The 129,136-nt window shown below is 41.9% G+C and overlaps 1 protein-coding gene across 2 annotated transcripts; it reads left to right on the top strand.

Moving 5' to 3' along the window:
- The first annotated feature begins 31,947 nt into the window (after window positions 1-31,947).
- On the top strand, window positions 31,948-124,395 carry cblb (Cbl proto-oncogene B, E3 ubiquitin protein ligase). 2 transcript variants are annotated; one of them, XM_078265345.1, is made up of 19 exons: window positions 31,948-32,222; window positions 33,734-33,911; window positions 34,402-34,652; window positions 64,912-65,058; window positions 74,014-74,170; window positions 89,730-89,851; window positions 97,340-97,477; window positions 98,513-98,600; window positions 100,098-100,229; window positions 104,749-104,949; window positions 106,447-106,641; window positions 108,311-108,697; window positions 117,872-117,963; window positions 119,732-119,848; window positions 119,936-120,000; window positions 120,945-121,052; window positions 121,979-122,167; window positions 122,402-122,518; window positions 124,145-124,395. In XM_078265345.1, the coding sequence occupies exons 2-19, from the start codon at window positions 33,744-33,746 to the stop codon at window positions 124,372-124,374; spliced, it is 2,904 nt and encodes a 967-aa protein (XP_078121471.1). In that variant the 5' UTR covers window positions 31,948-32,222; window positions 33,734-33,743; the 3' UTR covers window positions 124,375-124,395. The 2 variants fall into 2 exon arrangements, with proteins under 2 accessions (XP_078121471.1, XP_078121470.1); XM_078265344.1 differs by having other exon boundaries at window positions 31,949-32,222; window positions 119,714-119,848.
- The last annotated feature ends 4,741 nt before the right edge of the window (window positions 124,396-129,136 follow it).

Below are 129,136 nucleotides of genomic sequence, written 5' to 3'. Positions count from 1 at the left end.
ATTGCATTACTGAAACATATTCCATCAAACATTTGGCTAATATTAATATAATATAATAATATTAACAGTCTTGGTTATCAAATTATTCATTAGAATTCCTAAAACAGGTGCACTATGCATGAATAAAAGAGAATCTGGGACATTGTGGGACGTGTAAAATTGGGCTGAATCTGACTTTTTGTTTTTGGGACTGCTTATTGAAATAAGTGGAGTTGTGGGGCAAACTTCCAAGAAACAAAACAACAACAAAAAAATTTAAGATTATTATTTGGGGCTTTTCTCTTTATTTGAAAGTGGATAGACATGAAAGGAGGAGAGAGATGGGGGATGACACACAGCAAAGGGCAGCAGGTTGGATTCTAACCCTATGCTGCTGCAGGACTTTGCTAACATGGGGCAAATGCTCTTACTGGGTGAGCTTGAGGTCACCCCACATTTGTTTTAACTACTCCCATTCTATATACACAGGTAAACCATAGACTGTATATTATTATTATTATTATTATTATTATTACTACGGTATTTTTATTATTATTACAGTCTATGGGTTAACCATAAGCTGAATACAAACATGACCTAAGGTTAAAAAATACTGGGTTTAAAGTCATCAGTCCCTCCTTTCAGTGTTTTGAAGATGTAAAGATTGCATACATTTTGGGGGGCAATGCATAGCCAATGTATAGAATAAATGTATTCATGCACTGTGAATTTTCAACCATATTTTCCACATGTCCATATAACTAACATGTCAATAAAGCGCAATGACTTGATTTGGTCATTTAGGTTGTTTTACAGAGAAAGTTAACCTGACATTTCTTAAAAGAAATAGTGTCAGATTAACTTCCATTCCAAACTAACACTCATCTCATTTCTATTTTACTCCCATGCTTGATTCAACTGCAAATACTATTTTACAGCCTAGTTTAGCCATCAGCTCCTTGATGAGAAGTTCAATCATTCAAAGAATGCAATTATCTTCTGAGTAACACATTAAAATGTCAGTGAAAGACATTTGGTCACCGTCTCTCCGCAGATGTGTCATGCATGTGAATGAACTTTAAATTAAAAGAACAGTGGCAATACATTTCTCCATGATAATTTCTTTTATCAGACGAGCACTAAGGGTGAAGCATACTCGCTGCTGGACTTCCTAATGATTTCCCTCTCCTCCATCTCATCCAAAACTTGCTTGAGCTTTTCATAGTGAGTGGGTGGCATGCGTCGGCACGGCAACCGAAAGGGTTTTTCATCGAGTCGAATCCGGTGGAGACAACCTGTAGCCCTGCCACAATCCAACTTGCCCCTGGAGAAGATGGACTGATACTCAGCTATGAGATTGACTAGTCTCTCTTTGCCAGCCGATGACGCTTCACAGGAGTCTATGTTTATGTCAGACAATTCCATTTCATGCAACACTGAATGGAGTGGATCAGTCTGACCACTTGGTATCTTCGGCAAAGGATGGTCAGGTAGACTGGAGACCTCTGTAGTTAGGCTCTGTTCCTCATGGCAACAGACGGAGCTGGCTGTCGGCAGCTGTACAGTTTGCTGCATGCTAAGTTTAGATTTGCTGGCCACTATGGGACTGCTGAAACTGTCCAGCCCCACACATTGATACACGTCGGCCAGCTTAGCGTTCCGTTTAAGAGTGACGGACTTGGCAGAGGGGTTTATCACTTTTAGCGGCAGCCACCCATCACCACTCAGCAATGCCACAGTTCTTCCGACTATGACTGATCTTGGCCTTGCTCTTGCGCTTGTAGGCTCCATCATAACTGTGCTGCCTGCTGTCACGCCACTAACTCGCTGCAGCTTGCCCCAGACCAAGTGCTCAGTCATAGGCTCTAGGGTGATAGCCCTCTTTATTTTGACAGTGCCAAACTTGTCAGGGACGTCAGACACTTGACTCCAGCCATCAAACTCAACAACTGTTTCCGCTGGTCAGATTCGCTACTGGGTGTGGTGGACCGGTATTCCAGGAAACCCCTTTCCAGCTTCAGGTTATGGACCAGATATCTCAACAGGTTGCTCCCAATGATCAGGTTGTCACTCTGCCCCTTAACCACTAGCATAGGCATGATGACCTTACAACCACAGACTTCCAATTCCAGGTCACACAAACCTAATGGTATTGTCTTTGAGCCACCACATCCTATCAGAACGACATCTGTGGGTTTCAAGCTGGGATTCATTAACACTGCTTGCTGTAACAACTGTGGCATGACACTCGAACTCAGCGTGCAGGCCATTGACCCACTGTCAAGCATAGCTTTGACTGACACTTTCCCCGCCAAGATCACATTTTCATAGAACAGTTCATCATGTGGTTTCAATCTGTGTATGTTTGTTTGGAGGATGGGTCTGCGTCCCAGTTGTCTCTCCTCACACACACACTCAGGTAGACGGACTCCAAGTCCTCGTTATCATCAATTTCAGGGGGATCCCACACAGGCCTAGCATTTGCCCCCCACCACATGCAGGCCATCTAGTTTTCCTCTTGCTGAGATGCGGGTCTGGGGCCGTTGAACTTGGCAGCCCCAGCTCTAGGACACTGAGCATGTGTATGGTCAGGTGCATAGCAGACAAAGCATAGGCGATTGGCTCTACAGTGGTAATGTGTATTATGTCCGACATCCCCACAAATGCCACAGGGCACAGAAGGTTTGATTTTGTCCATCTGATTTTGGCGAGCACGCACATCACCCCATCACCATGGCCGCTGTTCCAGAACACGCTCCAGCATAGCTATTATGTGATCGAGGCGATCAGCGGACCGCTCAGCCTGCTGCCCTGGAGATGGTGTGGAGCTGGTGATGCTACGACACGCTGACCATCAGGCATCACATGAGGCACAGAGGAGTCCACACCCTGTTGCTGTGAAGTTATGACAGTGGTCAATCTCAACCTCGATGCATGTTTTTGATCTCTGCTGTGTTAACAAGTTTCTCGTGCACATCAGTGACTGTTCATTGTTGTAGAGGCTTGCACTTGAATATGAGGGACAACTCTGGGTCGGGGCAGTGACGTATGAACATGGCAGTCAGGTCACGCGACAGATTATCAAAGGTCTTATTCTGCGTCCTAAAACAGTCCTCAGTCACCTCCATAGCTCTGTTTAACCTCAGCCAGTAGTCAAAGGGTGTTCACCTGAGCCGGGCATTGTGGCATAGACATCAGCTAGTGGCATACCAGAAGAGACTGTGTCACTAAAGTGCTGCTTTAATATTTCAAAGATGGGGTCTGGGCCTCCCGATAGAGATAGTGATGGTCTGCTACGTATGCCTACCCTAACAACCTCACGTGCCCTCCCCCCAAGCTTACTTAGCACCTCCTCAGCTTGTTCTCCTACAGGAATCCCCCTCTTTCTCATATACGACACCATTACAGACTCCCGCTCCTGAACTGTATGTGTGTCGTGACCATCCCCTTCAAACTCGCAGGTTCTCTAACTTCCGACCTGACAACTACATTTAACAGTGAAGGATCTGCTAACGCGTTGCCCACAGTCCCAATCACACTAGGCCCCACCCCTAAACATGACTCAATGCAAGATGCTATGCTTTCAGCTATGGAGAGCCCAATTTGCGACGCTATACCTGCCAAAAATTTGTCAGATACACCTTCACCCACCAAATTATTAGAGTGTGAACTACCTCGAGGGCGTCCATTAGTGGTGTTACCGTCAGTCACAAACTCATCAAAGCTAGGTTTAGGAGTAGAAGAATCTGGGGCCAACAAAAATCCAGGCCTATCCCTGTCAAATCTGGGTACTGGAGTGAATGTCAGCGATCCCCTTCCCCTCCCAAAGTCAGTACCACTCGCCATGGCTCAATCACCAAATGACTACTGAGGCCCTGTTATCACAATATGAGTACTAAACAGGAGAAGAGAAGAAAAAGAAGGGGAAAAAAGAGAATGGGGCAAAAAAAAAAAACACAAACAATGACGTTGAGCTGTCAATCAAAAATAATAATGGCTTAAACCCAATGCTTCATTAAGGACGGGAGGAAAATTCTATGAGCCGGACAAATCTTCCAAACAGTATCCAAACTCAACCTCCACAGATATTAACCCAACCAAAATCACATAAAGAAATGAATAAAAGAAAAACAATTAGCTACTCTCTTGACATCAGCCCCACACAGAGATTAAACCTAATTCACCCCCTAGTTTATTTCAGTTTTAATTCATGTTTCACATAACAACACTGCCACCTAGTGGCTAAACGTTCTACTGTAGCAGAAGATGATCCGCTGAGCACATGGAAAGACTCTGCGCAGCTCCACGACCACCTCCAATCCGAAGCCTCTGGGAAATGGTCGTCCTCTCTCTCCCGCTGCAACATGAAGCTCGGGTCACGACACCAATGTAACCACACTCAGTCGCACTTCTATGACTGGCTGGTTTGAGCAACCCCCTCGAATCTGCGTTGTGTGTAGAATGACGAATGACGAGCGGGAGGCTAGTGGCTCTTTATGCCACGATGGGCCCATTTATTATCAGTAGGAACAAAGTATGTACTGGTCAGTCATACAGTTGGCTTATAGTAGCTTACACTACAAAAGAATAACATGTTATGTTAGCTAGCTAGAAAGTGCATTATGCCGCTATTTTAACATTCTGGCACTTGAAAAAGGTACAACAGTCAGACGTGTATAAAGTACTAGAGACCCATACTTGAGTAAAAGTACAAGTGCTCTATTAAAAAAGTGACTTGAGTAGAAGTAGAAGTGCTCTTTAAGCACAACACTTAAGTAGAAGTACTAAAGTATTCAAAATGTTTTGTACTTAAGTATTGCAAGTAGTTTATTTTAAAATGTACTACTCAAGTACTGAAAGTTTAGTTATTCAAGAAAGCAGTCAAAAGTTTGAATATCATATTGTTTATATTATATCAAATGTTTAGCCAAGGCTGTAGCCAAAGGAATTAACAAATATTAATTATATTAAAAATAACAAATATTAACAAATACTGAAATAAAATGTACAATTATCACACTGTGCAAGTAAAATAAACATCCTCTCCAGCACAGTAACGATTAAAGCCCCCAAAAAAGTTATCACAAAGTACAGATAAACTAACAGCTTCACATCACAGGGTCAAACGGTTAACATTCAGGACTCACTGCAGACTCAAACAACTCAGGAACAGCTTCATCTGCTGCAACAATAGCTAAATAGAAAGAGTACAAACTTACATCGTCTATGACTTCTGAACGGGCGACCGTAATGAAAAGAAACACGATTAGTTTTTTAGATAATTAGCGTACGTAACTAACATACACACATTAACCTACACAGTCTCCGTAGCGTGAGGAATTCACAACAGTACAGATACAGCCTTTTAGTACTTAAGTAGAGTAGTGAAGTAGTTCTACTTCGTAACTATACAGCTCTGACAACAATTCACTTGTAACTCTTATTATTAATCTGGTCATAAATCACAGTGCGCATACGTTCATACAATGAATATGCAGACATAAATACACAATATCTGTACTCCGTGCTGCACTCGGCAACTCACCTTGGGCACGTCTCTCATAACTGGCAATGAATACACAACAGCCAGTGGCATTTAACTACTGCAGAGAGGGGGCGCCCTTGAGCCAATAATTCTGAAATGCTATTAAATAAAGATAATGGCAAGTGGAATGGCATAATATGTAAACCCTGTTACACCAGCAAGACAAAGGAGATGGTGGTTGACTTCTGTGGAGGCCGCCTCGGACTACGAGGGTGTCGACATCAAAAAGGTGGAGACATACAAATACCTGGGTGTTCACCTCAACAATAAACTGGACTGGTCCAAAAACACAGACGTCCTGTACAAAAAGGGCCAAAGTCGTCTCAACCTGCTGAGGAGACTGCGGTCCTTAAAAGTGTGTGCAGGACTCTGTTAAAAACATTTTATGACACTGTGGAGCAGGTGCGGAGCTGTGGGCGGGCCTGGACGGGCCTGGGCCCGCCTACATTGACAGCTGGCCTGCCCAATCAGAAATTCAAAGTCAAGTGTGTTGGTGTGTTTTCATTCCACATTGACAGCTGGCCCGCCAAATCAGAAATTCAAAGTTAAGTGTGTTAATGCAACATCAATGTAGCACTATTGCAATCGGACAATAATGTTCGCTAGCTAGAAGTGTCATGGTATCTTGATTTTGCTTTAGTATGGCTAAACAACTTGCACTCACTCAATTTTTTAAAAACCTCGTATTGAGAACAAGAATGATTTGGAGGACCAGTCTGTGGATCGTAATGGAACAACTGCTGGCTCTGAGAATGGAGCGGAGATGAACTCCGAACCAACAACCTCCAGTGATACTAACCGGCAGCATTGCCACAGCTCCGCGCCTGGGCGGCAAGCCACTCCCTTGGCTAATCGACAATCACTGCCACCCTTGATTGCACCGTTGGATCTGTCAGCTCTGGGGGAACCTGCTACCCAACCTCATCTACAGGCATTCCCGAGTACCATAATTGATGGGAAATATAGAAGCTTCAACGCCAAGTGGTATGAAAGGTTCAACTGGATTGAATATAGCTAGTCAAAAGACTTGATTTTTTGTAAAGCCTGTAGGCATTTTCCTGAACAGCACACTGAGGCGACTTTTACTAAAGAGGTTTTCAAAAATTGGAAACGTATCAGGAAGGTCTGTGAGAAGCATCAGGCATGCTTCTGCACTTTTATTAATTAATTAATTACTCTCCTACAAACAAAGTCATGCGCACCAAGGCAGTATGAGACAAGGCAGACTGTATTAAATCAGATGCACGGAGATTCCATTTCGTTCACTGAACGTAATCGACAGCACGTCAAAGTTGTGCTGGATGTTGTCATGCAGTATGCCAAAATGGAGATACCCCTGAGAGGGCACCGGGAAACACAGGAAGTGTTAAATATGGGACATTTTTTGGAGCTATTCAAGTTCATATCGAAGTATGATTCAGAAATAAAAAAACAGACTTGTTGAACTGCCACGAAATGCCACACTCATGTCCCACCACATTCAGGACGATCTGTTTGAGGCTGCCGCTTCACTCAGGAAGATAACAACTGAGATGCAAGAACAGCAAAGGCCCACATATGAAATATGTTTCGAAACGCGAGCTAGTTGCTGTCTGTGTTCGATTTATCCATAGTGGGACAATCAAAGAACGAGCGCTGGGCTTTGTCAAAACACAGAGGATCCTTGAAATCCTAGAACCACTTGGATTGGACCTTGGCTCATGTCTGGGCACAGAGGAGGCGTTCAAGCTATCTTGAAAGAGACATTTCCCAAAGCTGTGTATGTACACTGTAATTCCCACAGACTGAATGTAGTGCTTTGTGCTGTGAATCATCTGAACATGTCAGTACTTTTTTCACTGTCATCAGTCAGATAAACAACTTTTTCACTGGGGCCCAGAGGAATCCGCCCCTTGAGGAGGGGGTTCTGTTGTGCTTTTGGACCTTTCTGTTGCCTTTTTGTATATTTCTGTTGCTGTTTCCTGTTCTGTATATTGATTTTGTGTTACCCTGTGTATTGAGTTAGTTTTCCTGTTTTCTGTATTATGTTCTGTTTTCTGTTTTATTGTGATAGTCCATTTTCTGCCTTGTCTTGTCTAGTTTTGCTTTCTATGTTTTCCCGCCTTGTCTGATTGTCCTGCCCCGCCCTGATGTGTTTCACCTGCTATATCACCTGTCCCTCATTTGCTCATTACCTCATGTATTTAACCTCTGTGTTCCCTTTGTCTCTTGTCAGATCATTTTGTGTCTGTTTGTGTCCCTGTGCTGTCAGTTTGTTCCCGTTGTTCCTGTATCCTGTCTGCGTGTGGAGCCTGGGCCTTTGTTTTGGATTCCTCCCTGCTTTAGTTTTTGTAAGTTTTCCCTCAGAGTTTTTCGTTGTGTTTTTCCTGTGCTGCCATTTTTTGGTTATTAATAAATCCCTGAGCTCCAACCATCTCCTGCCTGCCTGCCTCTCCCTGCATTTGGGTCCTATTATCTCCTGCCTCGTAACAATATGCAGGACATTAAGCACATAATATATATTTCTCAAAGCCTCTCGAGCTTAACGTTAGCTTTTCCTTTCTTTGTCTGTAACGTTAACGTTAGCTAACTTAACGTTAGCCGTTTCACTGTATTAATGTGTAATACTGTAAACTGCAGTGTCTGTTTGTATTCCTTCTGTCGTTCGCTAGGTCACCTAACTATAGTTTAGTTGGTTGAAGTGTGTCAGCCATGAGAGCATTGTAACTGACGTGTGTTGTCACTTTAACGATTAACAACCATCGCCAATTTTCCTTTGTAACGTTAACGTAAGTTACTAGTTAATTGTCCGGAAACCGTCTTTTTGACCTGTTCCATTTTGTGAGTGTTAACGTTAGTTTTGCTAACTTTCTGATACCTAGCTTAATACTATTGATGTTTAAGCAGTTAATGTTAGCCTTGTGTCATATTCGGACAGAGTTTGTTTTTACTGGGGAAAAACGTTTTCAAAACATAACCATTATTATTATTGTAACCCAGTCCCTCTGTGTGTCTGCCGCCTGGCGGTACCCCTCGGCACTGCTGCGAAACTCTGCATTGTGTGGTGTTAGATGTTATGGGTGACGTGCAGAGAGAAGGGGGCATGGGACGCTGGGTTGAGGATTGTGGCTGAGACATCAGGTTTTATTGTCACAGAGAAGGCTGGTTCCCTCATCCCTAGGGTGACCAGACGTCTCGGTTTGACCGGGACAGTCCCGATTTTGAATTGGGTGTCCCGAGTCCCGACAAAAAGCCTGTCGGGACACTAAAATGTCCCGGTTTACACCAGGAGCGGCGTCAGCTGATTTTGCCGGGGCTTCAGCCCCGAATGTTTTGAGTGTAGTCCTGAATGTAACTTTGTCCAGTTTATTTTTCCGAAGTGAATAGAACGGGCAGCTACGTGCGGGGTCCAACCGTGCTGTATTTGTTGCTATCGCCGTCTCTAAGTGAGGAAAGCTGTGAAAGGTGAAGTTTTCGGAGGAATCATAGCCAAATCAGTCTAATACATTGATGCCATCAACACAAAGTTTAGGAGCGCAATACTAACAATTTAATTCAAAGTTCCTGTGACGTGACGTTTCCAGTCTACAGGTTCAGACTCAAACACACGGAGCTCTGAAGCAGACCTGTGCATTGGTTAGTGTCCACTCTCTCTGTAAAAAGCTGTGCAGCTTCAGGTTTATGGATGCGCTCAGCTGTGGGCATGCTGCGACAGATGTGTTGTATTTGTGCTCCGTGTATTTCTGCCGTAGTTCCGGTTTTCCACCTCCGATGTATAGCAGCGTTCAGCCACTTCCCTAGCTAAACTATTTGTCTCAGTCAGAGACCAGAGTCCCAAACGGGGCTCTGTGTCTGTCAGAAAGTCTGAGATCTACCGTATCAGCAGAGCAATCACATGTTGCACAGCAGACTATGGTGCAGGTATAGTTTTATTTTCTGAAATATAGTGACTTTATTCTTGTAATAGCCTATTATAACTTTATTTTTCTCAAAATATCACGACTCCTCCAAATCTCAGAACACAGATATACTGTATTTTGAATGTGCACAAAGTTTTGGACATGAGCAGAAATCTTGCTCAAGCATCTGAAATATTACAGTATGAATTAATGAGGTGAATAATTGTCATATGCACGTTTAAGGAGGTTACTTCCCCAACAAAAGACGCAAAACAGGAGGGAAGACTAAATTATGCCTAGGCTACATATGTGCTGACTCAGATATAATTAGAAAAGTCGATCCAAAGGAGAATAAATAGTTGAAAGCAATACAGAATGCCTGAGAGCCTTACTACAATATTTTCCATTATGTTTTTATATTTGGATTGTAATCTGTTTCTCTTTACATAAAGATATTTGCAGCATACATTGATTCAGAAAAATGTAGAAATATGTCCATAAAAATTCACCAGAATATAGGAAATGAAGTGTTTAATGCTCAATATTTCAATAACTTTTGGTGTTATTGGAATAAATAACACTTTTTTTTTAAACATAAATCTCACACTAAACTGAAAAAGGCTGTACTACTCATCCCTTAGTGAGGGATTACAGTTTTTTAGACATAGATTGTTTTGTGGATTTATTTCTAACGTTAAAAATAATACAGTATAAAAATAAATTAAAATTAAATTAAATATAGCACTCTAACAAGAATAGATTTTCCACATAACAATGAATTATTAAATAAACCACCAAGTAATCTCAAATGCTGATTCATCACTCAGCTAACGTTAGCCCACCGGCTAGCCACAATAGCTTAACCCCAAATCAATTTGTACACCAGTAAATAAAAACTAATTTGCAGTACTTGACCCTACAAATGGTAACTCCACACTTAAATAAGCAACATGTGAACAAATGAGCTGAGTGGGTGGTTATCAATGTAGATATTTACACTTTTATAGTATACACCACCGATGAAGCTGCTTACCTTAATGTAGGACATACAGTTTTAAACAAACATGGCAGCCTACACAGATCAAGTGTAAACTACGGTGTCTCGTAAGGTACAAAAAAGCGAAAATTGCTGAACTGCATCTGTCATAGTAATGGCAACAGTGCCGCCTAGTGGCCTACTTAAGACTACTACCTTACATCTTCCCCTTCTTTAACTGATGGCATCCCAGCCATCAGACCAAACTAAGTACAAGACCACCCATTAAACATATATAAGGGAACTCCAAACAACTTACAACAGAGGTTTGACGTGTCTGTGTGTGTCTGTGTGTGTCTGTGTGTGTCTGTGTGTGTGTGTGTAGCTGCCCCTCAAGCGTATGTACTACGACTGCTGTTTCACTTAAGGTCTGCTGCTCTTCTTGTTTTGACCCTTTATTTACTTCTGATCACTTTCTGTCATCACAACTTGTGACTCACAAGATAGTTTCCTTGGGGGACACCGATTCCTTGGTGGATTTCTCCTAGGAGAACTGGGACCCTGAGGAAAGTTGTCGCCACTGTCAGTCTCATTTTCCTCCCCTCTACTCATTTCCCTTGTCCACATGTCCACATCCTCTGTGCTTGTGTGCTCGTCCTGTCTGTTTGATGTCCCAGGTAAAACTCTGTCCACACTTCCCCCCCATATCGTCCTCTGCCATATCTGACTCTGTATCTGTATCTCTTACATCTGTATCCGGCTCAGACTCCTCTCTTACCGTTTCACCAACATGCTCCACTGGGAGAAACATGCATTGTGTAAGGAGGTTGCGGTGGATCACTTTTTCCGTTTCTACATCCTCTTGTCGTACCACATACACCGGGATGTTAGGTTGCTTTTTCACCACAATGTATGGGCGGGACTCCCATTTATCTCTCAATTTCTGCCGTCCCTCAACATGACAGACTTTGACTAGGACTCTATCCCCTGGGCTGAAGACTTGACTCCCTGCTTTTAGGTCATAGTACTTTGTCTGCTGTTCCTTAGCGTGCCAAGACATCTGGTTGGCCTGAGCATAAGCCTTAGACAGACAGTCATGCAGAGTCTGGACATAATCACTGTATTCACTTAGCTCATTATTTGTAGAGAGCCCAAAAATCAGGTCCACAGGAAGCCTGGGGTGTCTACCAAACATTAGATAGTATGGTGTGTACCCAGTCAAATCATGGCATGTGCAGTTGTATGCATGTGTCATGGCGTCCACATACTCATGCCAGCGGAGCTTCAAGTGCGGCTCTAGTGTCCCCAGCATGTTCAACAATGTCCTGTTAAACCTCTCAGTGGTCCCATTTCCCTGGGGGTGGTATGGGGTGGTGTGGGTCTTAGTGATGCCAGTGCACTTACATAACTCCTTTACAATAGCACTTTCAAAATTGTGCCATTGGTCTGCATGCAATTTTGCAGCGAAACCAAACCGGCAGAGAAGTTTCTCCACAGCACCTTAGCCACTGTCTTGGCTTTTTGGTCCTTTGTGGGGTAGGCCTGTGCATAGCGAGAGAAGTGGTCAGTAACAATGAGCACATTTTCTATACCCCCTTTGGATTTTTCCAGAGTCAAAAAGTCCACACATATAAGCTCCATGGGTGCGCTGCTGTGGATGCTGACCAGAGGAGCCCTGAGGCCTGCAGTAGGGGTCTTTCTGAGGCAGCACCTTTCACACTGCTGACACCAAGCTTTGATTTCCTGGAACATTCTTGGCCAGTAAAATCTTTCTTTTGTCATCTGCTATGTCCTCTCAAATCCCATGTGCCCTGAGTCATCATGGAAAGCGGTTTTGACTGACGTGCCCACTTGCCCTCCACCTCTGACCCTCTCACCGGGTTCCGGCTCCTGAAGTGCAAGACTGGACCAATCACTGGATCTTCCTTCTGCCCTGCACAAATCTCCTGTTTCGTCATGGCAGGGAGTGACTCTGTCCCTACATCCCTATAAGGCTCACTAGACTCCAGGGCTGGACAAAGTTTGGGACCCTCGGGGGCAGCCACGTGGTCTGTGTCTCCTCATGCTGTGGGCCACAGACCCTCACCTGCTGAGGACAGGATTGTAAGACATGTGTGACTTCCTGGTAGGACAAGTGGGAGAGGGCATCAGCATTTGAGCTGCTCTGGCCCGTTTTATACTGGATGTCGAAATCGAATGCAGACAGACGCAACACCCATTGCTGACCCATCGCATCCAGCTTTGCTGAAGTCATCACATACTTGAGAGGGTTGTTTTCTGTCTGGACAGAAAATTTACGCCCGTAGAGATGGTCATAGAATTTATCTGTCACGGCCCACTTCAGGGCAAGGAACTCAAGTTTATGGGCAAGATACCTTGTCTCTCCTGGGCTAAAGCCTCGGCTGACATAGGCTATGCTGTAGGCTAGGCTCTGCATCCCGGCTTAGTGGGGACAAAAATCCCACTTTTCATGTAGTGCAAGAGCCTAGAGAAGCAGCCCTAATGCACCAACCGGCCACCAGAACATGGGGCCCCAACCCAACCATGCCCAGGACCCTGGATGTGGCAAATGAAGCTTTTAGTTACACAGTCCCTCCGCAAGCCCCCAATCCAGGGAATCAGGATACCTACTGGACAATTTGCACTACCCCACCCATACTGTACCCTGGATCTTGTTCTTTCGGTCATGACCCAGCCTTCATGACCATAGGTGAGGGTAGGAACAAAAACTGACCGGTAGATTGAGAGCTTTGCCTTCTGGCTCAGCTTTCTTTTCGTCACAACGGTGCGATAAATTGAATGTAATACCGCACCTGCTGTGCCGATTCTCTGACCAATCTCCCGCTCCATTGTCCCCTCACTCGCAAACAAGACCCCAAGGTACTTGAACTCCTTCACTTGGGGTAAGGACTCATTCCCTACCTGGAGAAGGCACTCCATCGGTTTCCTGCTGAGAACCATGGCCTCCGATTTAGAGGTGCTGATCCTCATCCCAACCGCTTCACACTCGGCTGCGAACCGATCCAGTGAGTGCTGAAGGTCACAGGCCGATGATGCCATCAGGACCACATCATCTGCAAAAAGCAGCGATGAGATCCCCAGCCCACCGAACTACAACCCCTCTCCACCCCGACTACGCCTCGATATCCTGTCCATAAATACTACAAACAGGATTGGTGACAAAGCGCAGCCCTGGCGGAGGCCAACTCTCACCTGAAAGAGTCCGACTTACTGCCGAGAACCCGGACACAGCTCTTGCTTTGGTCGTACAGAGATTGGATGGCCCTGAGAAGGGACCCCCTCACCCCGTACTCCCGCAGCACCTCCCACAGTATCTCCCGGGGCACCCGGTCATACGCCTTCTCCAGATCCACAAAACACATGTAGACTGATTGGGCATACTCCCAGGCTCCCTCCAGGATCCTTGCGAGAGTAAAGATCTGGTCCGTTGTTCCACGACCAGGACGGAATCCGCATTGTTCCTCTTCAACCTGAGATTCGACTATCGACCGAACCCTCCTTTCCAGCACCTTGGAGTAGACTTTACCGGGGAGGCTGAGAAGTGTGATACCCCTGTAATTGGCACACACCCTCTGGTCCCCCTTTTTAAAAAGGGGAATCACCACCCCGGTCTGCCACTCCTTAGGCACCGTCCCAGACTTCCACGCAATGTTGAAGAGGCGTGTCAACCAAGACAACCCCTCCACACCCAGAGCTTTAAGCATTTCTGGACGGATCTCATCAATTCCTGGGGCTTTGCCACTGTGGAGTTGTTTAACTACCTCAGCAACTTCCATCAGGGAAATTGATGCCAATCCCCCCTCATCCTCCAGCTCTGCCTCTACCATAGAGGGCGTATTAGTCGGATTTAGGAGTTCCTCAAAGTGCTCCTTCCACCGCCCTATTACCTCCTCAGTTGAGGTCAACAGCGTCCCATCCTTACTGTACACAGCTTCGATGGTTCGCCGCTTCCCCCTCCTGAGGTGGCGAACGGTTTTCCAGAAGTACCTTGGTGCCGACCTAAAGTCCTTCTCCGAACTTCTCCCACACACGCTGCTTTGCCTCTTTCACGGCAGAGGCTGCAGCCCTTCGGTCCCTTGCAACTGCCTCCGGTGTCCACCACGGTGTTTGTGGGTTACCGCCCCTTGAGGCACCTAAGACCACAGCTCCTCACCACAGCTTCAGCAATGGAAACTTTGAACATTGTCCACTCGGGTTCAATGCCCCCAGCCTCCACAGGGAGGTGTGAGTTTAAAGTCTGTCGGACAGGGGCCTCCTCCAGACGTTCCCAATTTACCCGCACTACCCGTTTGGGCTTACCAGGTCTGTCCAGAGTCTTCCCCCACCCCCTGACCCAACTCACCACCAGATGGTGATCGGTTGACAGCTCCGCCCCTCTCTTCACCCGAGTGTCCAAAACATACGGCCTCAGATCAGATGAAATGATTATAAAATCGATCATTGACCTTTGGCCTAGGGTGCTCTGGTACCAAGTACACTTATGAGCATCCCTATGTTCGAACATGGTGTTCGTTATAGACAATCCATGACTAGCACAGAAGTCCAACAACAAACAACCACTCTGGTTTAGATCAGGAGGCCGTTCCTCCCAATCACGTCTCTCCATGTGTCTCCATCATTACCCACGTGCGCGTTGAAGTCCCCCAGCAGAACTATGGAGTCCCCGACTGGAGCCCCATGCAGGACTCCACTCAAGGTCTCCAAGAAGGCCGAATACTCCGAACTCTTGTTCGGTGCATATGCACAAACAACAGTCAGTTTTTCCCCCCACAACCCGCAGGCGTAGGGAGGCGACCCTCTCGTCCACCGGGTTAAACTCCAACGTAGCAGCGCTCAGCCGGGGGCTTGTGAGTATCCCCACACCCGCCCGGCGCCTCACACCCTGGGCAACTCCGGAGAAGAAAAGAGTCCAACCCCTATCCAGGAGTATGGTTCCAGAACCAAAACTGTGCGTAGAGGTAAGCCCCACCAGATCTAACCGGTAGCGCTCCACCTCCCGCACAAGTTCCGGCTCCTTCCCCCACAGAGAGGTGACATTCCACGTCCCCAGAGCCAGCGTTTGCTGCCCGGGTCTGGTCCGTCGAGGCCCCTGACCTTCACTGCCACCCATGTGGCAGCGCACCCGACCCCAGCGGTTCCTCCCACAGGTGGTGGGCCCATGGGATGGAGAGATGTCTGCCAAGTAGCTTTTTCGGGCTGTGCCCGGCCGGGCTCTGTGGCAAACCCGGCCACCAGACGCTCGCTGACGAGCCCTCCATCTGGGCCTGGCTCCAGACGGGGGCCCCGGGCTTCCTCCGGGCAGGGTCACTTCATCCCTTCCTCGATGTTTCATAGGATTTTTGAACCATTCTGTCTGGCCCCTCACCTGAGACCACTTTGCCTTGGGAGACCCTACCAGGAGCACAAAGCTCCAGACAACACAGCCCTCAGGTTCATAGGGACACACAAACCTCTCCACCACGATAAGGTGATGGTTCCCGGAGAAGATAGTACCCAGCAAATCCCAAGAACTGCAGGACTTCTTTACGATTTGTGGGCCTTGGCCAGTCCTTGACTCTGCTGATCTTCTCTGGGTCTGTCCTAATTCCCTCAGCAGACACGAAGTGACCCAAATATTGCACCTCCTTTCTCACAAGCTGCCACTTGGAGGGCTTCAACTTCAAACCATGCCGAGCTGATCAAACACCATCTGTAGCCTCTGTAGATGCTCATCAAATGATTTTGAGAAAATAATGAGGTCATCCAGATAAATCAGGAGGTGGGTAAAGATCACCAAAGCAGCAGGTCATGAGTCTCTGAAAAGTGGAAGGAGTGTTCTGCAGCCCAAATGGCATTCTGTTGGCTTCAAACGAGCGTGTGTGGTGAGTGCTGAATGCTGTCTTGTGTCTGTCATGCTCCACCACTTCCACCTGCCAGTAACCAGATGTGAGCTCGAGAGTGGGAAAGTACTTTGCTTGTCCCAGAGCTCCCAGTGCCTCTTCTATCCTAGGCAGAGGGAAAGCATCTCTTGTGCTGCAGGAGTTGATCTTCCTATAGTCGATGCATAGCCTTAGTGACCCATCCTTCTTGGTCACAATCACTACAGGTGACGCATATGGGCTCCTGCTAGGCCGGATAACTCCCGCCGTCTCCATCTCCTTTAGCAACCATCTGACATCCTGCCACTGAGAGGGGGGATCTTGCGATATGGGAGCCGAAATGGCTTGGAGTCCACCAGAGGGATTTCGTGCTGCACTGTTTTTATGTGTCCATAGTCCATTGGATACTGTGGGAAGACGCCTGCATTCTTTTCCACAAGCTCTTGAAGGAGAGAGCGTTGTTGCTCGTTTTCCACCGCTGCTTCACTAAGGTCCACACCCCAGCCTGTCACCACTTGAGACCAAAGCTCAGGCATGCCTTGTTGTCACTATTACCTCCCTTCTTTTTGTCAGCAAACTCCACAACACTGTCCACGAGAAAAGCATTGGCCAGGTGTGTATGTGGCTTGATGGTAAAAGCACGCTGGGACAGGTTCATCACTCTGACAGGGGCCGAACCCCTCTTAACACCAACAAGAACTTTGGCAACCAAGAGGTTTTGAGGGAGTTGTAGGGAGGGGTGACCTTCACTCAGGGCTGTGTAAGTCTTTCTCTGTGGGCCGACGATAATGTTACACAATAAGTCCATTTCCTTTCCTGCGGGGATGCGAATCTTACGGCCAGTATACACAGCAGGGCCCACCATGTCATCTGTTTTACTTTATTCAGTGCCTTCAACCTCCTGTAGAGCCGCATACCATTCTGGATGGCTCTCTTTGATCCAATGGAGTAACTGCTGGCCAAAGGATGCTTGGAGGTAGATTCTGGAGGCACGAATGATATTGGTCCCTACAAGCAGAGGGACGGAGGAGCAATATTCAGAATCAGGAACAACAAAAGCTGGTACATCCTTGAACTCTTTTCCTAGCGCTTTCAGTTGGATGCGAAGGACACCATAGTAGGACACTCTCTGACCTCCAGCACCCTCTATGGGTATTTTGGAGGGCTGTAGCTTTTGCTGTTTAAGGGTGGGGTGGTTCCGCCAGTACCTATGGGTAATACTCGTTACTTGAGAGCCAGAGTCAATGAGCGCCCTGCACTTCATTCCATTGACTTCCACCTCCCCCTCGTTCCTGGGACCCACTAAGGGAGGGTCCTCTTCATCGCTGGCCTTTTCATCCTCCACTGGGGGACCTTGCTGCATGCCCATGGTTGCCCTGGTTACCATGGGCTCTAGGCGTTTTAAATGTTGGGATGACTGAGGCGTGCTTCCCTCAACAGGGGTCATCGGCTGGGTCCGCAGGTTGGGATTTGGAAACGCTGCTCTGCAGACCCGGGCTATATGTCCTTGCTTCCCACACATGTAGCATGTGACATTAGCAGCCTGAACGACATTTCCTGCAGATGGCTGAGTTCTTAGTGGGGGGTCAGGGTGGAGCAGAAATCCTTGATTCTAGGCAACACAGCTTGGCCATGTGTTCCTCTTGGTTAAGAGCTAGTCTCTTGACCATATCAGTTAACTCTGATGTATGTTTTGTTTTATCTGCCTTCATATTTGCACTAGGCTCAGGGGTAACATGTACCTTTGCATATCTTCTTTGACTTATGTTGTGACTGGAACATTTTAGTTTCCCTTGAGGGATTTCGTAGCTCAAGAGCTCAACAGCTCTCTGAAGCTCAAGAGCCTGGGCTTCATCGACATCGAAATTCTTGCATACACCTCCTCGTCATTGAGTCCTCTTAGGAACTGCCTGGTGAGTTTACTGTCGCGATCAGGAAAAGGCATGTACCCCCTTTTGACCAGTTTTCTGGCTTCACCATTCAGGTGTCTCACAACCGTGGAAAAGCGGAGAGGGGTGGCCTCCAGGAGATACTGTATATCACGTATCCAGTCATCGACCAGCATCTTGCTATTCGCATTACCCGTAAACACCTGCACATTCTTGACATGATGTGTCTGCATAACAGACACATCAGTCCACCATAAGTCATCTGTGGGAGACCTGGGTTAGCTGTGGCAATAACCGGAGTCTTTAGGGGTGGGTCAGATGGGTACAAGTGCGTGTGCGGGATGGTGGATTGAGGTGGAGGCATGGTATGCGAGTGGTCACCAGGATACATGGTGGTTTGATGGTGTGGTGTAGGTAGATTCCCTGGATTGGAGGCTTGCGGAGGGACTGTGTAACTAAAAGCTGCATTTTCCACATCCAGGGTCCTGGGCATAGTTGGGTTGGGGCCCCATGTTCTGGTGGCCAGTTGGTGCATTGGGGCTGCTTCTCTAGGCTCTTGCACTGCATGAAAAGTGGGATTTTCGTCCCCATAAACGCCCGTAAATCTTCCTGATTTTCGGCAAGCAAGCCCAATCACTTCCAGTCGTCAGATGAGCTGTCTGTCAGAGCTGTCAAAACAATGACATTCTACACTCCTTCAAGACTTACCCCGTGTCACTATTAACGATGTACACCATCTTATTTAGGCCTACTCAACCACGGCATTAAGCAAAAAGGAAAAAGGATTTAAGCTGTACATAACCAGCTATATTCAGGACTATGAAGTTAAGAGTACAATGTTACCGTTAGCCTAACGTTAACGTCATTTCTGATGTTATGCGAGAGTAGCGTTACATAGCAATAACGTTAATGTTTATAATGTAATATCGAACAATATAATATAATCATGTTGAATCACATATTAGCAGTGAAATGTATGTGAGCTCCTGCTCTTTGAGGTAAACAGGCTGGCAGTCATAAAAATAGTGTATTAAAGTTATGTTGTTATGCTTGCGTAAGCTAACATTATGCCGTTACGCTCGCTATTTCTGTTTCTCAGTTTCTGACAAGAACGAGTCAGGAGAGGTGTCTGTGAGGGCAAGCTGCTTCAGGTCAATGAGGAAAAGCGAGAGACCACACAACTTCAATAAATTCTCAACAGGTTCGCACATAGGCTACATCATCCTTAAATAAGTTATTGTACATTTGCTTACAGGGTTTCAAGCCTGGTCCAACAAATGAGATGGTAGTGTTGTCAGCTCGGCCCAAGGAGAGAAGCGTGGCTGAAGGAATCGGGTAACTGAATATTTCTGCTACATTCTGTGTCTGCTCTTTCTGTCCACACAAACACACACTATAGCGTAAAGCTACAGAACACAGGTGTGTTCATTCATTTCTGATAATTAAAACAGTACTGCCTGTTTAACTGGTCAGTTATGTTGTATGTTTTCAGGAGTAACTTATACAAAGGAGCCTGTAACCTGACCTGTGACCTTCCAGACATGTCAGTCCTTCGGTTGAATGACATCTACCAAGGCATGCCAAGAGAAACTGCTCCACTAATAACAACCATGGGAATTGCAGGGGGTGTACCATTAGTAGAAAGTGCCTTTGGAAAAGTCCAAGAAGGTAGTGTTCTCTCCTACCATCTTCCAGCATGGACTCCACTGAAGACACATCTACATGCCACTGCACCACCACGACCATCCTTACCTTTTGATGGTTACTCTTTGGGGCCCTCAGAGTGTTGTTTTGTGCTTGTTTTGTGCTTAACTACCATCAGCAGCTGCACATGAAATCTCTTCATTAGAGATCATGGCGCACCAACTTGAGGAAAGCACAAGACAACAGAGCACACTGAAGCAATGGCACCTTCTAAGAAAGCCACGTGTGACTTCCTCTAGATTCTGGTATGTATAATCTTTTTTATTGATAGTCATTGTTTAAGTTGTTGTTTAAATACTTAGACCAAGGTATGTGTGTTCATGCATTTCTAGAGAGGTTTGCCATGTGAGAGGACAGTCCTCAGCGGAGAACCTGGCACTCAGGATTTTACGGCCAGGTTATCAGACCGCAGAAATGAAGAGGGGTCTTCAGATGGAGCCCAAGGCAGTAGAAGAGTACTGCCTTGTTAAGGATGTAAACCACTATCCTTGCGGTTTCATCATCCACCCAGATGCACCATAGCTTGGGTCATCACTAGATGGGTTGGTATACGACCCAAATGCTGAGCCTGCGTTTGGACTGCTAGAGGTGAAATGTCCTAATGTGAGAAGCTATGTAGACTGTATGTACCTAAGGGTCTCCGATGGAGTGCTACAGCTAAAACCCTATCACACTTACTACTGGTAGGTACAGGGACTACTGCTCATAACTAGTCTGGAATGGTGTGATTTTGTTGTCTATGCAGAAGATGACATGTTCATTCAAAGAATATACAGGGATGACAGAATCAAAAACAATGAAAGAAAAGGTTGATTACGTCTACTTTTACTTTTATCTACCTATGCTTTTGGCTTGAAAAAAATCATTCCATTGACAGTACTTGTTTCAATCAGTTTTAATCAGTTAGCATCAGTGTTGGGTACAGTAACGTAACTACTTTTTCGGGTAAAAAGTAGTGTAACGTGCTACTACTGAAACGTAGTTCCTTTTTCAATTCGGTGCAGCGTTACTTTTCCCAGGGACAGATTTGACAGTGACATTGCCTTCTCAGCTGCATGCTCACAAGCTCCACACGGGACATGACAGATGCTGCCTGGTAGCAGAGTAATCATGGCAAGCGAGAAGCAGCCAAAGCTAACTTTTGAGAGCGTTTTAAGCTTTGTGGCTTTTTCTAGACGGCGCTCTGAGCCAGGCAGACACAAAGTTGACAACCTCACAGATGGATGCGGTGGAGATGGCCTCATACATACACGCAGCGGACTGCTGTGGACTTGTGTCAGTTGTACAGACACGCAAGGATTTCCAAAAAAGAGGCTGCATGTATCTACAACAATGCACAGACCATCGTGGCTGTGCTACCGGTACAAGTAGATACAGACATCACATACACACTAACACCGTGTAACACCAATGACCTGCTAATGTGCATTCAGACGTGTATAAAGTACTAGAGACCCATACTTGAGTAAAAGTACAAGAGTACTGCTTTAGTCCAAGGGCAAGGTAGTTCAGGAAGAGGAACAGTTCATCTACTGGCTGTAAAGACTGTCTGTACCATGGCTGTACGTTGCCTTGCTGAGTCACCATCTGCAGTTCTTGTTCTGGTCACTCGAACCATGTACTGCAGCAATGGTTCGATGACCTGCCAAAACTGCATTAGGTGGTCATAAGATGAAAATCTGTAAATAACAAAAGTAGGTCTAGTGAAAATGGGAAGCTTTTATTCAATCTACTAGTTCTTATTATTGTACCATGCTCACAAGCCTACAGATGGTTAGAGGTGAACCTTTAACTTGTATTAAATGGTGTTAAACGTCTGATTGACAAACACATTTATGGATGGATAGAGTCATCAGAGACAAGCTACTTTGAAGGTTGCAGAGTCAACACTTGTGGAAGTCTACCGTTCCTGTAAAAGCTTTGGGAGAATTTCCGGCAGAAATGAGTCCACAGCCGGAAGTGGCTGAACACTAATCAATCACTGATCTCCTTTGCTGTTTGTTGAGTAGCCTAAAGAAAATAGTATTCACATTGGGTGTTATTTTAGTTTTATTATTTCTATATGTTCAAATATGTGAACTAGATAATTTAAAAAGCATTTATTTGCAGAGGCAGCAGAGGACAATATATAAATGATTTCCTCCCTAAATGTGATTTTTCGTAAGGAGGTCTAGTGAAAATAGGAAGCTTTTATTAAATCTACTAGTTCTTATTATTGTACCATGCTCACAAGCCTACAGATGGTTAGAGGTGAACCTGTAACTTTGACAAATTTTGACAAATGGACGTGCATACAGGAAAACAAATGGTAGGCTACATTATGCATTTTTGAATTGAACAGACGTAACACTATAGTTTAGCAGGTATTATAATAGTATAGCCTATTAAATTACGAAAAAAGCTAGGTTTACAGCTGCTCCAGCTACTGCCTCAGCTGGGCAACTTCATCCCAAAGACTCTCATTCTCAGTGACCACCAAGTCCACAAATGCAGGGTCCGGCCTTGAACAATAATCATGATTGTTGGCACAAAGAGTGCCAGTAACTTTGCCGGTCTCCATCCTCTCCAGTCTAGCTCTGATCCGCTCCTGTACCTCAAGTCTTACTTTCCAGAGAGAGAAGTTATTCCAGGGAAACAAGACAGGAAGAGCGCCTGGCTTTAGCCTCCTTCTACCCCCTTCAGCCACCGGCTCAACGACGTCCTCGACACAAAGTGTTGACTGCACACACGAGTGTGGTGAGAGATCACAAACTTTTCTCTTCTGATCTTCACAATCCATTTTTGACGTTGTTGATGGTCGGAGGGGAAAGTATGGAAGCTCAAAGATGAATTAAATTTTGCTGATGATGAACACAGAGGGACACAGCAGTGCTCAGCTGTCGTCCCCTCACGACGCTGAAATTTATACGACTTTCTCATCTCTCAATTCTTTATTTATTAGGCTTACTGCTATGAAATAACTACATAACTATACTAAACTACAATACTTCACTACTATAATATATATGTACTGTCCTGTCCTGATCGTTTTCTACCTCATAAATGTCCTGTCCTGATCAAATTTAAAGATGCTGCGGTTGGTGGCTGTTGCTGTGCTGACATTCCACCGGAAGTGAATCAGCTGGCTTACATTAATGCGGAAGTTCTAAAGAGCCTCCCGTGCATAAGCCTATTGGGCAGCAGATCCTGGCACTGAAAGGCGCGTGGATGCGGAGGCGTTCAAAGCCTGGATTGAGCTCATACAAGTTGAAACAGAAGTCGGTTGAGACAAAACAGCAGTGTGGCGGGGGAAGGAGGGGCTAGGGCAGATACCAGCGCTGGCGAAGCAGTTTACAAATCCCATCAGGGAGCTTCGCACCAATACACCACCTCTAGTGCCGATCGTACAGCTACACTGGGCCTACAATAGAACAGCCAATTATTTAAACACTGTCAGGGGAATACTCAAGAGAAAAAAAGTGTTGCCTAACCTACCAGTAGCAAAACTCAACCTGATCCCATTACAGGAGTGGTCGGGTTTGTGACAGGGAGACACTGCAAAAGACAATGCCCGCTGTAATGCCCATCCTAACACAAACGAGGCTTATAGGTAACAAACAAATGTATTATAATGCAACACTGCATTACCTGTTGAATTTCCGTAACCGCACCACGGAAGCGAGGTGACACATTTGGCTCCGGCAACAAAGAGTAGAGAGTGTCAAGAGGACAAACCCCCTGCCTATATAACATGCAGTTACTTCCTGATTGGTCCAGATGTGATGTGATTGAAAGCATAGCGACCAATCAACCTGCTACACTGGTATAAAAAGGTAACTGTGGCGGTATTCTGTCTTAATTCGGTCCGTTTTGCAGACATCTGTGGTGCGTTGCCCTGTACTTCTGCTGGCTGCAAAAAGGACGCACAATCCATCCAGCACACTCTGTCTCGCTTCCAGCAGTTGTAAAAACAATCAATAAAGACAATCAGTATGCGCGATGCACTGCGTATGGACACAACACATCTATTAATGCACCTGAAAAATAGTCACATTAAACAAAACGGAACTAATCTTACCCTCTTTCTTCTCGCTGGACTCTGAGCTGAACTCTTCACAGCTTCCGCCTGCGATGTAAGATCTGCTTGTTTCGACCTAAAGTTCCTGCTTACTCTCTCGTAATTACAGGCAGCTGGAAAACAATTAAATGAGAGTGGTATGAAAAAAAACATGTTATAGTAAAATTAAACAAGGAATGAGAAAACAGGAAAAGTTTGCCGTCATTGTCAGCATCATGTAGTTTTGGACTTGCAAACATAGCTCTGAGCAAATAGGTCACGGCCTCGTTATGAGGCAAGGTTCTGTGAAAACAAAATGTATGGTTAAGACTGGTCTATTAACGTATCTATTTCTTACACAGCAGAATGAAAGCATATTCTTTAAATCTTACCCTTCGTAGCGCCTACAATTAGTCTCTGAGTTGTGAAGACAATGTACTGTTTCCTGTAAATTGCAAGACCAAAAAATATACTTTTATAAAGCAACTTGACACTTAGCTCTGCCTAATAATGAATCGCGCTGAAAGCAGGCAGCCAGGCACCAGTGTTGCCAACTTAGCGACTTTGTCGCTAAATTTAGCGACTTTTCAGACCCCCTTAGCAACTTTTTTTCAAAAAAGCGACCAGCGACAAATCTGGCGACTTTCTGTAGAAAAGTCGCCAGTATTGTCCAGCGAGCACGCAAGGTATTGTAGCCGCCAAAACAGTCTTCTGTTCTGTGACAGACATAGACAGTATATAAGAATGGACCAACAGATCCCGGTGCTCTGGACGGAGACCAGAAAAGGCCATTAGAAGCACTTTTCCGGTGATGGCTGAGCGTTACTGCGCAGCCTCGAACTGAGAGAGACAACGTAAATGTGCCGAGAGCAACGTGTCTGAAAGTCTTCTGGTAGCTGTGCCAAGAGAAATCTCAATCATTCCCAATCTTGCAGAAATTATGTTATGACACAATCGTTAGCCTATTTTTACAAAAACGTCTGCTACGGCGCCATAACGTGAGATACAAGGTAATGGAGCCTTTTATACATTGTCGTGTTTCTTTAGAAATAAACAATGGACAAATAGAGTTTTTAAACGCTTCAGATGTAAAGTTATTCGCTGTCAAAGTGGCGCCAAAATGAATGGCAGTCAATGGAATGCTAACGGGGGGTGATGGCTTGGTAGCATCAAAATGGCGCCATAGGAGGTTCGCGGTCCGAGGAGAAGCTTACCCCCTTGGTGACAGAGGAGCAGCCTCTCCCCTCTCTCCTCATGTGCAGCAGCACTGCGCACAGTGCGCAGGCAGGTAGAAGGGGGACAGGGTGTGCGGGGCCGGTGTAGGTAGGACAGACAGCAGGACGCGACGGGAGAAAGACGCCACTGAGCTGGCCTGGTCCTGGGCAAGCCAGCCTTCTTTATCGATCTTTTTCCCTCCCTTTGTAGAATTTCATTTTTTTTACTTCAAAGATAGGCTACCTAAGTAATAATTATAAGGTAACATAAATTCCTGTATTGAATTTGTGATTATTTGGCTAAAGAGTTATATTTCTTTCTATCTAACTTGCTGACACAACCACTAAGCTTTATACAAATGATTGCGTAATGACGTCAAAAATATGCAAATGAGCGTATGACATCATCTAGCGACTTTTAGTGACTCTTGGAGCTGGTGCTAGCGACTTTCACTGGAAAAGAGTTGGCAACACTGCCAGGCACGCAGCTATGCTGCTCGCGTTTACACTTGCGTGCATGGTGGGGTTTAAAACATTACTGCCAAAGTCTAAGTAGTCTGTTTAACATCCAAATACAGTCATTGTACTTCTCAAGAGTTAATAAACAGTACAGACTAGCTCACCATTTCATTAATAATCATATACTTACGTTGTCTTTTCCTTTTCTGTGGGCGCATCTTTACGGAGCCGCATAGGTGACATGGAATGCACATTTTACATGGAATGCACATCTTGCCTTTCCGGGTCACGGCACCAAAGTCTCTCAGTCTCTCTGTGTGTCTGCCACCTGGAGGTACCCCTCGGCACTGCTGTGATACTCTGCATTGTATTGTGTTAGATGTTATGGGTGAAGTGCGGAGAGAAGGGGGCACAGGATGCTGGGTTGAAGATTGTGGCTGAGACCATCAGGTTTTATTGTCACAGAGAAGGCTGGTTCCCTCATCCCTTAACGTAGGACATACAGTTTTTTTTTCAGTTAGAAATAAATCTACAAAACAAACAATCTAACGTTAAAAATAATACAGTGTAAAATAAATAGTTCTACGAAGCTAAATTAAATATAGCACTCTAACAAGAATAGATTTGCCACATAACAATGAATTATTAAATAAACCACCAAGTCATCTCAAATGCTGATTCATTACTCAGCTTACATTAGCCCACTGGCTAGCCACAATAGTTTAACCCCAAATCAATTTGTACACCACAAACAGATATCTGGTGCCCTTGTAGTTGAAGTAGTTGCTTCCAGTGTGCGGTGGTGCCTTCATGTTCACGTTTTCCATCTATGCTGCCAACACAGTTCGGAAAGTTCCATAGTTGCCAAAAATGTAGCTGCAATAGCTTCCCACTGGGCGACTGAAGGGCAGGGAAGGAATTCTGGCAGCAGTGCTTTCAATAAAACTTTACAGACCTCCAAAATGATGGAGGACACCATGCTCAATGCTAGTTTGTAGCTAGCTGTTACCAGAGCCATAGAGATAGTAAGAGCTGCAACACTCTTTGATCTCGCTAGCGTGGTGGTCACGTGGTTCATGTAAGCCTGTATAGTTCCAAACACATGCAGCGCTGTCGTGTTCTACTATGGGACTGACAGCAGTGATTGCGATATTGAATGGTAAATATAAATAAAAACACATACCCATGTACTTGTTTGATTGTTATTGCATATTTGTAAATGTCAGTTTTACATTTGGAGTGGTAGGGTGACAACTGAAAGCTATGTATAGATACGTTTTTAAGTTTTGGAGGGAAAGCTTCACGTCTGTGTTAGCATGGGTAACACTAGGCTACTGTCTGTTTAGTTTATTTACATTTTGTATTAGCCTGTACAAACGCGTTCATTCTGACATTTCTGGGACCCCCCCCCCCGTGCCAGTTCACGTTAAATGACATCACATAGTACGCAAGGGTCACCAGGGGACCCGAAGCTCAACTCCAGACCAATGAAAAAACGTCAAAAGTCCCGGGGACCCGAAAGGATAACACAAGGGTTAACCTTAACCTTACTACATCTTTTTTTTTTAAATGAAAGATGATTCAAGATGTTCTTTTTTACACATCTGGACTATTGTATTTTCCTTGATTTTGCTTGTAATTCCGATTCACTTACCCGTGGTCAGAGAGCGATTGAGAAAGCAGAGTAGCAACAGTCCATTCAGCATTTAGTGTCCAGCCCACTTCTGATGACAATGTATTTTGTATTAAACAATGAGTAACACAACAAGAACAAGTACAGAAAAAGAAAGGAATACAGTGGGGAAAGGAGACAATTTTAAAAAAGCAATACAAATAAGATTTACCGCTGGCACCACTGGTTATAAAACCCTTCAGCAAATGCAGATTCTACTGCCTAACATCCGCACGCTGCAAAGGAGGATGCAGCATGTAAATCTGTAGCCAGGAGTTTTGGGGGTTAGTGTTTGAGATGCTGAGTGTTTAATAAAACAAATCCTCTCCACATATATCAGGCTGAGGTTTGTGGAACAAAAAACAAGTGGGAACAAGTATGAATAAGAGCAACAAAGTAGAGCCAATAAATAAAACAAAGTTAGTCATGAGTGGAAAAAGAACAACAAATGTGTGAACAGGTGTGCTGTGTATCTTGAAAAAACAAGAACAAATTGAAGGAACAGAGGGGGAATAGTATAAGTGATTAATTAACAAAAACAATCCCCCACATATATCAGGCTGAGGTTAAGGATTCAATCAAAGTGCATCAGGACTGAGAGGACGGTAAACAACCGTGATAAGGGGTACCTTGGCAGCAAGAGTCAGACTAAGAAGGCAATTTCAACACAGCAGACTTCCTCACCTAAGGTCATAAATCGAGTCCACTGCCAAACACCTTACTGGTTGCCATGGATGTATTTGGCCTCTCCATCCCCGGCACATCGTCCGCAGCCTCCAGTCACCTCTTATTTCAGCAGCCAGCAGCCACCACCGGCAGCCACCACCGGCAGCCACCACCGGCAGCCACCACCAGCAGCCGTCGCCAGCACCAGCTAGGGCTGCTGAAATATGGAAAGAAATATGATCATAATTATTTCGGTCAATATTGAAATCACGATAATTTAACATGATTACTCACTGACTTCTGGAAAGATTTTTGCAATTATTGAACTTAAAAAACAGTGAAAAACATTAAATAAATCAACAGTAAAAAAAAAAAAACACAACTGTGAAATTTGCCTTAATACTATTTAAACTTATGTCATTGTCATATGTCACTTACTGATATTTTTTGTGTGGAATAATTTGTATTCATACATGTAATCCAACAGCCCTTTCAAGGGTATAATTAAACAAACGCAACCTTATTTCTAGACACACAGTACTCAGCTGACTAGTTAACACCGTCAGGTTCAGCAGATAAAACCTAAATAAAATCCGTACTTAATCAACCTTAATGATCCTAGTAATCCAACATCAATAACTAACTAAATAAAAGTTGTCAGAGATTCACTACTGAACTTCGTAATTGTTGGTGTAGCGATACCATCACAGCTGGCGAAGTCAAGCTAACAAACGACCTAACGAGCTAACAAACTAGCAGGCAATCGGTCAGCTACCAAGCTAAAATATATATATAATTACGCTATGCACACATACAAATAAAGATCAGTATATGCATCATAAAGGACCTGATAATCTGATAAAATATAGACAGTTGACAATTCAAAAGAGGTAGCTATTTAATCAACTTACCTCAGAAGTTACTCGACGGCCAGCAATGAAAATGAATGATGTCCGACGCCGTGAATGGATTGTTTGGAACTATGCGAGACTGCAAAAAGTGTACAACGGAGTCCAATGGGGGCCACTCTGTCTTTCTCTATCACTCTGGCTGTTACAGCCTGTTAGCTTCCATCTGAAGCTAAAACTCGATTGGTGACTGCCAACTAACGTCTCTAGGCATACTGTGCATAAACTGATGAGAAATAAATAGTTGCACGCGACGAACCAAATCGTCAAATCTACCTGCCGACAAACGAAAGTACTACCTTTTGCCTCAATTGTTTCAGCAGTCATACAGACCATCTCCTCTGATGTCTTCTCTCCCTGACATTGCAGTTGTTGTATTAAAAGTAACTGTTGTTTGATTTTAATTAGCTCCAACTCCAACAGGATCAGCTCAGTTTCAGTCGCCATTGTTTATGGTACACAGGAAGAACACACATGAAGGACATGAAGAAACTCAACACAGTGGCATAGATCCCACCGCCAACTAGCATTATGGAGGTGTAATTGCAGAGCGTCTCAGAAACACCAGAATACTGTCTTCCTACCTTATCAGACAAAAGCAGAAAAGATCTGTGTTGGCCGATCAAAGCCCAAGAAGTTCTGGAGACCATTAATTATGAGACAAAACGCAGTTTCTTTAAAAAGGAACCTTCAGGCTACAATACAGACTTCTGGGGCTCCAACCCTGAATGTTTTCTCAAAAGCCCCGAATCTTTTAGGATTTTAAAATAACTTTGTGTCATTTCCCCTCAGTCTCTCTGACTAGACCGGCAAATCAATGGAGCAAAAGTTCTGTTACAGAGGAAATATCTCCATTCATTCTGTGAACTCTACTAAAAATAGGTTTCAAGATTAGTAATACTATTTATGCCAAATACCTACCCTACCTATGTTTTGTAACTTAACAATAGAAACATCAGACAATTTTTGCCTCTTCTTAGGTGGCAGGAGTGAAAATTAGTCATCCTCAACATTTGTTGTTTTCTGGTTTCAGAATGATGAAGACAGTTGGAGAACAGTTATATACAAAATAGGATGTCGGCTTTACAGGTTGATTCTTTTCCTACTAACAACTATCATGTTTTTCCCAAATGAGGAATGACTTTGAAACTGAATTTAGGATTTTCTGTTATCAAATGGCTTGAAAAATAGTGCACATAAGCTGTTGTAAATGGAGCTTACCCCCCGAATGTTTACAATGTCTGGCTCTGCCCCTGTTGTTCAGAGTGAGAGGAGTTGTGTGGATTTATTTGGGATTGGCTCTTCTCCTGTCCATCTACATTGTGTTTGTATCAAGACAGTAGCATTAAGCATGAGCAAAACCGGAAGATTTTCAATTTGCCTCCAAAATAAAAGCATAATGCAATGCATGCATGGCAGTTGCACCACCCTCAAATGAAGGCACTACAGAGGGTGGTAAAAAAAACTACTCAGCACATCCCTAGGACAGAACTACCATCCATGGAGGACCTCTATACCTAGCAGTGCAGGAAGAAGACCAACAGGATTATTAAAGACCCCAATCAACAAACTGTTGTGCCTGCTCCAGCAGATGTGGGACCACATCTGGTCCCACACCGCCAGGCTCTGGGACAGCTTCATCCCACAGGCCATAAGAACTCTTGAGCTCTGAGCTCCTTACTTTGAAAATATGTTACTGCCTTTTCACCTTCACGTATGTTACATCTATGTATATAGGCCTGTTGTTACCTCTCATAAATATCTACTACATTCCTGTTTACGCTCAGTTACTTTGCAACTACTGTACACCTGTCTATCACACATTTTATTTTATATGTATATTCTATATGTTATATTTTAATAATAATACTATATTTTATTTTATGTCTTAGATTCTCTTTTTTTTTTACTTGTGGGGTTTCTTTTTTAAATATTTAATGAACATTTTAAAATGAGCCTGAGCTCTAAGATTTCCATTTCCAACGACTGCTTCTCTGTACTTAAGTAAATAACTTGAAACAAATGTGTAATTATGTTTTAATTTTGTGAATGTAAACAGTAAATGTGCATACAAGTGCAGTAAGTGTTAGATGTAAATAATAACCATCATACAAATTACCCTTCAAGAAATACAGTTTTTCCTTTCGTTCTTCCGTTCCTTGTGCTTTATCCATACAGTATACTGTATCTAACACTAAATTTGAAAATACCTTTACTATGGTTGTAAGGACTCAGAAGTGTGGGACAGGCACATTTAGATAAAAAAACAAACAATTAAATGATCATTAAACAAAGTAAGGATTTTGTGTTAGTAATATTCATATGATTTTCTTATTGTAATTAAAATAGCTCGTTTTACGTATCTCAACAGCTTCATTCATTTTATTAAATCACATTATATTGTAATTCTTTTTATGTCAGAAGATGTGTCATAGTACTTTGATTATATTTTTAAGCCTCCTATAATATATATTTTATCATAAATCCCAAATTTACCTGCGGGGACTTAAAAATGCCAGTAGTTGCAGAAACTCCCATTTATCCAAATGTGCTCTTCTAGTTATTGCAACATAGAACACAACAAAAACAAATTAACAGAAATGTATTTTGAAAAAAATAAAAAGCTGAATATTCAGTTCAGTGACCACAATGTTATTAGGCCGTCAGCTGTCAACTTTGTCCCCTGGGTCATCAAAAAGCATTTTATGTTGACAATTGGAAACGGAGGTCGCTGTTCTTTCTGAGTCAAACCTGACTTTAGTGACAGCCTTTCAGAGCACCAATGCTGGGCGCTTCTGTCATTGCGTTTTTCGGTTCCTGGAAAATATTGCTTCATACTCCCATTGGCCCTCCTACCGCTGGAACAGCTGCATCAAGCCAGCCAGAACACAGGCAGACACTACAGGAAGTAAACAGCCTTCCTTCAGATTAAAGGATGAACATGTAGCCTACCATTGTTGGGTGAAAAGGACAAGTAGGCTAACATGGACAAGGACATTAGAATAACATGGTTGACTCAAAACACTTGAACGACAAAATTCAAGAAAAGATGAGTAAATATCGGCAATATGCAAATTGAATGTAAATGATTTTGTTCGCATATGGAGGCTTTATTTTGAAATGCGCAACTAAATATGTCATTTTTTAGAACTTTACACTTATGTGGCTGTACAAAACATTGCCTACTGTACAGATATCGGTCGGCGTTTATCCAACTCCTCAGACAGCAGCTGGGGAACAGCTTTTATAAGACGTCTATAAAATATGGAGGATTTTAGGTGAAGTAACGGGATTAAACACGCTGGATACTTTTCCTGCCACTCTTTCCCTCTGGACACTTGGACACTCCTTAATTTGTGTTCGCTGCATGTGGACCGAGTTCAGCAGGGATCCCAGCAGACGTTCCCTGGTGGTTTGGTAAGTTAGTACTTTTACCCCGCTAATGATCGATTAATGTGAGTTCCTGAAAGCTACAGTGACTGTAAAGGGATCTCTTGTTCTGGGCTTCTCGGGCGTGTGTGAGTTGCTCAGGCAGCTCAGTCAGAGTCGCCTTAAATTCAACCAACGGAAAATAAAATTGGATGGTACCTTAACAACAGCAAAACCCTAAGTAACACCAGATCAACGGAAGTTGTCATCACAAACCAATACTAGCACACCAACTCCATATACAGTAGGAGCACAACCAGTGATAACCCGGGTAAAGTAGCCTAATACTTAATCTGACCACACAATTAAAAACTACCGCAGTGTGTTACATGTAATCAGGTTGCAGTTTCATTTTGCAGTTAAATCACGAATTATTATGTGTGAAAATCACGTGATCATCTGTGGACAATAACAGTTCTGAGGGAAGACAACAGCATGCATAAAGAAAGGGGTAAACTGTCATGTCAAGGACCAACCAGACATACAGTATACACAAAACAATGAAGCCCACCCATACTAGGAGGCTATTATACAGTAAGCATTTAAAACAAGTTATTGTGTACAGGCTTTCGTCTAATGGGAATAGTCAGTAGCACATTCTCTCATAATAATAACCTCTAGTAAGTAAAATAACACTGAACTATTCTGCATTGAATTGTAGACCCTCTGAACCTTCAAAGACCTTTGGTGGTCCTTGAACCTCTTTCATAAACAGTCCTGTTAGGCATCAGTCAAAGAAAAAGAGACCTTTCAGGTTTCTGTTGAACAGTACTAAGGGTAACTAGAGCACTTAGAGAGTGCAGACCTCCGCCAAGGCATGCCCTATCTCAGTGTTTTATGATTAACAATTTGTATTATTATGTTTTTAAACTAAAGACGAAACATACAATTTACAACATAAACACATCCCCTCCCTTCCTGAACCCCCCTTCACCCCCACTAGTCATCACCACATATGCCGTAGGCCTCGGTTGTCAATTTAGGTACAAGACAAGATAAAATAATAACCATAATTTAATAGACAATACAATGAAATAATAACAAAATAGACAACAAACTGTAAACCAAATGGACATATTATGTATATGTGATAAAACAATAAACAGTAGCGCAGAGATGGAAAAGTGGCTGATGGCATGCCACTGTATTACAGCGGCAATTTGACATCGGCCAGTGAGACAGTGAAATTGCAACTTCCGTGTCCGTCACGCTTTGTAATGGGGCATAAGAATACTTTTTCCCATAGACCTACACGAGGAAAGAGACATCTGTAAATTAGTGGATGTTTTTCCAGCATCATAACCAAGCGAAACTATCAGAATTTGATCCAGTTGAGGAATTCTGTTAGAGAAACAATTGACAATAAAAATCAGCCAGAAGAGCAGAAAAACTAAAATATATCTATGGATAGGAACCAAACAATAGGACAACTGTGACTGATTATGTAACTAAAAAAAGGCCAATTTTACTGTCTGCAATAATGACTTTTTTTGGTTCAGTCTATAGAAAATGGCAACTGCTCTCAGTGGCCGAAACCCTGGAGGACGAGGACCGAACCGAAGTAAGGGTCGGATTTTAGGCATTTTTGATGCCATCCAGGATGCAGTGGGGCCAGTGAAACAAGCGGCTGCCGACCGGCGGACTGTGGAGAAAACCTGGAAACTCATGGATAAAGTTGTACGTTTGAAGTGATAAACCCATCAGACCTGTCTGCCAGATGGTGGACTTTGTTGTAGATGCACATGGAGAGGTGGAGATAATGCTAAAGGGGTGCACATGTGTTCTTTGATCATTTTCTGATTGCGTATTCGTATTAATTTAATTAAAGTATATGCTTTATACCCTCTAATGTTACACATGGCTGGTACATATTTGTCAAAATCTATGATAACTCATTAATGATGTGTCCAAGAACAGTTTATCACTGATTCTTTAAACCTAATTCAACCAGATTCTAAATGGCTGAACAAAGTTAATACCCAGATGTGTGTCTTTGCAATAAAGATAATAGGGGAATTTGCATAATACTCTTTAGATTATTGACCTGGTGACATCTTAGAGTTTGCCTTTGAGCAGATTAAACAGAGTTCAGAGCTCACTTTTTGTCATGTGGTAAACACAAATAAATGTTGGAGCAAGTAATCATTAATAGATTTCTTTGCCACAGGTCCGCCTTTGCCAAAATCCTAGACTCCAGCTGAAAAACAGTCCACCATACATCCTGGATATCTTACCTGATGCCTACCAGCACCTGCGGCTTACACTAGGCAAATATGAAGAGAACCAGAGACTCACACAGCTCAGTGAGAATGAGTACTTTAAAATCTACATTGATAGCCTTATGAGGAAATCCAAACGGGCCATCCGGCTCTTCAAAGAGGGAAAGGAGAGGATGTATGAGGAGCAGTCACAGGACAGGTAAGAGAACTTTTGATAAGAAAATATTTTTATCTTGATTATTTTTTACTTCATGGAGGCTTTTGTGATGACAATGGAGGGTGACCAAGCTCATGGTGTACAGAGGGAAAACCACCTCAAAGTTTACAGGTTTACGGATTACATTTATTTAGCTGACGTTGAAGATATCATTTTATTTTATGTACCAAGGCACAGTCTAAACATGAGTGTTCAGCCTGTGGTGGAAGAGGTTTAGAGTTTTTTCTGTGCGGATGTGATGTCATTGGGGAGCTGGTTCCATCATTGTGGAGCCAGGAAAGCCAACAGTTGTGACTTTGTAGAGCGGTAGCCAGGCCCCCTTTATAGTGAGGGCAGCAAGCCGTAGAGCCAGCTGAAAGTAGTAGCAGAGTGTAGTGGAGAGATGATCCTGTGATGGCTGGGTAAAGGGGAGTTAAACAGACAATCTGAAATATATTACAGTTGTGTTGATGATTTAGGCATTACAAATGTTCTTGTTTTGAGGGTACACTCTCTTCAGGTCTCCTATTCCCAAGGCTGTGTGCAGTATTCTGTGGGTTAAGCATGCAGTAGATGCTGCAGAAAGCTCTATTCAGCGGTCACTAACCTTTTAGAATAATGTAACAGACAGGATGTGAGTTGAGGCATTACTGCGCTCATTTTCTTACTCACTGACAACTGTGGTCACAGTGGCAAGAGATGACAGGACTTTCTGACTGTCATCTCTAGACCGACTAGGGTTTTCATCAGCATTTTTATTTTGATACATAACTGATGGAACATGGATTTATAGCTCAGCTTTGCACTTCAGATGTGCATCATATTACTGATTCTTTGAATCATCCTCCCACAGCATCAGTTAAATCCACAATTTATTCATATCAGTCACACTCAGGGCTTGACATTAGCACCCGCCTACCCGCCAAATGCGGGGTAAAATTTGGCAGTGGTGGGTAATGCAGTCATTCTTAATTGCCACTTTGGCGGGTGGCATATAGGCCTATATAACTATGTTATTGGAACACTGGTCGCTGGAGGACTGTGCCACCGCCTGACACAGAAGCACAGCTGTAATGTACTGCGCAGCGCACAGCCAAAGCATGGTGTTCTGGTTCGCCCCGGCTGTCACATGATCCCACACACCACCAGCAAGCCGTGGTGCACACTCTGCTTCTCCTGAACCGCAAGGTTCCGTAAAACATCCCCCAGAGTTCTGTTCAGCATGTACCCTGTATGGTGGGTTCAGCAACAGTTGCGTCTGTGACAGAAAAATATTTTGACAAGCGGTTTGTAACAGAAGTAGAGGGTGCACGACAACAGACTGTGCGCTCCACTGTGCCAGCTGCTCCTCTTGACTGACACACAAGTGCGTGCGCAAAACCACCTTCAATTCAAGTTTTTGCCAATTGCTTACACACTTGTTGCGGAATGTGTCAAAACTCTTCACACAAGCCAAATAAGACACAACACTTGGAGATAAATATCTCACTTGTATGTCAAGATGAAACTGCAATTTAAACGTAACAATCCTTTTTCAAAATGGCATTTTTGTAACAAAATGGTAAACACATGCACCACTTGAATTACTCTTTCAAAGCAGCAACAACACACTGATATACTTTATACAAAACACTGCTCTCTTTAGTACTTTGTATACCTATTTTCTCATACAGGCTTCTCTGAAAGATTGTTCCAGTACAGAACATCTACTTACATTTCAATGAACACACACATAGAAAGGCTTCAGAAAAAAATATCTACAAAAAATAACAAAGAAAAGTAGAATTACAGTACAGTAATCAATACAATAAATAAACTATAAATAAATATATTTGCAGTGAAATTGCAGTGCAAACGGGGGGGTTGTTGAACATTGTAATTGCAATGAAAGATTAATAAAAACATTCTTATAATAAAAAATAGTCAAGCCCTGGTCACATTGAATTTCAGAACTAAAACTGTGTGGTGATAAAAAGTAGTTTTCATAAGCAGTATATGATTAAAAAAAAGACTTCTTAATTCCAGAACTCAGTATACGTATCTTACGTTGCAAGTTACTAATATTAAAAGTAATTTAATCAAATGTAATATTGTTGTACTCAAGACATGACAGTGTACAATGTTGTTTGATCTCAGCCATGTCATCGTTACGAATACCTCATTATGGGCTGACAGCAGAGTGTGATGTGAGAGAGGTGATGATAGTGATCCTAAGTGAAAGGTTTGCCTATTTCACCAGGGTTACAGCAGAGCTGTCCTCTCCACGGTCTAATTTGTAAGCTGCGACGTGTCAAACACAGCATTGGTGGCCTGTAACCGTCATCCCACTGTGATTGTGATGTGTTAGACATGAGCCTGACTGACTCAGATTCAAGAGGGAGTGGGAGGTAAAGATGGAGAAGTAAAAGAGAGGAGAGTTGGAGGGAGAATAGAAAGCAGAGGCATACTCATCAGAAAATAAATGGTGCAGTGGTTTTTGGTTATCTGTGAATAGCAGCCTATGTGCTTTATCTTATCATTATACTAAAACGTCATATTACTGTAGTACTGGGATAGTCAAGTTGCTAACAGGAAGTTTGTCATTATCAAATTGTCAAACAAAATATAAAATTGCTTTTCCTCCCAAACTATTTATTTGGGATTATCACAATAAAATGTGCTTTGAACTTGCATGACTTTCTACCTAACAGTGACCTTATGATCACTTAGTATTAACAGGAGCAGCAGTAAGGATAAAGCCCTATTCGTCTTCGTGACCTCATGTAATTTAGAAATGATCCCCCCCATGTCTATGTTTTGTGCAGCCATTCGCAAAGGCTACGTTAAGTCTGTATTTTTACTCTCAAAACTTTCATTTATTATTGCCAACCAGCCAATATGACCCAAGATGCTGATTCACATGGGACTAATATTATCACACAACCTCTGTGTTTGGCGAAATATGTCTTGGTTTTGTCTTAGACTTGTTAGTATTTGCACTTTGACTTGGCCAATGGTCTCGCTAAATATTCTAGTTGGTCTCGGGCGAGTTCAGCGATATATGCTTTCTTTCCAAAGTATCTTCCTCCTTTAAAACCAAACCATTGAGAAAGTGTGCCTGTTTGGAAAACGGGTTTTGGTTTAATTCAAAATCCATCTGGAACGTTATTGGTCGCCTGGTATGTGCCTGGCTCCGTCATATGCCTCTGTGGAGCACCCACACGCGGAGGCATCAATCCTTTTCCATTTGGCCACAGACACAATGTGGGCGAGCACTTTGTACTATGGATTCTTCAGGACAAGTAATAGGTTCAAGAATGAGAACATGTCAATTGTGTGATTTTGTGATACCTGTGTTACTTGTTATTTTTTACATTTTCCATTGGTAGTCCAGAATGTTCTTGTTACACCAAAATAAAAAGATACCAGAATAAAAAGATTGCTCTACTTAAAGTGACTATATGTAACTTTTTTGTCATCTGACGATCATAAATGACCTGTAACAGGAAACGAGACGAATAGTGAAAAGAACTTTTTATATATTTTTTATTAATGCCTTTTCCCGGGTCCGATTATTCCCGCAAAGTCACAGAATTATTTACGGCAGGTAGACGGCGCAACAATAACACATTCTGACAGGTCACTGATTTCGGTGTAACACCGGAAAAGCCTGTGTTAGTGAGTATCCAGCCAGGTAAAGGTAGCAGGAAATTTCCTTATATAGGCCTAATTGTATTTTAATTTTATTTTAGAAGTTATCCGAGTAAGGTATGGCTGATTCTTGGGCAGGAACATCACAGAAAAAAAGGAAATTAAACGAAGAACTAAAAGCTAAAAGGGAAAGTGACAGACAACGGGCGAAACCCAAATCAATCTCAGTACGGACGCTTTATTCCTTTTAGTCCGTGTTTGTGTTGGCCTACTATTTTCTTTTCCCTTGTCCCCCTGTAACGTTACTTGTGTAAAGCGTCCTTTGGTTTCATGAAATGCGCTTTATTAATCTAAGTTTATATTACCTTAGTTGCTACAACAATCTCTTAATGCTTTGGCTCGTGACACAGTGACAGTGAAAACATTACCCGGTTTAACTCACGATGCATCCAGGATAAGTTACCGTATGCAACACTTGAAATGCAACGATGCATCTGCAACGTATTCTCTTAATGTAAATGATGGATTTTCTGTCTGTGCAAAATATTCATCGCGACTGTATGACCTCCCGGTAACGCTAACTCAGTGTGTAATACAGTGGGCAATACAGCACCGTAAAGAAAACGTGTGGTAAAAACACTACCGCTTTGTTACATATAGTCACTTTGAAGTCAATAATATGGCCTACGTTGGCATTGGCGTTGGCGTGGCCAGTGAGGTTACTCTGCACTTGCTTTTTGATCATTACAACTAATTATGCAAAATTATCAACATTTGTCATTAAGTCCAACAAAACGTAAAATTGCTTTCCCTCCCAACCATTTATTTTGGATTATCACAATGAAAGGGAATTTTGTTTCTTATTCCTATCGTTCATTAAACAGTGTGTGCAAGAGAAGAGCTTGAGTTATGGGTATGAAAGGCTCCAGTGATTCTCAGGAGCTCTCTCTGGTTGCCATGTGCAGAGCAGAGGGAAAATCCCCATGCACTTTACATCCTGTTTATAAATTTCCTCTCAGGTTGAGCTCTCAAATAGTCACCCAGCTGATTTTTTTGATCTAACTGTGTGTTAACAGTGTTTGCAGTAAACACTATACATTGTTGTTGTACTTTAACTTTGTTTGTCGGACTGAGTTGAATCACTTGATAAGTTATTCTGTGCATTGTATTTATCAGTTTCTTTTGGTAGTTACATACTATGTCAAGATTTAAATGGCAACTCACTTCATCTCCCCAAGAAACACAACCCTACCTTCAACCTCTCACATTTTAAGCAGGTTTAAACAGGCATTACAAGTAGACAAGTATATGTCTAATCCCCAGCTTTCAACATAGCATCTTTCATACTTGCAATAGATTAGTTAAGAGTCATGCAGGATGTGTCAGCCGTCCTGATAGATGGACTGAATTCTTTATGATAAGCAGTTAGAGAAGTGTAGTTGTTAAAGCATAATATGTTAAGAAAGTAAAACCTTCAGCATTGTTACTGTGCTTATTCCTCTTTCTTTAATGAAAACTAAAACCATTACCTAAAACATTACTGAATACTGACACTTCATTTTTATTAAAAACGTTACAAACAGTACAATATCCAGTCGATGTTGCATTACATGTAGAGCTGGGCAATATATCGATATTCTATCGATATCGTGATATGAGACTCTTGTCTCATATCGTCTTAGATTTTGGATAACGTAATATCGTAATATAGCATAAGTGTTGTCTTTTCCTGGTTTTAAAGGCTGCATTACAGTAAAGTGATGTCATTTTCTGAACTTACCAGACTGTTGTAACTGTTCTATTATTTGCCTTTTCCCCACTTAGTCATTATATCCACATTACTGATGATTATTTATCAAAAATCTCATTGTGTGAATATTTTGTGAAAGCACCAATAGTCAACACTACAATATCGTTGTGGTATCGATATTGAGGTATTTGGTCAAAAATATTGTGATATTTGATATTCTCCATATCGCCCAGCCCTAATTACATGGACACATTATTGCATTACTGGCAAAAAACATTTGTATGACTGTTTCAGGATTTGATTTCAGTATTGATTGGTGTTATTGACTTTATTGCATTTTCTTGTTTCTTGTTGCATTGTCTGCTAAAAGTAGACGGAGTGAGAAGTTTTTAGCAGCTTCTTGTCTCCTTCACTGCTTTGACACATGCATACAGGCATACCACTTCTGTGGTGTGGCTCATTTCGCAGGCAGCAGGGTGTAATGTGAACAGGAAGACCGTCCTTCAACCAGAGGTCTTGTTGTCTGCAAGCTTCATCCCTGTGGAAGTGACCAGCTCCAGGGGTGCTGTTTTGAGAACACAGGGATTAATGGCCAGTATTTTTAAAGTAAATTACTATTGTTATGAATGTGCTAAACTAATCGGGCTTGTTAAAACCCCAAAGAGCACTGCCACTAAAGGTTAGCCTGTTAATTGGCTCTGTTCTGTCGGTGTACTTGCCGGGCCAGCCCTGCTCCTCCTTTGTTGTAGCAGTTCAGATAAAAAAAGGTGTATATACAACATGTTGTAGTGTTGGAAACAAGAAAGTATTTCGGTCCTTAGTCTTTCGTAGCGTTCTTCGTTTAGCGACATCTGTTCTACAGCCGTTCGCTTGAGGCCTGGTCTTTTCGACTCACCTCCAGCTGGAAGCAACCTTCTCCAAAACCGCAATTCTCGCACACACCTGTGACACCTGTTTTTATTTTATTTATTTTTTTATTTTCTCTTTTCTTGTTTTTTTCACTTTTTCCAGGTTTTTCTAAAATTCCCACACCACTATCTATACACAATCTTATTTACACATACTTATTTAAACAATTTGATAAAACCTGCAACAATATCAGTACTATCAAAAATCTAATTTTCCTCTTAGGAATGAAACACTACAGAAGTGTGCAACAGTAAACCGGAAACTCACATAGGTTGATTCTCAGGGCGGTTCCCAAAATGGAATCTGTAATTCACCTCTCTCTTAAGATCAGTCAAGGGCTCAGCAACAACAACAGAGTCAGGAACAAATCTCCGGTAGAAACCACACATACCCAACACTCCTACTGCTCCACTAAGCAGCGCATAAGCTAACTCCTCCCTCCGGATCTACAGCTTAAAGGGTGGTGGCCTATATGGATGTTGGTCATTTGGGATAGAATAGCCTACATCTACATCGTGGACAGCTAACGTCGTACACCTTGGGACATCGTGGAAAAGGGGGAAGACGTTACTCCAAAGTAGCACTTCCAAACTTTGGATGCTGAACCAAATTAGCCTGAGCATCGGAAGACTCTTATTGTAGCTGTGATAGTTTGCACGTGTTTGACGAAATGACAGTGATGCTGTGTGCTCTAACGCTAATACTAAAATTGTTTTTATACAGTGGAGGTGTTATGTTAATGATGGCTCCAGGGCGTCATTGAGGCAGAAATGGTAAAAAAGTTTAACAGTCTTAACTCCACAATTCAGTACAATTTACAGTCTTTTCACATGTTTTTAACAATAATGTGTTTAGAAAGAAATCACTTACGTACCTGGACTTTAATTATACTTACTGGCAATTGTTTGATGTGATTCAGCTCAAAAGATAATTAACTTGCCATAGAAGCAGTAAACCCCCGAGTACAATCAAGTAATTCTGGCAATGAAACAATGACTGTAATCACAGTGAATGTTCTCTCTCTCTGCTACTTAGTTTATTCTCTCACGACCAAACTATGCGTAAATATAGTTTCCAACACATTTGGTTTCATTATTATTAACTTACATCTCGTATCACATCTGTCTCCAGGGACACTCATGGAAAAAAACTTCAACCGTTCTTGTACAAAGTTACATATTGCACAGAAACGTTGTGTTTGCACTTTTATTAATTGTCTGAAGTTATAATTGTCACTTAAGCCTGAAAAACAATGCTTTTGTAGCTTTTTTAATCAAAATATCCAAGAGCCCCTAATGTGAGTCTGCAGTCTCTGTTAGGCAATTTGGTTTCCTTGACATTTTTTTAAAAGATCCTTTTAATTAGCTCTTTTCTAGGACAAACCTTTGGCACCATAACACCATTACACATCGGCAATGACTGAACTCGTACTCTCTGCATTAGTAAAGAGGGATCAGTGTAGAAGATCAGTCACTTCCTTACTTAGGATGAAATACAGTCAGGTCCATAAATATTGGGACATCGACACAATTCTAATCTTTTTGGCTCTATACATCACCACAATGGAGTTGAAATGAAACGAACAAGATGTGCTTTAACTGCAGACTTTCAGCTTTAATTTGAGGGTATTTACATCCAAATCAGGTGAACGGTGTAGGAATTACAACAGTTTGTATATGTGCCTCCCACTTTTTAAGGGACCAAAAGTAATGGGACAGATTAACAATCATAAATCAAACTTTCACTTTTTAATACTTGGTTGCAAATCCTTTGCATTCAGTTACAGCCTGAAGTCTGGAACGCATAGACATCACCAGACGCTGGGTTTCATCCCTGGTGATGCTCTGCCAGGCCTCTACTGCAACTGTCTTCAGTTCCTGCTTGTTCTTGGGGCATTTTCCCTTCAGTTTTGTCTTCAGCAAGTGAATCGCATGCTCAATCGGATTCAGGTCAGGTGATTGACTTGGCCATTGCATAACATTCCACTTTTTTCCCTTAAAAAACTCTTTGGTTGCTTTCGCAGTATGCTTCGGGTCATTGTCCATCTGCACTGTGAAGCGCCATCCAATGAGTTCTGAAGCATTTGGCTGAATATGAGCAGATAATATTGCCCGAAACACTTCAGAATTCATCCTGCTGCTTTTGTCAGCAGTCACATCATCAATAAATACAAGAGAACCAGTTCCATTGGCAGCCATACATGCCCACCCCATGACACTACCACCACCATACTTCACTGATGAGGTGGTATGCTTTGGATCATGAGCAGTTCCTTTCCTTCTCCATACTCTTCTCTTCCCATCACTCTGGTACAAGTTGATCTTTGTCTCATCTGTCCATAGGATGTTGTTCCAGAAGTGTGAAGGCTTTTTTAGATGTTGTTTGGCAAACTCTAATCTGGCCTTCCTGTTTTTGAGGCTCACCAATGGTTTACATCTTGTAGTGAACCCTCTGTATTCACTCTGGTGAAGTCTTCTCTTGATTGTTGACTTTGACACACATACACCTACCTCCTGGAGAGTTTTCTTGATCTGGCCAACTGTTGTGAAGGGTGTTTTCTTCACCAGGGAAAGTATTCTTCGGTCATCCACCACAGTTGTTTTCCGTGGTCTTCCGGGTCTTTTGGTGTTGCTGAGCTCACCGGTGCGTTCTTTCTTTTTAAGAATGTTCCAAACAGTTGATTTGGCCACACCTAATGTTTTTGCTATCTCTCTGATGAGTTTGTTTAGATTTTTCAGCCTAATGATGGGTTGCTTCACTGATAGTGACAGCTCTTTGGATCTCATATTGAGAGTTGACAGCAACAGATTCCAAATGCAAATAGCACACTTGAAATGAACTCTGGACCTTTTATCTGCTCCTTGTAAATGGGATAATGAGGGAATAACACACACCTGGCCATGGAACAGCTGAGCAGCCAATTGTCCCATTACTTTTGGTCCCTTAGAAAGTGGGAGGCACATATACAAACTGTTGTAATTCCTACACCGTTCACCTGATTTGGATGTAAATACCCTGCAGACTTTCAGCTTTAATTTGATTAAAGCTGAAAGTCTGCAGTTAAAGCACAGTTCGTTTCATTTCAACTCCATTGTGGTGGTGTATAGAGCCAAAAAGATTAGAATTGTGTCGATGTCCCAATATTTATGGACCTGACTGTACATTATGGTCAACAATGCACGGTGGCAGTTAATTTTTAAAACAGCTGATATCTTTTCTGAGATGAAAACTTCTCGGGCCAGAGACCTGCCACCACAGCATAAAATGACATTGACAAACACGAGAGCTGTGGCTTTCATTACTTACTGCTGCAAAGGATCAATTCCCTGCATGAGATGTCAGTTGCTGAGGCTGAGCTGTAAAACATAAAGTTGCTCATACAAGATATCTGCCTCGCCTTTAGAAATCTCCCTTTCTTTACTGAAGGTTAGGTCAACTTGTTTTTTTTCCCAGGATGATCCCATGAAAGCAGACTTTTACAGTCAATCAATAAGCTTTAAGTAGAATAATAACATAATTACAGTGCTGCCACTGAAGTGCTCATAGAGTACAGCAAACTCTTTAATGCCCTTGCCCTTCATGCGATACAGCCACAGAGCACATCTGAAGTGATTTGCACAGCAGAGCGTTTTATAGCCGTTCTGACAAGCATGGCTTTAGCAGCTTCCTAAAGTGATTGTCTCTAAATCAGATGGATTAAAAGTGCACTTCTTTTGCCAGGAAGCAGAGTGTTGCAGGACAATCTGACCTCCCTCCCTCCTCCATCCATCTACCCCGCCCGCCCCCATCTGATTGTGAATATCTCCTGACTCATGTTGCATTGACATGTTGAGAAACCTGCTCTGTATTTTCAACTTTTTGATGTGACCAACACTAGTGATGGTGAATCTACAATCAGTATTTTGGCTTTAAGAATGAATGCAGAAAAGGTCTTTCTAGATGACTCCATCACTTGCTGAATTATTTCTTTAGAGAAATGAGCCACATGAGTGGATTAAATCTAATTTTTTCTAGTAGCAAATAACTCATTTGTGATTTGCTGACTCTGTACGTACCAAGGTACAGTGTAGCTCAGTGCTAAGTCTAATTGCCAGTTTATCAGGGGAATTATTTTAATAATTATGTAAGGGAAATATGGAGGCTTACTTTTAAATCTTCCTGATTAGAGGTTGTGGTAATACTTCATCATTCAGAATTATTCATCAGAAACAACAATCATTTAGAAACAATCACCATTTTTGAGATAAATACAAGTCTGGCAAGCCTCTCAAGTTTAAGGAGGAAAAGATGTTGATGAGTGAAGAGTTATTTTTTGTATTAAATGAAAAAGATGTGATGTGAAGTGACTGTAAACAAAGTTCTGGGGTCTTATATTGTAGCTCTAGAATCTGCATGGCTGCCAACTAGTTGCACAGACCCTGCAGTGTTCCCAGGGTATGAAGAGTTGTTCTGTTATGGTGGGTTATATTGCTTACTGTATTTACCAGCTGTCACGCTGGTATTGTTTTTTTACCTTGTGAGTCTGTGTGTGTCTGTCTGTCTTTCACCGCAATAGCATCACAACCGTGTAAAAAACAATGACGAAACATTGCAAGTGTGTAGTTGAGATCAAAATGAAGTTTTCAAAGATGGGTGTGATCCAAGGGCGCCGGAAGTATGAGGGTATAGTAGGTAAGGGGCAACCCCACTTTCCACCCCTGGCCCGATCTGGCATTGCGGCTGGTGTGATCCTATAGCAAGAGCTCTAGTTCTCTATTTTAACTGGTTTCCTACCTGCTGTGGTGCCATCTGTTGAAATCTCTGAAGTCACTTAATCCAGACTTTCCTCATGTTGATAATAATATTTAAAGAGTTTAGATTAAAGATCAAGTTACTCCATTGTACATACTCATATACAGTGCCCAGAGCGACTGGAGAAACGTGCGCAACTGCCAGCAACGAAACTACCTGTACAACGTGCTGGAGAGCCCGAGAGCCTGGGCATTCAGCTACGATTTTTGTGAATGTATATTCTCATCATTTGCATGTAGGGTAGTCTGTGGAGTTGCACACCTGTTGATGCTGTTCCACCTGCTCTGCAAGAACCATAGACTGTAAAAATAATGGACGTAGCATCTTATAAATTTAAACGTTAAAGCCAACAAGCTAGCATATGTCTTAGGTCTTCTAGTTTCATATGATACAGACAAAGATGGATGGATTTTGTGAATTGATTTTGGATTATTCAAATGAAAATAGATTTAAATCGGAAAATTGATTTTTAAAACCCAGCCCTATTCTTGAGATACAAGACAACCAGACGCGCGCACACACACACACACACACACACACACACACACACACACACACACACACACACACACACACACACACACACACACACACACACACAGAGGTATAGATGGAAGTGATGTTGTTGAGTTATTGAGCTGAAAGGACAGAAAGAAAAACTTCAGTGTTCAGGGTTCAGTGTCTTGCTCAGGGACACTTTGACATGTTACCAGAGGAAGGGATTGAACCGCCAGTCTTGTGGTTGAGGGGTGACCTCTGATCCACAGCCACCCCAAAGTGTTTTTTCTGCCTTAAAGGATCAGTTTGCAGTTAACTGACAGTGTAAAATGAGACGTTTTCTTTGTCTGTCTGTCATTTAATATATATAATATAAACAGTTGTGCTGATGTCACACGTTCCCATGGAAGGCTTTAAAGGCCTGAGCTTTGCTGAGATGAGTAAGCTTCCAGAGAGTAGAACCATCTGGGGAGGATGTGGAGCACCAGAGGAGGAAGCCAGGATGCTTCAGTCAGGAACCAAGAGGCTCAGAGCACGGGGGAGGTGTGTATGTATGTTTGTGTGTGTGTTTGTGTTTGTGTCTGTGTGTGTGTGTGGGTCATGGTCATTGCTGGGCTTACTCACTGCACTCTGACTAAGGTTTACTCTCAATCTGCTGACACTCATTGTGTGTAATGGACACGGAGGAGTATTTCCTTCATGACTCGATGTACTTAAAACAACATATTTCCTAAACTCGCTCATGACCTTTACTTAAACTGCTGTAAACAAAGGATTACAAATACAACCATAATCACCTCACACTCACGCAAGTTAGACCAATGAATGTTCGCAGATCATTTGATACAATGATTTGAATATGACCAGTTGTGACCTTTTACGTGTAGAGTTTGTACATTCTCTGAGTGGTTACGTCTGGTTTCCTACCACAGTTCAAACCATAGGCTGTAAAAATAATGGACAAAGCGTCCGGGCCTGAAAAGCAAAGCCAATGCGGAAGTTCCTTAAAGGTTCTATGACATGCTGCTTTTTGGATGCTTTTATATAGGCCTTAGTGGTCCCCTAATACTGTATCTGAAGTCTCTTTTATATAGACCTTAGTGGTCCCCTAATACTGTATCTGAAGTCTCTTTTATATAGGCCTTAGTGGTCCCCTAATACTGTATCTGAAGTCTCTTTCCCGAAATTCAGCCTTGGTGCAGAATTACAGCCACTAGAGCCAGTCCCACAATGAGCTTTCTTTAGTATGTGCCATTTCTGTGTCTGTAGCTTTAAATGCTATTGAGGAGGAGAGAGGGGGGGCAAGGTGGAGGGTGGGGGTGTGGCCTTGGCCAACTGCCACTTTGCTCCTTTGCAAGCCATGATGTCTCTCTCTTTCTCATGGGCAGGCCAAATTCTCTGGGCGGGCAAAGCAGAGAAAGGGGAGGTAATCTACCTCCTTATGACGTCATAAAGGGAAGATTCCAGATCAGCCCATCTGAGCTTTCATTTTCTCAAAGGCAGAGCAGGATACCCAGGGCTTGGTTTACACCTATTGCCATTTCTAGCCACTGGGGGACCATAGGCAGGCTGGGGGAACTCATATTAATGTTAAAAAAACTCATAAAGTGAAATGTTCATGCCATGGGACCTTTAAGCCTGCATTCTATCCAATTTCCAGCAGGGGGCGATTCCACTGGCTCTAAAAAGAAGTCCGTTTCTATGGAAGTCTTTGATTTATTAACTCAGTAAACATTTTCATAATGAGTTTATGATATCAATTGCTATTTTCAAGTCTACTTCAATACAGCATGATGTTCATTTTCTAAATTAGGTCACTTTTTTATATAGATATGTAAGCAGGAGATGAAGGCTTAGCAATGCTAACCATGACACTGTGGACATTAAAATAGACCTGAACTTTGTTCAAGTGTTGTCCATGTTTTCATCTTAAACTTTGACCCTCTCACTGTGTGTTTTCATTTCAGATTATAGCATGTCATTAACTAGCACTTCTATCCTACGCTAGCTTCTGAAGGTAAACTGTTTTTGCTGCTGAGTCAGTTTGACATCCTGGATATCCTTCAATCGCATATTCTAGACCCCAGTGAATATCTGTGCACCACAATTTAGCACATTGACCATACACGTCCAGCCACGTACTGGGTTTCGACTGAGTCTTGTTTCAAATGAATTGCTTTTAGGAGCTAATTTTCCCTCTTTCCTCTCTTTCTCTCTGTCCTAAAGGATGGAATCCTGTGGTTCTTTTCTGTGACAAATGATTTGCCTGAATATTTTATGCTAATAACAATCCCAAGAAATAATTAAATCAGTGACTCCACTGACTGACTGCCCTTCTTTTCCCATTTTTAGGGCCTGAGCACAAAGGTGCCCAACGGGCTGCGAGGATTATAATTTTTCTGCTGCGCAATCACATTTTTGAGGCCTTTAGGATGCTGAAAAACTCACAAATTTGAACATGTCAGACCTGGCGAAAATTGCAAAGCTCTGTAGTGATTTAGCTCGGGTGTTGTGGTTGTGGACATTTCTGTTGCCTGTTTTATTATTTCTGTATGTTTCCTGTTTTTGTATATTTATTCTGTATATTTCTGTTCCGTTGTGTGAATTTATCCTGTTTTGTGCATTCTGTTCTCTGTGTATATTTCTGTTTCCTGTTTTATTTTGATAGTCTGGTTTTCTGTCTTGTATTGTCCAGTTTTACGTCTTGTGTTTTCCTGCCTTTGTTGATTACCCTGTCTCTCCTACTGTGTTTCACCTCCTGTCACCTGCCTCATTACCCAGTGTATTTAGCCCTTGTGTCTCCCTTGTCTCTTGTCAGATTTTTTTGTGTCCATTCTGCGGCCGTTTGTGTCCGTGCCCTGCCAGCCTGCGTGTGTTCATGTCTGGTTAGTTTGTGTCAGCTCTTGTCTGTTTTTGTTTGTTCCTGGTTTTTTACTCCCTTGCTTTTTGGATGCCTTTTGTCTTAATCTTTTGGAATTGTTTTTTTGCCTCCCGTTACTCCCAGGACTCCCTTGGTTGATTTTTGTGGTTTTGTGGCTCAAACCATCTCCTGCCTGCCTGCCTCTCCCTGCGTTTGGGTCCTCTTTCCCCCGCTCACCATCACATCGGGCGTGGTCAGCAAGCTCTATAGCACCCCCTAACGCACGCCATGGTTCGACAAAGGTTCTTTGAACTTCATGAAATTTAGTGGGAACATTATTCTAATCTTGAGGAACGTATATCATTTTTTTGATTTTTTTTCTCCTGACAGGAAGTCAGCCATCTTGGATTTCATGTGTTCATTTTTATTTTATGAACACGTGTTTGAGGACTTTAGGATGCACGAAAACTCTCATAATTTTGCAGCCACGTTCGAAAAAAGTTAATACTTCGATTTGATATCACATTTAGGCTTGGGCGTGGCATGATGGCTCTATAACCCCCCTTAATCAGTTTGCAAAAAATAATTTTGTTTGAGCAAACAAAAACCTATTCCATCCATCTTCATCCGCTTATCCGGGGTCGGGTCGCGGGGGTAGCAGCTCCAGCAGGGGACCCCAAACTTCCCTTTCCCGGGCCACATTAACCAGCTCCGACTGGGGGATCCAGAGGCGTTCCCAGGCCAGGTTAGAGATATAATCCCTCCACCTAGTCCTGGGTCTCCCCCGAGGCCTCCTCCCAGCTGGACGTGCCTGGAACACCTCCCTAGGGAGGCGCCCAGGGGGCATCCTTACCAGATGCCCGAACCACCTCAACTGGCTCCTTTCGACGCAAAGGAGCAGCGGCTCTACTCCGAGCTCCTCACGGGTAACTGAGCTTCTCACCCTATCTCTAAGGGAGACGCCAGCTACCCTCCTGAGGAAACCCATTTCGGCCGCTTGTACCCTGGATCTTGTTCTTTCGGTCATGACCCAGCCTTCATGACCATAGGTGAGGGTAGGAACAAAAACTGACCAGTAGATTGAGAGCTTTGCCTTCTGGCTCAGCTCTCTTTTCGTCTAACGGTGCGATAAATTGAATGTAATACCGCACCTGCTGTGCCGATTCTCCGACCAATCTCCCGCTCCATTGTCCCCTCACTCGCGAACAAGACCCCAAGGTACTTGAACTCCTTCACTTGGGGTAAGGACTCATTCCCTACCTGGAGAAGGCACTCCATCGGTTTCCTGCTGAGAACCATGGCCTCCGATTTAGAGGTGCTGATCCTCATCCCAGCCGCTTCACACTCGGCTGCGAACCGATCCAGTGAGTGCTGAAGGTCACAGGCCGATGATGCCATCAGGACCACATCATCTGCAAAAAAGCAGCGATGAGATCCCCAGCCCACCGAACTGCAACCCCTCTCCACCCCGACTACGCCTCGATATCCTGTCCATAAATACTACAAACAGGATTGGTGACAAGCGCAGCCCTGGCGGAGGCCAACTCTCACCTGAAACGAGTCCGACTTACTGCCGAGAACCCGGACACAGCTCTCGCTTTGGTCGTACAGAGATTGGATGGCCCTGAGAAGGACCCCTCACCCCGTACTCCGCAGCACCTCCCACAGTATCTCCCGGGGCACCCGGTCATACGCCTTCTCCAGATCCACAAAACACATGTAGACTGGTTGGGCATACTCCCAGGCTCCCTCCAGGATCCTTGCGAGATTAAAGATCTGGTCCGTTGTTCCCACGACCAGGGACGGAATCCGCATTGTTCCTCTTCAACCTGAGATTCGACTATCGACCGAACCCTCCTTTCCAGCACCTTGGAGTAGACTTTACCGGGAGGCTGAGAAGTGTGATACCCCTGTAATTGGCACACACCCTCTGGTCCCCCTTTTTTAAAAGGGGAACCACCACCCCGGTCTGCCACTCCTTAGGCACCGTCCCAGACTTCCACGCAATGTTGAAGAGGCGTGTCAGCCAAGACAACCCCTCCACACCCAGAGCTTTAAGCATTTCTGGACGGATCTCATCAATTCCTGGGGGCTTTGCCACTGTGGAGTTGTTTAACTACCTCAGCAACCTCCACCAGGGAAATTGATGCCAATCCCCCCCCTCATCCTCCAGCTCTGCCTCTACCATAGAGGGCATATTAGTCGGATTTAGGAGTTCCTCAAAGTGCTCCTTCCACCGCCCTATTACCTCCTCAGTTGAGGTCAACAGTGTCCCATCCTTACTGTACACAGCTTGGATGGTTCTCCGCTCCCCCTCCTGAGGTGGCGAACGGTTTTCCAGAAGCACCTTGGTGCCGACCGAAAGTCCTTCTCCATGTCTTCTCCGAACTTCTCCCACACCCTCTGCTTTGCCTCTTTCACGGCAGAGGCTGCAGCCCTTCGGGCCCTTCGGTACCTTGCAACTGCCTCCGGAGTCGTCTGGGATAACATATCCCGGAAAGACTCCTTCTTCAGTCGGACGGCTTCCCTGACCACCGGTGTCCACCACGGTGTTCGTGGGTTACCGCCCCTTGAGGCACCTAAGACCCTAAGACCACAGCTCCTCACCGCAGCTTCAGCAATGGAAACTTTGAACATTGTCCACTCGGGTTCAATGCCCCCAGCCTCCACAGGGATGCACGAAAAGCTCCGCCGGAGGTGTGAGTTGAAAGTCTGTCGGACAGGGGCCTCCTCCAGACTCCTATTCCATGCTCAATAAATGTATTTGCATGTTTGCTATTATCCATATTAACGTGCAATAATAAGCTCTCTCACGCAGTTTACTCGTGCCCTCTCAAAAACTCTTTCTCTGCACTCTGTGCGCGCTCAACTGTTGACACACTCGCTCAAATTTTCACAGTGTTATAAGTGTGCCACAAAACCAACCAATCGGAGAATTAAAGGTCAATTCTGATTGCATATACTGACTACAGTGGAGCTGTTCGACTAACATTACTGGATTAAAACACATTTTGGTCAGTATTTTGTATTATTGACTTAGCTATAGCTGACGGAGGGGGTGGAGACTTGTTCTTTGGTGTTAATTCGGGGTGGCATTACTGACTGGACTGAGAGATACTTTGCTGAACAGCCCACAACGAAAGATCTCTAATTGTATTATGAGAAGCGTAAAAATATTTTCGGTTCATTATGAAACTGTGGCGGGACAAATTAGATAGAAATTATGGCGGGGCGCCACAGTCTGGTTAATGTATGGGAAACACTGATATATTTAAAATCCCTCATCAATCACTAAGCTCCTGCCTTGAAGAGATAAAGCTATGGATAAAAAAACTTCTTACAGCTAAATAGCTCCAAAACAAGCTATTTTAGTTGGCACACCACACCAGTCACCCCCCATAACCCACATCACCTTCTCTGGTCAAAACCCAATCATACCCCAATCATTGACAGTAAGATTTGAGCCTCATCTCACATTTCAGCCCACATTAAACATCTGTGCAAGACTTCCTTCTACAGAAGTAGTGTAGTGTACAACAGCAACAGCGCCGCTAGGATCCTAATGAAGGTACGAAAATACGACCACATCACACCCATCCTTCACTCACTCCACTGGCTTTCTGTCTCATTCAGAATCGAGTACAAAATCTCCCTACTCACCCATCAGTGCATCCAGGGTAATGTCCCTCCCTACTTTAAAGAACTACTCACACCACAAACCTCTTTTTCCAACTCTTTTTATTTGAATGACATACAGCGGAGGCCATGGTGAATGAAGCATAATAGGTGACAGACCTGCGTGAAGCTGGCCCCCCATGTCATCCAAAAATTATTAAAATCACTGCTATTCGTTTGTGCTACGTTTGTGCCGGTTTGTGCCATAAAATTATCATTTGTGCTGTTAAGGGTTTTAAGTAATTCAACTTTACATTTGGCATTAATGTCCTAATCTTCCCAAAATGTTCTCAATCGTTTGTGCTACGTTTGTGCTGATTTGTGCCGTTAAAAGAAACATTTGTGCTACTTCGGTTTTTATGTTATCAGGCTATATTTGTTACACGGCTACTATTTGCGCTGCAAAGGCTTCTGACACCAGCCATCACTCCCATGAACGGGACATTCTAAAACGCTTAACGTGAAAAAGCTTAACGTGGTCATGAACACTTAAGCCTGTCAAAAAAACTAAACCGAAATCCAACGATTATAGAAGTTATCTCACGTTAACATTTTCTTCTTCATTGGCGCCTATGGCGAGGAAAAAGCTTAACGTGGTTTAATGTACCTGAACAATGATCAATGATTACCAAATTGCTCTCTCATAACCACTGAAAACGTTAAAAAAATCAAACCCAAATTCCAGTTATTATTCCTGACATTAAGCGTTTGTGCTTCACATTTTCAGCAGGGCAGCGGAGCGGCTGTGGGTTGACTCTCCACGGTTCTCATGGGCTTTATAAGTCCTAACATGAAAAGGCTTAATGTGGTTTAATGTACCTAAACAACAATCAATCATCATGAAATGTCTCTCTCATATTGCTCCTCATAACCACTGAAAACCCAAAATTTAAGTCCAATTATTATGGACGTTATCTGACATTAAGCGTTTCTGTTTCATTAAGGCTATTGTAAGGAAAAATGTCCCATTCATGGGAGTGATGGCTGGTGTCAGAAGCCTTTGCAGCGCAAATAGTAGCCGTGTAACAAATATAGCCTGATAACGTAAAAACCAAAGTAGCACAAATGTTTCTTTTGACGGCACAAATCAGCACAAACCTAGCACAAACGATTGAGACCATTTTGGGGAGATTCGGACATTAATGTGTGTAACCTATAAAGCATTATAACTTAAAAACAGAGTAGCACAAATGTTTTTTGTAACAGCACAAATCGGCACAAACGATTGAGACCATTTTGGGGAGATTTGAACATTAATGGGGGGCTGGGTGATGTCACTGGCCAGAAAATGTAAAGTTGAATTACTTAAAACCCTTAACAGCACAAACACTAATTTCTACGGCACAAACCGACACAAACGTAGCACAAACGAATAGCAGTGTTTTTAATAATTTTTGGATGACATGGGGGTCCAGCTTCACGCAGGTTTGAGACAGTATGTCAGATCCCCTCAAGTCCCTTATCCACCCGCAAACCAACCCAGATCAGGTCCAAACCAGATGGGGACAAATGACACAGACCCATGCACACAGACAAATACACACCAGTAAGGACATACAACATCCAAAACATAAAAAAAAATTAAAAAAAATAAGTACAGAAATTTTTTTTAAGAAATACAGGAAGAGAGAAAAGAAAAAAAAAGTCTGAAACAGTCTAGAAGGAACACAGTCCTCCAAGTCAGGAGATAAGCTGAGGGAGTCAACGAGTTCTAGGAAAGGGTTCCACGTCTCTAGGAATGTTGAGATAGAGCCTTTAAGTGAAGATCTAAGCTTCTCAAGCTTCAAATTGTCTAGCTCCTCTTTAATCCAACAGTCATGTGTAGGGGGGCGGGAGAGCCTCCAGTTTAGCAAGATCAGTCTCCGGGCTAGCAGAGATGTAAATGCCAGGGCCCGCCGCAGTGCAACAGGGAGGTCAGTGTCAGGGGAAATGCCAAAAATAGCTGATAAAGGGTTTGGGGGAATAATAATATGATCATGGTGTCAAAAATGCTCATCCAAAAAGTTGTGAATTTAGGGCAAGACCAGAACATATGAGTGTGGTTGGCAGGAGACTGGTTACACCTATTACAGGCATCCCGGACAGTGGAGTATATTTTACGCAATTTTGCATTTGTGTAGTGAACTTTATGAAGGACCTTGCATTGGATTAGGCCATGACGAGCACATATGGAGGAAGAATGAACCATAGCCAGAGCAAGGTCCCATTGTTGGTCCGGAATAGTCATGTTCAGATCGCTCTCCCATGCAGCTTTTGTCAAAGTACAAGGGTTCGCGGAGGCTGAGCACGTATAATACAGAAACACATTTCTTGCGTTTCGGGTCTACCGCCAGGAGGGAATCAATCAGGGTTTCCAGGGCTAGATATAGAATACGGAATAGAGCTCTGTGAAGGACACAAATATGCCATCTTTGTATAGGTCTTTGACACTAACGACACCATTACTGTGCCAGGCCCTAAATGCCAGGTCTGAACTTGAAGGTGTAAAGACATGGTTTTTAAGCAGTGGGGTCAAGACAGAAGGGCCCTGTAAGCCAAAGTTTTTCCTAACTTGACTCCAGATCTTGAGTGAGAGTGATACAATCGAGCATGCACCCACAGATGTTAAAGGCAGAGGGAGTTGAGAGCAGAGGACCGACCGCATTGGAAGGTGTGAACCTGCCCTTTCCAAATGAACCCAGACGGGTAGTGAGGCGCAGTCGTCGCTCATCCAGTACAGGAGTTTATGCAAGTTAGCTGCCCAGCAGTATCGCCTGAAGTTAGGGAGCGCCAGACCCCCTCAGCCTTCGGAGATTGTAATATCGCCTTTCGGATCCTAGCAGGTTTGCTGCCCCATAGAAATTTAGATATTACCCTCTCCAGCTTGTCGAAAAAGATTTAACGATAAGTACAGGGATGCGCTGGAAAAGATAAAGGACTTTATGGAGGACAACCGTCAGTTTTCTTTCTTACCCTCACCTGTGGTCATGAAGGTTGGGTCATGATCGAAAGATCCAGGGTACAAGCGGCCAAAATGGGTTTCCTCAGGAGGGTGACTGGCGTCTCCCTTAGAGATAGGGTGAGAAGCACAGTCATCTGTGAGGAGCTCGGAGTAGAGCCACTACTCCTTTGCGTCGAAAGGAGCCAGTTGAGGTGGTTCGGGCATCTGGTAAGGATGCCCCCTGGGCGCCTCCCTAGGGAGGTGTTCCAGGCACGTCCAGCTGAGAGGAGGCCTCAGGGAAGCCCATGGACTAGGTGGAGGGATTATATCTCCAATCTGGCCTTGGAACGTCTTGGGATCCCCCAGTCGGAGCTGGTTAAAAGTTTAGCATAGAATTTGGCAAATATTTCATTAATGTTGACAGGGTCAGTGTGGATCTCGCCTGTGCTAGCTCTAATGGCAGGAATTAGCCGTGAGGTTGCCTTGGCTCTGGCCTGATGAATTTGGTAAACGCCGTGTTGAATTCAGCCAGGAGCGAAGTCTTGTGCTCGGCTAGCATAGCCGTTAGCATGAATTCCATTGCGCTCGACAGTGAGTCATCCTTCTTTTGCTCCTCTTTCTTCGACCTGTTGGACATACTTTCGACGTGGTGAAGTGCTGCCGAATATAGTTAGATATCAATGGCTAGTTGTAGCGCTTTGGTTGAACTATAGAGAAAGTTAAAGATGAATAGGTTGGGAGCATGGTAAAAGCGACTACTCCAGCATGTCGCTCACCGGAAGTCAGCTGCTCCTGTTTTTTAACCTCTTTTTAATCTTGTTTTACTCTGTAGAACTTGGGGATTGCTTTTAACAATGAAAGGTGCTTTACAAATAAAATGTATTATTGTCATTATTATAGAAAAACAGCCAACTTAAACTACTTGGTAAACATTGTAAACATCAGAGCAACCAGATCCATTACGCACAGGAGAGGAGTGAAATAAGAGAGGGAGAGCGCAAAATGAGTGCCAGGCTACAACAACCCAGTTGCGCCGATCAGACGCAAAGAAAGACATATTGCCATCATCTGCAAAACCTTGAGACGGATAGCGGGTACAAGTGATGCATAATTCATGGTGCTATCAGCAGCCGCAGATCTTTTTGTTTAAATTCTTTTATTACCCCTCTGTGTTCTCTTTACCCTCACCACAGCTGTTTGTTCTCCACCAGCCTCCACTCTACCCTTGTGGTTGCAGCAGCAGCTGCAGCAGCCTGTTGGAGATCTGATAGACATCTCATGTATCTAATAGTCCCTTTGTGAAGCCTACAGTCCCTCATGGCCACTCTGCTCTCACTGTGTCTCTGCTGTCACCTGCACTAGCACATTCAAACCCAAACACACAGATAGAAAAACAAGACTCGCCCTTCATGGCCCTATTGGCTCAAAGCATGTAGCATTAAAATGGGACAAATTCTAGTAAACTATAATGAAACTGAAATGTTCTGAGTTCTCCCAAGAAACATTTCTAGTATATTTTTATATATGTATATTAATTAACTATGAAATCATTATTTCATATCATTACTTCTCTCACTGGCTCGAATGTTTAAGAAGGAAATGTATACACATGTCACCGTGAGCTAGTGTAACAGCAGTTTGTGACAGAGGATAGCGATATTGTTCAGGTGACAGGAAACCAGTATGAATAGAGATAGTGGGAGGTTGAGCTGCAGTAGTGCAGGTGTCACCACAATAACGGAGTGACACCATGTAGGCCAGTGTCAGCAAGTTTGTTTTTTGGTTGTAAAAGTGTTTGAATGTAAGATTCTATTTTATTTTAAAGAGGCTAAAATTTGACTTTTACTAAATGTTTTTTTGGAAACCTGTATGGTTGTATGTAGAGCTGTTGATGGGCTGGATAGCTATGCATAACAGAGCCATCGAAGGATGTCTGTAACAACTGTGTTAGTCAGCCAACAGTTTCTGGCCACCCAACTCCCAGAGTTTGAATTACAACCATTTTGTAAGAATCTGCAGCGTTTACCTCTGCATCCCAAATGGAGAGTTTTTTGGCTGGTCCTGGTTGATTAGAGGCCTAATGCTGACTGAAGAGCATGAAATTACTGAGACGGGCTTGGCTTTGTCAGTGCGCGCGCGCACACACACACACACACACACACACACACACACAAAACCAAGGCACAGAATAGTGATTCTCACTTATCCCACTTTGGCCTGCTGTTCACCTCTTTACTTTATTCCAGCCATTACTCTGCAAGTGCAGTACATGGAAAAACGATCAGTCTAGTTGAATCTGGTGTTTGCTGTTGAAGGAATTGAAGTCAATATATTTTCTAGGTAGCTTATGCATCTTGTAGTCAGTCACAGTTGTAGAATGAGTCATATCACTGTCAGCTATGTTGTGTACACCACGTGAAAAAGCTGTGTGTGCGTGGTCAAGGACAGAAAGTACACAGCATCTGCTATGTTGTAAATCATTTGACCCAAACAACATTGAGATTGATCATAGTCTGCTATCAGTAGACGAAAACATTGCAGTCAAAAATAAATCATGCCTGCCTCACTTTGTAACTAACATCTAGATGTATAGAACAGAATACTGTACTGCTAATCAGAACCTTTAGCCTGAGTTTTATCTGGAGAATAAGTGCATTCAGATTTCCTATATTGCTCATAACCTTTTGTAACCTACTGCTGTTGGTTACATTGCATGTTGCCAGAATAGAAATACATTTTTCTGAAATATTTAAACATGTGGTTGTAAATAATTTCTGTAATCATGGTAATCTGGTGTGTTTACATTTCTGTTCCTTAAAAGAGTTGTCATAGCCCTCATGCCTTGTGGCTGTAGCAAGTTTTGTTCAAGTGACTAAACCACAAATCTATGCAGCAGTTTTTAAAGTGCCCATATTATGAAAAAAATCACTTTTTCTGGGATTTGGGGTGTTATTTATATCTGGCACGCATACAAACTTTGAAAAAAAAACATCCATGCTGTTTTGAGTGAGAGAGGGGTTTCTGAATGTGTCCTGCCTTCAGTCTCCGGGTGAGCTGTTCAAAATCTGCATGGCTTTCTATGTAACTAGCCGAAACGAGGGAGCTAGGGGGTTAACCGTTAGCATGCTAGCACTAGCATGCTAGCTCGTTCTCAATGGCAAAACACTGCTACAACACACACAAATTCACCCTAATCTACAAAATAAATTGTATAGAACTACTTACATGTCCCTGTTCTGCAGGTATTCCATGCAAAGTTGGAAGTGCGCCTTCGTTTAGAAGAAGTCTCCCGGCTAATCCTGCCTTGTACAGGCCGAAGTTGGAGAAACAGCTAGCTAGCTCATGTAATCCTTAGCTAGCTACTGCGCATGTGCGACTGCCAACAAAGATGTTACCGAAGTTGAGATGTCTCACTCTGTAGCTAAAACAGAGACCTGACACAGGGTGAAAAGAGGAGCTGCAGCAATGTGCAGTACAATAAAAATATGGTGTTTTTTGAAAATTAAACCATGTAAACCTATTCTGATACAATCTCAAATTACAATTAAAGCTGCAAGCAGCGATGGACGGGCCCTCGCGCCTCTGCGCGTGTCGGGGTTACTGGCGGACGCCGCTCCTTGCGACCGTGCATTTGTGCGGCACTCAGACACTGCAAATCGTCACCAATGAAAAGGGAACTCCCTGGTCGAGTTCAACGATACCTCACACAAGACTCTACGTCATACAGCTACATTAGCTGTGAAAAGGGGCGTGGCTAAATTATAGGGGGCGGATAAAACCATCACCAATTAAAAAGGAACTCTCTTCTGATTTCAATGATACCTCACACAAGACTCTACCTTAGATGGGTCAGCATTTATGAAAGGGGGCGTGGCTTAAACATAGGGGGCGGGCCAAAACATCACCAATGAAGAAGGAAGTCTCTGCTGAGTTCAATGATACCTCACACAAGGGTCTACCTTAAACGGTTCAAATGTTATGAAAGGGGCGTGGCTTAAGCATAGGGGGCGGGCCAAACCATCACCATTGAAGAAGGAACTCTCTGCTGAGTTCAATGACACCTCACACAAGACTCTACCTTAAACGGTTCAAATGTTATGAAAGGAGGCGTGGCCTGAGTAAGTGGGCATGGTTAAAGTATAGTGGGTGGCTCAGTATCACATGTCGACCACACATAATAAGTTTCATGTAAATCGGATGATGTTTGTCATATAAGGCGCATTTCCTGTTGCCAGCGGGGGGCGCTATGACCAAAAGTAAATATTGGCCTGTAGATGTCCTCAGACCTGGACCCTTGTCAATCGTGAGAAATTTCGGACAGATGCGACTACGTACACTCAAGTTACAACAATTTCTTTGTTCATCGCTAAACACTCAAAATGGCCGCCACGCCACACCCACACTGTTTGACGAAAAGTTTTTCTTTTATAACTTTTCATCTAATTTATCGCACCGTTGTGACGAAAAGAGAGCTGAGCCAGAAGGCAAAGCTCTCAATCTACCGGTCAGTTTTTGTTCCTACCCTCACCTATGGTCATGAAGGCTGGGTCATGACCGAAAGAACAAGATCCAGGGTACAAGCGACCGAAATGGGTTTCCTCAGGAGGGTAGCTGGCGTCTCCCTTAGAGATAGGGTGAGAAGCTCAGTTATCCGTGAGGAGCTCGGAGTAGAGCCGCTGCTCCTTTGCGTCGACAGGAGCCAGTTGAGGTGGTTCGGGCATCTGGTAAGGATGCCCCCTGGGCGCCTCCCTAGGGAGGTGTTCCAGGCACGTCCAGCTGGGAGGAGGCCTCATGGGAGACCCAGGACTAGGTGGAGGGATTATATCTCTAACCTGGCCTGGGAACGCCTTGGGATCCCCCAGTCGGAGCTGGTTAATGTGGCCTGGGAAAGGGAAGTTTGGGGTCCCCTGCTGGAGCTGCTACCCCCGCGACCCGACCCCGGATAAGCGGATGAAGATGGATGGATGGATAGAACTTTTCATCTTTGGGTGTTGAGATGATACAGACCAAATTTGAAGTCCGCCGGATGAAATCTCTAGGAGGAGTTCGTTAAAGTATAGCACCTTGACTTTTAGGCCTACTTCCTGTTGCCACTAGGGGGCGCTATGACTTTAAGTAAATATCGGCCTTTATTTGTCCTCAGCGTTGGACTCTTATGAATCCTGAAAAGTTTCGAGCCAATTGGACAATGTACACTCAAGTTACACCCACTTCCTGTTTTGATGGCGAAAAGCACAAAATGGCCGCCCCGCCACGGCCACGCCCTATGACGAAAAGATTTTCTTTTAACAACTTTTCATCTATAACGTCTTAAGATGGTACAGACCAAATTTGAAGTTGATCGGATGAAAGCTCTAGGAGGAGTTCTGCCAAAATCGCACTAATTTCGAACTTTGAAATCAAAATGGCGGACTTCCTGTTGGGTTTAGGGTATGGCTACAATGACGTTTTTTGTACATCTTGACATGTTACATATGTTTACCAAGTTTCGTGAGTCTACATTAAACGCACTGCAGGGGCTCAATTTCTTTAACTTTGTAGGGGGCGCTAGCGAGCCATTTTTGTGTGCCTATTCCCGAAACCCTTACAATACCTACATTTTCACCAGACTTGATGCGACCGCCAGTTTTGGTGAGTTTTTGAATACGTTAAGCCCCTCAAAAAGCCAATTAATTTGGTGTAATAATAATAATTCCTTCAGTTTCAATAGGGCCTTCGCCGCTGTCGGCGCTTGGGCCCTAATTATGAACCTGAAAATGAGCATAATATGGCCACTTTAAAGTGTTATTTTAAACAATTCTTAGAGGGACTTTAATTACTACTATTTCGGGCGCTGCCAGTAGCAGGTTTTTTCTTTCCCTAATTACAGTCTCAGTCCCAGCATCAGTACTTTAGATGTCATTTAGCTGACACTTTTATCCAAAGCGACTTCCAATACGTGCACACCATGAAGGTACAAACTCTTCTACAAACAGTAGAATTGAGTACAAGTCCATAAGCTTCAAGTATGTTATATTTCATGGCATCATCTACTTAGCTAAGGTGCAGTCGATAGAGATGTGTTTTTTGCCTGTAGCTCCGTAGCTTAGCCAAACCTGTGCGAGGCTTTGAATTGATGCATGCTTGGAACTGAGAGCAAACAGTACAGTATTAGATTCAATTCAAATAATAACTAATAACATACATGATCCTTTATTGTTAAAGAATACATAAAAAAACAATAATCACATAAAATAATTAATGGTATTGGTCTCTGACCAGTCTGCCATTCTCGCCAAAACATATAGGACTTACTTAAACATACTGACTTCATTGAGAAGACCTTTGCAATTTTATCAGCCATTTCTAATCATCTCAACCACTGCAATAATATATTCATCAAACCCTAACAACAATATGAACAGCACTCTTCATAAACGCAATATAACAGTAACAATGACTGTTGATGAATAATTATGAAAATAATGGTCATATGTTAATCAGAATCAGAAAAAGATGTATTGCCAGGTAGCATTTACTAGGAATTTGTCTCTGTTGATGGTGCATGCATAAAAACATATTTAAACAATAACATGAAATAATCAAACAATAAATACAGAAACAAATAACACATACATATAATTAAGCATTAAGCAAAAAAAATGGCTGTGGGCTTTAGTGCAGGATGTGCAGAAATGTTGAGGGATGTGCAAAAGTTCAGGATATGTAGAATGTGCAGAGGACAGGATGTAGGGTTAGATTCAATATCAGTGGGGGACCAGGGCCTTTTTAATGAGGCTGACTGCAGAGGGGAAGAAACTATTTTTATGGCGTGAGGTTTTTGGTCCTGACAGCAGCCTTTTGCCTGAGGGGAGAGGTTCAAAACGTTTGTGTCCAGTGCTACAATCTTTCCTGCCCGCCTCAGCGTCCTGGAGGCAGATAGGTCCTGGAGAGACGGCAAATTGCAGCCAATCATCTTCTCAGCAGAGTGGATGATATGCTGCAGTCTTCCCTTGTCCTTAGCAGTGGCAGCAGATTGTACTTATCCCCACCAAAGACAAGTCCAATGAGGCTGGTGTTGTCTTGATGGACTGGTGACTGGAGGCAGCTGTTGGTGCAGAGAGAAGAGCAGAGGGGAAAGGATGCAGCCTTGAGGGGGACCCGTGCTGACACCCCCTAGCCTGGTTGACACCAGACCCTTCTCAGTTGTAACTGAGAGTGGGTCTGGGCAAGGTTCATTTCCAAAGGGGCGTCACCAACGGACACCGCTCAAATGCCTCTGGGCACATTGGATAGTCCTTCAACCAAACAGACCACGATCCAGGTGACGTAGCAGCGACATCGGCATCAACGGGTTGCTGCGCTTCGGTAGCCGTCATGTTGAATGTAAACAAAAAGCTGCTCGCCGTCGCTGCGCTATCGTCATCATGTAAAGCCCGCCTCAACGTTTGTGATTGGTGCCTCGATTTGGAAAAAATGGAAATCGGCTTGAATGGGCTCTTGGCCAGACTGAAATTTGCCGGAAGTTCGTCAGGGTTTTCCCAGGCTACACACCCCCACATTCCTTTTAGAAATTCCTCAATTAGTGTCATTAATTGAGAATGCCAGCCCAGTTTTTCATATGTGCTGCCCATACAGTAGGTGCTACCTGAGCGAGCCCAGTGGCTTGTTTGAATTTAGTTGAATAATCACACAACAGAAGTGGGCCAGCTGACCAATCAGAGGACTGGGCTTTTCGGGAAGGCGGGCAAAGAGCTCAAATGGAGTGGTTTAGGTAGAGGCACTGCAGCAATGTATGGCAAGCCATTTTAACATGTAATAGCTAGACTGGATATTTATAGCAGATATCCGTAATGCAATTATTCCTAGTCAAAAAGAACATTTCAGATATCCACAGTAACATTCTTCCTATCTACAATTGTCATTTCAGATATCCACCACATCATTCTTACTCGTACAAATGACATCACGTTTCCCATCCATGTGTATGGAGCTTTTAATTTCAGAGATCCACAACCTCATTCTTCCTATCCAGAATGAACTTTAACAATGAACAATACGATTTCTACTAGAAAGAATCTTATTGTGGATATCTCAATTGACATTCTAACTAGTGAGTATACAATTTTGACAAGTAGAAATGGTAGTGTGTATAACTAAAATGTAATTACAGATGGGCGTGTGGTTTTATTAAATGTTAAAACAGCTTGCCATAAGCAATGAGCAGTATCAGAAACAGTATGATTTTTTTGAAGATCATGTAATCCTGTTCTAATAGACCCCAAGAGTACAAATATGATGCTGAAAATGTGTATAATAGGGGCTCTTTAAGTGAATGGCAATATTGTAATTATATTGTAATACAAAAGTGGTATTTTAATGCATGCTAACAAAAATCCATCGGAGTTACTGCTGACTGAGCAGATAAGGCACCAGGATTGCCTGCTGCACAGAATAAATCTCCATGGTAATTTATTTGCCACTGCTTTCATAAAACTGAGTCACGGTTTAATAAAGCCAGGATAAGTGGAAAAACCCAGCTTAATCCGCTATATGGGTTTGGTGAAATAGCCCTGTGGTATAATAATGAAAGAAAACAGGATAAGTATGATATCATTGAAGTTAATAAAGAAATACTGTACTGTATGGCCCTCAATAAGTAGAATGTTGAAACAATAATAATAAAAAACAAATACTATTAATACAGTATATTAATATTACAACTCTTATTTTTGCCTCATATTGTGGCAGGAGAAGACATATTTAGCCATGCCTTAATCTTCCACGAACAAAAAAGTTGTTTTTGTCCTCAGGGTAGGCAGTTAAGCCTGGTGTAATATTTTCAAATTTTTTGAAATATTTTATCTTATTTCTTTGTATCTTGGACATGTACATAAGTAATGTATTTCTGTTTCAATGTCCTGGTGGCAGTGTGTACAGACACATTCCTCTCTTGGTCTCCACAATTTTAAATGATGACCTCTTTCAATTTCCAGTTTATGGTTGCTGATTGCTCAGGAGAGCTTTGTATATAAGGGAACGTTTATCAGCTTGATTTAAATGCTGCCAACATATCATTGATCTTTATTTGGAGTTTAATTTTCAAAGGGGGTGTTTTCAATTTCTATGTAAGTCAATAACATTTGAAAATAAGTCCACAGTTTTGAAGGCCAAATAATTTCCAAATGGTGTCTGTTGAACTGTTGACTGTGGTAACTGTTTCCTCTCTCTTCTGGCCTCTTTTCTGCAGGAGGAACCTGACCAAGCTGTCTCTAATCTTCAGCCACATGCTGGCTGAAATCAAAGCCATCTTTCCAGGAGGACAGTTCCAGGGAGACAGTTTCAGGATCACCAAAGCTGATGCAGCTGACTTCTGGAGGAATTTCTTTGGAGAAAAGTAAGCTTCACTTCATCTTGGCTTCATATTTTGCAGATTTGAGTTGGTGCTCCCCTTTTTAATATATCAGGATTTCATACTGTGATAAGAAGCTGCTGCTGTCAGGATCTTTATATTGTCAAAGTCTGTGGATGTTTCTTGTTTTTTCATCTTCAGGGTACTTTCACTTTCTTGATAGTTCAAACATGTGCATGCTGATTCCCAGATGTGGGGAGCACCTCAAAGACAGTGTGACACTGCACACACTACACTGCTTACACAGACACACACACACACACACACACACACACACACACACACACACACACACACACACACACACACACTCTACATTGTCTATACTTTGTCACCTTTTGCCAGCTTTATGGGTCAATGTTCAAGGTTCTTCATTGGTCATGTGCACAACAATATATAGTCATTGGCAAAGGAAATCCTTACCAGGTTAAGTGTCATGTGATGAGCACAGAACAGAGTTCAGCAGTCTTGTGGCCTGTGGGATGAAGCTGTCCCTGAGCCTGGTGGTGTGCAAGGTTATAATAGTTTTGAATTTTCAATTAGTTTATTTTATTTTAACATTTTTAATTTAAGTTTAGTTAAGGTTCAGGTATAATTTCTCAGAAATATCTACTTTTCATATACAGAAAAGCCATGATGTTTAATGATTAATCTTTAGTGGGCTACTTTATTGTCCGCTGTGAAGCAATTACGGCACAGCACCATCTCGTTTCAAGTCTGTTCAATTTCTGTGGTTCAATGTCACGAGAGTTGACATGCTGTCTCCTTTTTCAGTAGTGTCATCATCAGAAACCAAAATTGATTTATGTTCCTTTTTATTTTATTTGTATTTGTTTTTTAACCTGGCAATATAGCTTCAGTTTAGTTTTAGTTTTTCTGAAAAGTTTTAGTTTTATTTAGTTTCAGTTTACAAAAGATATTTGTCACTGCTCATTTTCTTTTTTGGTTTTAGTTTACCATAATAATCCTGATGGTGCGGGACAGGATGGTAATGTCTGCCGTACAGCAGCAGACAGAACAGGCGGAGCCTAGCCACACTGCCTGGGGGCTGCCTGTCAGGAAGCTCACTTTATTTGAGTAAATAAGACATACTTACAAAGTCTGTATCAGGGTTTTAGAGCCCTCTTCCTACTGCCACTCTGGTTGTGAATGTATGTGATAGGAAGAGTATGTTTTTAGTATGATGTTACAGTAAGACTTGCACAGTGCTCAAAGTTCAGATTTGTCTGTTTTTATAGCTATTTATTCCTGTCAGGACAATATACGGCCTATCTGGGAGTTTTAGCAACCTAGACTATCTGGGTTGTTTCATCAGTTGTATTTTACGGATAAAATAAAAGCACAGAAGTGCCACTTTGTTGTGCTTGGAAGCTCAAGGTGCTTTAAAGAACCACTAATTATTCTTTAAATAGAAGCTAAGGGGGAGATCACGTGACCAGCACCCGCAATGGTCGCAGAAGACTGAGGCTCTCGTACCCACCTCCACATTTCATTGAATAACCAGACGCTAATATATTTAATATATTCTAATATAATTCTTAATATATTCTATCTAATAATTTGACGCTCCTTGCAACTGAGAGAAGCCAGCTTCCATTGAAAATGAATGACTTCCGGTATCTTTAGAAGCTCAAGTCGGCGGTGGTGTGTACGTACAGTAAGGATTAATCATTTTTATTAGGGGGTCTGAGCCCGAGTCTGGAAAGAACCGGCGGTAGCAAGAGCTACGCTGTTCGCACAGCAGGGCTGTGGAACCCTATTGTTTTTCTACTGATTAATCATCATCATCATTATTCTTCTGAAACTCTGCAAGGACCTCAGGCGCAAAAATTGACCCACTTCCACCACTAGGTGGCGCTATAGCAGAAAAAACGTGTTTGGCTCTATAACTCCCTATAACTCCCACATTGTACATCGGACATTTAAAATCCATATATCCACGCTTCCCTGGATCCAACTGAATCACGTGATATAGGCCACGCCCATATCCGCCTAAACTTTTATGTGTGAAAAATCGCGATTTATTAAAAACCTACTTTTTCGAACTCCTCCTAGACCGTGCAACCAATTTGCACGAAATTTGGCAGGCAGCATCTCCAGATGGGCCGGACAAAAAGTTAATAAAAATAATTTTGATAGGACAAAAATTGCGCATATTACGCACAAACAAATTTGTGTATCTAACTATGAAAACACAAACTTTGCCATATCTCAGCCAAAATAAATGCCATCAAGGCCAAACTTTAGATTCTTGTTTGACATGACCCTCTGAAGGTCCCCCACACGTTTTACGAAAATTGGTCACTAGGGGGCGCTACAAGTACAAAAAGTTTATATCTCAAAAACCGCTCATCCGATTTTTACAAAATTTGTTGGGTACCATTTAGGGCCATTCCTGAGGCCAACGCTAGAGTGGGGTACTGAGGGGTCAAAGTGGGCGTGGCCTATCGGACCCAAGTCCAAATGTACTACTTACACTAACGTGAACAACTTAAAATTTACAGGGTAGATAGACAATGGGACATGGACCACACCTACCAAAAATTACACATGTGGACCACTAGGTGGCGCTATAATGGTTTTTTTGCCTTTAAGTCCCACAATACACATCGCACATTAGAAATCCTTACATCCATGTCTTCCTTGAATCAAGCTGAATCACATGATATAGACCACGCCCATTTCCGCTCAAAAGTTTTTTTGCAATATCGCACAATGCGCATAACCAACTTTTTCGAACTCGTCCTAGGCCGTGTGAAGGATCAGCACGAAACTTGGTACGTAGCATCTCCAGATGGACGTGACCAAAAGTTACTTAAGGAATTTTGCTACGTTAAAGTATGCGCATTTGACGACCAAACAAATTTTCATACCTAGCTACCACACGCGTATCATATCATATCTCGGCCAAATTAAATGTTATCAGCAAAGAACTTGAGATCGTTGTTTAACATCCCACTACGATGCTCTGTACCAAATTTGGCAAAGATCGGCCTTTAGGGGGTGCAATAAGCAACGTTTATTTGTTTTGGCCAATAACTCAATGCATTTAAATGGGAAAATTGCAATTGCAATATCTCTGCCACAGTAAATGCAATCTACACGAAACTATAATCAACGTAGACGTGTTTTGGCCCTTTTACTCAATGTTAATGACATATTTGCAATGTGAATGTACCACAGACCTTGCAGCTCACACTTCTCAATATTTACTGATTTGGTTTTCGCTTTTGCGTGCTCCTCTGGTTTTTTACAATAAACAAACTTCTTAAGCCACCTGACAAAGTTTCCACAACCTTCACAGTGGATGAATGCAACTCTTTTCTCTCACTTTTTCAATCCAAAATCAACACCATTCATAGGCGCCGATACCGTTCAATTAAACATTGCAGTTGGTGCTAAGTGGAGCGTCTGTCATAGTGTGATTGGTTATGTTGGTGTCATTGATTCTTAATTTCCCACGAAGCACCCACGGCGCCTATGACACCATTTACAACAACTTGACCACCTCCCGTGCTCCTTCAACCACCACACCTGCCTCTCCCCCTTCACCCTCTCAGTCACTCTCTCATTTCTCTCTGCTGTCCCCTGTGATCAGGGGGATTAAGAAGTTTGTTTATTGTAGAGAATTGTTAAAGGTAGTCTGTATATGCATGGAGGTGAATTTTTGACCGCTACGCTTGCAACGGCGACGTACCGCAGACGTCGCGGCTCGCACCTCTCGATATTTACCGATGTTTGCCGATGGGGTCTGCGGTCTCAGAGGGTTAGGGGATTTAATATAATTTTTTATGTTCTTACCACACTTTGCGCAGAGCTAACAGCTCACCCTTTGCTACAAATTTATCAGTGAATCCCGGTAGGTTACTCGAGACATATATGCATGTAAATTTGAAGATGGCTGAGCTTTCAATCCTTTCAGTTAACATCAGGGGGTTAAACGGGCTGATCAAACGAGCTAAATTCCTGGCCTATTTAAGAAGGAAGAACATAGATGTGGCGCTTATACAAGAGTCACATTTATGTAAAAGAGATGTAAATCTTCTACAAAATAAATGCTTCAAAGTTGCTGCCTCCTCTAGTGATGACACCAAAACCAAGGGCTCCATTGTGTTGCTGTCGCAACAAAAATAGTAAAGACCTATCAGGCAGGATATTTTATATATGTACCACAATAAGGAGTAGGAAAATACCCTTTGCTTCGGTATATATACATATGATGAAAGCTTTCCTGCACCTAACCAATGAATTGCTCTTACTCAATGAATATTCACTAATTATAGGGGAGACATGAATGCAGTGCTAGATTTAAATCAAGATAGATCAGGGGTCAATCACACAAAAGCCCAAAAACATATATCAGACATGTTTAGAGCAGTTGTGGAATCTCACCATTTTACAGATATATGGAGGATGCACAACCCTACTAGCAGGGATTACACCTTCTTTTCCACACGTCACCTCACCCACTCCCGCATTGATTATATTTTGTGCTCCAGTGAGCTTAAGGCAGTGTTTCACACGATAGCAATAGAACCAGAAATTCTGTCTGATCACAATGCGCTGATAACCACATTCCATTGTGATATGTTAGGAGAAAGATCTAGGAGGTGGAAATTGAATAATTCCCTTTTCCAGAACACAGCCTTTGATGCAGAATTTAGAGCCAGACTGGCAGAGTTTATATCAATCAACACCACTCAGTTTCTGTCACCGCATTTATCTGGCAGGTAACTAAAGGATTTATTAAAGATTTCACATGTTCCTTTGCGGTCAACCTGAAGAGGAAAAGAGAGGCAAGGATTGAGGAGTTGGAAGAACGCTGTAAATCTTTAGAGCAGTGTCTTAAGACTTCTACACATACTTTTCTAGTCACAAGTCGAACAGAGCTAAATGATCTGCTAAGAAGGAGAGTTGAATTTATAATGCACAGAGTGAGGCAAAATTATTATTTTTCCGCACAAATCGAGGTATCTCAACAAATCCTAAGGATATCAGCACCACTTTTCAATCCTCAGTCCTCCTGCAACCCAGATCCGACACAGTGCCAGGAGTTCCTAAAAGAACTAAACCTGCCTCTTCTTGACCCAGAGGAGGCAGAAGAACTGGGGCAACCTATAACGTTAGAGAAACTTAAATCAGCTTAATGCTGGCGTTTTCGCCAGGGTTGGATGGAATTCTATCAGAACTTCTACAGTATTTTGACATATTAGAACCTACCATTTTACAAGCTTTAACTTCAGCCATAGAGATGGGTACTTTCCACCAACAAACCAACACTGCGCCAATTTCTGTTATACCCGAAAAGGGCAAAGATCTTATGGATTGCTCAAATTTCAGGCCCATCAGTCTCATCAGGACTGATATTAAGCTTTATTCCAAAGTCTTATCTCTCCGCCTAGAGCGCTTTATCGAGAAGCTAGTCCACCCCGACCAAACAGGTTTTATACCAAAGCATCATGCTGCAGACAATGTACGCAGACTATTTCATATAATAGAAGAAGCCAAAAACCTTCCAACAACGGCAGCAGTTTTATCAGTGGACGCGGAAAAGGCTTTTGAACTACTTGTGGCAAGTAATGGAGAGGCTTGGTTTGGGGGCCAAATTCATTGACATGGTGCATACTTTTTATGCAAATCCCACGGCCATAGTCTCAGTCAATGGCTTGCATTCTCAGCCAGTTCCCATCCAGCGGGGCTCACGACAGGGATGCCCGCTTTCCCCCATGCCGTTTGCAATCTCTCTTGAACCGCTAGCCCAAGCCATGAGGCAACATAAAATCTGTAATGTCCAGATTAAATCCAGTAGCAGCTCAATATCATTATTAGCCCTCCCTAACCTTAAAGTGTATCACAGAGCCTTTCAACTACAGGCCCTCAGAGTGTGGATGGACCCTCGTCTACAGTTCCATGGAGAGAAATAGAGCAAAACCTAACTGGAAGTCTAAGACTGCAAGACCTTGCCTTTGCCGGTGTGTGTCCAAAAAAAGTGTATGCTGGCCCATGGCCCTATTATCACCAACACACTGACCAACTTTAAACAGCTGGAGGAGCAACTACGCTACACCATTAAGTGGCATTTGAATACCCCAATATGGCACAATGCACACTTACTGTCTGGTAACAAATCCTTTGCTTGTAACCGGTGGAGTATTTATACTTTAGACCAGCTATTCATTGAGAAAGGTATGTTGAGTTTTGAAGACCTGAGAGCTAGTTTTGAGGTCCCCAGGACATCCTTATACTTTTATCTGCGCTTAAGATCAGCCATTCATTAAATGGTTTGTTGATTTTCCTCTGAGAGGATTAGTGTCCAAGATTTATTCTAAACTGATGCAAATATCCATAGGAGAACTCCCAATAGTAAAGAAATGGGAACGAGAGCTGAGCACTGAGGGGAACGCAATTAATTTGAAGACAGTTTGGGACAACATTTTCCACTGTTCCAAGAACCCAAATCATCAGTATATCCACTTCAACATATGTCATAGGACATATTGGACTCCTCAGAAGAGATACGTCTCGAAAGCACTCCCTATTGTACATTCTGTCAACCTGAACACACTGCAACTTTCCTACATATGGCCTGGGAGTGTGAACAGGTGCATGAGTTCTGGCATAAAACAACATCAATACTATCTGATGGGATAGGATGTCTGACCCAATTGTTTTGTTACTTAATGACGACTCCAAATAACACCTACTTGAGAGACAGAGGAAGATTTGGCTCAACTGCAACTAAGAAAGTGATAGCTCAACGCTGCCCCGCAAATTGTGGAATTTGTTATGTATGTCTAGATGATAAATGGTGCTAAAAAAAAAAAAGAGAAAGAAGAGAGAGAAAAAGCTAAGAGTTTGAGATATTCTTCGGTCCCATGTTAATTTGCTGAATTCACTAAGTAGAGGAGCACTTTCTGCATTGACTAAATGGATTCAGGATATTGGGATACACAAACAAACACTTAAACTTAGATTACAGGGAATAAAACAAAAAGTCTCACTTTTCTTTAAATAGATGGTTTCTCTAAAGCAGGGGTCTTCAACGTTTTTTAAGCCAAGGACCCCTTAACTGAAAGAGAGACGTAGCAGAGACCCCCTACTAATTATATTGTATTAAATTAAGTTGCATATTAACTTAATAATTGTTGGCATGAGTTTATACATACAGTTTAACATATTTGCTAATATTTTGTTGTTGTTAAGACTTTTTAATTTTTTTAAAAACTTTTAAAAATTAACAAAAAATTTGGAGGCCCCCTTGCATTGACTCTGAGGACCCCCTAAGGGTCCTGGACCTCCTGTTCCAGATCCCTGCTCTAAAGGAAACCAAAAGAGGGATATTAGGCTAAGCTGCAGTGAGTGAAAACAGACAAAAACAAAGCTTTTTAATGTGTGTCATACTGTTTGAAGTGCATGTAGGTGTAGTGTTGGGAAAGGAGCCTTAGAGCACATCATTATACATTCAAACTATTAAATGTATTGATTGGTGCATGTAAATGCTACATCCTGCTTACAATAAATCAGTTTAACTTGCGTTTTTAACTGCTAGTACACCTGACTGTTATTACTATCTAGAATACTGAATGTATTATGCTATGTTGGTATCCACAGACTGCGAAAGGATGGATCGATGGAATAATCGGTAAAATACTCGGTTACTAAAATAATGGACAGCAGCAGCCTAATGTGGATTTACGGATGGTAGAGAGGAGAGGATGGTTTGTTTACGCCAGCAGCTAAGTTTACGACTATTTGCCAAATTTCAAGATTGGTGGCAAAGTAAGATAAACAGTTAGACTACATACAGACTGCTTTCATTTCATGTTGAAAGCTTGTTTGTAAAAATGTACTGTTTGCCGAGTAGCTTGCTGTGTTTGTTTCAAACAGCAGTGGTGGATGAGAGACTGCATGCAGACAGAGCAGATTGAAATATTGCTTTTTACATGTTTATGCCTGTTGAACAGGTAAGAATTGATAAAGTATTGGCTTCTTGCTCACAGAGGTTATATTGTACTTACAGTAACGAGCATATTGTTTGCTCATCTACACCAGGGGCCATTGATAATCCTCTTGATTATTCCCAGTTAAGTACATGTGCTACATTTTGTTACACACTATACCTCTCTACTCTGCTCGCCCTTCAGAATTCCAAAATGCAAAGCTTGTATCCAAGTAAATTATGGTTGAACCTGCATAGCATTTTGTCTGGTTTATCATGGGCGTAGACCAATGTGACTTAAGTCCTCTTAGAGATGCAAATACGGGGGTCTGGGTTTGGGCTGTCCCTGTGGAATGTTACCTGCTGTGACTGAGTAATGACAAAAGTTTTATGTTTTATCTAATTCACATACTTTTCAAAATCACATATTATGTATGCAGTGGACACATTGTAAAGTGTAAATTACAATGTTTCTGTTCTTGGGTAAAATATGAACAGACCTGTGACCATCTAATTTCTCGCTTTTGTACAAAAACATGTTGCTTGTTTCAGGAAGACTTCATGTTTAGTGCTACAGTATAAACTAATCTCTCTTCAGGTGTTTTTTTTCTAATTTACTGAGATGTTGCTGCCCAGTAAAAATGCAGTTTAAGTTTGTACTTTTGCTGCAATAGAAGTTTTTAACTATGTCAGGAAGTGAGCTTAACCTATTGTGTTTGGTCACAGTCACAGTTTCCCATGGCAAATTGCTATAAGTTGTGGGTGAGACAATTCACTCCTCCTCAGTTTGCACCACCAATGTTTTATCTTATCTTAAGCTGTAAGAGCTGTATGAGTTAAACAAAAGTTAAAACCTTACCTATGACTCAATTCTTGTTACGCTTTTTGCATTTGTCAAATGTACATTTATATCAATAAAGATTTATTGTTTGATAAAATACCTTTTGTCTAGCAAGTTGCTGTTTCTTTTCTTTTATGATTGTACTGTTTCTCTCTTGCAGGACAATAGTTCCATGGAAAGTCTTCCGACAGTGCCTTCATGAAGTGCATCCCATCAGCTCGGGCCTGGAGGCCATGGCCCTGAAATCCACCATCGACCTCACCTGCAACGACTACATTTCTGTGTTTGAGTTCGACATTTTCACACGCCTCTTCCAGGTTGGTCAAAATAAAACAAAGGTTCAAACATATGCTTCAAATGGTTTTGACACACATGGCACATAGCACTTTACTATTGGTCCATGCTGTATTCAGATACAACAAGTTTAGGCATTTTCCTCTAGAGGCGAAACCCTGTTCATTCCTATGAGTTACTCAGTGTCGCATGAAGCCATCATGGAGCCAAAACTGCTTATAAAATTACCTGGATGATCGGCGCTGTTTCCATACTGTGCAGCCAAAGAGCAGAGTGTATAGAGACCGATAGAATCGAAGACTTTTAGGGGTTGTCAAGACAAAGACCAAGGCAGGGCGAGACACAGTCAAGACCAAGACCAGACCAGTGCGAGTCCCACACTGCATGGCATGATAAAATGGGGAAAATGCTAACCAACCAGTATATTCACAACTAGCTAATATGTATAGCTAATATTGGCTAAATCACTTTGTGTAAAGAGATTTCTGAAGACTTTGAGGCTTATTGATAGTATTAGCTAGCTAGCTTAGCTAGTACACTTAAACTCGGCTTACCTTTCTTCTTGCCTCTTTTCTAAGTGCCTATAAAAATTAAAGGTGGTCCCAACTTTCTCAGTCAGCTTTACATTGCAGAATTTACCAATTGCAGTGTTTTTTTTTAACACGTTTTGCAAATAAATTCCTTATGGTTTAAGTAGCCAAATTCTATTACCAACAAGTTAGAGCTAGAGCTTCTCCTCCTGTGTCCTGTCATTCATTTTGTTGGGAGAGTGTGTTAAGGGGATGGGGAGAGGGGGGTAACAGTAACAAATTTCAAATTAAAAATAAGTCAAGTTATTGGTTGCATTTGAAGCAGGAGGTTTTACATCCTATCACAGTAAATATGTTAACACATAAATCAGACAATGCACAGGCAATTTAGTGATATCCCTGCAGTTGTGATCTTGACCGGTTTTGGAATAAAAATCCTGAGTCCTCTTTATCTGAGACCGAGTAAAAATGCGGTGGATACCGAGACCTTAAAAAAGTGATCTTTAGTACTACAACACTGTCGCTCACACGGGGTTAACAAAACAACAGTGATGCTATGTGCTCTAAAGTCAGTACTAACATCGTTTAGTAGGTTGGAGGTGTTATGTTAATGATGGCTCCAGTACGTCATCAAGCCATGATCTTAGACCGCCCAAAAAATCCTGGCCACAGAAATGTTAAAAAAAAGTTTTAATGTCAACTTAAATAAGTTAATGTTAACTTCACATTTCAGTACTACACAATTTACAGTCTTTCCACATGTTTTCAACAAGTACATTCTAACATGTACACTATGTTTAGAAACAAATCACTGATATTGCTAAACCTGGACTTAAGGTTTTGATACACTTTCTGTAATAAAACATCTAAAAGCAAAAATCCTATCAGATGGGGAACCTTGGTACAAAATCTTATTAAATGGGGGTCTGTGGTCTAATTTGTGTCAGTTTTGGGGTTCTTGAACCACTGCTCTAGGGCCCCCACCCAGGCCCCCTACACCCCCAGGCGACCCTCCAGAATAATGAGGTCAGTGACCCCCCCCACCTTCGTCACCAACAATTTTACATCCTTATCTGAAAAACAATATAGATTTTTAAATCTTGAATCTTTGAATATTTAATCTTAAAGGTAACATTTCTGCATTAAAATGTCTAAAAACGACTTAACCTATGTTATATATTTTGTTGAGTTGTCTACTTACACTATCCTCCTCTAGTTCCTCTAACTTCCGTCAAAACACGGGAACCCAGATGATATCTTCAAGAGTAATTGTACATGTACATTATAAAATGTCACAGAAAGAATAATACAGCTTGCTATCTGCCACACAGCATAATTTTGTCATTGATTACATGCCACTTTGCAACACAGTAATACAGCAGAGACCTTATTTATTGATACATATCAATATCGATCGATCTTAGCTTAACGTTATGTGCTACGTTGACTAAGTAGCTCATGCTAAAGCTTGATGGGGAACTATAAGGTTACAACATCGTTCAACACCCTCATCAAGTTATTTTAAGTATAATTGTTTGGTTCAAGGTAAGGTTAACGTTAAAAAACACTGGGCTAACGCACGATTACGTTCGCCAGCTAGCGTTAACATTAGCTGTATAGATAGAAGACAAATCAATTGCTAATTTAGCCAGCTATCCCACCCTGGTTTTTCTGCCTCACTCCCCGCCACTAAGGGACTTCAGTCGGGATGAGAGCGGACAACAGCTCCGGGGATATGACACATCCACAGTTAGCCAGCAGCCAGCCATTATTATTAACTTACAGCAATCTGAACCCAGCCAGCACAAACTCCAATGTCGGTAGTATCAGCATAACGATGCTAACGGCAGTAATGTTATGTTCCGTCACGGAAACAGACCATATCTGTCTGGCTGGCCGCGGTGTTGTGCTGAAATTATCCCCCTTAAGTGTTTAGTGGTCTTCTTTACAGTTAAGTTTGACCGAAAAATGGGGTCTGTCCCATGGATGTAGGCGTATCCTCGGCCGTTATCTCCGGGGACGCAGCTTGGCTCCGAAGGTACTAGGCAGCCAGCTCCGAAGATAATCGGTGGCCAGCCCCAGCCGCAAAAGAAGTCTCTCAGTGGTGTTGAGTAACCCTTTTCCCCCCGATGCTGAAAACATCCAAAAAGTGACACTGACGTGAAATATATTGTGATATTGTGGTTTTAGCTGCTAGCTAATGTTAGCTTGCTTGCTCGCTAACTGGTCAACTACCAATAGAAATCAGATCAAGAAACGTACTTATGTGGAGGAAACTGCAGCTATTTTATCAGAATGACATGAATAAACTAAACGTAATGTGGATAAAACTGTAAAAGTTTGCCTGCTGCAGAGAGCCAACAGGATTGAAACAGCAGCAGATTTCAGCGACAGAGTGAAAACAACGTTACAGTTTTATACAAAGCGAGTGAGGGGGGAGCCAGCGTTGAGCTATCATTTCCTTGGTTGAAGTTGAGTCGGCTAGCCAAATCTTCCTCTGTGTCCCAAGCAGGTGTAATTTAGAGTCGTCATTAAGTAACAAAACAATTGGTTCAGCAGGAATTTGACATCCTATCACATCAGATATTATTGATGTTGTTTTAATCCAGAACTCATGCACCTGTTCACACTCCCAGACCATATGCAGGAAAGTTCCAGTTTGTTCAGGTTGACAGAACGTGCAAAAGGGAGTGGGAATGGCTTTCGAGACGTGTCTCTTCTGAGGAGTCCAATATGTCCTATGACATATGTTGAAGTGGATCTGCTGGTGATTTGGGTTCTTGGAACAGTGGGAAATGTCCCAAACTGTCTCCCAATTAATTGCGTTCCCCTCAGGACTCAGCTCTCGCTCCCATTTCTTTACTATTGGGAGTTCTCCTATGGATATTTGCATCAGTTTAGCATAGATCTTGGACACTAATCCTCTCACAGGAAAATCAACAAACCATTTAATGACTGGGTGCGCCTCAAGACTGTTTCCCCATGGCACTCCATAACATTTTAGGGCTGATCTTAAGTGAAGATAAAAGAAGAAGGCTGTCCTGGGGACCTCAAAACTAGCTCTCAGGTCTTCAAAACTCAACGTACCTTTCTCATTAAATAGCTGGTCTAAAGTATAAATACTCCACCGGTTACAAGCAAAGGGTTTGTTACCAGACATTAAGTGTGCATTGTGCCATATTGGGGTATTCAAATGCCACTTATTGGTGTAGCGTAGTTGCTCCTCCACCTGTTTAAAGTAGGTCAGTGTGTTGGTGATAATAGGGCCATAGGCTAGCATACACTTTTTTGGACACACACCTGCAAAGGCAAGGTTTTGCAGTCTTAGACTTCAGTGACGTTTTGCTCTATTTTTCTCCATGGAACTGTAGATGAGGGGTCCATCCACACCCGTAGCTGAAAGGCTCTGTGATATATTTTAAAGTTGGGGAGGGCCAGGCCTCCTATGTTTGTTGTACGTTGTATTTTAGCCTAGGTTGTTTATTATTCCAAATATACTGCCGAATTAAGGTATCACGTTTCTTCCAGAAATGTATTGGTGGGGGTACAGGGATCATTGTACTTAAAGGGGTGATAGAATGATTATATAGGATATTTCACACTGTTCTTTAAGGTCTCCTAATAGGGTATGTAACATTGGTTGGGCTGAAAATTCACTTGAGACTTTTTTATGCGAGAAATTAACTATATAAAGCTCAAATATGGGCCGTTTTACGAAAATGTATGGCTAATTGCAAATTTGGTAAGACGTGTCGGACTTTAGGAGCTCCACACAGTCTGACGAGAAAGCGGCAACCTCCATACCCAGTGAAAGTCACCGTTTCTCGGCTACTGGACTACTGAGGCTCGGGGCTCCGTGGAGCTGGCCAGCTGCCAGCATAACTACAGTATATTTACAGTTTGAATTTCGTCACGCCACTTATATTACAGCTTCCCCAAGGTCTTATAAAGTTAACAATTGTGTCTGATTTCAATTTAATGCATTTTTGTGAACATGAGGGATTTCGTTAGCTGCCAGCTAGTCCCTTCAATCCTATGTGTACAGATCACGGCTAGTTAGCTACACTTTCGGCATAACTATCGTATATTTACAGTTTGAATTTCGTCACGACATGTATATCACAGCTCCATAAGGTCTTAAAGGAGAATTCCGGGGCAAGCTAGCTACCGGCAGGATCAAGACAGGGACCAGGGTAGGTGAATTTAAACAATGTCTGAGTTGAAAACGCATCTTGTTGACATGTAAGGGCCCTGTTCATGTGGCACAGACATATTAATTGCATTTTGTGTCTGTTAAGAGGCACAAAGGCACTCTAAAACTTCCCCTGACCACTGCCGTTTTAGCTCAGGGGACACTTGTAGTACGTAGCTGCAGCTTCTCCGTGTTACCTGCACTGATTCGGGTCGGGCTTTTTTCTATCGAAAGTACTCGCGTAGCTATAGCGATCGAGATTAACGTAAAAATTGGCCAGAATTCTCCTTTAACAAAGCTAACACTTTTGTCCGATTTCAATTTAATGCATTTTTGGGTCTCCTTAGGAGGAGCTGCTAGCTAGGCTATGTGTCCCATTTAATCCTATGGGAAAAGATCGTTGCTACACTTTTGGCATAAATATCGTATATTTACAGTTTGAATTTCATCACATGGATATTCACAGCTCCCTAAGGTCTTAACAAAGCCAACACTTTTGTCCGATTTCAATTTAATGCATTTTTGTTAATTTTAGGGGTCTCCTTAGGATGAGCTGCTAGCTAGGCATATCACCTATTTAATCCTAACGACGCTGAAGTTGGCATCCGATTCACAGCTTCCGATTTGGCAGTTAAGGGGAAATTTAAGGTTGAACTTAAAACTGTAGCAGGGAAACATAATTTACATTGCTAAGTGACTGATCCTCCGTTTTTTGAACCTCTTACTGTATTGAATGAGTGTTAGTCATTAAGGTAAATTATTAATTATGTCTAAAACACACTTTTAGATTTGTGAAAGCTTTATTGCAATAAAGGGAGATTTCACCGTTTTTTGCATATGTAGACCACATTGGACCAGGTTCAGATCCCAAACCACAATACCTAGACTTGTCAAATCAGGACTAAATTATCCCAGAGAGGCTAAAGAGTGTTAAAAACACAGTTTCAGATTTGTGAAAGCTTTATTCTATTTGTGAAAATGCAATAAAGGGAGATTTTACTGTTTTTTTCACATGTAGACCACATTGGACTAGGTCCAGATCCAAAACCACAATACCTAGACTAGTCACATCTGGACTAAATTATCCCAGAGAGGCTAAAGAGTCTTACAAACACAGTTTCAGATTTGTGAAAGCTTTATTCTATTTGTGAAAATCCAATAAAGGGAGATTGTACTGTTTTTTTTCACATGTAGACCACATTGGACCAGGTCCAGATCCAAAACCACAATACCTAGACTTTTCACATCTGGACTAAATTATCCCAGAGAGGCTAAAGAGTCTTAAGAACACAGTTTCAGATTTGTGAAAGCTTTATTCTATTTGTGAAAATGCAATAAAGGGAGATTCTACTGTTTTTTTTCACATTTTCACAGTTTCAGATTTGTGAAAGCTTTATTCTATTTGTGAAAATCCAATAAAGGGAGATTGTACTGTTTTTTTCACATGTAGACCACATTGGACAAGGTCCAGATCCCAAACCACAACACATAGACTTGTTGAATCTGGACTAAATTATCCCAGGGTCTTCTTAGGAGGTGCTAGCTAGGCTATGTGTCCCATCCTATGGGAAAAGATCGTTGCTACACTTATGGCATAGCGTATCGTATATTTACAGTTTGAATTTCGTCATGGCATGTATATCACAGCTCCCTAAGGTCTTACAAAGCTTACAAAGGTCTTACAAAGCTTAAAAAGCACTTTTGTCCGATTTCAATTTAATGCATTTTTGTGAATTTTAGAGGTCTAGTTAGGAGGAGGCAAGCTAGCTAGCTCTCATTGATAGAGCTCCATCCAGCTCACTTGCGGACAAGAGGCGTTTATTTCCCCGATCGTTTGTTTAAATAACTCAACACACATATCCATTATAAGATTAACTGGAACCTGTGGTAAGAGAACAAGCTCGCTGACCGTGCCCTCACTCACACAGACCGGCCATTTAGCAGGAAGAGGGGAGCTGCAGGCCCTGGAGCTCTGTCAGGGCAGCGGTGCGTAGCAATGCCGGCAGCGCAGACCAATTGGCCAGATCCCTTTGAACACTATTTAATATAGTTTCATAGCTGTCCTGGACAACTCGCTGTAGCGATGCATGTATGGTGATGCCCAAATATGTAATTTTGCTTTGGGTTGGTATTGTAACACTGGCTGATGTCACATACCTGTTGTTCAATAAAAGAAGATTAGATTTATTCCCGTTAATTTTATAGCCGGAAATTGAGCCAAATTCGTTGAAGATCTTAAGAATTTTTGGAATAGAGTCCTCAATATCAGAGATGTACAACAAAATATTATCTGCAAATAATGATATTGAGCTGCTATTGGATTTAATCTGGACATTACAGATTTTATTTTGCCTTATGGCCTGGGCTAACGGTTCAAGAGAGATTGCAAACCGCATCCCTGTCGAGAGCCCCGCTCAATGGGAAATGGCTGAGAATGCAAGCCATTGGTTGAGACTATGGCCGTGGGATTCTCATATAAAGTACGCACCATGTCAATGAATTTGGCCCCCAATCCAAGCCTCTCCATTACACAAGCAGTTCCACTCTAGGCGGTCGAAAGCCTTTTCCATGTCCACTGATAACACTGCTGCCGTTGTTGGAAGGTTTTTGGCTTCTTCTATTATATGAAATAGTCTGCGTACATTGTCTGCAGCATGATGCTTTGGTATAAAACCTGATTGGTCGGGGTGGACTAGCTTCTCAATAAAGCGCTCTAGGCGGGGAGCAAAGACTTTGGAATAAAGCTTAATATCAGTCCCGATGAGGCTGATGGGCCTGAAATTTGAGCAGTCCGTAAGATCTTTGCCCTTTTTGGGCATGACAGAAATTAGCGCAGTGTTGGTTTGTTGGTGGAAAGCACCCTTCTCTATGGCTGAGGTTAAAGCTTGTAAGATGGTAGGTCCTAATATGTCAAAATACCGTAGAAGAAGTTCTGATGGAATTCCATCCAACCCTGGCATTTTCCCTTTTTTAATTGTTTTTAATGCTGATTTAAGTTCCTCTAACCTTATAGGTTGACCCAGTTTTTCTGCCTCCTCTGGGTCAAGAAGAGGCAGATTTAGTTCTTTTAGGAACTCCTGGCACTGTGTTGAATCTGAGTTGCAGGAGGACTCGTACAACTTTAAATAGAAGGATTGAAAAGTGGCGCTGATATCCTAAGCATTTGTTGAGATACCTCGGTCTGTGCGGATGCTGTTGATAGTAGATCTGGATTTGCTTTGTTTTAATTTCAGAGCAAGCTATTTGCTTGGTTTAAAATTTGCTTGGCCATTAAAATAATAATTTTGCCTCACATTATGAATTCAGCTCTCCTTCTTAGCAGATCATTTAGCTCTGTTCGACTTGTGACTAGAAGAGTATTTGTAGATTTAGAAAAACACGTCTTAAGACACTGCTCTAGAGATTTAAAGCGTTCTTCCAACTCCTCAATCCTTGCCTCTCTTTTCCTCTTCAAGTTGACCGCAAAGGAAGATGTGAAATCTTTAATAAATCCTTTAGTTGCCTGCCAGGTAAGTGCAGGGTCAGAAACTGAGTCGGTGTTGATTGATATAAACTCTGCCAGTCTGGCTCTAAATCAAAGGCTGTGTTCTGGAGAAGGGAATTATTAAATTGGCACCTCCCAGATCTTTCTCCTAACATATCACAATGGAATTTGGTTATCAGCGCATTGTGATCAGACAGAATTGCTGGTTCTATTGCTATTGTGTGGAACATTGCCTTAAGCTCACTGGAGCACAACATATAAGCAGTGTGGGAGTGGGTGAGGTGACATGTGGAAAAGAAAGTGTAATCCTTGCTAGTAGGGTTGTGCATCCTCCATATATCTGTAAAATGGTGAGATTCCACAACTGCTTTAAACATGTCTGATATATGTTTTTGGGCTTTTGTGTGATTGACCCCTGATCTATCTTGATTTAAATCTAGTACTGCATTCATGTCTCCCCCTATATTTAGTGAATATTCATTGAGAGAAAGCAATTTATTGGTTAGGCGTGGGAAAAAGCTTTCATCATATGTAGACGGTGCATATACCGAAACAATGGCTATTTCCCTACTCCTTATCGTGGTACATATATAAGATATCCTGCCTGATAGGTCTTTACTTTTTTGTGTATATGGTGAGTGCGCATTTCCGCGACAGCAACACAATGGAGCCCTTGGTTTTGGTGTCGTTGCTAGATGAGGCAGCAACCTTGAAGTATTTATTTTGTAGAGGATTTACATCTCTTTTACGTAAATGTGACTCTGGTATAAGCGCCACATCTATGTTCTTCCTTCTTAAATAGTCCAGGAATTTAGCTCGTTTGATCGGCCCGTTTATCCCCCTGATGTTAACTGAAAGGATTAAAAGCTCAGCCATCTTCAAAATATACACGTGTACATTTAGATCTAAGCAAAGTGTGATAAAAACATAAAAAATAAAATAAATCCCCTAACCCTCTGAGACCGCAGACCCCCTCCCCTGTCTGTAAGATACGTGGCTGCATCAAACGCAGCTCGTGCACAACTCCAACTCAAAACTGCCCCCCGTCTAAAGTCACAGGTTAATTGAAACAGGTCACTGTTGAAGGCAGTGCCTGTTTGTACTGAGCTAACTGAGACCTTATTTACAATCACAATGAGGTTTGTCAGGCTTTTCTTGCTGAGAGGTAATGGTGAGGGGTGGGGGGGGGGGGGCATTTCATCAGAATATAGCATAGAAAATCTGCTTAGAAATATAGGAAATATTGGATAGGATAGAACAACACAATGTACTTCTGCTAAATATAACACATCACATTCATTATTAATTTCACTTGTTTTTATTTTAAACAAATTGTATATCTGAATACAATACACATTTTCTATAAGCTCAGTCTGCCACTTTTTTAAAAACAATTCCCATGCTGGTTCCATGCTATCAGAAATTTGGATATGGTCATGTGACAAGGGCTGGAAAGATTGGCAGAACAGGAAGCCAAGTAACAGTACTCGGATCCAATGGAAATCACACAGCACTGTAGCCCAATGGATTGGGCTAGTTGGGGAGGGCCGTTGCCACCCTGTGACCCCCTTCTAGCCCCGCCCCTGAAGACAGAGGACTATATGAAAGACTGTTTTATCTTCTTCTTTCCCAGTACTGTGGTAAAACACCGTGTTTGTTTAAAGCAGCAGAACTTACTATATTGGAATATATGTAGACTCACCATGAAGGTGGCTTTTTGCACCACTGCTTTAGCTTACCAATAGTCTCGCTTTGCCAGACCCAATCCACACGCTGCAGAGCGGAGGAGAGCCTGGCTAGTCCACATAGTATTCCAGGATGGGAGAAAAACTTGCTCTGGTTTATGGGAGAAAAACGTGCTCTGGTTTATTGGCATTTCTTTAAACCAATCACAATCGTCTAAGCTCTGCACAGAGCCGCTGTAAAGTAGTTGTGCAAGAGAAAACTCAGATTGGACAGATAGTCTAGCTAGCTGTCTGGATTTACCCTGCAGAGATCTGAGGAGCAGTTAACCATAGTCCTCACAAATCCACTGGAGTTTAAATGTCAACACAAACACACTGGAGCAATCCCAGAAGTGGAACGTCAAGGATATAGACTAGCTTACCAATGACCTCATATCAAAATGGACAACAGTGTGACACAGCCGCACACGCAGGATCAAAACCTTACGTATGGGTTGATACACTATGTTAACAGTATAGAAGCAAAATATTTGTTCTGTTTGATGTTTTTGGTTCTATTTTTGTGCTTGTTTGAGGTTTCTGTGTGTGTGGCTTAAAATCCCTTGACAGATTACTGGCCCATGTGGCTTCAAGATGGTGTGTGGGCGTTGAGGCTTTAGAGCGATGTGTTACTTTGGCAGAACCTTTGTACTTTGCATGCTTACTCTGAACATAAAAAATTATATTGTGAATGCTTGAAGGGGGCATGGCAGGGATCAGAGGGCTCACAAAAAGGGGATAATGACAGGGTGAAGAAAGCAGGTAAATGTGCCAAACTTGCCAGACAATTCATTGGGATGATACACTGCAATCCTCCCAGGACAAATCTGGTTGAAACTTTGTAAGGTGGGGGTCAAGTCAAAACAGGCCACTATCTAATTTACATACCGAATCAACAAACTCACAGAATGGTCAGGGCTTGCTCCATTGCCATTCCAGCCCACAGGCCAGTAATCCCAGTATCCATTAGTTTTCTGTCTTCTGCCAAACCAGCTACTACATCAGATCATTGTCTCTGGTGAGCTCCAGCTAGCAGACAGGATGGAGGTGAATATTGTGGTCACTGGCAGACCCACTGAAACCACACACAACACAATGCACCACAGCTTTATGCTCTTAATTCAGGGATCTGACGTAAACAATTCATCTATTAATGGCAATGTTCTTTTTTTCCCTTATATTTTATTGTCATTGCATGTGCATGCACAACACAATTTGGTGTGGCAGCAATCCATTTCACTTAGCTTAGGGCTGTCAATCGATTAAAAAATGTAATCTAATTAATTACATACTCTGTGATTAATTAATCAAAATTAATCGCATACATAATTAACGGTGCCTGAACCAATACTTTTTAAGAAAGTAAAAAAAGAAAAGAAAAAAAAAGGGTACTAAACAACAGTTGGTGACATTAAAGAACGGCTTGTTTATTTCTAAGGCCATATGGTCAAAATTAAATGATTTAATAATAATGTAATAACTATAACAATAACTTATTTCACTAGTAAATAGCTGTCGAACGACAAAAACAACCACCAGATGGTAAAGGACATTTACAATAACTTTAAGTGCACCACGAGGCTGTAGTTTACCAGTTTCATTGAACGCACTGTCTGTGTTGTTTCTCCAATGGCAGCTGCAGATTGTTACATCCCGGTGTTGAATCCTCTACAGTAAAATACAGTCACACTTTACACCGTTTAGCGTTAGCTGTCAGCATTTTAACTGTGTTTAATCCAGCTACTAGCTAGCGGTAGGCTAACGTTAGCTGCTGTCGAGTATAGTGTTAACTAGCTAGCGGTAGGCTAACGTTAGCTGCTGTCGAGTATAGTGTTAACTAGCGTCACGTGCAGCGGTGTTTCTGTTGCCTGTATCATCTGTTTCAGAGCATCAGAGAGAAGAGCAGACATATCAGTGGCACCAGATTTCAGTAGCCAGGGTTGGCAGGAAGAAGATTTTTACAAGTAAATGTTCCAATCAATGATCCAGGCAGAACATTCTTGTCTCCCTCCTTCATTTTACAGTCCAATGGTGGCTAGAACGGCTCCGGGTCAAACGTCAATATAGAATGGATTAATCTGCATTATTTTTTTTAACGCATTATTTTCTCAGATTAATTAATTGAAATGAACGCGTTATTTTGACAGCCCTAATATATACAGTAAATATATTAAAAAAAGGAACTATTGCATTAGAAAAGCTGTATGGAAACGGCAAAACATCCTCAATTGCGCAAAAAAGATTTTACCCTCACTTGATGTGGTTTTTGCCTTTGCCCAAAACGAGTTGATGGGGATGAATAAGTTCTGACATAGCGAACATTTAACTCACAGGACTGATCAGTCCGCTGTCGGAGTCTTCTAAAATGTTTTCCATAACGGAGGTTCGAGAGCATTAAACATGGTCAATGCTAACTGACATGAAAGAACAATTAAACCTTAACGGAGAACTCCGGGCAATTTTTACGGTAATCTTGATAACTAATAAATATGCGAGACCTGTCAATAGAAAAAGAACCGGGCCGAATCGGTGCTACCAACACGGAGCTGCTGCTGCTAATGCCCAGAGCTCCCAGTGGGCTAAAACGGCAGTTTTGGGGGCATAAGCTAAAGAGTACCTTTGTGCCTTTTAACAGACACAAAATGCAATTAAAATGTCTGTGCAACATGAACAGGGCCCTTACATGACAACAAGATGCGTTTTCAACTCAGTCATTGTTTAAATTCACCTACCCTGTTAGCTGCTAGCTGCTGTCTGGGATGAGTGAGTGTGTTCAGCCAGGCTTCGGTAATAATCATCACGCAGCAGTTCCGTGTGTATTTGTAGCATATGTATCCATTTTGTGTGCGATCCATCTGGCGTTGGTGAGTAGGAGTCTTGGCAGTGGCGATCGGTGTGTTAGTTTCCTTAGCCGGGCTTGCAGGCCCGACTGGCATCCTTGCTTCTGCTTCCTCCCCGCCTTCCTCGCCTGCCACGGCCGACAACAATCCAACGAGCGCCCGCTGGTCTGGTGGATGTCCTCCAGAAGACCGTTCATGCCTTCACAGCGAAAAATTTTAGTTTATTTCCCCCTCAAAAATAGGTAATTGAGCTGTCATGGCTCTGGGAATATTTGTATACACCTGGTACATTGTTTTTAATGTCAACATTGTTTAAAATTTTGGTAAAACAGTCTTAAGATCTGAGTAGATGAAGTCTCCTGCCACTATAAAAAACTCTTTGGGTGGCGCATGGGTAGCTCACTTGGTAGAGCGTCTGCCTCTATGTACAGATTCTCAGTCCTTGCCACAGTGGCCGCGGGTTCAAATCCGACCTGTGGCCCTTTGCTGCATGGCATTCCCCTTCTCTCCCCCCTTTCATGTCTAAGCTGTCCTATCAAATAAAGGCATAAAATGCCAAAAATATTATCCCAAAAAAAACAACTCTCTGGTGTTATAACAGTAGTGTCCGTGCACCAGCTGTTGTTAATATATACATAAACCAGAGTCAGGTGTGAGGTCTGCAAGGTTGACATTGCGGCCTGCTACCTCCACTGCTAAGTTGTTGTAAGATGTTTTCGTGCAGTCGGGTCTCAGTTATCACCATAACGCTGTGTGGTGGTTGGTAATCTATGTCTCATGTTGTCCAGCTTGTTGACGACAGAGTGGGCATTGGGCACAGAAAGATGCTAGGTACAGCAGGTTATTGCGGGGCCACTCTTAGCCTAGCCTGGATCTCTGCTCACTTTTGCTTCCTCTTGCAATACCGTTTGTGCCTCCTCTCTGCCTCAAGTATTCTCCGCCGGGATGGAGCTATAAAAAAAGAGCACAACCTTAGACTAGACACAATCAAACCAACAATTATTTCTAAATAGAGAGGAACAGTGGTGTCATTACTGAAAACATTTGTCTTCCACATCAAGTGTATTGACATCTGTGGAACTCTGTCTTGCAGAAAACCTTAAACCAGTTGTAAATAAAGCCAAACGCAACTGGCTACTGCGCACAAGCTGCCTCCTTAAATCCTAGTTGTTGAGCTGGCTACATATCAGAAACCTCTGCCTCTGCATTCTCTCTCATTTAGTTTGTATGTATTATATAATTCAGCAAAGTCAACATACTATAACATTACTATTTGGTACTCATTTGTGGCAGAAGCACTATGGGATTATTTTTGTGACTTTAATTCCAAGCAAAACTTCTCAAGTATCAAACAAAAAACACTAACTCAAGCAAAAAAAATTGTCACCTCAAAGGTAAAACTTAAAACTTGCAAACAAAACATTTGTGTAAACTATTGGTATTTTATTTGTCTGATATTATGTCCTTTTGTTTCCAGTTCCCTCTGCTTCTTCCTCCATGATCAGTCTTTTGCTCTCTCCATCACATTTGCAGTTTTGCTCCCAGCTTTCTCGTTTGCGCTTCCAAACTCTTTGCTTGCAATTCTGGCACAAACATCTCGCGTGGGCGGGTCTTACAGGGGTGCATCCCCATTGGCTAGAGTGCGTTAAGTGACTTGTCTTGTAATGTCCTCCTCTTGGCTGTAAATGTAGCTATCATTACTGAGTTTGTTTTTATGCTATAATATAATAAAGCACATAACTATAAAGATGAACCAGTTAAGCAGTGCTATGTGCATATGTACTGTATCTGTCAATCTCTAGATAGAATACATTATATTCACAGCTTCTACATTGTAAAACTTAACCAATACCCTAGCATTGTGTATTATCAGACCAATAGCAACCACAACAACTTGTAGTTAGCTGGATAATAATTTGTCATAATAGACCATATAGCTACGTTACTGACCTGCCTGGGACAGCATCGTAGCTCTGCTTAGGTCCTGCAGGTCCCACAATGTTTCATTGTTCTACAGAGAGAAGACGATAATTAATACAGCTCTATTGAGTAAGGCCTCACTAAGCCTACATGATTCCCATGGCAAATTAGCTCAGTAACGTAGCTACAGTAAGCCAACATTACTTGGCTTGGCTAGCATTTGTTTTAGATAACGTTAGCAGTTAGCTAACATTAAATGCTAACTTACACAGCTAGCTAGCTAGTAACTTAACACAACGTAACAACAAACGTCTAGTAACCATGCTTGCAACGTAGATCACAGACAAGATATATGATCAATACTTACACTTTATTAATCTTGTAGGAATCCACTGTTTAGAGTGGTTTGTGAGTCCTCCAAAGTCTAACGTTGGCTGCACTGAAACATCAGGGCAGGCAGGCACTGAGCTGTCACTCAAACACACTCCAAAAACTTATTAGCCAATGGGGACGCACCCCTGTAAGACCCGTCCACGCGATGTTTGTGCCAGAATTGCAAGCAAAGAGTTTGGAAGTGCAAACGAGAAAGCTGGGAGCAAAACTGCAAACATGATGGAGAGAGCAAAAGACTGATCATGGAGGAAGAAGCAGAGGGAACAAAAAGAAAGGACATAATATCAGACAAATAAAATACCAATAGTTTACGACTACACAAATGTTTTGTTTGCAAGTTTTAAGTTTTACCTTTGAGGTGACAATATTTTTGCTTGAGTTAGTGTTTTTTGTTTGATACTTGAGAAGTTTTGCTTGGAATTAAAGTCACAATATCATTGTAAAAATTACAATGCATTGTAATCTGTTTAGTTAAACTATATTGGATGGTCTCTTTCAGCCATGGGGATCAATTCTGAGGAACTGGAATTTCCTGGCAGTGACACACCCTGGCTACATGGCATTCCTAACCTATGATGAAGTCAAGGCCAGACTGCACAAGTACATGAACAAGCCTGGCAGGTATGGTAACTTTGTGTATTTTTTAGGTGCCAAAAATTTTTGTTTCAAAGTATTTCTTTACCATTACACATTAATGACTAATTGAGCAACAGCAGCAGTCATGTTGCATGCACTATCAGTGGTCAGTGTGCTGACTTTATGTTTGAACAGTAATATCAATAGGAACTCCATTATACTAATTCAAAAGTACATTCATCTCTGTGTGGTCTTGTGAAGCCACTATGTGAATGCTCTAGCTCAGTTTTCTCAGACTCCTCCTCTATGTGTGTGTGTGTGTGTGTGTGTGTGTGTGTGTGTGTGTGTGTGTGTGTGTGTGTGTGTGTGTGTGTGTGTGTATGTGAAATTTGAGCCAGTCTCTCATAGACTGTCATCCTGTGTACTTCTCTCTCTCTCTCTCTCTCTCTCTCTCTCTCTACTTTTTACGGCTCTACTTTTTCTTCCTATCACTTTTCCTACACTCTTTTTCAACAGTGTTACCCCTTTAATATATAAAGATATTATGTCTTAATAGTTGAAAAGAATTATATTATCTCTTTATCATTTATAATATTTTATCTTTAACTTCCCTCCTGAATTACTAGATTTTATTAAGAGCCAGGTAGCAATGTATGGAGTTCACCCTAGCTGCGTACCTTGTGCAGTGAATCTCGTCACAGGAGACACTCTTACATCAATCAAGTGATTATAGTTTATATTTACCTCCTTTTTTATTTTCATTTATTTTTTTATTACAGAGTCTCACCCTGTCTCTTGGAGTAGCGAACTCCCGTCTCTTAGGAGTAACGAGCTCCCATCGTCTTTAACATGCCATTTTACCGCAGCCTCCTCACACAGGCTTTGAACTAGTTGTCATAAGACCATAGATATTTTTATTACTTTTACCAGACAGACCACCCTTTTTTGCTTTGTTTCTCCGATTGTCTGTCCCCATAATAGATAAATAATGTAAGTTGTACGTTGCCTTTAATGTTCACCTATATGTGATTTATCCCAGCGAAATCAAAGTCATCATCACCATTTTGTCTAAATAAGTAGTCTTTCTGGTCAAGGAAACAAAATTGACCTCACCTAGGTTTTTTTCAGTGGTCCTGTCTTGCTGTTCAACAAAAAAATGGATCCCGTCACCTTCTTCTCCCTTCCAGCGGGAACTGGCCTCTGTAAAAACAGCAATTCAAGTCGGAGGTCGTTGTTTAAGGAGTCACCAAATGACTCCCCCATGCACGGTGTTTCAGGCCTCAAAGCCTAGAAGGAGGGGAAGGATTTTGGGACCCGGCATCGAAGGACCAAGTTGTTAGAATAATTACATTATCAAAGGATAGACAGAACCACTGAATTTATATCAAAGTAAATTTTTACTTGTGAACATAACAAGGAGCCAGTTACAGTACTCACAGCATAAGTACAGAAGTGACTAACGTAAGCCTCAAACAGTAGCTTATTTATGTGTGAAATACAATCATAATACAGAGTTGATGTCGTCAGTTGTTATCTTGTCAGAGTCGATGACGTCTCAATTATCTGGTCAGGGAGTGCATGTTCTTTTCTCAGCAACACACCGTGCTCAGACAAGATAACCAATGGTTCCATGTTATCTTGTGAGAGCGAGTAGTGTTTTGGTTTCTTAACAATATCCACACAACAGTTTAATTTAACAGAGAGAGAAAAGAGTAATCAGTATAATAATAACAAGAGAAAAAGTATGTAAATCAAAATGTTTCTAACAATGTTCAATTTCCCACTGTCTGGCTACTTGCATGTGTGCCCCAATAGCTGAGATCATAAAATATAGGTAGGTAACACTACACTACTCGCTGCCATTTTACAATTAAGAAGGATTTTTTTGTATTTTTTATTTCCAGTTATGCTGAAATATTCTTTATGGTGAAAAACCTGTTTAATTTTAAATGTAGTACTGTGCTGTGCTAAGATAGATGTTATGCATGAAAGAAATGCAGCTCCCTCATTCATTTTAACAAGGCCAGCCCGGTGGAGCAGGGTTACCAACGCAGAAGGACATGCAAAAAAACCTGGCCTAACTTGTGTTCCAGCAAGGCTGAGACTTTAGTTGGAGCAGCAGCTCTTTGGGGGATTTGCAGGAGACCGCGAGGAGTGAAATGCACCGGCGTGCTGGTTAAACTGCGGCAGCATTGATTTCAAACTGCTCTCCCGTTAATACATTTATCTCTTTACTTGTGCATATAAAATACAAATATTAAAAATAATAATAATAAAGAATAGCAATGGACGGGTCCTCGCACCTCTCTGCATGCAGGTTACTAGCGGGACAGCGCTTGTTGAGCTGTGACCATCTGAGACTGTGCGCATAAGTTAGACATTTCCTGGGTGGAGTGCATGGCACTGGAAATTACTCGTTGCAATTTTACTACTTCCTCTGTCCACTATGTGGCGCTATAGAACACATACTTATTATACGTCATGTTGCTGTTTAACGTGTAGACCACACCATGTAAATTTCATGTAAATCAGAAGTTTATCACATAAGGGCTCCTACACATTGCCTGCGTGGCGTTTCTGTTGCGTGTCACTTGTGCAGCCACGTGGCGTTGTCTTTGCACACCAGAAACGTGTCTGACACGGTGCTGCTGCTGCTAGCCTTGTCTGTACACATTAGAGTCCGGATCTGTCCGAATTTTTCTGTCCGAGCCTGGCCGGCGTCCGACAGAGCCGTGACCGAACCCAGCCCGAGCCCAACAGGCATTAAGAAATTTGTGTCCGAGCCCGACCCGAGCCCGACACAGGTAAAATCAAATTTTTTTCTCATACTAATGACACAACTGTAGGAAGGCATTAAGAAATGTCAACAGATGAGCGCCTCAGCGCACATGGGGCAACAGCACGTTAATAAGTTGTTAAAATGTTCAATGTGTTAACCTTTCCTGCTTGCTTCGTTTCCGACCGTGATCAGAAAACCAGAGGAGACTCGTTACCTCCAGGGCCGAAGTTATAAAATAAATAACGTCAGGATTAAAATCCCGTTTCTGGTGAGCAGATGAATGAACTTGGCTTTCAGTCTGGGGTTTATTTCGGACACTGCACACACTGTGTACAAAACTTAAACTTATTCCACCAACTCTGCATATTAGAAATGTGTCTGAAATGAAGAGAGCAATGTTAGTACCACATTTTGTGAATATTGAAGCAACTTTGTCCAAATTAAAGACTCTCACCAAAATACAACCTAGGGTCTTTTTGTGAATATACCCGAGTCAAACTTGTTTAAAAGCATAATTAGGACATAAGCGCCACTTTTAAGATTTACTGTATTCTCGTTTTCGGTCAAATGGCCTTTTGAATGGGAGTGCTAGGGGCACTGCTATGATAGCATCAAAATCACTATTTTTAAAACACTAAGAAGGCTCGACACAACATGAAACCTTGCTCGAAGTATCACCAGGGGCTCTCCACATGAACTCGAGCATTGAGAACATTGTTTGTGTAGACAGAGTTTACTAAAAAGAAAGGTTTTGAACAACTCCATCTGGGCCTGGCTCCAGACGGGGGCCCCGGGCTTCCTCCGGGCAGGGTCACTTCATCCCTTCCTCGATTTTTTCATAGGATTTTTGAACCATTCTTTGTCTGGCCTCTCACCTGAGACCACTTTGCCTTGGGAGACCCTACCAGGAGCACAAAGGTTTTGATGTGTGCACCAACTTTTGTGAGTTTTCGTGTATATCAAGGGTGTCAAAAATGCGGTCAAAGGCTAAAACTTATTGGGGGGCGCCATAGAGCTGCCATGCAATGCCACGCCCAAGCCCAAGCCCAATTGCGATAATTATCGAAATAATTATGCCAGGTTTGTGGGAGCCAGATTCTGTTTCTACATAAACAAAAGTTGGTGTGCAGATGTCACAGGAAAGGAAAACTTGCACTCCTCACAGGCAGGTGACTATTTTCATTAACCGTAAACCCTTTTTTTTTCACCACGCAAGTTTCTTCTTATATTCTGACTGAAGTCAGTTTATGCTGTACCAGTATGCTGACCAGCAGGTGTTGACTGAAAAAGACTGTTCCCCCTAGATTTGTGTTTCCTGCTATTTGCGAACTGATTGGAGACGAACAGCCAATCAGAATTGACCTTTAATTCTCTGATTGGTTAGTTTTGTGGCACAATTGTAACGCTGTGAAAACTTGAGCGAGCGTGTCAGAGTTGAGCGCACACAGAGTGAAGAGGTTGAGAGCGAGGGAGACGTGACCGGAGCGCAGCAGCGTCTGACTGCGCGCAGAGGAAGAGTTTTTGAGAGGGCACATGAGTAAACTGCGTGAGAGGGGTTGTTATTGCACATTAATATGCATAATTGCAAACATGCAAATGCATTTATTGAGCACATTTTTGTTTGCTCAAACAAAATTATTTTTTGCGAGTGTTAATTTCTGTTCAAAATGTAATGTAATGTGCTTGCAAAATATAGTTCTCTGTGCTCAAAACATACAATTTCTCGCTCAGGAATGAGGCACATATATAACGCCATAACATCCCTGCACCACTAAGCCTATGCAATAAGAAGCTATTCTTTTATATGTGTCTTATTTGGTTGCATGTTTTCATACAAAAAGGAGCTTTACACACATTATCAGAGCTGAATATTTGATGACTGCAGTGTTATACATTTTAAGTAGTCTTGATTTGGGTGTTTACAGTGCTCATTTACATTTAAAAGGGTTGTAAATCTGGTTCTTCAAATTAATTGTAGCACACCATAGTCAACTTTATAAAATAGCGGCTAGGGAAAATGCTAAGTGGCTAGTAGTTTTGGAAAACCACTAGCCACAGTGGCTGGTGAGCAAAAAAGCTAATGTCAAGCCCTGTACACACCTACAGTATTCTATTTGTTATACTTGTATATATAATAATCCTGTCTATTCTTACTTGTATTTGTTCAGCTTTGTCTTCATTGGTCTTAGCTGTATTTCTATTTCTGTTTGAAGTACTGTCTCTGATTGGTCAGCTTTCCTGAGTCTCGGCATCAGTGCTCTGCTGTCGCTGCCTGTGTACAGTCGGTTGTAGGTAGAGACTGACTGCAACGGAGTACATAGCGAGACTTTATACTGTGAAAAATCACCAATAAATGCTCCTAAACCAAATATTACACAACCGGACATGTTCCAGCAGGAATGTGATCTGAAATTAGGGAGAAACTAACAACATCTGCAACCAAGACTGCAGGTTTCTCTGATGTTAGCAGGTACATGTGGCAGGGTATGTAATGTAAACACTGCAAAGCGTGCCTGCTGAGCAGCTCCTATGGCCTTGAGCTGAGCCACACATGCCCTGTGATTAGCAGGTCATACGTGCCAGCATGGTAGAGCAGAGCAGAAAATGACAGGACAGGAAACGTGTGTGTGTGTGTGTGTGTGTGTGTGTGTGTGTGTGTGTGTGTGTGTGTGTGTGTGTGTGTGTGTGTGTGTGTGTGGGACTGTGTGTAAGGAAGAGTGGTGTGTATGTATGAGTATGCCAATGTATAGAGAGCTTATCACAGAGGAAATTATGCAAATACCATTGTTATGAACCAACACTAGATCAAACACACACAGCTGTGTGGGGGAGGGAAGTTATACATCAGTAGCCGATACATATATCACGAGCCGCTACATGTTACTCACTCAGACAAAAAAATACTCAAACACACATACACACACACACTTCTATGCATGCACTTCAGATAAGCCAGATCTTATGTTGGTTAAAAGTCAAATTAGGATATATTGATCATATCTCAGTTATACATGATTATCACACTGAAAGTGGTGAAAGTGGTAATGCATGTGGGAATGCATTTGTGATCATGTTATTGATAACAATTATTTTAAGTATATATCACTATATTTACAATACATCATGGTTTTATTGATATTTTAAGGGACGGAACAACCCTCAGATGGGGTACGTCCGGTCCCCCCTCTGATTTCTGCCTGGATATGGGCACTGCCATCTTGTCATTTTAGAGCCAGAGTCTGCGCAGTAGTGATCAGGCGATGCATCTGTGGTATCAAAGTCCCGTCCATACATCCGCCCAACCAAACGCAAGTCAATCAAAGCTGTGAATCATTACGTTTCACCCCATTTTTACAGCATCAAATAGCTAATAAAAAACAAACTTATCTGAAGAATGAACACTTAACAAACATCAGCGTGATAAGAACTACCTAAAATGACCATCTTTGGTAAAAATGTATTTGATGTGTACCTATTTAGATTTTTGGTCCAAAGCCAAGCCCTGACTATAAGCTTCATCAAAGAAGACAGTTTGAAGCTTATTCTTAAATGTGGAGATGGTGCCTCCCAAACCAAAACTGGGAGCTGGTTCCAGAGGAGAGGAGCCTGGTAGCTGAAGGCTCTGGCTCCCATTCTATTCTTTTGAAGACTCTAGGAACCACAAGTAACTATGCTTCTGGAAGCACAGTGCTCTAGTGGGGCAATATAGTACTATAAGCTCTTTAAGATATGATGGTGCCTGACCATAAAGAGCTTTGTAGGTCAGGAGAAGGATTTTAAATTAAATTCTGGATTTTACAGGGACCCAGTGCAGAGAAGCTAATACTGGAGAAATATGATCTCTATCCTAGTTCTTATCACTACACGTGCTGCAGCATTCTAATCCTGATCAAAGACAATGCAAAGATTCCTTACAGTGGTGCTGGAGACCAGGGGAAGACCATCCAGATTAGCTATATATTTTGATAATAAGGCTTGGAGGTGTTTGGGGCCAAGTACAATAACTTCAGTTTTGTCTGAGTTTAACATTAAGAAATTGTAGGTCCTCTAGGTTTTTTTTGTCATTAATGCATGCTTGAAGTTTAACTAACTGATTGGTTTCTTTTGGCTTGATCAATAGATATAATTGGGCATCATCTGCATAACAGTGAAAGTTTATAGTGTTTCCTAATAATATTGCCTAGAGGGAATATATATAAAGTGAATCCAATTGGTCCAAGCACAGAGCCTTGTGGAACTCCATTGCTAACTTTAACGTTCATAGAAGGTTAGGGTTCATCGTTAACATGAAGTGTTGTGTATACTTATGATAAAACATGTTGAATCCCATTTAGACCTGGTGTTTTTGCTTTTAAGTCTTTGAGAAGAGTGCCCTTTGCAAAGTGAAGACATTTTACTTCTATTGCACATTTTATTGCAGTTAAAGTCAATGTGCTTTACATTAAAATGCATACAACAAAAAATATCCAATCCACAAAAGTGTGACAGTGAGATATACAAGACACAAATAAGGTCTTATCTTGATTATAATCATATAATGATGATATGATTCAGCTAAAAGTTAATAAACGTATGTTCATTCAAAGTTCGATTAGGATGTTATAGTTTTTACATTTATTTAAAAACACAACTTTGAATTATACACAAGTTATATATTAGAACTTATATATTATAAGTGAAGTATGTTATACATGTTTTGTTTTGCAGCTTGTTAGTGTGAACCATGCACTCTGTCCTCTCTCCATCTCTAACAGTTACATCTTCAGACTGAGTTGTACACGACTGGGCCAGTGGGCCATCGGCTATGTGACCAATGATGGCAACATACTACAGACCATCCCCCACAACAAACCACTGTTCCAGGCTCTCATTGATGGCTACAGAGAGGGCTTGTATGTTACCTATCACACTCATATACACTCTCTTCCTCTCGAGCTCACTCTCTGTTTGTATATTGATCAGTTGTGCTAAACTCTCCACTGTGTACTGTATGCGCTGTATTCAAATGAGTAATGATCAGCTGTGTCTCAATCACTCACATCTGATTAGCATAATCTTTAAATGTATCTCAGCTGACCAGAGTGGGGTGCCTCTGGAAGGCTCTTTTCTGGAAGCCACTTCCTAGATGAAACATTTTTCTGTCTCAGATGGACAAGAGGATGTCTTTGAGCCTCAAGTATTTCTGTGTAGCCATCTGTTCCTATCATACCTGATAATCTAACAGGCCCCTAGACAAATCAAACATGCTTCCTTCCATTAAGTGTGTGGCATTTCACTTCCCTCAGCCATCAATCGCAGCTGCCTGATGCTGTTCAAGGTGTGCTGTGTCTTTGTCCACTGTAGCCGGAGAGTGGGGGGAGGAGGGGGAATGTTGTTTGAAGTGCCTCTGTTTTTGATCAAGCAGGGAGACCCATCAGTTCCCATCAGTCACTCTTTCAAAAGTCAATCATGGTTAAGCCTAGGCTTGTATTTCCTGAATCAATTTGCAAAATTGACTTTAATTGGAAAAGAGTTTCTGCTCAGTTCTCAGTTATAATAGCTGATGGCTTTGTTGTACTTTTTTATTCCATGCAGAGAGAGATATTACTAACTCATATGTTTTAAATTTAACATCTGCTCATGACTGATATTTTTGTTAATAAGAAATCAGGATTAATTAATCTCTGTAAAGCACTTTGTAAAACTATTACTACAAGTGCTCATATTGCTGCTTGTTCTACTACTCCTCATTGTAAGTCATTTTGTTTCATCTATTTGTGCACCCATAAATATGGAATAGTTATGGGTTAATACCATAGATATAAATAAAAACCCTATTACTGCAGTTAGTGAAATGCATACTTGATAACATGACAAACAAAACATGACTTTGATCAGAATATTTTGATTACATATCTTGTAACTTTTGTGTGTTATTTAATCCACAGCTACTTGTTCCCTGATGGTCGCAGCTACAATCCTGACCTCACTGGTTTATGTGAGCCAACGCCTCAAGATCACATCAAAGTGACACAAGTGGGTGTGTGTGTGTGTGTGTGTGTGTGTGTGTGTGTGTGTGTGTGTGTGTGTGTGTGTGTGTGTGTGTGTGTGTGTGTGTGTCTGAAAACATGCTTCATCTGGATAAGCAGAGTAATGTTCATGGTTCCTACTGAGACTAAGTCGGCTTCCTTATGACATTTAAGTGTCACCAAATATGATGCAGACCACTCAGTGAACTGCGGGAGTGTTTAAAAAAAGGGACATTAAATTTGTTTTGAAATGAAGCAATCGTCTACCTTAATTACTTTTTTGTCTCAGATGTATTCAGAAAAAGATTTTTGTGAGGCTACAATTTAATGATCTTTTCAGAAGTGCCACCACATTTCCCAGTTTAAAATACTGAGATTAATGACACTTCAGGGTCATGGTATAGTCCTAGACCAGATACTAGTTTTGTTGAGACTGTGAAGCATAGGTTACATAATCTGTGACCTTGTTTTTGTAATATTTAAAAGCTGAACAGCGAGGTGATGCTGGAGTGAGTGGTTAGTTACTAATAGAAGTTAACAACTGATGCGAGCTTCCAGCTGTCACTCAATCTATCACCAGAAATTCACAGTCTCAACAAAACTAGGATCCGGTATAGCCCTGACTCGCCTGTGTTTGACGTCATAACAATAACCATGAAGTGACATTAGGCTTTTCTTTGGAAAAACACAAAAGAGGTTGAGCTTAAAAATATGAATATTACCAGCTGGTTCCATTGCTGTATTTCTATGGAAGTTTCTTATATTATCCACACACTGCAGCAGAGGATGTATGGAGGTTAACTCCATACATTGTTGTGGTGACAGCTCAAAGATGTACATTAAACATTTATAATTTAAAGTCTTTGGTCATAACAGTGACAGTAACATTACAGGGCCAGTGCGTAGGATTAAGTGGCATGCAGCAGTGAGGTTGCAAATTGCAACCAACTGAATACCTCTTCCCCCTTCATAGTAGGACCTACGGTGGCCTTCAAGTAACGTAAAAAAACTACTACTGTAGAAACATGGAGGTGCAACACGGTGGGTCAGTTTAGCTGATAAGTTTCTCAAAGTCCCTGGAGGGAATCCACTCCTCTCTCCCCAATGTTTAATATGTGATTATGGCCTTGGTTCTGCATTTGTGATGGGAAGTCCTGGAAACCATCTTAAAATGTAACATTAGGGTGGCCGGGTTGTATCAGTGAGTAGAGCAGGCGCACATATACTTCGAGGCTTATGCCTCGATGCAGAGGTCCAGGGTTCGAGTCCGACCTGTGACGATTTCCTGCATGTCTTCCTCCCCTTTCTCACCTAGCTTCTCACCATCGATTAAAGGTGGAAAAGCCCCAAAAAATAATCTTAAAAAAAAAAAGTGATTAAGTGACGTATGTGTGTGTGTATGTATATTTTATTTGTGTGTTTGTATATTTTTGTGTCTGTTCTCTTGTATAGTTTGTGACATGCATAATTTGATGACTAACAGGAGTTTGCTCTGCCTCAACAGGAGCAGTATGAGCTGTACTGTGAAATGGGCTCCACCTTCCAGCTTTGTAAGATCTGTGCAGAGAACGACAAAGATGTCAAGATCGAACCCTGCGGTCACCTTATGTGTACTTCCTGTCTTACAGCCTGGCAGGTATTGTAATAAACAATACTGCATACATTCAAGCCAAGGCCAAAGCCACAGTTTTGTTGCCATTACAGATTGTTTTTGCCATTACACATGTACAGGAGACATTTTCAGTTAATCAGTTAATGGTACATTTTCATCATCACATCATCTCTGATGATGCATTGCATCTATTTGCAATATACTGTTTAGTTTTACAGAAAAACATTAAAACGTCACATGTGAGTTCTGAACATTTTAAACCATTCAACATTGCACATTTTAGATTTACATGTAGGAATGAATCAGTTTTGAAGATTAATATATATATATATTAGTGCTGTCAAACGATTAAAATATTTAATCGCATTAATGTCATAGTTAACTCGCAATTAATCGCACATTTTTATCTATTCTAAATGTCCCTAGATTTCTTTTTGTTCAATATTTTTTTCTCATTTTAATGCTCTTGACAACATGGAAAAGTGGATCGGCTTGCTTTGTGCTTTTGTCGCCTGGCTTTGACGAGGGGGCGGAGAATTGGCATCAGCTGTGTGCTTGGTCATCAAGTGGTATTTCAGACTGGACGTGCTGCGATGATAGCTCAGTTCACAACGACAAAACACACAGATCACTTTAGTCTTGTCAATGGAACCATTTGGCAACTTTTTAAAAGTAAACTTTCCATTCAGAATCTTATTGGCATCCATTTCGGCGTCTCATGCTCGCCATCCATGCAAAACGTAACGTTAGCGAACGTCAGCCTACTACTCTTTGGCCGGCTCGCAAGCCCAAACAAGTGTGTGCGGCGTGCCTGTTGTTCTGTTTCCAGTTTAGCTAGATCCGGTGTGGTGTTGTAGTCTTTCTAATGTTACTAGTTGTTGCAACAGCATATGAAAAAAAACTACAAAGTTTGCTAGGCCAAAAAGAACGTTACTCTCGCGATATAAAAAATTACGCCGTTAAAATGGGTTTGTGTTTACGCCGTTAATAACGTGTTTAACTGACAGCACTAATATATATATATATATATATATATATATATATATATATATATATATATATATATATATATATATATATATATATAAGCGTAAAATATGCAGTTGCAGTTGAGAAAAGACTACTGAATAATAGAAGCAGCTTAAAAAATAACTCCCTTTGTCTCTCACTTCCCCGCGTTGTCCTTGCATCTGTCCTAATCAAATTTCCACTTATTAGTCAGTAGCGGAAGTGAAAACTGAGCGTGTGTATACACAGTATATTTCAGTGTTTTTTCTGCTTCCTGCTGTGTGCTATTTTTTCTAATGTGTCCCAGAGCACACTGTCCTGCACTGTTGTGTCTATTGTGTTTGTGCACTCATTTGTGCATCAGACACTGTTCCAGCAAAGTGTGTTTGTAATTACTTTGCCCTAATGAGTTGCGTCCAGAGACTCCCTTCTCCCCCCTCTCTCCTTTGCATGGTACATCTAAGTTAGAGTCACAGAAATGGCTGCACTGACTCTGATGTTATTGATGTCTGGCAGGGACATACAAACACACACCTTCTCTCTGCAGTCCTGGACACAAGCCCAAAAATCTGTCTTGCAATCACAATTCTGTATCCATGTTATTTTGAGATGGCTGAAAGTACATTTGTTCTAATTCTCATGGACAGCAGAATTAGGCCTCATTTTGAATCTTCTTGTTGGTGTTGAATATGTATAGAATCGTTCAATTTTCTGCAGGTAAAATTGCTGGAGTCATTCTGTTTTGGAATAGTTTTAAAAAGAGACCAACAGATCACACAAGCAGACCATATCTCAACACTGCTTTTCAAACATCTACTTTAAATCTTTGGCAGTGGAGCTTTTGCGAGGGAGGACATGGAAGATGTTTCAGAGGACAATGAGTCAAGGTTTTACACATGAATTTGAGTGCTCTTTGTTTTTTAGTCAGTCAGCGCTATAATAGTTTCCATTTATCATGAGCCTTTGGTTTGCATTGTGTTAGACGGAGGAGTTGATTTTTAAATGAGCAATGAAACACGTTATACCAATAAAACATATTCAAATTCATTGCTTTTTATGTTTACGCTTACCAAAGTGATGTTAAAGATGAAGTGTCTTTTGAAAGTCTCTTCAGTAGCTTCTGTGGTAATGCAGTCAGTCTGTGCTTACTGACACAGGCAGGAAGTCATCCTCAGTGGTATTTTAAAGAGGTTTTGCAATCTTCCAAAAAAACTAACATAAACTCAAATTATCCCAAAACATTTTGGAGATATCTTCCCCCAGATTTATTGTTTTTGTTCACAATTATCACAACAAAGAAATATAAGTTCCTACATGGGCTGCAAAGCGTTTATTAAATGGGGATCTATGGTCCACAGTCCACATGTAATTTTAAGGGTCCTTCACATGAAATGTCTTGGAAAAGCCTGACTTAAGTGTTTGAACAGCTTTTGGAACACACACACATGAGTGTTTGGTTTGCTACTCTTCGTAAGAGGTTCATTGTCATGCCTACAAAGCTGGGAAGCTTTTTGGGGTGTTTTTACTCTGAACATAGCTGTAGATTTAGTAAATGAGCACAGTCTTTCCAGAGCTCAGTCCTGTGCTCTGTTAACCGTGGGACTTGGCAGCACCCACATTACCAGTGTTTGTTTGTCATACTTCCTGTTATGACAGCTCAACGTAACCCTGCGTCCTCCGCAACCTCAGTCAGTGACGTATGTAAGTGTGTGTGTGTGTGTGTGTGTGTGTGTGTGTGTGTGTGTGTGTGTGTGTGTGTGTGTGTATATATATATAGATATATATATGTGTGCTTCAGTAATGAAGTATTTTCCTCCACATTAATGAAATTGTGAGTCAGAGAGAGGGGGAACCCTCCTACCCAGCCCAGGTCATTGACTCAGTGGTGGTTCCCTACATCTTTCCTCTCACTCTGTATATTAGTCAGCTCCGGTGGATGAGACATACACTCCTCACTCACAGCTGGCTGATGATCTATGTAAATTCCACATCCTCCACATGAGAGGGTTCCCTTGTTCTAGCTATTACTTTTCTCCTAAATCAATGCAGCGAGGACTCACTGAGTGATTTACAGGGGCTTTTCTGTGTCTTCTATTTACCAGACTGTAGATTTCATTAGATTATAAGGTTTGTGTAACTAATGATTGTATCAAGGTAATTGGCAAGTAGTAACTAGGTCTTTTCACAAAGTGCAAAGTCAACATTGTCTAGAGTGATGCAAACAGAGACAGTATGTTTGACTCTGAACTTAATTATTTTTTTCATTTGGTGACTTATATGGGCTAAAACTGCTTAATCCATCCTAAAATTTGGATGATGTTGAAAGCTGCTCAAATCAATATTTTTATTTTAATAATGGATAAAATTACTATGTACAAAAAATAAGCTAACACATATAAATATCAACTTTATAAAGTAATAATATGTCAGTGTTGTGTTTACAGCTCCAAGTGACCAACAACAATCAATTAACGCTGGTTTAAGTGTTAGAGATAGATGTCAAAGTTCCATATGATAGTACTTAATTGAATGTTTTTTAACTTGTTATGATGACCTGCTTTAAATTGTCATATAGTCATTTAAGTGTAGTCCATTTAAATGCTGTTGAAACAACGGTTAGAAATCTAAATCTAAAACTCTGCACTCCTGAACCAGTTTTAACCTTAGACATTTAGACATGTGAAAGTCACTAAATCAATGTGGGAAGGGTGAGTATATTCACACCCGTTTTTTGAACAAAAGGGACATGTTCTGTCTATTTCAGAGTAGAAGTGAAGCTAAAGAGGATTTTCCCCTTCACTATGACAGAAGTTAAGGAGCAGCTTGTTTTAATTTGTCTTCAGTTGTGTCTGTTGCAGTATGGTTTCTTCAATGTCTATGACCATCACACCATCTTCTCCCCCGTCTAAGTCCCCTTCCTTTTAACCTCCCACTCCTTCCCTTCTCCTCCCACTCTGATTAGGATTACATTTCAAACATGCCTTTGGTGTGTCCCCCGCCAAGTCGCTAACCATATGGCCACCACAAATGCAGCTTTGTTCTCAGTAAATATTGCCTGCCTTTGATTATAGGCAGTCAATGGAGACAGATGCACTGAAAACTAAAACCTCTTTTATCCTCTTATTTATGACCCCTGTTTGACAGGGGAAGCCACGTGGAATATGGCCAAATAATGTTGTAAAGTTTCAAAACAGTTTTCCCTCGAGAGGATCTACACAAATGTGTCCAGTCAACTTTGCCAGAGTCCTTTCATGAATCAGGGAAATAAGAGTAAAATATAGGGCAGGAGTGCAGAGCATAAACTTAACCATGTGTGTCCCAGCTGTGTACAGGAACAGCTTTCCTGCTTGACGGCCCAAGTGATTCCTCATGTTCCCAAAATACAACCGCAACAAAGCCATGCTCATCTGATCATTAGATTTAAAAACGTCTATGGGGTTACACATGCAACCATCGCACCTGTGTCTGTGTATATCTGTGTGTGTTTGCAAGAAATATCCTGTTATGTACAAACTCTTTACCTTATCTGTTCCAGGAATCGGATGGTCAGGGTTGTCCGTTTTGTCGTTGTGAGATCAAAGGCACAGAGCCCATAATTGTCGATCCCTTTGACCCACGAAATGAGGGCACCAAGTGCTTCTTCCTGGACCAGCACAGCTGCCCCATGCTGGAGCTGGATGATGAGGAAGACCGAGAGGACTGCCTGGCCATGAATGGACTGGCCAACATCAGGAAGGTGAAGACTTTTCGTACTAGCTGGTAGTTGATCTATTGATACGTAGGGCTTAAAGAAATTAGATTTGCCTTTTCTTTAAGTTGTTTGTAATACAGGGGAAAGTCCGGGGCATATTTATTTAACTTCTAAGAATTACACTTAAAGTGTAATTTTGGTATTTTTCACCTGGACCCTTTTCCCTCATGCGTTGGTGTCTAAGTAACAAAAATCATTGAAATTGGTCCAGTATTGAGCGAGAATGCTGTAACTGGGCAGCCGCGAACCGGGCAGCAATGTAACCCTATAGGACAAATGTTCAGCGTCAGTTAGCGTCCACTAAAAGTTGTGTTTTTGCCGCTGACAGGCTCAGATTAATATTCTAAGTGTCTGACAACCAAATAGAAAGGATCCCTACAGAGATAGACCTTTTTGTTAAAGAGTAAGATCCTTTTTGTTGAACATGAAACAGCCCCGAAATCACTATTGCCAAACTGACAAGATTAAGGGTTTATTTCAACCAAACTAGAGTGGTGATTGTTGGAACAGTGGAAAGACGAACCAAGATGGCTTTTGATTGTTTTATTTTGTTTCTGTTGACTTGAATAAAGTGTGTTTTACGATGATACAATTACTGTTTATTTAAATGGAGTCTGGTGGGTTTGGTGATGGTGATTTTGGGGCTGTTTAATGTTAAACATAAAATATTTTAGTCTTTAACAAAAAGGTCTATCAGGTACTATCCACAACTTTTGCTGTGGAAACACAGCATAATAAGAATGTGCGGCCGGCCCGGCTACCAAAAAAAAGAACAGAGAAGCTTGGATTAGAAATAAACAAAGAGGGAGTGTGCCTTCTTTTCCTGCTCAGGACGCCATTACTCCAATATATCTTTACATAGCAAATAGTTGATTGCTAATATATATTAATATTCAACATCTCATATATATATAATCTTTGGGACACATCTGGAGCTTTGTTAAACATTACGTACATTGCGTAGAATTGGTATATTTTGCAATTTGGCGCCCCTACAGTTTCAGAGTGCTCTTCACTATCGCTGTCGTAAATATGGACAGCTGTACACCCCCCCTCTTACCAGGGAGGACAGCAACAACAGAGGGCAACCCAGCAAACATTTACATAATCATTTTCAAATCACTGATAGTGCCGAAGAGCGTCTCAAATTGTTAATTACAAGTCAGTAGTAGCTATAAGTAGTAGTGCCATAGCATCAAAATTATTTTTAAGCTGATATTTAAAGGTAAAATGGTTGCATAATGTTGCTTTAAATTTAAGAGCATTTTGAAGTTGTAAAAAATTTAATAAATAACTTTTATTTTTAAATTGTAGAAGTACAAATGTAGGATTTTTACTTTTATCTTTTTACTTAGGTCCATAATTTTACTTTTAGCAATTTGATAAATAAAAACATTATTTACTCTCTCAAAACGCCCTAAACAGCACAACAGCTGGTCATAAATGACTAAACACCCCTTATATTATTTACTTTCCTCTCAGCACTGTGCAGAGCGCCAGAACTCGCCCATGGTGTCTCCCAGCTCTTCACCGGTCAGCCAACACAGAAAGGTCCACGGAGGAGACCCCAGCCACTGCGTCCAGCACCTCGGCCTTCCCCCCGTCCCACCACGACTCGACCTCATCCAGAAAGGCGCCATTCGCTCCCCATCTGCCAGTCCCACCGGCTCCCCGAAGGTCAGTCACAGCATTCCCCAGATTTTAAACATTTTTTTATATAAAAGCAATGGGCCTCATTCACCAATATTTTCCTAAGTTTTCTTTTAAATATGTTCTTAAGAAAGTCCCTAAGAAAAGTCTACGTCGGATTCATGACGTGTTCTTAAACAGCAGAATTGTTCGCACCTGTGTTCTTAGGATTGATGAATCCCACGTCTTTGTAATTGAAAGCCAGTTGTTCCTAATTAGCATAAGAAAATGCCCCGCAAATTCCCATATAAGGACATGACATTTCCTGTGCACCTCCTGGGAAGCGGTAGACTGCATTCAAGAGATAATTGTCGGAGTCACAGATGACTTGTACACTGCAGTAGTGGAGGAAGTACTGAATCTCAGTACTTAAGTAAAAGTACAAATAACCAGAGACATTCTTACTTTAGTAAAAGTAGAAGATGTCCACTATCACAAACAAAATCTGCCAGCTGGCTTTTAAAAGAAGTTCCTATCCTAACCAGCATAAAACGGAAATATGTTGTTAGAATCTGAATGCGGTTGGTTTTATTCATGGATGTATTTTAAGACGGTTTTATTTCTTTAACCATGCAAGTAAGTAAATAAAGTGTGTGAAGCAGCGAAAATTGGGAGGAGATGTGAAGAGGTCCAACCAAATAAATAAGATATGAACGCGTCTTACGCAGCCTGGCGGAGGAGTAAACGACGCTGTGGAGAGAAATAGATGGCAACTATGATTTAAAAACGGGAATAATAAAAAACATTTTCATTTTCACTTTTACTGGAGGCTGTATTACCGAGGGTCAGCGGCGCTGCGCCCGGGCTCTGGAGCACCGGAGCCGGCTTGGAAGCCGATGAAGGATCGGCGATGCCCACATATATATCTATGGCAACCAAACTTCACTGGTGAGACAAACGTGTGACGGTCAGGAAGATGTTTTGGCAGGGGGAAAAAACTGATCAGAAAATGTAACGGAACGTTGTAGAAAGTATCGATAATTGCTGCAAAATGTAACGAAGTAAAAACCACTCCATTTTGGCCCTATAAATAGCGCGATCAATCACCAAGTAACGCAGGATTTAATCAGATTGCTGATCTTTGTAAAAAGTGCGTAAGTGGGGTTTAAGAACACATTTCTTCGTAAGAACGGTTGGTGAATGAGGCCCAATGTTTAGAAAGTGCTTTACAGCACAAGTATAGGTTAGTCTAGGTTGGACTATAAATCCCTTTGATCATAAATGTTGGAATTTCTGAAATCATTAATTTCCCAGAAATCATGTTATGTGACAATTGTTTAGTTATTCTTACTGGCTAGTAGAGGTTGAAATAGTTGCTGAAAATGTTTTCACACCAGGTTCAAGGCCAAAGTTAAGGATAAGGTTTCATATTTCACTTATACATTTTTATTTGGCAGCTCTAACATGCTGTGAAGTGCTGCGACCATACTGAGTGCCAAAAACCTGGGTATCTTTGCATAAACACTCTTTGTTTATTTAGATCCCCATTCCATGTTGCTTTCACAAAGTGCTCATCAGTTTTCCTGAATTCTGACAAACAAACTAACAAACAACAATTAAACATAAAAAAGTGTTTGATTTAGAAATGAGTCTAGAATTATTTAGATTGAGTCTTCGGTCATTTCAGTGAACATACCATATCTCTCCACCTCTCTAGTCTTCGCCAGGCATGTCCAGGAAGCAGGACAAGCCTCTCCCAGCCCCACCTCCTCCTCAGAGGGACCCACCTCCACCACCTCCCCCTGAGCGTCCTCCTCCCATTCCTCCAGAGTCGCGCCACTCTTGGCTCAGCAGTTCATCTCCCTTGTCATCTTCCCTCTTATCTTCTACCGGCACGCTGTCAGACTCCCAGATGCCCCCTGAGACGAGGTGTCCCACAGACAGCCACTTTGCAGATGCCCACAGGACTGGATCTGAGCACCTGCTCCAGTTGGAACCCACCGGCCCCTCTCACCTGAACGGAAGACCACTCAGTTGTCCGTCTGCTGGATTTGGGAGATCACATCACAGAATGGAGGGGGCAGGAACCTCAGAGAGCTCCAAGGTAGGGCTTAGATATTAGTTTAAAAATGTAGGTTGGGGTGCTTGGGTAGGTCACCTGGTAGAGCGCGCACCCATATACAGAGGCTCAGTCCTCGACGCAACAGCCGCAGGTTTGACTCCGACCTGTGGCCCTTTGCTGCATGTCATTTCCTTCTCTCTCCCCTTTCATGTCTAAGCTGTCCTGTCATAATAAAGGCCTAAAAATGCCTCACACAAAAAAAGTAGGTTGAGTAAATATGTAAAAGCCTACTTCTTTGTTCTTTGTTTCCTCAATAAAAAAAAAGAAATTACCATGAAATCTTGTAGAGACATTCATGGTTCTTAAAAATCCTGACTTGGGGCATCCTTTGCCTCTTCCTCTAGCGCCACTTGTGTTTTTTAAATTTAATTGCAAATATAATTTTCAACACTCCCCGTCCCAACCCACAACATTTCTCTCTCAACCTCTGCTGCTGTCAAATTATATGACAGTATGCCACTTGTGGTTTTAAATGAAATGTCTCGACAGCAGTTGGATGGATTGTTATGAAATGATGTCATTGTAATGATGTACATGTTCCCCTCAGGATGAATAGGAATCACTTTGGTGATGCTCTGACTTTTCGTGATCAGGTCAAAATGTTAATTTGTCCATTACTTTGTCCAAATACCTGCAAAACTAATGCCATTCCCACCCCAGCTGTATCATCTGCAAACACACTAACCTAAGTTCAGTCAGTCAATAAATAGTCAATAAATACATTTATTCATCTGCAATTTGTATTTGGCGGTATGGCTCTGTTCTGTGGTCTCCCCGCACTTCCACGTGCATACCTGGAAAGCATGAGACAGGGAGGTGTGCTCTCCCTGCCTCATGCTTTTCCAGGTATGCATCCTTCCATGTGCATACATGGAAAGCTTTAAGCGGGGATAGCAGCAGTGCAGGATCATTGAACAACATAAATGGGGGGTGGCAAAGCGTTAGCAGAGATGCAGCAAGTTAGGCTGGGAAAAGCAGTTTAAGCTCTATTTGGAAATCCAATCATATGCTCAGGAGGGAATCAGCTGAGCCATCAGCTGGTGTGCTGGCTTAAGAACTGTCAGCTATGAGCTGAGATAATAGCCAAGCTTGACTCCGTGACCTGCCAGAACTTACACTATGCTTCAACAACATGAACATGGTAATCATTACACCAGCTATTGGATGGATTACCATGCAATTTGGTGCAGACAATCGTGTTTTTTGTGAATTTTTGGCTTTTCATCTTTCCCCACCAGCAGGTCAAAATTTATATTTGTCCAATACCTTGTTTTTATCTATTCTATCATTTAGTTGACCTAACCAGGGGTTAAGGTGGGATTTACAGCAGGTGGAGGAACCCTTAATTCAGGGAAGCTGGTTCGTCTTTTTCTCCCGTTATAAGTGGTGAAAAATGCAAAGTGAAATGCCAGTAGTTGATTTTACAGTAAAACAAAATGTTTACTGTGTTAACTGCATGCCAAATTAATCAGAGGAGGACCAAAGGCCAAATTTCCTCCTAATATGACTGGTTTCAATGATGACAAACAATGTAGCAGTCCCATGCAGTGCTCGATCCACATAAAATGCTACATCACTTCCAGCAAACTTCACTGAAAACAATGAAGGCAATAAAAGCATCACTGGTGTATGAAACTGCAAATCAGATTAATTTACATAATTCATTTACTCTACCAATGAGAATTACAGCCTACAGAGCAGCTAGAGTAGCTGTACAAACTTACTATGTGTCCCATAATATATACTAACTACTAAATCTAAACAGGTTTTGAGGATGTAGTGTGTTAAAGCTTTAGTGCATAACTTTTTGATATTAATAAAAGCCCTTGCCAAATGAGTTGCTACAAAGCTAATTAAGACTATCACCTTCACACAACTCTCTCAGTATTTCTCAGTATGGCTATGTTCAGAAGATTGTGTCCGTGTCCTCCTTGGCTACTAGCAACTGCGCGGAGGAGGGGTGGGGGCTGTGTGCGATCACGGAAGGCTTGTATCATGTGGTTCGCCAACAGTTTTGTTGTCATTACTTAGAATTCCTCATGGGGGAGACATAAACTATGCACTATAGCTACAACAAAATTGAATATACTAGAAGTTTAATTGGCAGTGTCACTTCAAAGTCACTGTTTGATTGACATGCATCTGTGCATATATAGTATCATTTCATTGTATCATCATTAAAGGAATATGTTGCATAGAGTTAGTATGTAGTATAGATGTGGGGCATGCCATCAGTCTTGTTCCAGTTAGGGGCTACTGCTATTATTGTCTCAGGACAGTCCAGTTCAGTTGTTAAAATTTGTATTCTGTGTCAGTCTCTACAGAGAAACTGAAGACACCTAATGGGTTTTAGGTGCCATTTGATGTCAGCCACAGCCATGTTGACTGTATGTATATTTTATACCTTTCAACAACACATCCTGTTTAGGGACCTGCTTGACCAGGTGTCTCATGGAAAGATAATTATTGGGACAGAACTGAACAGACAAACAGAACTACAGCTTACTATGATGCTAAATAAAGTTTAAAAAATGTGTTCATTTTGGAAAGGTCACGCAGACTAATTTGGAAGAAGCCTCTGAAAGCATACATTAGTTCACATTTTATTGTTTACCACCCTGATTGTCAGACATAAATGAAAAAGGAAGAATAAAGGCTATTTCTGACAGTCACTTTGTAGACTAGAAAACATGCAACAGGCTCAAGACTAATACCCTGCTCTGCCATTCTTCTAATGTGTAACCCTGATTTAACTGAAACTCCATTCAAATACAACCAATCAAATCCTACAGAGACAGAGCCTCAACATTTACTGGTGTGAAAAGCAGAATACTGCTGAGCATCTGCATCATTTGTACACTCTCTATACTTCACATTTAAAAGCCTAGTGTGCGCGCACACACACACACATTTTCTCAAAGGCAGAGCAGGATACCCAGGGCTCGGTTTACACCTATCACCATTTCTAGCCACTGGGGGACCATAGGCAGCATATCATGGGACATTTAAAGTTCCTATGACATGCTGCTTTTTGGATGCTTTTATATAGGCCTTAGTGGTCCCCTAATACTGTATCTGAAGTCTCTTTTATATAGGCCTTAGTGGTCCCCTAATACTGTATCTGAAGTCTCTTTTATATAGGCCTCAGTGGTCCCCTAATACTGTATCTGAAGTCTCTTTTATATAGACCTTCTTGGTCCCCTAATACTGTATCTGAAGTCTCTTTTATATAGGCCTTAGTGGTCCCCTAATACTGTATCTAAAGTCTCTTTTATATAGACCTTCTTGGTCCCCTAATACTGTATCTGAAGTCTCTTTTATATAGGCCTTCTTGGTCCCCTAATACTGTATCTGAAGTCTCTTTTATATAGACCTTCTTGGTCCCCTAATACTGTATCTGAAGTCTCTTTTATATAGACCTTCTTGGTCCCCTAATACTGTATCTGAAGTCTCTTTTATATAGGCCTTAGTGGTCCCCTAATACTGTATCTGAAGTCTCTTTCCTGAAATTCAGCCTTGGTGCAGAAGTATAGCAACTAGAGCCAGTCCCACACTGAGCTTTCCTTAGTATGTGCCATATCTGTGTCTGTAGCTTTAAATGCTATTGAGGAGGAGAGAGGGGGGGCAAGGTGGAGGGTGGGGGTGTGGCCTTGACCAACTGCCACTTTGCTTGTTTGCAAGCCATGATGTCTCTCTCTTTCTCATGGGCGGGCCAAATTCTCTCTGCGGGCAAAGCAGAGAAAGGGGAGTTAACCTTGCCCCTTATGACCTCATAAGGGGCAGATTCCAGATCAGCCCATCTGAGCTTTCATTTTCTCAAAGGAAGAGCAGGATACCCAGGGCTCGGTTTACACCTATTACCATTTCTAGCCACTGGGGGACCATAGGCAGGCTGGGGGAACTCATATTAATGTTAAAAAAAAAACTCATAAAGTGACATTTTCATGCCATGGGACCTTTAACATTGATTGAGTAAAAGGGCCAAAAGTGGTCTACGTTGACTATAGCGCCACCTAATGGCCGATCTTTGCCAAATTTGGTACACAGCCTCGGAGTGGAATGCCAAACAAGCATCACAAGTTTCATGTTGATAGCATTTACTGTGGCAGAGATATTGCAACTGCAAATTTCCCATTTAAATGCATTGAGTTATTGGCCAAAAAAAATAAACGTTGATTATAGTGCCCCCTAATGGCCAATCTTCGCCAAAGTTGGTACAGGGCATTTTGCTGATAGCATTTCATTTGGCCGAGATATGATGAAGTTTGTGTTTGGTAGCTAGCTAGGAAATTTTATTCGGTTGTAAAATGTGCATAGTTTAACGTAGCAAAATTCTTTTGATAACTTTTGGTGAGGTCCATCTGGAGATGCTATGTACCAGGTTTCGTGCAGATCGGTAGCCCGGCCTAGGATGAGTTCGAAAAAGTTGGTTTTGCACATTGTGCAATATTGCGAAAAAAAACTTCTTAGTGGAAATGGGCATGGCCTATATCATCAGATTCAGCTCGAGTCAAGGAACACGTGGATGTAAGGGTTTCTAATGTGTGATGAGTAATGTGGGAGTTATAGGCAAAAACACATTTGACGTCATTATAGCGCCACCTAGTGGTCCACGTGTAATTTGTGATAGGTGAGGTCCATGACCCATTGTAAATCTACCCTGTAAATTTAAAGTTATTCACCTTAGCATAAGTGGTGAATCCAAATGTGGGTCCCATAGACCACGCCCAGTGGTCCCAGTGGGGTACTTTGACCAATCAGTACCCCACTGTAGGGGTGTCCTCAGGAGTGGCCCTAGATGGTACCCTCCAAATTTCATAAAAATCGGATGAGCCGTTCATGAGATATAAACTTTTTGTACTTGTAGTGCCCCCTAGTGGCCAATTTTCGTAAAATGTGTGGGGGACCTCCAGAGGGTCATGGCAAACAAGAATCTAAAGTGTCGTGTTGATAGCATTTATTTTGGTCGAGATATGGCAAAGTTGCTGTTTTCATAGTTAGCAGAGAAAATAAAAAAGAGAGAGATAACAATGGGCTGTTCTCATGAACTATTTGTACAAATGCCACGAAAAGTAATGCACTGTAATTCGTTTGTATTCCACATATATACTGTATTACTGTAAGCCCCACATTGACGTTTGCTGGGGTAGTGACCGCTCGTGGCTGTAGTAGTTTTGACTGGAGCACCTAGCAAACGGCTAGACCGCAAAAATACGCATAGGGAGGAGATTTCAAGCCGAGGAGCAGAGTTTGTGTCCCATTAGAAGTTAAGAAAAAAAACACTTTCACTCTGGAAACAGATGTTCATGCCCTGGAAATACTACTTAAGAGGACCAGCGTTTTAACCCAAACTGTTTTAACCGGTCATTTTGGTGCCTGAACGTAACTGTCAGGACCACTTTTACGAGCATAGACCTAACGAGTGACCAGTTGCCACAATTTTGTTGTGCTTACATTTTCGTACTATATCATACGAACCCGTTGATAAGAATACGTTGAGTCCAATATCCATTTGCAGAGTGTAGTAGTACTCAAGCCCAGAGTGTTAAGTTTGCCAATGAGTTTGATAGGGGAGATTGTATTGAATGCTGAGCTGAAATCAACAAACATCATTCTGATTTAGGTGTTGTTATTTGTATTTTTCGCTACATTTATGAAAGAAATACACTCATCAACATCGGAAAAGGAAGCACTAGCATTGGAAGAAGTGCAGTGGACCTTGAGACAATCACCTCCCACAATATCAACAATATATGTATTTATTTATGCACATTAATCAACATTTCTGTTAATAGGCTGGATTGTTGTGGCTGGATTTCGACCAGCCAGAAGTTGGGTCACAATAAAAAAAATCTAGAAATATCGGTGGCTTTCTAATAAAAAGCCACCGAAAAACCCAAGAATTATGTTTATTTACATTGTACAACTATGTTTAATGTTTACATGAGAAATAAGTTAATTTAATATTTTCAAAAACTTGATTGGTGGGGAACATACATCAAATTATTTAATCATTTTACCATTATTTGTAACTTCAATGACGTAAGCAATTTGTGCCAACTCGATCTTCTAGCGAGAAATTCAACATCCATTGAGTGATGTAATGCTGGTAGCAAAACATTTAGTGAAACTGTGAACTATGTCAAATTAATCTTTAGCTAGATAGCACGATTTTAAAGGAAGGAGAGAAACCTTGGATACTGGAGACAAACCTCAGGTATGGCTGCCTATTTTGCCAAGGTGTATAGTTTGTTCAGACGGTGGACAATAAATCTATCTATGCACAGTTCAAAGTTCCACTAAATGTTTTGAATTAGTACAAATTACTTAAGTCAATGTAACAATAAGCAATTGTTAGTTTGCCACACATTTCCTCAAAGTCACAAATAATGCAAAAATTATTTAAGAATAAGAAAAGCAAAAAGTAAGTTAAATAATTGTACTTACAACCGAAAAGCATAGCCATTCATTTGACAGAACAACCAGGGGCCAGTTGCACAAAACCAGGATAAGGGATTAAGCCGGGATATTCAAGTTATCCTGGATGAATTTAGCTTTGACTTGGTTGCACAAAAGCAGGTTGAATTAAACCCAGCCAAGTAACCATGGAGATTTATTCTTTGCAGCTAGCCTGCTCCAGAGCAGGCTAACAGCCGGGCTAAGATTAATCCTGGAGTCTATGTGTTAAATCAGCTGTTAAAACGTGTTTAACAGTTATTCCGTTGTCTTCTGAATGCGTTCTGCTTTATTTTTATTAACATGCATTACTTGTCACTATTGCGGTCACAAGTTTGATTTAAATCCTACTATTGCAGTTGTTTGGATGGTAAGAAATTGTTGCACTATCACCGGAGATAAAGTGGGACAATGCGGAGGAAAGGGGCTTTTCCTCCGCTGCTCTCCCCGTGAATATGCCCCATGCAACATGGAGAGGCGGGGGGGATCCTCCCACACTGTGCAGCGGACTCTAAAGGAGACTTTTAGTGTCAATAACGACGACAATGGCACCTGACCAAACGTCCGTATTTTTCGAGATGGGAGTGAGAATCTGTTGGAATGCCACAAAGCTTCTTAATCTTTTTATTTTGGTGCCGTCATGCATCTTGGAACTTGGGTGTGAGAAAAAAACATGAATAATAGGCTATATTGTTTTACAGATATGCTTACAGTGTGTATTGAAGTCACTTACTTCTTTTTCTAGTTTTTGTCCAGTCATGTTTGTTCTGTATGAACATTAATTGTAGGAAGATATTTAGAATTATCGTTTTGTGCATATGGTTGTAAAACATATTCTCTCATTATGAATAAGGGTTTGAAATTAAGCCTAGTCCTTAGGGTAAATTTCTCGAGGAACATGAATTCCCTCTGCTCACTTTTAAGGCAAATTAGGCTAAATAATAAAACATTTTATTTATATAGTGCTTTACAGGCTACTCAAAGACACTTTACAGTAAAACCAGCACGTTTAGCACATAAAAACAGATAGAGCAATAAAACAAGAATATTAAAAGCAATTAAAACTTTGTAAAAATGTGGAGTGACTAGTAGGCCCTAAGTAGATCTTTTTAAATCCTTACGCATTGTTTTGTCTGTTGGGCTTTTTCTCTCTGTCTGATAACAGCAGCCGTATTTCCCTTTTTGCATATTAAATGTTTCACCTCCTCGTCATTTTCCATTAACAGCTGCTGCTCAGCGGGTTAAATATATGCCGCACGCGTCTTCTCCATTTCTGCATCAGTAAATATGTGATGGATACCGTGGTCTATTTAAGAAAGCCGTGAATGTGCACCTATCCCAGCTATCTACACCTGGCTTGACATAGCTTCACCTTCTCATCCTGGCTCGGCAAACGTGCAACCGATTAAGCCGCGATGAGTAGACCACACTAAGTCAAGCTGCGCTTTTTCAGTTATCCTGGATTTCTTCATTCTACTTTTGTGCAACAGGCCCCAGGACAGCACAGCAGTCAGTAAAGTCACTGTGCAAAAACACAACAGAAACAAAACTACTGGGCTTACTTGTTTCTTGGATGTCTGTCTTGGTACGTTCACCAATGACCTATGTGGGCGTTCCTGACATGTGCGACAGGAACGCCCCACTGCGGCTGCAATCAGACCCGCCTCTGGATTAGATGAGGCACAAACACACTTAAGAAAAAGATTCCAAAACTTCAGAACAAGGAAGGGCCTGAAGGGTAGCTGAACGATCTGGCGAACTTGATGGAAAGCAGGTGTGGATGATCAACAGCAATCAGGAGCCAGGAGAGAGCAGACGAGCACCACGCTCACAACACACAGACAGGAGCACACAGGGGAGGGGAAACACAGAGAAACACAATGAAAACCCTAGGGTCTCAGCTGTGACACTAACACAAGTGCAATAGCTCTCTTCCCTCTCTTCCTGGGGGCGGTCACATCGCTTACGGTGGTGTTTGGTCTGGCTGGAACCTCACTTTACTACCTGGTGGCTAATCAGGCAGGTTAAGATTCACAGGTCATGCCATCCCTGTGAATACAGATTATTTTTTGGTATGGGATTAATACTAACCTTAGTCACGGAATATGTCTATCATGTCTATTAGCTTTTACGTGACATAATATATATTCATGACGGGCGGGTCAGGGTTTTTTAATACCTGCACCCACTCGACCTGTTATGCAAGCCAATACGGACCACCCAACCCACAAAATATGTCTTAATCAACCACCCAAACCTGACCACAAACTGCCAACTGTATGCATGCAACTTATGTAGTAGCACAATTGTCAGGACTGAGGAGGCAAGGACTGCGAATTTTAAAGTTTGAATATACCTGTCTTATGGCCAATATATATGTGTATAATCCCTCACAACTCAAGCAGATAACATCTGTAATGGTGCCATCTGGCAGGACAACCTGCCCGAATCTCTCCCAACCCTTTTTTCATTCTATTTGCGTGCAACATTAGCATCACTAGTATATACTGTCTACTATAGCGTATTTAACAGATAATAACTGATCATCAGAACATCAGAATTAGGGAGGAACACAAGATATCTGAAGCATAATATGCTGTATTTAAATTTATTTGAGTTCATCAAATGCAGTTGACATTAACCTTTTCAGTTGCTCCTTTGTGTTTTTTTATAATTCTCTCCCTTCTCTTGTGTTTGCAGCCCTTCTCTAATAGTGTGCAAGTCAGCGATGAGTATGACATCCTTCCCTCACGGCACTCACCAACGCAGTCCACCCTTGCAAGTAGCCACAAGTGAGTATTATGGTGGGGAGCGCATAACACACATAGACCTAGACATACACCTCTTCCTTCCTTTTCTCTGTGGTTTCAGACTCAGGAACCTTCTACCAGTGAGGTCTAGTAGCCTTAGGGAAAAGTCCTGGTTAGAACAGCTTTGAAAAAGGATGGCTGAACGTCTAATAGCCTTTTAGCTGCAGCCAGAATTAGATTAGGTATTTCTGTGTATCGGGCTAAAGTGGAGGCAGGGGATGGAGCTGTCACTTCTGATGAAGCTTGAGCTGAAAGGGGAAGTTCTGGTTCTGCTGAAAACAATTTAGTGTTGTAAAATATTGTGAGGTTGTTAGAGTGACACATTTCTTTTACACTAATGGCTGCAGCTGACTGGCACATTGATTTGCATTTTGCAAGCATAGTTTATGTTCACAGGATCACGCACATGCATGTTTTTATAACTATATGAAATATATATATATATATATAACTATATTACATTAACTGTAATCCCAAAAGAACTAACCTAAACATGAGTGTTTATTTGGTAATTACTGCATCTATTGGCTTAGTTTCCATGCTCATGTTTAATATGGAACAGTGGTTATGATGGGACAGTAAGCTCAGTGTTTCTTGTAACTGATTGGTTAGAGAAATTCCTCCATCATTGGTGGTAGACAGTTCCTTCACTGTTGCCTTGTGAATAATCATTACCTACACAGCAGTTAGTGTACTTTGTACCTTTGCAGCACAATAACATTGTACTGTAACATATTGTTAGGTAGGTAAACACAGCCAGCAGGGTGTCAGCTGTAGTACAACCACTCCTGCTGGTAAGCTACACTTCATGGCTTTCTGTTTTGCTCAAGGGTACCTGGGCAGTACATCAGATAGGTGAGGGTCTGGCTCAGCTGCTTTTCAGACTCACATTTTCCTAACAATTTACAGTAGAAGGAGATTACAACATACATCTTTAGTCCAGGCATGCTTCTCCAATATTTACACCAGTGGTTCCCAATGTTTTAAAACCTTTTATTTACCTTTTTATAAATCTCACACAACACACACAATACAACACACATATACTGTACATGTCAACAATGACAGGAGGTCTAGTACCCTTAGAACTCTAAGGGTTTTCTTTAGTACTTCTTTAATTTTCTATCAAGGTAAAATTAGCCTACTGAGTGTACAAAGACGAAACAAACAAACCAAAACAAAAGGTTATAAGCATCTTGTTGGGACACGTGGAAGTGTTGTTATGCACATAGTTTCTTGATGCGGGGTGAAATTAAAGCAAGTGCAGACCAGGTTTTTGTTGGTCACTGGCGCGATCACTTCCCGCTACCTCAAGATAGCAATACGCCAAGAATGCACCTGAACACACCGCCCTGTAAGACCAGCACGCCCAAAGATGGGCGCAAAGATGGGCGCAGGGACATTTGCTATTTAAACAACGTGGGCGCAGAATGGGAAATTGACAACTGCGTCGGTCTTAAACTAGCAAAAACTACATATTGAGAAGGGTTTTATATTGCTTATTTCTTCCGTTTTAACAATTCAATATGCAATGCAGTTAATGTAAACTTGATTTGTTTTTATGCGGTGAAACATTGTGTACTATAACAAATGTGAAAAAACCAAACCCCTGGACTACAATCCTCCTCCTAATGGGACTGTGAAAATATCAGTGATTGCAGTTTGAATGTAATAACTGTATTTGTGACACTAATGGAAAGGTTGGGTTGATACATCATGGTCATCTTTACAGACCCTCCAACCCTTTCAGCAGGCCTGTGGTAGAACGACAGTGCGGTGTGACGGAGAGGGTGGAGGATGACTATCAGATCCCTTCATCCAACCTCTGCTTGAGCCAGGCTCCCATCTGCATCTCTGTACCCAGCAGGTACTGGCCGTCTTTCAATGTATTAAAGTTGCTATGGTGATGGGTTCATTAGGCTGCTGAGAACCAAAAACGTTTCCTCTCATTCAGGCATTTGGAGAACAGCTCTCCAGAGCCCTCCATCGATGAGAAGAAACCCCAGCCCCCCGAGCCTGGTGAGTCCTGAAACCAGCAGAGATCTAACATAGTATTAATCTATTATCTGAAGGCTACAGCTTATATTTCATTTGTTTCTTGATTCCAGTAGAGTGATCTGTTTTATTATGCCTAATATGAGGATATTAAAGTGGCCATATTATGCTCATTTTCAGGTTCATAATAGTATTTTGAGGTTGTACCAGAATAGGTTTACATGGTTTAATTTTCAAAAAACACCATATTTTTGTTGTACTGCACATTGCTGCAGCTCCTCTTTTCACCCTGTGTTCAGGTCTCTGTTTTAGCTACAGAGTGAGACATCTCAACTTCTGTAACATCTTTGTTGTCAGTCGCACATGCTCAGTAGCTAGGTAAGGATTACATGAGCTAGCTAGCTGTTTCTCCAACTTCAGTAGTATAAGGCAGGATTAGCTGGGAGACTTCTTCTAAACTAGGGCGCACTTCCAACTTTGCGTGGAATACCTGCAGAACAGGGACATGGAAGTAGTTCTATACGATTTATTTTGTAGATTAGGGTGAATTTGTGTGTGTTGTAGCAGTGTTTTGCCATTGAGAATGAGCTAGCATGCTAGCGCTAGCATGCTAGCGCTAGCATACTAACGGTTAGCCCCCTAGGCCCCTCGTCTCGGCTAGTGACGTAGAAAGCCGTGCCGATTTTGAACAGCTCACCCAGAGACTGAAGGCAGTACACATTCAGAAACCGTATCTCACTCAGAACAGCATGGGTGTTTTTTTTTCAAAGTTTGTATGCGTGTGGAAGCACCAGAGACACAAAATAATTTTTTCATAATATGGGCACTTTAAACATTATAATAATCAAAAATAATTTTGAATCAGGTAAAAGTGCAAAACAACCAGGTGAAACTATCTAATTCCATCGTATTATATTAATAATTTCTTGTTCATTTAGAAAAACACATTCTCTGCTTTTATTCCTCAGGTGGACACTCCGAATCGGTCAGGGGGTTGGTCTCGCGGGTGGCACATACCCCTCTTTGCCCATTCAACAAGACACCCTCCGACTATGACATTCTGCTGCCCCCACAAGGTAGTCAACCCCGACCGGAACACAGTCGAGTTCACATTGTCCTCATTTGAATTGAAATGAATGAACTGTGCTACTGTAAAAGCTGTTGCATGCTTCTTGCGTTCAGCGTGGTCCGGGCGCTGCGGACGACGTTCATGCTCGAATCGTCTGGTCTTTCATACTGATTGTGGTCAGAGCGGCTCAGAGAACGGACTTTTTTTCTCCTGTAGCCAATCATTGCAACGCGGTCTATGTGACCACGTCCGTATTGTTAAATCTGTTTCATGCTTCTTGCGTTCAGCGCGGTCGGGGCACTGCGGATGGCGCGCTGCGGATGGCACGCATTGTCGCCGCTAACCATCTGGTTTTTCATACTGATTGCGGTCAGAGTGGCCAAAGAACGCTCCTTCTCTCCTGTAGCCAATCATTGCAACACAGTTTATTCGACTGCGTCCGCAATGTTACAAAATCTTGGAGGTGCTCGGCGATTGGACCCTCCGCGGACCCTCCAGTCGTCCACGCCGCGTTTGCGTCATATCACTGTCCGCACCGCGCCTGCTGCGCTGAACGCAAGAAGCATGAAACAGCTTTAATGCCGTAAACAAATACTAAAACTGTGCTTCAGATATAGTTATGTGCTAATAAGTATGTTGGATGTCTTGTTATCACCACATCTGGGTTCTGGTAACCTGGACTACCCACAAGTTTCTAAGCAAGCCATCTTGTTCCTCCTGTCCCAGTCCCTTTCCTCCTGTGAAGTCCCCTCTCAAAAATATCCTCTCTTGGCTTTTCTCTTCAGGGCAGCATGTCAGCTGCTCTTTGGCATGGAATCCCATTGCATGGTTTAGACTTTACTGTATAGCAGCATCAGCCACCTCCTCATGTAAGTATAAACTATGAATCACAGCAGAGAGTTCAGTCTTGTCTGTGGTTTTGTTGTGTTTCAGCTTTACAAGACCCCTTCAGCAGCCGCCCTCCGTCTCAGCCTCCTCCTCCTCCACCGGCGAGACACAGCTTCACCGACCTCTCCTCCTCTTCTCCGTCCGCATTCTGCACCTCCTCCACGTCCTCCTCCTCTGCCATTGCACGGCCACACAGGCCCTCCTCTGGTCATGAGCACTTGCTGTTAACCCCCGGTGAGCTGGCAAACTCATTTTGTTCCGAAAAATTGTGGAAAATGTTTAAAACATATAGATTTAGTGCATCTCCTACAGTGTTGTGCCAGTCTAATGATTGTCTCTTGCAGTGGAACAAGTGTTTATTATGGTCACCTAATTGTGGAAAATTCACACTGCACACAGCATTACTTCGTGACTGACAGATAACAACAGGCTCCTTTACCTGAATTCTCTGTGTTGTCTGTGGTGTAGACACAGTGCTCGACATGCTGAACAGTGCTGCTCCTCTGCCTCCAGTCAGACGACACACAGATCATGTTAAAGGCTCCCGAGGCTGCCTGGAGTACGACCATTTACCAGCCAGTCAAGGTAGTAACCTCCCCTTCTCAGCAAATGACTACATGAGAAAATGCACACATATGGCTTAGAAAAACATGTCTAGGTCTTGATGAGTTACTTTCACAAAACATTACGATACAAAATATAGTTGTAATATATGTATCACTGCATGTTCTCTGTGTTTTAGACCTCAGTCATCTGTAGCAAAACTACCGCACACTGTCTAACTTGCAAAGATACATTTATTGGCTGGCAACATTTCGGTACTCAACTTTCATCTGGCAAATGGTATTAGATACTGAGAAGCCATCTTTTATAGGAGGTGGCTGTGGGTCTGTACCAATCACCTTCTCCACATCAAAATAAGGCATAAATACATTAATACACATAACATTCACTTACTCCACATAGAGCTTAAATACAGTACAACACTATATAGTAACAATATTATCCCATCCAAAGACATCTAAATTATATTAGATAAATGTAGATTTTTGTATATTGAATGCTAAAACCCAAAAGCTAAAATGCATTCATACAGATAGACATCTTCCTAAATCTTGCTGATAACCTTTACATCAATAGATGCATAGAAAAAAACCATTATAAACACAAGAGACCTCACAAAAGTTCAAAGGGCAAATACTTCATTACTTTGTCTTAGATAACATCAAAGCATATAACAAAAAAATAGAAAAACCATAAATATTACTTATTACACAATATTGTACAAGTAGACAAACATCAGGGCCTCAAAATATTGATGCAGCATGAGTGCATACATACTGTATATAAATGGACACAGTAGTTAATGGTCCTGATAATAGGAATGGTATATTATTGTTACAAAGTGTTGTACTGTATTTAAGCTATATGTGGAGTAAGTGAATGTATTTATATCTTCGTTTTATGTGGAGAAGGTGATTGGTGCAGACCCAAAAAGACGACTTCTCAGTATCTAACACAGTTTGCTTGATGGAAGGTTTAGTACCGAAACATTGCCAGCTGTTACATTTATCTTTGCAAGTTGACAGCGTGCGGGAGTTTTGACCGCCCCTCGTGTAATAGATGTGCAAAGCATTTTTCGCTTCTGAGACCTCAGTCATCTAACATATAATAACTGGATAATATAATAATAATCTGACTGGACACTTTGGTAGCAAAGTTACTCTCAAAGACAAAAATCTCCCTCTGTTGAAAGAATCATTTCTGCTCTCATGGGCCCGACCAGTCTCAACAACATGACCAACCTAAACAGGAAGTCCTGAGCAGCTCGGTGACGCTGCTTTGTGCAGACATGTAAAGTTTGTCTAAAACTTTGAATTCCAAATCAGACTAAATATGTTTGGTATTAGTACCTTTATTTCCCCAAATATTCCCTGTTTCCCCTGAAGCAGGCAGACCATATTTTGCCATTTCTGGCATTCCACCGAGGAGCATATGTGAAGTGAATACCTCAATTTCTACCTATGGAGGACAGTTATAACTTAATAATAAAAATCCAAACTCAAAAGGTATTGCAAGAAATGTAAAAGATTTTCTTCTGTGACGAGAAGCATTTAGTCTACAAACCTGTCACTAATAACACTCTAAAGTGTCTGCCTGGGGGCCAGGGGCATTTTTCCACTGACATGAATTCCCTTCTCTCTCTCCAAGTATCGATGGACTGTTTGCAGGCCCCTGCCAGACCGCCCAAGCCACTGCCCAGGAAGATCCCTCCAGACATTCAGCCTGGCAAACCCCACAGTTTGGAGTCAGAGAACGTGGACGCCAAAATCGCCAAGCTGATGGGGGAAGGTTACTCCTTTGAGGATGTGAAGCGGGCGTTGATGATCGCCCAGTACAAAGTTGACGTGGCCCGAAACATTCTGCGAGAGTTCGCTTAGTGGCCAAGACTGAAACTCTAGTCCAACAATGAAGCTGTGCCTCTGAATAGACTGACTAAAAAGGGCTTCTTTATTCTGCTTGGTCTGGGACTGTTAATCAACAGGAACAAAAACGTATTTCAAGAGACTTGCCTTTTGTTGCCGAACAGAGATGACAATGCACAACAAAGTGGCTAAGACCAAATCACAGTAGAACACAGAATTAAAAAAAGGGGAATGATTCTGTGAATGATTTAAACTTGTGAAAAAAAGAACTGGGCTTGGTGTTGTTTACAGTGAGCTTTGCTGGTGCTGGCCTCTGGTTTTCAGATGCTCCTGTTTTTCTCCAGGCTGGGACTGTATGCCTGTTGTTAAGCCCTGATCCTGATCCTGATCCTGATCCTGCTGCTACTGTTCCTTTCACATCATGCCACCCTACAGATATTGTTTGAAGAGCCTTTCACTCTCCAGCTCTTTTCAAGTTAAATGCACAGCCAATTTTAATTTACAGCCAGTAGGGGGAGCCAGACTCCACCGTTTTTTCTTCTCTCACTCCTTTTGTTACTTTCTTCTCTTCATGCCTCTTGTTTCACTAACTCTTTCTTCACGTGTTGCCCATTATAGAATACTCCACTGTTTGCCCATGGTCTGGCTGTCTTAACAAGGTCTGATGAGTCAGGAGTAGTTAGATGGAGCCAAAGGATGCCTTATTGATTCCTTTGTTTCCCCCAGACCTGGAGAAAACTGTATGGCAGCTCCACAGGAACACTTTGGTTAGACATGGTATCTTGGCAGTAGGATCAGGGTGGAAGAGTTAATCTTGCTCTTTGTCTCTTTTCCTAGACCAGGGGATTAATCAAACTTTTATTTTCTTCATCTGAGGACCGCAAGCCTATGAATGTATTTGTTCTGCGTGAGTGAGTTATACCTTTGTACACTGAGCTCTTCTCAGGCCGCTTTTTGCCCTTAAGTGATTAAGTGGTAGAAAATATTTAATGTTTGTAAAAACATTTCTCCATGACAAAAGCCAGACGATCGTGCCTGCATTTCAGCTCAAGCATTTAAATAACATTACAGACCTAACCTGTTATGTAGATCAGCGATAATGCTCAGAAAACCATGTCCTATGCAGCCATCACACTGCAGCCGCCTGTCTCTACTTCAATTACACAGCCATCTCAGGGGGAATGTCCACATTCCCCACATGTTTGAGGAATCGCTCTCAATCTGATTTGGAGTGAAAGTCACTTATTAGCTCTGCAGCAATTATGCATTTATTTTGAAGTGGAGTTGTAGTGTGAACACAGTAAAGACAAACAGAATACTGCAGAGCATTCAAACTATGAGCTGAGTCAGATGCACGTCCACTGTGCAGTAAAGGTGGAGTTAATGCTCTTCCCTCAGAATCTGGAATCGGGTGTAATCTAATGACTGTAACACGGCTCACCAATGCATGTATTGGGTTTGTTCTAATGCAAAACAGTATTGTTTTATTACCATAGTATGCCAGACTTATTAGAGGTGTAGTTTGCCATAAAATGGGCAATGTTTACCCAGCTATTTATAATTATAATTACAGATAATTCCAGTTTATAATTTGGGACTTCATTTTACTGTTTTGACCACTGTTATAGTAATGTAATACCATTGTTTTTCTTTCAAAATAATTTCTGAGATCTGAAAGTAGGAACTTGGTGACATCACTGCATTTATGTCGATAAAGACAAACAATCTTTTTTTCTTTGTTATCTCTTTCACATAAGTGTGTCTAACCTGGTGGTTTGTTTAAAACCTGTCTATCATATCAATACTCTTGTGTCTTGCCCCGTCCAATGTCTATTTAGCGATGTTGCTGGTTTTCTAGATCTCAACCATTTAAAGGGTACAATGTTATTCTTACTAAACCAACAGTAAAAATCTAGATTATCCTGGTTAAATTGGGCAATTAAAGGACAAATCCGGCGCAAAATGAACCTAGGGGTTAATAACACGTGTACAAAGTCGGCCGTTCTCTGGGATATGTTTTCATGCTAATCGAATGTGTCTCTAGCTTGAAACAAGATAACGCAAACAGCTGATTAGCTTATAAAGCTATTCGTCGCCATCTTGGGAAAACAGTCCGACCAGTCGAACGACGAACGGCGTGCATATATTTTAATAAACAGATATAATTCATGCATGTCCATGTAATTACATTTCACAAACGTAATTCCTATCGACCTATTGGGAAACCACGGACCATGGGAGATTTTAAGTGACAGTTCAGCTCACGTTGCACAGCGTTCGTCATTCGACTGGTCGTGACTGTTTTCCCAAGATGGCGCCCACCTGTATACGTGAACGGTACTGTCTTTCTAAACTATCTTTTTAATAAACGGTCTGTACACTTACAAAGTTCTCAATGCTTGGGTTTACATGTAGAGACCCTCACTATGCTACTGTTGAAGTGTGGTGATATTTTGAGCCTTTTTAGTGGTATAGAAACAGCTATTTCCTTTTACTTTACCCTCTCCCCCGACGACTAGCGTTATAAGCTAATTAGCGGTTTGCGATGAAACTGGTCACATTCAATTAGCATGAAAACACATCCCAGAGAATGGTCGAACTCAGACACGTGTTATTAACCCCTAGGTTCATTTTGCGCCAGATTTGTCCTTTAGGATTGCTACCTGTAGAATTTGAAATGTGATGACTGATGAGCTAATGACTCCCTTGGTACTATTTATTCCATAACAGTCACAAAACAGTCACTACTTCCTAGCGTGAGAGCTAGATTATTTAAGCAAGCAATCTTCACGTATCCGAATGGATAGTTTGATAAACATTGGGCTAACAGAGATAGACCGTTTACTTACTAGAGTGTGAATAGATCGGTAGAGTGGATCTTTGCTCCCTGAATATGCTATGGTTCTAACTATGTCATCTTAATCAATGTGTATCAGGACTGTAGTAACTTTTATTATATTAACAGTAGGTCCCTCTGTCTGTTGGGACTGAGGTTCTCAGTTAGTAAGCTGTAAGTTAGTCCAAATATATCAGATATCACAATAGTGTAACAACAACGTTTCTGGTCAGATATTTCATAGTCTGGCTGCAAAAAGGAAATGAAAAGGTTCAGTTGGACTGTTGGAAATATAGATCCCAGTCCTAATGATACAGCTCACTGACTTTTCTTTACATTCATAATGTGAGAGTGTGAAACCACTCTTCATTTAAGTGTTGTTTTTGTGTGTTGGAATAAGCCAGGCTTCTCATCATTAGAATATGATCTTATGAGGTCATCTTAACCCTGATTTTGAATTAGTGATAATGAGCAATGCAAAGTGGAAGTCCTTGAGAGGCAAGTCTCTGTAATCATCCACAGTGCAGACACAGATTCACAAATTATTTTTATCCATTGCAGCACAGCCATTAAAGTATGTAAGCTAAACCAAAACATGTATATAAACATATAGCGCTTAGATAATGCTTAGTCATCGGCTAAGCAGCTTTATCTGCTCCCCTAAGTCACCAAGTTTATTACATTACAATATTCAACTGAGGTTTATTGTCACAATTGGCAGTGCTGTTTGTACTGAACCTGAAACTCCTCAAAAAGGAATGCCAGACTTCTCTCCTTGTCCAAACATGGATTAGAGCATAGGTAATGTTTGTGCTTGCAGACAAATTACCAGACTTATATTTAGATATTCCAATCCTGCTTAACTTGAGGCTTAATTTTTACACTGGTCTCTTTTCCCTTTCCCTTTTTCTTTTTCTCGAACTTGAACTACTCTGAGCTCAGTGGTGTCCATTCCGGTGGACGTCCTTGTGAAGGGGGTAAGTGGCCTTAGGTTGCAAAGGGTGGTTTTTATTTTCTATTGCCATTTTAGTATTAATGTGCTCTGGTGACAAAAAAAAAGTAATATGGTGGTAATTTGTAAAGCATAGAGTAATGCGCAATTAATTTATACATTATTAATGCTTTTTTCTTGATATGTTATTTTCATAGGTAAGTAAATAAAAAGTCACAATTCCTTAATGTTTGTGTGTGTGTGTGTGTGTGTGTGTGTGTGTTTGTATGTGTGCAAGTGTGTGTGTGTGTGTGTGTGTGTGTGTGTGTGTGTGTGTGTGTGTGTGTGTGTGTGTGTCTGTGTGTGTGTGTGTGTGTGTGTGTGTGTGTGTGTGTGTGTGTGTTGTGTCATGATACCATGAGATAGCTGTTTCCCGACAGTTTGTTCCAGTATAGTCTCACATTGCCAGACCTATTTCCACAGCGCAGTGGAGTAATCATTAATTTAACTCTGCAAATAAACCAGACTAAAATGAATCTTGAAAAAAATGCCAGAAATTGAAATGAAAGAAACAGATTGGTAATTGTGTTGATACTGATACTGACTAGACTTCTTCTGCCAGCCTTTACTCCTCTCCTGCTTCAGGAAGACTGGATGAGGCAACAGGCCTCACAGCAGCTACTGTATAAAGATAATCTCCTAACATGTAAAGTGACATGAACCCTCCCACAGGCAGTTTGTTTTTAGTTTTAACACTTCAAATCAAAGGGTGTTGAGTAAATGTGTGCTGCGTCACCCTTCGTTGGACTGACAGGCTTCAAGTGACACATTATTACATACACACACACACACACACACACACACACACACACACACACACACACATACACACACACACACGTGAGGGTCATTCCCATCCAGAGCCTGCAGTGATTGTTTATAAGAAATCTGGTAAGTCTATGCACCATAACACCATTTCCTAAAAACTGATATTAATAAGTAAACTAAGT

This window comes from Sander vitreus, chromosome 13 (genome assembly GCF_031162955.1).
Source record: "Sander vitreus isolate 19-12246 chromosome 13, sanVit1, whole genome shotgun sequence".
NCBI classification, from domain to species: Eukaryota; Metazoa; Chordata; class Actinopteri; order Perciformes; family Percidae; genus Sander; species Sander vitreus.
Note: the sequence above shows the minus strand (reverse complement) of the source record. Positions and strands in the feature narration are given on the sequence as shown.

What these genes read in the sequence shown, in the direction of transcription:
- cblb (XM_078265344.1), top strand. Translation starts at nt 33,744, where the DNA reads ATGGCAACTGCTCTCAGTGGCCGAAACCCTGGAGGACGAGGACCGAAC. An exon ending in GAGGAGCAGTCACAGGACAG is followed by an intron (nt 34,653 to 64,911) that starts GTAAGAGAACTT and finishes TCTTTTCTGCAG; the next exon opens with GAGGAACCTGACCAAGCTGT. An exon ending in TGCATCTCTGTACCCAGCAG is followed by an intron (nt 119,849 to 119,935) that starts GTACTGGCCGTC and finishes CCTCTCATTCAG; the next exon opens with GCATTTGGAGAACAGCTCTC.